We start from the raw sequence: 144,179 nt of genomic DNA on the forward strand, positions 1-144,179 counted from the left end.
TTTCAAGCAAAGAAGAAGCGATGATGGCTATAAAAAATTACAATATCTGTAATTCTGTTCAGTCCAGAGTCAACCGATCAACGACCGAAAAATATGTATGCTACTGTGCCCGAAGCGAAAACGGATGCAATTGGATGGTTCACGTATCGAAAATGAAGAGGAAAAATATCATATGAGAACTAACAGTATACAACGGTCCTCACACATGTTATGTTGGAGGTGTCAACCAAGATCATCCAAACTTAGACTCTGAAGTGATATGACAAGCCATCATGCCCATGGTAAAAGCAAGCTCTCATATAACTGTTGCAGTGTTGATTTTAGCTATACAATCGCATTATGGGTACATCGTCTCCTATAAAAAAACTTGGTTGGCAAAACAAAATGCCATTGTCAAACTTCATGGCGAATGAGATGCATCTTACAACGAATTTTCAGGTTGGTTTAGGCTGGTACGGACGTTGAATCCTGGGATAATTGTGGACTTCAAAACCACCTATGCATACCATAATGATCGAGTTCTTCGTGATCGATGCCAATTCTACCGAGTTTTTTGGAATTACCCACAGTGCGTTAATGCTGCCAAATACTGCAAGCATGTGGTCCAGATCGACGGGACTTTCTTGTATGGAAAATACAAGCAAGGTTTATTATTGACAGTTGTCCAAGATGACAATTGCAACATTCTTCCAGTTGCTTTTGCTCTTGTCGAAGGAGAAGACACAAATTCTTGGGCTTTTTTCCTCCGAAATTTACGTGCACATGTTATCACGAGGGAAAAATCTGTGTCATTTCAGATCGCGGAGCTGGGATCAAAGCAGCAATGGAGACTTTGGGTCCAATGTGGCAACCACCCTTTGTTCAACATAGGTATTGTCTCTGACACATTGTTGCGAACTATCATGGAAGGTACAAGAAGAATGATGAGCGTCAATTAATTGTGCGCATGGGTAAGTGAAAGCAAGTTAGTAAGTTATATATTTTTTGATCATTTTAATTTTGCAAAGAAAGCAAGTTAGTAAGTTATACATTTTTTGATCATGTTACGAACTACTTCCTCGACGTTTAAATCAATGCTTCAAGATTTGCGGGCGAAGAACGAGGAAGGATACGATTACATCAGCCTCATCGATAAAGAAATGTGGACGAACGCATATGATAGTGGATATCGATATGGACACATGACGACCAACTTGGCTGAGGCAATCAATTCAACCTTAAATGGTGCACGTCATTTACCTGTAGCGGCTTTGGTAAAAACTACATATTTTCGTTTGAGGGCGCTTTTTGCGAAGCTCGGGGGACAAGCTCAAACCTGGATGCAAGGCGGTCATGTTTATCACCCTAGATTAGTTGCAGATCTACAGAAAAAAAATTGTTGCATCAAATGGAATGTCTGTAACAAGCATCTCTAGAAGGTATGAAATGTTTCATGTCACAGAGTTGCCGCGACCTCTTCAAGGGATTGAAGTTGTGTCGTTAAGAGTAAATCTAAGGGATAGAACGTGCGACTGCGGGTTTTTTCAAGCTCTGAATTATTCATGCTCTCATGTAAAAAATTAAATTAAATTTTACAAAATATTACTAATAATTTAAATTAAATTAAAACGTTAAAATGTTACCGTATCAGCAAAGTGTAGAGATATATGATTTCCATCCGAGCGAAGTAGACTGCCTTCCATTATATATCTGCAAAATAATTATATTAGTAAAATATTAAATAAAGTAAATACATAATAGTAAAAATATTATAAAATATACCTTAAAAAGATAGAGTATTTGAGAGAAATTTAGAGAATTTGAGAGAATTTGGTGTGATAAAAGTGATTGAGGATGAGAGTATTTATAGGGAGGATGGGGACGTGTAGGGTTGGGTATTTAGGGGTATAACGTGAAGTAAAAGTGCAATGTCACCGTACCGTTGCCTGAACTTCTGTTTCTGATCATTCTTCCAACTGTCCCAGATATCTCAAAGCTCCTGCACATTGTTCTGTTTTATGCTGATAGATGCGTAGCTAACCATCTCTGACACATAGCTTTCTTGAAGGTTGTCTCCCTTTTCTTTCTGAGTCTTCTCGGACCATAGTCGTACCTCGGGGTTCTTAGTCTCTTGTATTACAACACATTTGTCCATTAATTCAGATTATTTTGTGTAATAAACATCTTTTCAGGGATCAGTAACCTCTTGTTATGATGCAAACTGCTATAAAACAAACACAAAGGCAAAAAGGTTAGTAAAATAATAATATAAAAATAAATAAGTAAAATACACAAAAACAACAAGGTTAAAAAACGTCATAGGTTTCGGAATGTGGTTTTGGGGTAGGCTTAATTTCTCCATAGTCTCCTGGGTTAGGTTCTAAAAAACGGTACCCGAGTTCTCCTAGCTGGTGCCCCCTTGGGCCTACCAGACCTTTAGTCCTAAACTCATCATAGGCTTGTGTGGACTAAGTTAAACTCGAGAGGACACATTCCCTTATGCCCATACGGAGAATAAATTCACACGAAGGCATAATGTATATGAATCCCGAAGGTTACTTGCTAGGCCCATACGATGAATAAATTCACACGAAGGCGTCGCTTTCACCCCCACTTAAAACGGGTTCGGAGCTCGGGTATAGAGCCTTTAGATGAAAAAAAAGAAAACTTTGAAGGCTGAAATCATGAAAAAACGATTAGTCCAACTATTTACTCGAAAATAATCAAAAGTAAGTAAAAAGGATCGAAATATTACCTTAAAATTTAAACTTACCCTTTTCGTTAAAAAGACAATTGGAAATTACCTTAGCCTGACTCACTTACCGTCCCCAGCGGAGTCGCCAAGCTGTCGCAACCGTATTTCAGTTGGGCCCCGGAATTGGGCTTCGACTTAGAAAAATGTGGATTGGAGTCGCCACCGATCATTTATTTAAAAATAAATGGGTTGATCGGATACCCTATTTCTTACCTGATCTGCGTCTTACCAGAAATATGTCGGGCTCGGGAGTCGGTTATGGTCAAGGAAGGATTAGCACCCTTGAACCGCCCTTTCGGTACTACGTAATTTCCAGTTGTCTTAATTAAGAAAAATAACAAGTTAAATTAAAAGGTAAAGTTTCGATCCTAATTACTTACCCTTGATTGATTTGAAAATATCTTTTAAAAAATCGAGAAATGTGTTAGATAAACAAGGTAAATAAAACAAATAAGATACAAGGGAAAAATAAAATAAATAAGTAAGATAAGAAAAAAAAAATAGTAAAGTAATAATTATATGTAGTAATATTAGATTTATAAGTAAAATATTAAAGAAATATATATATATATAATAATAATAAAATATAGTAAAAAAATAAATGAAAATAATTTAATATATATATATATATACATATAATAATAATAACATGAATAATAAAAATAAATGAATAAAATATTCATATAATAAATAAAGGGACTAATATAGATTTTTAAAAAGCTCTTCCCTCCTTTAACCGAAAATCAAACCGGTTTTTAAAAATAAGCCTCGGGGTAGATCTAGGTTCGAAACTTCGAACCATTTTGGTCATCGGCGCAACCCACGTTTTGGGTTATTCGAACCAAATCTCAAGAAAAATAACGTGCACATGCAAAAGAAAGAAAAAAGAAAATACTACCTTTTATTTCCTTTTCGAATCCTTTACAATAGTTTTGCCTTTGTATCTTCCCGTGCTTTCCTCTATGTTTTGTGTGTAAATCCTGTGTTACAATGGTGAGTTACAATGGCTATTTATAGTGTTTGTGGATCATATCTTTAGGAATTTAAATCTTAGTAGAACTCTATCATATTTTTAGGAGTTTGAATCCTAGCAAAATTTTATCCTATTTTTAGGAGTTTGAATCCTAGTAGGACGAAAATATGTGTTGATAGGGTCGGGTTTGGACTTTGTATCAGGGTCGAGCTTCGAGTTGAGTGAAGTCATCTCAAATCCGAGTCAAGTCAAATTTCATATAAATAGTGTATATTTTCGGGTAGAGTTAGCCGGAAACCCAACCCATGCCCATCCCTACACAGAACCCACCATTGGTTGCACCCTAGCTAGCCTCTTGGCAGGGACTGTCACGAACCCTTTAGGAAACAGCTACTATCAGGGTCCAAAAGAGGCACCATCGGAGGCTGCACCGGCTTGTCTTGGGATTTATGGTAAAGGAGCTTATGCAGGCTATGCCGGCCACCTTCCGGTGGATGGTGTCAATTGAAGAAAGTACCTTCTTCCAGTTTTATTGGACTTGTTCGACTCTGGCTTAAAATAAACATTTCAGTTCATAATATACATGGGTATATATGTTAGGCAGGTAAATTCTTTAAGAGATTGTTTTATTGCATCATTCATTAGTAAAACTCTGTTGTTGATGACATTGAGATTGAATTTGTTTCAGATTTTTTATTCACGGTAGGCATACAAAATCATCACTTGTCTCTACATCATCAAGATCAACATCGAAATCATCAAAATCCATGTTTCCTCCAATGGAAAGTTCCCCGATTTTCGGAACCTCGGTAGTTTTCTTGGCTTCCTGTATGATGCTCTGCACTTCTTCCATGGTTTGTGAAGGGTTATTTACATCGTGTCTTTGCCAGCTTCCACCTTCCATTAGTTCCATCGGCAAGTTCTTCAAGAACCAAGGGTGGCTTCGAATTTCCGGTATAGTTATTCTCTGCACCAACAACATGAACATAAACCAGATATAAACAATTCAAATGATCGGCCGGAGTAACCGGCAACTAGCTTTCAAATGCATTACTTTTTCAGGATTTGCCACGAATATCCGAGATAAAAGGTGTTTGTACTCCACGGAAACTCAGACGTCGTCCGGGAACGAGTAGTGAACACTGAGTATCCGCTGTCATGAAGAACCTCCCAAGTGAGTTAGGGAAAAGCCTCAACTAATTGCATTGATTATCAAATCATGATAAAACACTGACCCCAATTGTTTTTCCGAATTTCTTCGGATCATTAGGATCTTCAAAGGGATATGCCCCAACCAACATAACATACAAGGTGACTCCACATGACCAAACATCTGCAATCTGTAGGTAACTCTGGGATGTTACTTGCAGAACAAGAAAAGTGAACTATATGTACAAGTATATATCACCTTGCCGTCGTATTCTTTCTTCGATAGAACCTCAGGGGCAATGTAAGCCGGTGTTCCTACGGTAGATTTCGGTTGAGAATGCAACACAGATTACTACAAAATCAGGGGACTGCAATCAGAACAAAAAACTCAATGCAGTCTACAAAAATGTGGATTAGATCAGTTTGATGGTGTCACCTTCGAGTACCCGAAATCTCATATTTTGACACGGGGTGCAGTGCTACCGTCAAGGAGAGTGTTTTCGAGCTTAAGATCCCTGTGACATATTTGCTGCAAAACAGAAATTTCCATAAACAAAAAACAGTAGAACTACAATATTTGAAGAAATATAAATGTAGAAGCCAAAGTTGCATACCATGGAATGACAATAACTGACCCCAGATATCAATTGCTGAAAGAAAAACCTAGCCTGTTAACATCTCCAATGGAAGATTTATAAATGAGAAACTGTATTATGCAACATAATAGACTAAAAACACTCTCTTCCACCTCGTTTTACAGATTCTTGTGCGAGTGTCCAATTACGGATTTGTTCTGTATTTTCAATTTATGTTTTTACCTCATCCTCACTAAATCTACCAGCACTGCAAATGCGTTCAAAGAGCTCTCCACCTGCAGCATACTCCATGACTATGGCTAGATGTGTAGGCGTAAGAAGAACCTGCAAAAAGCATTGATCAAATCTAAGCAGCACCAGTAGACCGCAATCGCGATAAACAGACCACAACTGAAATGTAAATCCCTGATCAGAAGGGTTATACCTCTTTGAATCTAACTATATTGGGATGTTTCAACGATCTATGATTCATGATTTCCCTCTGCACATGTTCATCAATCTGCAACAAAAAAAGTAACATAAAATTCATTCAACAAACCCAAATCTCGAACAGAGAATCCAATTAGAAACAAGAAAAAGGAAAGAGGTTATGAAGACGAGACCTTGTGGCCTCTTTCATTGAACTTAACAGCAAAGAGTTCTTTTGTCCATTTATCCCTAACAAGCTTGGCCACATCGAAATTCCCAGACCCAATATCCTTCATAATCTCATAACCATCCATGGTTTTTCTTTGCACTGCAAATCTTTGATCTTTCTGGGGAAACAAACAGTGTAAATAACGTAAGAAGAGAGCTCATTGGGGTGGTTTTATTTCAAAGTTAGTTGCGGCTGACAAGTGACAACCCGGCCCCCATCAAAACGTCACCATTACCAGACAAAAACAAAGTCGTGGCTAGCGCTAGAAGGTGAAAAGCCTGGAACCCTCCTATCTTTTTACTGCAGAGGCAACACGTGTATGAAATGACGGAGATTCTCTTTTATCATTGGGAGATGAAAGAATAATGAAGAGAAATCGCCGGCCAATGTATATTTTCATTAGATTCTTCTCTAAAACTCAAATTCAAACCTGAAGAATATAGGTTTGATACTAAAATTAGTTATGGGTTTTACATTTCTGATCAGATGAGGACAATAAAGATGGAAAACCATGGATGGTGACCAAGATCTTATTGATTATCACCTTCTTCACAGCACTAAATTAAATAATCGCCGGCCAAGTTCTTGCAACCATCTAGCGGAAGTGGACAACCAAGGTTAGCTGCCCACTAAGATCAAGTCGGTTAGAGGTTTTGAAAAGTTTGAGTTAGAATCAAGGTTAGGGTAAATATATTTGAATGGACTCGATCTAAGAAAATAATATAGTTATTTTTTATATATTTAAGAATAATTATAATTATGTTCCTCTCTATGTAATTTTTTACAATTAGTTTCTTATTTAACCTAATGAAAATAAAAAAAGTTAATATATACTTGTATTTTTTTATTAATCTGAAGTAAGTATAAAATTGTATATGTTCAAAGTAACTCTCAACTATTTGATATTGAACGCTCATACTTCTCACGTTCATGATGCTCGAATCTAAGATATCAAGGAATAAGAATAATTTTTTACCACCGAGATCATTTGGTTCATGCAGATATTAATAAATTTAAATTTTATTTTAAGGAATTTTTTCATGTCTTGTGAAGGTTTCCTTATATTTCGGTTGATACCAAATGGTACATATGTACATAAACCAATATCAATGGGTGTAAGATTTTAAATCAAATTTTAAATTTTTTATTTCAATTATTTTTAATGAAAATTATATATATATATATATATATATATTATTTTGTTTATGCTTAAAAAATTAACAAACAATTTGATTAAATAAAAATTATGTGGTATATAGACTTAGATTTTTGGTGTAAAGCATATATCCCCCAAGTCAAAGTCAAACACGTTTTAAGCTTAAGCGGTCCTCTAATCAAAATTGTCAACTTAAATCTCATCATCAACGAGTTCCAACTTTCAAGTTATGGAAATTGCCCAGAATTTGATCTGGGTTTTTCTTGCCACCTGTTAAATATCAATCCATAAAGTATAAGTTATGGCAGCTTAAAAAGGTTGAACCATAGGAAGTTGCTAAGAACTTGAGACTTGAGAGTTCAACATGTCTTTTACTAGCCGTCAAATTAGGCTTTTTCCTCTCTCTTTTTCGATTCTGAAAAGTAAATCGAAGTACAAATATATATATATATATATACAATGAATCAGCTTGAATCTTTGAATTTTTCCACCACACTGATTCATCAGATTAAGGGTATTCCTTTGGCAGAATGTTTTTGCTGTATAAACTATTACATAAGTGTTTAAAATCAAAGCTTCTGCATGTACAAATAAATGTATTGTTATTTTATCTGCAACTTACATACATAAACGTAGAACTGATCCGCTTCTTCTCTAAAGTTGTACAAATTTTACAATCTGATGAATGCAAAAGAAATATAAAACATTAGTAAATGGAACAAAATGCCCGCCATTAATGAACCCTTCTTGGATGCAGCAACTTAGACAAGAACCCAGTTTTGTTCTTCCCTTCTTCCCTTGTCAATCTCGAACCAAACACCACCGATCTGCTCTTACTTAACACATCTTTCCCATTAATCATTAACAAAAAAAACCCATCTTTTCCTTCTTTAGGAAAACGGTGACGATGATGCATGGGAGAAGATGCGTAAGAAGAAGAAGCTGAACACGAAGAACAATACGATGAAAGAGAAGAAGAAGAAGATGAGGCAATCGTAGTACAACGTGAGCTTGAACTAGTCGATAAACGTGAAAGCTTCTCTTTCAAACAAAGAGAACAAACGCCTGGGGATTGCCTGTGCTTCGGGTGTTTCCTGCAACAGGCCGCTTGATCATTAGGCATCACGGATCGTCTTCTTCCACCACCACCTGCAACTGCTGCAAAATCTTTTTTTTGATATAAGGTTCTCCATTAGGGTTTTGCTTCGTATCATATTTGATTGCTATCGCCATTGGAGGGATCTACAAGCTCTATATAAAAGCTTTTGTGTGGGTGCGTTTCCAAGAGACTTCATGGGAGGAGCTTTTGGACTGTTTAAATTCAATTTCGTCTGTGTGTTTTAAAGGTGTTGGAAAAGGAAAAAATGAACGGCTCTGATTGAGTGGTCCACCTGATTGTAGGATGGATGCTTTAAAACCTTTTAACCAACCATATGCTTTCGGTGAGGTATAATTGTGATCATAGTCCCTGTATTTTCTGTACATTTGAAGATTTGTCTTTATTATCTTTTAATTTAACATTGAAAGTATAATTGGTATTACCATCAAAATACTTCCATTATTATTTTAAAATGAATTTTATTAAATTGGATTATGTGATATAAGGCTAAATAAGTTGATAGAAATAGAGATAAGATTTGTTTGTATCGTTTAAAACTCATTAATTTTATAAAAAAAATATAATCATGAGATAAATGAAATAAAAAATTATTCTATTTTTTCCAAAAAAACTGAAAAAAGTTAAAATTAAGGTATAAAATTTTAATCTCAATTGTCTATTTATATTCATCTAGCTTATTAATTTATATATATATATATAATATTAAATTCAGAATTGAATAAATTTTTATTCTAATATTAAATTTAGAATTGAATAAATTTTTATTCTAAATTAAGTTTGGTAAAGTTATTCAACACTCCTATAAAGAAGCATAATAAAAATTTGTTTGTTTTTTCAATTTTTTGCTTACATAGTTTGCACATGAATTAAAGTTGAACATTTGAGCAATTTTTAAATATTTCATAATTCTGTTTAATGGAGATTTTTTATGGTATTATTATAGATTAAATTCTTGGAATTACAAAAAGAAGGACTAAATTTCAACTGTGTGATCACTACAGGGACTGCGGATAAAATTAGATCTTTATGTGATGGCGTGCGTAGTCATGGGAGGAAAGGAGGTGGACGTGATGAAAACGGTGGAAAATTTGCGCCGTATTTAGGTGGAGAAATGTGTTAAAAGGCAAACTTAAAGTACACTCCAATAGAGTTAGGCCACGTGGTATTCCAAGATAATATTTTTAATGAGTTGCAATAAAATTATTGGACAGTCATTTGTGTGTTGTGTCAGCAAAATTTATTAGTTGGCGGACCTTTTTTATTTACATTTCACAATTGCACCGACACACGATCAAAAGTTGGGTTAGTCCAAATTGCGCTTCTCAGCTGGACTTGATTTTAATTATTATTTTATTTAATATAATTATCACAAAAATATTTTTTAAAATAAATTATTTAAATCATCATTAATTTATATATATATATATAATGTTTGAATTTAATATCTTGAAAAATAACGATAAATCACTTAACTAAAATTACTTATTTCGTACATGGACTAAAATTTTAAAGTTTAAATCCCATAAAAGTATAAAACTTTTAATTGAAAATTCTATGATTTAATTTTCTCTCATAATTAAATCTATTATAAATAACATCGATTATTTGTTTAACTTATTGTATTCATAATTCTGCTGCTACAATTTAGTAAATTCAACGTTGTTATTGTGTTCAATACATGAATAATTATTGAACTTTTTATTTTTATAATATCTTCCCGTAAATAATATCCATAATTTAAATAACTTTTTAATTTGTTGTAACTTAAGTAAATATCTTTAAAAATTATATTAAATATATTTAAATATCTTTTAAAAAAAGAAGAAGAATAAGGAACTTTTTAATTTGTTGATCAATGTTATTTTTTTATTTTAATCCAAAAAATATGAAAAAAAGTTATAACAATCACACTAATTTGAAGAAAAAAATGCAATAGGGATTGTTTTTCAAAAAAATAATATAATAAAAAATGAATTTTTAAATCATAAAAATTAATATATTAAATGATATATACGTTTTAGCCTAAGCCTGACCCTAGGTGCCGGCTTCTTTCCCCTTCGTCTTCTTTGCTTCTTTCACAGTGTTGTTTTGTTCCATCCAAGATTCCACCTTTTCTTCCACTTCCTCTACCTGCATTTTTTTTTGTTTTAAAACAATATATTACACATTTACTCACAAATTATAATAATTAATTATGTATCGTATAAATTTAATTATATTTTAATAAAAATCAAATATTTTTTCTTCAAATCCTTTAGATGCATGAATGCAAAATGAGAACAAACAAGGGTTGAGTGAGTTGTTAAGAATGGTCAATTGCCCGTGTTGTCTCATTAATTGATCGAGGGATTAAAAATATTTATATTATTTCATTTTATGTGGGTTCGAATCATGACATTTACACATGTTATTTTCAAACAAATTTATAGAAAAATATTATTTTAAACTATTAAACGAAGACAAGTCCGTTTTTAGGAATATGTTATATATCATATGGTTGCTTTTTCAGTATCTTACAATTGTCAAAATTAGAAAATGGCAAGGAAAAAGGAAAGAAACCTTGTCAATGAATTCTCCAGCTAAGCGTGCACCATCAGCTGTATTTTTAGCTATATCTTCAACTATTTCAAGGGCATCTTTAAGTCTGCCTTCCGGCAGATGGTTTCCAATATCATCCGCCACCCCCTCCACTTGCTCAGCCACCTTTTCAACAATGTCCGTCGCCGCTTCTACTTTGTCTATCACAGTTTCAACTTCATCTGTACACATATATAAAATAATAAAGCATTAATATATATTGAGGAGAATGCAATTTGAATAACTTAATTATATATCCAAACCTTTCAGTTTTAACAATGGCCCCCATTTGCTCCTCCAAAAGGGTAGAACCATACTCATCAGAATTCCCATAACCCAGAGTTTCCTGTTGAAAAAAAATTCCAAAATTCACTCCTAACCTTTCATAAAACAGTCACTTTAGTTCCTATTTCTTTTATTTTAAAACATGTTTTCACAAAATAGTCCCTTTAACCCTTTTCCTTTTAAAATATTTTAGAACAAAATATCCTCTAATTAAGTAGAAATCGTTAATTAACTAACAATTAAAGTTTGTCGCTAACCCGGGAAGTTTTGTGTGTCTAAACATGCCACATCATCACTTACTCACATGTTTCATGCGCAACGTTATCATTTATATACATGCAACATGTGTCATTTCATCAATTTAAATACATATATATGACTTATCACATCAACAATAAGTGTTGACTATTGGTAAGCTAACGGTTTACATCCAACTATAGGCTCTTTTACCCCAAAACAAAACATTGAAAGCTAAAGTGATAAAAAAATGATAAGAGAAAAATTGACTATTCAATCAAATGTTAGAAAGACTTTTTTGTCATTATGAAAAAAATGGTAATCATTTTTATAATTGAAAAATAAAAAATGTTAAATGAGACTAACCAGGAACTAGGACCAGGATTAGAAGGAAATGAAGGTCCGGATCCAACACTGCAACAAACGACCATGTTGTTGTCTCTGTCAGCATGTTGCAACCTAAGAGCAGTGCCCAGCGATTGCAGATTCGGATTCCTTGGAATATGGTATTTTGCCTTGTGTTTTGCTATCACCAAGGAATGACCAAAACCTATAATGGCAGTCTGCAATTTGCCGGACGAATCCATTCCAACTTTGCACAGACAGATCGATGCTGAAATACTCGACATAGCTCGCATTATTACAGCTTTTCCTTAATATATGTGAAATGAACTTAACGCTTATGTAAGAACAGGAAAAAAAATGAGAGGAGAATCACAGTTGATGGAAAATACAGGCTTTTCTTGAACAAGTTATAGCGTGTTTTATAGACAGGTGTTTTAGATGGAATAGGAAGGAAGACAAATATTGTATTTTTTCTTGGAAAGTCAATGAACCCTAATCCTTGTTTGCATGTTGGATTTTTTTATTATATATTTCCAGATTTCTTAGAAGCTTCTTCCTTATTGAATTGAGCTGTCCACGTGTTGTAGCTCGATCGTTTCTTTGATTTTCCAATGGAATAATATTATTTGATTTTAATTTAAATGAATTTTTATAACCATATACAATATATACATAAATACATACAATTGGAAGTGTTGCGGAAGACGGCTATCGGATAGAGCAAAATCGCAACTGATAATTTGAGAAAATAAAAATGAAGATAAAAGAGACACAAAATTTACGTGGAAAACCCCTAAAAATTTAGGGTAAAAACCACGGGCAACGGTAGAAGAATTTCACTATAAGAAAATAGGAATTACAACCTCTCTCGATCTACCAAGGAGAAAACAATGATAATTCTCTCTAGATAAAAAAGAGAAAACAACTCTCAAGAAACTCTCTAAAATCTCTCTAGTATTGGAAGAAAGCTAGAATGCTTTGGGATGGTTTTGAAGCTAAATGAGCTAGGGTATTTATAGTTGAAGCTTTAAGGACTAATTTGTAAATACCCTAAATTATAATGACTAAACTATGCTTATACCATTTAGCAATTTTAACAATTGTGTGCTCCTTTTGACAATTGCACCGAATTGTGCATTAATGCATCGTTTTCGGTGCTGACTTTTAACAATCTCCCACTTGAAGATTTGATTGAAACAATCATATCTTTACACAATTCTTTCTACCTTGTTCCATCATGTTGCTTACGTTTCTGACAGGCCACATGAGGATCGACACCAAGTATATTTATCGGTATTGACTGCCTTTGTCATGAAATCTGCTATGTTGTCTTTGGTATGGATCTTCTGCATATCTACCGTCCCTTCTTCCACCTTTTCACGAATGAAATGGTATTGAACTCGTATGTGTTTTGTCCTTGAATGAAATACTGGATTCCTTGCTAGATGCAAGGCGCTTTGACTGTCACAAAACAGAGAGACTTACTCTTGATTGTGCCCAAGCTCCTCCAATAGCATCTTCAACCAAATTGCTTCTTTACTGGCTTGTGTAGCTGCTACATATTCTGCCTCTGTTGTGGACGTAGCCACAACTGACTGCAATTTTGAAACCCAGCTTACAGCTCCACCAGCAACTTTGAACACATATCATGTAGTAGATTTGCTTTTATCCAAATCCCCTGCATGGTCAGAATCTACATACCCATTGATTAGTAAGTTTGATCCTCCGTAACATAATGCAACATTTGAGGTCCCTTTGATGTATCTTAGGATCCTCTTTACAATATTCCGATGCTCTTTGCCTGGATTAGCCATGTACCGACTAACCACTCCCACTGCTTGTGCAATGTCTGGTCTTGTACATATCATAGCGAACATTAAACTTCCCACTGCTGATGCATACGGTACTCGAGACATCTCCATCCTCTCTTCTTCACTGCTAGGACTCATACTGGAGGATAATTTGAAGTTAATAGGAAGAGGGGTAGAAATTGGCTTACAATCTTGTATGCTAAATCGTGACAAGATTTTCTTCAAGTAATTCTTTTGTGAAAGCCAAATCTTCCTATTACTTCTGTCTCGGTGAATTTGCATCCCTAGAATCTTGTTTGCTGATCCCAAGTCCTTCATTTCAAATTCCCTAGCCAGTTGTGCCTTCAATTCTTCAATATGATCTTTGTTGGGTCCTGCAACCAACACGTCATCCACATACAACAACAATATAACAAAATCGTTATCACCAGACCTCTTGAAATAAACACAAGGGTCTGCATTAAGTCTGTTCTATCCAAGGCACATAATAAAGGAATCAAATCTCTTATACCAACACCTCGACGCCTGCTTTAGACCGTACAGAGATTTGTTCAACCTGCAAACCAAGTTCTTCTTTTCTTCTTCTTCAAAACCTTCAGGCTGGAGCATATAAATTTCTTCTTCAAGATTTCCATGAAGAAAAGTTGTTTTAACATCTAGCTGCTCTAGATGTAAGTCCAATGTAGCACACATTGCCAAAACTACTCGAACTGTTGTTAGTCGAACCACAGGAGAAAATATTTCATTAAAATCAATACCTTCTTTTTGAGCATATCCTTTGACCACCAGTCTTGTACGATACCTCTCAACTTGATCGTCACCATTTCGCTTTATTTTGAAGACCCATTTGTTACCAATTGGCTTCCTTCCTTGTGGTAGTGGCACAAGGTCCCATGTATTATTTTTATGAAGGGCTTCGATTTCTTCTTGCATCGCCATCATCTACAGTGAAGCATCTGAGCTATTTATTGCCTCCTGAAATGTTGATGGCTCACCATCCTCTGTTAAAAGGCAGTATGCAATATTACCTTCTATAACATAATCTGAGTGCCAATTTGGACGTCTTCTCACACGATCTGATTGACGAGTTGTTGGAGCTTCAGAACTCTCTGGTTCTTGTTCATCATGTGCTGGTTCTGCTTCAGAAGAATCTCCTTGTTCAAACTCTTTTTCCACATGTATCTGAGTAGTCTCTGACTTTTCAGCGCTATCATCGTCTTCTTTTCTTTGTAGTTTATCTTCTACAAAGATAACATCCCTGCCATACGTCAGAGTGAACCAATTCTAGAACATTTTTGCCTCTAGAATTTGATTTGTTGAATTTCAACCGGTGCTGCTTACTTGTTATGCAATGCTCACACAAAAGAAGTATTACCTTTGTTAAGCCTGGAAGTAGTTTTTGCTCCACAAGGACTTTCATTCCTTGTTCTGACATGTGTCCAAGTTTCTGATGTCATAGCATTGTAGAATCTGAACTACATGAGGAAACAGAGGCTTCTGCTTCTAGCAATGTCTCTCCCTTCAGTATGTACAAGTTTGCAGCTATCTTTTCACCTTTCAGCACCACAAGCGCTCCACGGAACACCTTCATGATTCCTTCCGTGTTTCAATCTTGCTTGCATTATTATCCAACAATTCATAGAATAATAAATTTTTCTTTAGGCCTTTCACGTGCCGCACATCTCGAACAACTTTAATTATTCCATCATACATCTTCAATTTGATGGTTCCCACGCCAATGATCTCTAAGGCATGATCATTACAACTATACACAGATCCTCCTGAGACAGGTTCATATTGATGAAACCATTCTCTTCTTGAGGTCATGGGATATGTTGCTCCTGAATCAATGAGCCATATATCTGCAAATCTTTTTCTTCCTTCCACGGTGGTTGACGCTTCACAGCATAGTGCATCTCCATCATCTGAAGTGTTTGCGGTATTACCTTGTGGATTGGAGTTTTTATTTAGACTCCAACAATCCTTCTTCAAGTGACCCTTCTTTCCACAATTGTAGCACTTTAAATTCTTCTTGCTCCTCGACTTCGATCTACCATGTTTGTGACTGCTGCTTTGGCCACGTTCTGTTGATCTCCCTCTCATCGTTATCAATGCCTCTACTTGTTGCAGATTTACTTGTCTGTCTTCCTTGTTCTTGCGCCGATTTTCTTCTTGGAGAACAGCAGTTGCAACGTCATCGAAGACTAGACTGGTGACATTACTGTTTGTCAAGTTGATGATGAGTTGATCATACGAATCAGGTAGACTTTGAAGTAGAAGTTCAACACGTTCTTGTTCTCCTATTGTACATCTTAAGGATGTAAGCTGAGAAAATAACGTGTTCAGTGTGTTTAAGTGCTCCGTCACTGAAGTAGATTCTGGCATACGGAGAGTGTATAATTTTCTCTTAAGGAAAATTTTATTGTGCAACGATGTGGCCTCGTACAATTTGGTGAGATGATCTCATATCTCCTTAGATGTATTCTTTTCCTCGATGCTTGACAATACTTCATCTGCTAATGCTAGATGAAAGTTTGCCATAGCATTCCCGTCCATTTCGATCCATTTGTTGTCATCTGTAAAATCTACCGACCTTTCACTGATAGCTGCTAGACATCCGTCTTTCCTCATGATGGCCTTCATCTTTAATTTCCACAATGAGAAATTTCTCCCATTGAATTTTTCAATATCAAATTTCGTTGACATAGCTTCTTTTACGGATATCTCCCACTATTTCACTATAGTGAATAGTTCTCTGGAACCTTCAAAGAATGGGTAATAACTTCTTACTTTCTTATGTTGGAGGATTCACCTTTTGGTGGTAACCACAAAGACAATAAGCAGATATTACACACTCTAATCTAGCTCGGATTCCAATTGTTGCGGAAGACGACTATCGGATAGAGCAAAATCGCAACTGATAATTTGAGAAAATAAAAATGAATATAAAAGAGACATAAAATTTACGTGGAAAACCCCTAAAAATTTAGGGTAAAAACCACGGGCAACGGTAGAAGAATTTCACTATGAGAAAATAGGAATTACAACCTCTCTCGATCTACCAAGGAGAAAACAATGATAATTCTCTCTAGATAAAAAGGAGAAAACAACTCTCAAGAAACTCTCTAAAATCTCTCTAGTATTGGAAGAAAGCTAGAATGCTTTGGGATGGTTTTGAAGCTAAATGAGCTAGGGTATTTATAGTTGAAGCTTTAAGGACTAATTTGTAAATACCCTAAATTACAATGACTAAATTATGCTTATACCATTTAGCAATTTCAACAATTGTGTGCTCCTTTTGACCATTGCACCGAATTGTGCATTAATGCACCGTTTTCGGTGCTGACTTTTAACAGGAAGTAAACACCCAAAAGAGTATATCAAGTCTAAGATAAGAATTTATTAAACGACATGAGTGATAAAAGAAACTATAGTTTTCTTTTGAGTTTCTGAATTCAAATAATTACGTCTACAAATTATATATGTATTTATTGTCAATTTATTAAAAAAATTAAAAAAATATAATAATCCCAAACTAATAAAAAAATCTCAAGATAAATATATTATTCAATATTTAAAGCATCATCATCATCATATTATTATTATTATTATTATTATTATTATTATTATTATTATTATTATTACAATTTCCTCACTACCTTTTTTTTAAACTATTTCATATGCCATTACTCTTTCAGCTAAGATATGTCCTTATCGAAGGGTTAGGATATCCTTTTAAGGTTCGATAGGGTTTAAGATAAAGAATTATAAATTTTTATTTAAACATTAGGTAAATATATAAATGGTCCCTTGACTATAGAACATTACTTTGTTGAGTCTTTTGACTATAAAACATTATTTTGTTGAGTCTTTCGACTATTGAAAGTTACAAAATAGTCATCAACTATAAGGTGTTGATTTGTTGAGTCTCCGACTATTAAAAGTTACAAAATAATCACCTCAATATACATATGTTCCAAGCTCGTTTTTTAATAGTTAAAAAACTAGAAACCATATGAGTTGGACATTAACTTGCTCACGAGGATATAATACAATATGATATTAGAACCATTTGAGTTGTATTTTATGATTCGGGTCTCTATTTATATTATGTCGTTGAGCCAATGCTTTAAACATTATGTCATCAAGTCAATGCTTGAAAGCAACGATGTTGCCAATAGACATCATTAAAATATGATTTTACCATATCTCAATCAGTATGTTAATGTTTTGCTCAAACGATCGTTAATCTTTTTAACAGAAAATGATGAGTTTATAACATATGAATAGTCATGTGACTATTTTGTAATTTTTAATAGTCGAATGACTCAACAAAAAAAGTATATAGTTGAGGGACCATTTTGTAACCTTTAATAGTTAGGGGACTTAACAAAGCAATGTCCTATAGTCGGGGACCATTTATGTACTTTACCCTTAAACATTTTAGTTATAAAATTTATTAATATTATTTCAAAATTTAAGATGGAATTTAAATAAAATTAAGGATGTTTTCCTTCTTCACAAGGAATGGATTTTTTTATATATTTTTAATTATGTTAATTATAATTTTAAACATTTTAGTATATATTTTTATCGATATGTTTAGATTTTTATATAAAGTAAAATATTCCAAACCATATATTTCTCAATAAATAAAAAATTATGAGTAGATAATTTAAATAAAATCCATTACCATTTTTCATCAATAATATTTTACTTTTGAAAGTCTACATTAACAAATTACTTTTTTATTTATTTCCTCAAAAAAATACAAAATAGGAAAAAATAATGGTGAAAACATGTTAGTTTTTGCATATGCATATTATGGAAGCTTATCCAAAACTGAGTTCATAATTTATGAAACTTTTGTTGGAATTCAAGAGGTAACTTGGAACCCACGTTATAATATATATATTGAATTTTTATTAGAGTAATGCAATGAAAATAACTTGGGGATGAATCATCAATCCCTATTAACACTCGAGCAACTAACACGTAACTAATTAAAGTATTAAATATAAAAATATAATTATAACATTTTTTTTAAAATGCCAAAAATGTATTGATTTGTTTATTTTTAAAATAATAATGTGATAATTATTAACTAAATTTATAAAAGACTAAATAAGCGATTCTAAAACAAATTTAGTAGAATAATCTTCGCGTTAAAATTATTTTGGGATATAGCTTGTGAGAAATTATTCTGAAACTCAAGTTCCAATAGAAAATTATATTTTATGAAACTCATCCATAAAACTCCTTGTATCCACATGACGAGTTTCTAATCAATTGTAATAAATACAATAAATTGCTAAATAATTCTTCACTTGTCATATTTGTCTAAATTGTTTCTCCATTTTTTTTTTAAAATTTTCTGATTCCAGATTATTTGATTCCACTCACTAAGTGTGATTGGATGAGAGATTTGAGGAATATTTCTTATTGTAAATGTTTTTAAAATTTCAAAAAAAAATTCTTTATTTGTTAAAAAATAATAATTTAAAAAAAAGTGTTAACTCAAAATATTATGTTTGTGTAACATTATATTAAATAATTTGTAAATTGTTTTTAATTATAAAAATTATGTAGAATTTAATGAGTAAATCTTTATAAATTGACAATTTCCTTATTTTTAATTTAATATTAAAAGTTAATTTTATTTTAAACAAATACTTTTAAATAATCTATTAAAATCACTTTTCAATAATCTTACATTCTATCAACCAAACATAGTGATCTCACATTTCGTTTGTATGAACTAAATCAAATAGTATAACATTTTCAATTATGGCATATGAAATCTTACATTCTGATCATATCACTTGCGTAGACAATATTACAATTTATGGATCCTAATATCACAATTATGGGTAACTTTTTAACTTTGGTAAACTTTTTTGTTTTATTGATTATTACTTAAATAAATGGTAAAACAAAAATAAAAAGTATTTCATTACAAGATTTTTAATACAAACTTTGTATTTAATTTACGCTAATGTAAGTAATATTGGGTATTCTTTTATAATAAGAAATATTTTTATAGTACTTTTATTTTAGATAGATTATTTAAACATTAAAGACATTAATTAATATTAACATTTTAAAATGAAAAATGAATAATGATATTTAAATATTAAATATTAGTTGCAGTATTAGTAAAATAAATAATATTTAAAATTTGATTATTATTTGTTGTGGATTAGTCAATCCAGATGCGGTCGCTAAACCATACGGCTTTCACATTTTGTTAATATTAATAAATTATTTTTATATTTTAAGTTTAAATTTGTGGATATAAATTATTCTTTTAAAAAATATCAAAATGAATTTGTGGATATTAAAAATGGAAATAAAATATTTAATATAAATATTCAAACTTTTTTTAGGTGAAATCGCATGAATCTCAGAATTAGAACAAAATTTCACATCAACCAATCACCGTGCATCAGCTAGTTTCCTTCTAATTACGTGTCAATTATCTATTGGCTTATATTTTCACCGGTCATCTTCAGCTCTGCAGAAAAATTATTCCTTTCTTGTAACAATATCAGACGGTATTCGTATTACATTCATTAATATTTTTGTCTGATGTAATTTATTTTTTTATTTTTATAATTAGAGGCGAGAAAGATTTAAACCTTGAATAACTTATTATATATGCAACTTTTATTTATAAGAAACTTGTGAGATTAAATTTTACCATTTATCTTTATACTATACATAGGATTGGTATTTAGATTTTATATTTTAATTTGATCAAATTACACGAACTAATTTATTTCAGTGATTAAAGTAATTTTTTTTATTCTTAAAAGTCACGGGTTCGAGCACCAATAATTGTAAAGGTGGTTGAGCATTTATTGTCAAATGGTTGAAAATATTTAAAATAAATATTACTTTGTAATCACCTTATCTTAATAAAAAAATTATTCAAATTTTTTTTTTTATTTTTTATAATTTTAAATTAAATAGTATAAAAATAATATAAATAAGTTATAAAGATTAAATGATAAAATTATAGAATTTAAGTTAAATCTATATCTTGTATAAAATATAATAACTAATAATAACTTTTAAATTAACATATTTAACGACCACCATATAATTTAAAATTAAAATTTTAAAATCTAAAAAAATACTAAACTAAAAATAATTAAAATAAAACTAGATGAATAAATTAATAATTAATTGTCATATTAGGACTATTATGAGAATTTTGACCAACTTTTAGAACTTAGTTAAAATCAAAACTCATCTCAGCAATTAAAGGAAGTTTTAAATAAAATCGATTAATACAAGGTTAAGGAAAGTCGATTATAATAAAAGACTTATTAAGTGTATAATCTTTTCGAATAAATTAGGTAATATTTCATGTTTTGAAATAAAAAATATTATGTTTTCTATAACGAATTTCTCTAACTAATATGGTTGTAATATAAAAAAAATTTATGATATAAAACTCTTATAACATTCTCAATTATAATCAAAATCATAACTAATTATATAATATTTTAAAATAAAACATGTCACCGTATATCGTTCTCTCGAATGTAACTAAAATTATTATTAATTGTATAAATTTTAAAATAAATAAAACAACATTTTAATTTAAAACCTAGCCCAAATTAATTTTATTTTTTTCCGGCGCACGGCAGAACTACAACAACAATAAAAAAGTGTACTTACCTCTTGAGTTGAGTATTAAGGAAGAGATAACCCTTTAGTTTGAATCAGATGCGCAGTCGATGGCGCGTGGAAAACAACTGTCGTCTCCCTTATATATCCTAAACCACCTGCTACATACTAAGACACCGTACTTTTTATTTGATTTCCATTTTTTCTCTTCGCTTTCAAGTATTAGCGCAAACCTTCTTTTTAATTTGTGGCTTTAGACTTTGCTTTGCTTTTGGGCAACAAGAAAATCATTAGAATTACAGCTAAAATACTGTTTCATAAAACTCATGAGCAAGCAAAATCAACGCTCCACCTGCTGCTGTCGTCTTCAACTCCATACCAGATGAATCCAAAAGATCGTAGCCGTTCATTTCATCGACTTTCCAGGGAGAACCATGGCAATAGGAACTGCAAATCAATGGGGGAAGGCAAATTCACTTCTTTTCTTTCTCTGTTTCGTCGTCTCGATGGCAACGGCGCAAAGCCAAGCTACGTCAGCTCCGCCGCCTCCACCGATGAATCCCTCTGGGCCGGTTGGACACAGGTTCAACCCGTCGATGGCGATCGTCATGGTGCTTTTGGTGACGGCGTTTTTCTTCATGGGATTCTTTTCCGTTTACATCAGGCAGTGCGCCGAGAGGAGAAGTCATGGCGGGAACTGGGACGGCGCCGTGAATTTCGGGCGGCGGTCAAGGAGATCTATGCGTGGACTCGACCGCTCGGTGATCGAGTCTTTCCCGACGTTTCTTTACTCAACGGTCAAAGGATTCAAAATGGGGAAAGATACGCTTGAGTGCGCCGTTTGCTTAAACGAGTTCGAGGACGACGAAACGCTGCGTATGATTCCTACGTGCAACCATGTGTTCCATCCTGGTTGCATCGATGGTTGGCTCTTTTCTCATTCCACGTGCCCCGTTTGCCGCGCAAATTTGATTCCAAACCCAGACGAGACGACGATCATCGGCGCCGCCATGGTCCAAGTAAACGACTCTGACTCCGAACAAGAAAACCAACCCGAAAACACTAACCCGGTCGTTCAACCCATTCACATCGACGTTATTAATCAGACAACAGGCACAGAAACGCCGGATGTGAATCTGGTTGCAAATAATCCGAACAGGCAGCAAAGGTCACGGTCGACGGAGTGGAGGCTAAGCCAGTTGTTTCCACGGTCTCACTCGACGGGTCACTCGTTCGTTCAACCGGGCGAGAACCGCGAGAGGTTTACCCTACGGTTGCCGGAGGATGTACGGAGCCAGCTGATGAACTCGAGTTTGAGCCGTACTAAAAGTTGTGAGGCGCTCCCCCGAGCAAGGAGTTCGAAGCGAGGTTATCGGATTAGGAGTTTAGGGAGGAATTATTATAATTACGAGAGGTTCGATCAGTGGGATCGGTGGGGGTTCACTACGACTCCTCCGTTTTTTTCAAGGACCGGATCGAGCCGGTCACCGAAACCGGTTTTTGATGGCGGCGATGAGGGGTTGGCTACTCCGTCCAGGAGTTTAACAAAATCAGTTAAATCGTCACTTGATCGTTTGTTCATTAGAGGGTCAGGGGAGAACGTGGGTGAACATTCGTCGGACCGACTACGGTCTGAAAGTCAGGTTTAGACTTTGGTGGTTCACCGGTTTTTTGTTCTTTTGGATTTGAGGTTTGACCAATTGAAGTTATGTGTACATTGTTTTTTTTTTACTTTTATTTGGGTAAACTGAATATTTAGTCACTCAATTATCACTTTGGCTCTTTCTGGTCACTTAACTACTATGATTTTTCTTCAAAATTAAAGTTATGTTTTAGTTGTTCGTCATTGAAAAAAAAAATGAAATTTTTGTTTATTTTTTAATATCGAATGACTAAAACAGAAACAAAACATAACGTTAGGTATGATTTTTAAAAAATAATACCAAAACGGAATCAAAGTAATAGTCGGGTGACTAAATATGTAGTTTACCCTTTTTAATTCATTTTTTACACTCCCTCTGGCCTCATCGACCAGGAAAAGGAAAAAAAAGAAAAAAAATATTTTATGAATTTATACACTCTTGAATATTAAAGGTGACAAATGAATTGTTCAAATCAAATTTAATGACAATAAAAAAGAAAAAAGAGGAAAAAATACATTTGATGAATTTATACACTCTTAAATCTTAAAGGTGACAAATGAATTGTTCGGATTAAATTTAAATCAAGTTATTATAAGTCGAATTATTTCGGATCTAAACTACATTTGGTATGGGTCGAACAAATACTGCATATTATTAGACCATTAATCTTTTTTATAGGCATTAATTATTGCATTAAGTGAAACTAGGCTTTGCCCCTTCTAAATTATAAATATAAATTTAAGATCTTAATAGGGACGGGGGACACTAAACTTTTTTTTTTTCAATTTTAAAAAATAATTAATAATTATTACTTAAAATTTTTATAAAATTATGCTTTGACCCTCCTAAACATTTAATCTTTTTGCTAAATTATGTTTTGGTTACCTTAAAATTTTTAGTAAAATTTTCAATTTGAAGTAATAAATTTAGTAATATTTTTAATTTAAACCTCATTCAATTTATTAGTTTAATTATGTCTTATTCCTTTACATTAATTACTCATAAAAAGGAAGAAAAATAATAATCATTACAATATTTCATATAAACATGGCATTTTATTTTTGTTAATGGATGTAATATTATATTTATATCGATTAGTTTAAAATAAAATTATAGTACTTAATTACTATACTTATATTATAAATAAGGTAAAATATACAAATGATATCTTAATTATAGGGTGTTGCTTATAAATATTTGAACTGTAACATTTTAATTAATATTAAACTTCTACATATGAAACATTAATAATGATATTTTTTTTATTAATCTAAGGTAAGTATAAGATAATATATGTTCAAAAATAACTCTCAACCAATCGTTATTAAACGTTCATAGACCTGACAATCATTAAGATTAAACCGATACTTCAATAAATAACAATATTTTTTTCAATCACCTTGATCCTTTGGTTTCGTGCCATTGGTAATGATATTTAGATATTAAATATTGTTATTTGTTCTCATTATTTTTTTGGTTGACCTCCCGATTTCAAGAATTTGTCTGAACTAATTCGGACTGATTCACGTCGCACACCTGTTTTTGGTGGTGAGTCTCCCAACAGAGATTTTCTACATACTCAAGAACTTAAACTCGATACCTTACTTAAGCGACATCAAATTGCTTACTACTTGAACCAACCCATGTTGGTATTTGTTATCATTATTTGTTTAGAATAAGAGTATTCATTATTTGAAAGTATTAATACAATAGATTATATTCAATTTTAAATACTTTCAAACTATATTATTTATTACCGGGACAATCTTAAAAATAGGTAGTAAAGGGATTTCTTGGTACTTAATAATTGTTTTTATTTTAAAATATATTTATAATTAAATTAAATAAAAATATTTTATAAGTATCTTATAACTTTTTAATAATTATTTTGTTACATTTAAGTATTAAAAATTAATTTTTCAATTTATTAAACATCTAAATTCTAAAAATTGAATTAGCATGGGACTTTTGGAAAATTAGACCTAATTATTTTTTTGGGTAAAATACATAAATGGTCCTATGATTATAAGACATTGCTTTGTTGAGTCCCTAACTATTACAAGTTACACAACTAGTCTCAACTATAAGACATTGTTTTATTGAGTACCCAAACTATTAAAAGTTAAAAATTATCACCCATCTATCCATATGTTCCAAAATCATCATTTTCCGTTAAAAAATTGACGTCAGTCTGAGTTGGACGTTAATCTGCTGATTGAGATATGATAAAATTATATTTTATTGATGTTTACTGACATCATCGTTGCTTTCAAGCACCAACTCGCTAGCATGATGTTTCAAGCATTGACACGACGACATAATGAAAACGAAGATTCGATTCACAAAATACATCTAAAATGATTAAGGACCAGATTTTATCATATCTCAGTAAATATATTAATATTCATCTCAAACAGTCATTATTTTTTTACGAAAAAGAACGTGGTTGTAACATATAAATAGTCGGACGATCACTTTATAATTTTTTAAAGACTCGACAAAATAGCGTTTTATAATCGAACAACTATTTTATAACTTTTAATAATCAAAATACTCAACAAAACAACATATTATAGTAGGATAATTTACCCTTATTTTTTATATACGAGCGTCACTTCACGTCGGTTGCTGCATTTCGTATAGCTTTTTCTTTTAACTTTGTCAACGAATTTAATTATAGTATAGGTGCACTTAGGGATGGCAACTCAACCCGAATCCGACGGGTTTCGACCTGATCAGACCCGATCGGGTCGGATTTTTTTAAAATAAAATTTGGGTTCGGGTCGGGTCGGGTCGAGTCGAGTCGGGTTTTTTTTTTTAAATGAACTGTTCGGTCGGGTCGGGTCGGGTTTAGGGTAAAAAAAATCCGACCCGACTCGAAAAATATATATAATTTTATCTTATATATTTAGGGATAATTACAATAATATCCCTCCATATATAATTTTTTTCAATTAAGTCACTGTTTTCATTGAATTAAATTTTTTTTTTTATTTCAGGTCGGGTCGGGTCGGGTTTCTAAGTCATATATTCGGGTCGGGTCGGGTGAAACATTAATTTTATCGGGTCGAGTCGGGTCACGGGTGGAGAACCCTTTCTTCTCGGGTCGGGTCAGGTAGCCCAAAAACCCGCCCGACCCGACCCATTGCCATCCCTAGGTGCACTTTTTCTTTTAAACTCTTTTTTGTTCACAATATTATTATTAATTTACAGGTGCACTTTAGTTTTTTTCATATAGCGTCACGTTAACAAACTATTATTATTATTATAAAACAATTATCTTTTACAATTACCCACTATTCTTAATCAATCTACAGATTATCTTTTAGTTAAAAAGTAAACTATCCGGTATTACTCAAGTTAATTTTAAGTATTAGCACAAATCAACCGGCTTAGTGGTAAATGAATTATTTTTATAACTTGATGTTTCAGTTCGAGCACAAAAAATGTTGGGAGTGTGAACGTTTAATGTCAAATGGTTCAGAGTTATTTTTGAACAAATACTATTTTATACTTACCATATATTATTAAAAAATAATTCAGTATTAGAAAACCATCCATTCGTTTTCTTCTAAAAAGATATTATTTTTCAAAATGGAAAATTTATTTATAAAATTTACTTTTAGAATGTGTACAGTATATACATTTTTTATAATTAAAATCTATTGGAAGTTTTTCTACTACATCAAAAAGTTATTTGGGTAAACTATTCATATTGTCACTTAACTATTGTCCTATTTCATTTTAGTCACCGATTTTGAAATTTTATCATTCATACAATTTAACTATTTAAGTGTGTCAATAAAGACATTTGTTGTTAACATTTAACAAATGAGGTAATGTGGTTGTTAAAAAATTAGTATAATTATGCATTCTATCAATTTAGTTCTAATTTTAATTCAATCAAATAAATTTAATCTTCAATTAGGCAGTGACATGACACTACCAATTTAGATTTAATTTTTTTGAAACTAAAATTAATTAATGATATATTTAAACCAAATAACAATAAATTTATCATTTTAAACTAAAATATTCATATAGAGTAAAGTATATTTTTAAATATTAAAACTAAATTGATAATATTCGATTTATATTAGGTTTTTTTTACAGACTTTCATTCCTTATGAAGTAGAAAGACTGCGGGTAAAATATAATCAGGTTTTTTAACAATTTATATTATTGTTGTAACAAAATTTAATTATTTAAAATATATTTTCTAGTTTCAAATAATACTAATTTTGGTGTATATATATATATATATATATATAAGTAATTCATCAAGCAAAATACGAAAAATAAATGCTCAATGTCGTAGATTGGTACACTGGAAGCAAAAGTTTTGACGGTAATATTCAAATCCTATTGGTTTTTTATACAAAAAAAAAAAATAGAGTGCAGCACAGCATACATACATTAGCTTGCTTTCTTCGTTCAAGCGTTAGCTCTACTCTAATTATTTATACTTTATTAATAACATTACGTGATTTTAATAAATTTAAAAAATAATTTTTTTGATACTATAAGTTCGAACAATTACGTCTATAATACGTGTGCGCGTTGTCTTATCAATGATTACAAAATTATAAACAAATAATACCCTTATAACTATTCCAAACTATTAAAAAAAAGGAAAAACAAGGTTTTGTTTGAGAACTCCATACGGATATTGACCAATGCCAAAGTTTCTCTATGTATTTATCAATCTTTCCGATATATTGGATGACAGTATGATCTGAATTTTGAGTTTGAGCAGCGACGTTAATCTGGTGGATACGTTCTCAAACAAATAATAATAATAATAATAATAATAATTGTATCTGACTTCTCATACGTACACAACCTTCAACTTCATTTGGTTGTGTGTATACATCAAATGGCTTCAAAGTCCCAAAACAGCCTAACCTTTTACTTTACATAGGACACAATCTAAAAATACCATACAGATACGGTGTATAAGTATATAAAATATTAATATAAGAGTATAAATTATTTTATTGTATTCAGTTTAATGTCAATCAAACTTATTTTATGAACAAAATAGAGAAACATTTGATTATTAGGCGTTTATATTTTTAGAAATTTATAAAATTATATTCAAAATATCTGGGAAGAGTCTAAAATACAATTTGTTAATATAAGAGTTAAATCGGTATAAATTGTTTGTAATCGAAAAATTTATCAAGAGTATAATTTTTTAGGATGAACGGGTAACAATTTATGTTGAAATCAAATATATTATATTTTTTACAATTGAGATTATTACAAATTATATAGCTTTTTAAATTATAAATCTTAAATCTGTTAAAATATTTTTAATTATAACTAAAACTGTTATAAATTATATTACTTTTAAATTAAATTAAATAATATTTCAAATTAAAAATTATTTTAAATTAATCATAAATTAAACTTACGTTTAGAATTACCCAAAGAAATGAGTTATCAGTAAGTTTTTTTTATTAAAAAAAGAGTTTATTATGATTGGAAATTAGGTATTCCTCACTATCATCAGTCAAAATTTCCGGCGCACTCAATCGCTGAAGTGGAGTATGATCTACTAAGCCTGAGCTTGATTTATGCCTGCCCACAAGAGTACAATATACAAAGGGTAAATTACATGTAGTACCCTAACTATCACTTTTATTCAGTTGGTCATTCAACTATTCTTTTTTATTTCAAAATCATGTAAAATGTTATTTTTTGATTTCATTTTGATCATCCGTCATTATGTTGACATATCACCATAAGATAATGCTACATCATCATTAAAAATATTCTTTAAAAAATGTCACATCAGCAGTGTCGTTAATTTCTTAACGATTGGTGACTAAAATGAAACCAAAATATAATATTAAGTATAATTAAAAAAATACTTCAGTCACCGAAACGGAACAAAAGTCATAATTGAGTATTAAATGTGTAGTTTACCCTTATATAAAAGAGAAACTAAAATTTGTATAATACTGTCAGTCAAATTGATTTTTTTTTATCAAAAACATAATACATCTCTTTGATGTAATAATTAATATTTTTAATATATTTTATTATAAACCATTTATCTGATTTATTAATCGATTACTTCAGATCGAATATTACAAAGGAAACGACGACTTTTCCAATCTAATTTGTTCATTTCATAAACGTCAAAATTTGAATTCTTGAATTTTAATGACTTTTATTTTTTAGTTTTTATTACGTAGAATCAGTTATTTATAAATAATTTAGTTTTAATTAAATTCACATATTCTAAAGATAGTAAATTATTATTTTTTGATTAATTCAGGGTAAGTACAAAGTAATATATGTTCAAATATAATTATCAACCTTTTTGGCATTGAATGCTTGTACTTCTGGTATTTCTGGTGCTTGAATTTAGGACCTCAAGAAATAACAATAATTCTTTTACCACCGATGTCACTAAAGTTCGTGCTAAATATAATAAATTATTATTATTTATAATTAAAGATAGTAAATTAAAACATATTAAAAGTAAACCTTTATATATTATACAATTTAGTTTTTGAGTAAACGAGACAATAAATGAATAAATGAACGAGCTTGTAAAACGAATTTGTTATGAAACATAAATGAACCAAAAATACCTATATATGTTCATCTTTGTTCCTCTATTAAACGAACATAAAAAATTTTATTTATACTCATTTATTTAGTTTAAAAACAAACATAAAAAATGTTATATAAACAATTTACGAATGGTTCATTAAACACTTTATTCATATACACTCATAATCGAACGAGTTAATAAACATCTGAAGAATATGAATTAGATTCCATACAACTTTAACCGACAAAGCCCAACTCGATACCTAATACAATGTTTGGGCTCAATTCATAAACTAAAGAGTAAAGTACCAAATAGTCTTTTAATTATATCGTATTATTTTATTAAGTTTATCGATTATTAAAGGTATAAAATAATTATTCAATTATAAAGTGTTATTTTGTTAAGTTTATCGATAATTAAAAGTTACTAAATGATTACTCGACTATTCATATGTTTCAAACTCATCATTTTTCATTAAAGCATTGACGACAGTCTAAGCAGACGTTAACTTGTTAACTGAAATATAATAAAATCTGATATTATAATTTTAAACGATTATCATATCTTACTAACTACGTTAATGTCAATATCAGACGACCATTAAATTTTTGATGAAAAATAACAAATTTATATCATAATAAATAGTCAAATTATTATTTTATAAATTTTAATAATATAATAATTTAATAAAATAATATTATATAATCGATAAATTATTTGTATATAACGCCTGGCCTGGTCCGGTCGTGGGATATTATTATGTTGTTTGTGGTCGTGTCGTGTGGCCAACTGCCAATTGCCGGCGTAAGTCGTTTTCATTTCAAATAAGTTCAAACGCAGGCAAATTCAAACCCCAAATAGAATATTCCTTCCAAAATATTTTCCATTTCGTTTTCTTCTCATCCAAACACATATAAACCATGAGCCAACTGCCGTCCGATACTAACAAAACCATCCAATCCATAACATCCCCCGACTCAACCCAAGTGCCGGCTCCGGCCTCCTCTGCTGATCACGCTCCGTACCCGAAGGACATCGCTCCTCCACCGGAGAATTCGACCAACGTTTCCATGGGTCACCAGTCGCAGACTAATCAAGGCACGGCGCCGATCTCCGGCAGTGCTGCTACTACCATGCCGACTGAGTCGAATCCTTACGTGTCTCCTGCTCCGGTTCAATCATCTTCCTCCAAGAGTAACCCACTTCCAATAACTCCACTTGCTTCAACTTATACTAAACCCTATTGTTTTCTTTTCTTTTTAATCTTTTGAATTTGATTCAAAATTTTCAACCCTTTTGTTTAACAGGCAAGTTGGAATCAGTGAAGAATGTATTGGGGAAATGGGGAAAGAAAACGGCGGAGGAGACTAAAAAAGCAAAATCGATAGCAGGCAACATGTGGCAACACTGTAATTATTTATCTTCACTAAATTCCATTTTCGAAATATGAATTTTGATTTCAAAAATAGCATAATCTGTGTAATATAAACTTGAAATTCGTAGAGATATTTAGAATTGATGTTTTTGTAGTTTTCAAATATATGATTAAATTGAATTTCAACCAATTTATACATAACATATGCTTGTGTTATCTCAGTGTATATAGAAAATACAGAAAATGGAATCCAAACCAGAAACTTCATGTTAGGCTATTCTAACATTATATGAAGTATGCATGATAAGTTCGTACTTCTTTCATTGCAACAGTGAAAACCGGGCCGAGTTTTGCCGATGCCACTGTAGGAAGAATTGCTCAGGGCACCAAAGTCCTCGCAGAAGGCGGTTATGATAAGATATTTCGAACAACATTTGAGACTGTTCCTGAGGAACAACTTCTCAAGACTTATGCATGTTACTTGTCCACCTCGGCGGGTCCTGTTATCGGAGTTTTGTATTTGTCAACTCAAAAGCTTGCTTTTTGTAGCGACAGTCCCCTGTCTTATCAAGCTGGTGCACATACTCACTGGAGCTACTATAAGGTATACTGCCTTAATACTATGAGTCGCAATTGTTCAAATCGTTGCTTTTGTGGCTAATGGTTTGGTTTAAGCATCGACATAAATCGATGTCGGTATGCTGAATTTATAACAGGGATATGATCTCCAAGGACTATCTGAAAACATGAAAATTTTGGGGGGAAATCGAATGTATCCCGTCTGCAACTCCTATTAACAGGGATAAATGTGTTTATAACTATACATATCTGCTTCTCTTTGTTATCTAAACATGTTGTAATGTGTGATTTTTAGGTGGTTATTCCATTACATCAGCTGAGGGCAGTGAATCCATCAACAAGCAAAGCCAATACAGCTGAGAAATACATTCAGATTATATCGGTTGACAACCATGAATTTTGGTTCATGGGGTTTGTACACTATGACGGCGCCGTTAAGAATCTCCAGCGAGCGTTGCAGCCTCGTACCTTGTAACATTGATCTTATCGAACCTTATAACGTGTCCCGGAAAGGTTTCTTCGATGTAGATGGAATAGATGTTGAGCCAGATTTGCCATTGTTGAAGTATCCTTGACATGTATTATATTGCATTTATTTTGAGACACTTCGATATTCAATTGTTTCTTACACTCATCAATTGTTGGTGGATATGTTTTACGGTTGTAAGGTATCATTTTGTTAAATGGTTTGATTATACTTGATCTTTTTTTAAAAATAGATAAAATTTCATTAAAGATAATTTAGTATTATTTTTTTAAAATAAATATAATTAATATCAAACTCTTCATAAGTAAAGTTCAATCCTTATATCTAATAGACCATCTCCAATGGCTTTAAGTTTGGGGCCTAGTTTTCCTTTATGAGAGGATGATAGCATGAGATCGAATACCATGTTTAGTATCAACTAAAATTTATTTCAATAATTTCTTATCATTAGTATTTAATCTATCGATCGATTAATTTAAATCAAGTATCATAAATTATATCCTTTATGATGATGATTCTCCTAATTTAATTTATTTCATTCATAGCGTCAGGATTCAAAATTTAATATTTCTTCTTACTAGATCAATTAATTGTTGATTAGATAAAAATAATTAAATATTATAATACCTTAATTTTGTTGAGCACATCTTAGGAGACCCAATTCCTAAATGAAATTTAACCTAAAATAAAATAAATGTCCATATTCAAATCAAACCCATAAAATACATTAATCCATTAAAGTAGACTTATTAACCAAGTCCTACAATTTGATACCCCAAATCCATATGGTAACCCAATACCCTAATTAAAGCTTTAAGACCCAACAGCTAAGTCCAAAATATATGACCGGACTATGTTTATTAGTGTGGGATGATGTTAGTTATTGTGCATTCAGATGTGTATTTTGACTGATTTTTTTTATATTAAAGGTGTTTCATGCTCATCCTATCATTTATCGATGAAGTCAAATAAATTATGACGATTATTGACGGTTCATCCATTTTGATTTGGATGAAAAATCATAACTGATGAAATTTCAGTCGTTAATCGATTTTAAAATATTGTCTCCACGAAGAAGTAAAATAGAGGAGACTGAAGAGTTAAAGGCGATTTCATTATGGTCTCTCCCTCTCTCGGTCATGCTTAAGAGGTTTTATAAAGATTTTTAATGTATGTCGGTTAGAAGTCGTGTCAATAAGTCTTTGAAATCGAATAATGTTGGTGTTTAAAGCTCCGTTTAAGAAAGAAATTTTTAAAATTTCTCAATTAATTGGGCTAAATACGTGAACACGTGCTTGAAATCATCCCCCACACGTTTGTTTGTTTATAATTTATTTGTTGTAACCGAGTGGATCTAATATGACATATGGGAACACTGAACAGGATCAAGTGACAAGAATTTACCAGCTACAATCTAAATACAAGTCAAGTCAACAACTGATTGGTGAGAATAAGGAACAAATAAAAAGAAAAGAAGACTTGGTTTATGCTTTGCCCAATTGAGTTTACTTAAGTCAACCAAATCTTTATCAACTCCTTTTCCCATCTTGACAAAATATTCTAAATGTTTTTTTAAACATAATTTTTAATATTATAAGCTTGAAATATTCAAAATTACTTTATTTCTTTTAAAGTAATCTTTGAAAATGAGCTCATTTAATGAACTCATCGGTAAAATATAACGTTATTCTCTTTAGAAATTTTAGGTTCAAGCAGCTACGTTTGTATTATATGTGTGCTTTATCAATAGATTAAAAAAAATTATGAACAAATACTATATTGTAATCAGTATTAAAACAAAACAAAAAATATAACAACAAAATTTCCTTGTATAATTTAATATGGAATGATCATCTAAAACTTGGAGTTCAATTTAGACATAATATAACAACAAAATAACTTCAAAACAATGAGACAAGTAATTGACCGAATGGACACGCACTTAACTACTAATGGAAAAGGGTAAACTATATGTTTAATATTTAAACTATTACTTTTGTTCTAATTTGGCATCTAAAATTTATTCTTTTTTAAAATCATACCTAACATTTAATTTAGGTTTCAATTTGGTACACCGTCTTAAAAAATTAAGAGAACTGCTAACATTATATATCTTTTTTTAATTTTTCTCAATGAAGACATAACATTACCTTAGGGTGGCACATCAATATCATCGTCAAATTTTTAAAGGCAAGGAACCAAAATGAAATATAAACTAAACGTCATGTATGCTTTTGAAACAAAATAAATTTTAGGTATCAAAACAGAGCAAAAGTATAGTTTAGGTACTAAAAATGTAGTTTACCCTAAAAAAATTTACTTCCTCAAGTTTTTCACCACAAAAACTTTTTAGATTTAGGTAATGATCCGATTAATAGAGAGGTAGAGGATGAAGTATTACTTAGCAAATTCCATTGCGTTTTGAAGGAACTTTCCCTTAACGATCTTTACTTATGCATTATAAAAACATCAAATACTGAAAACGGTAACCATGGTTAGCATCATTCCAGAACATTTTTTTCTCAGGTACACAGATTTTATTTGTTTGGAAGAAAAGAAAAGAAAAGAAAACAACTCTTGTATACGTATCCATACTTCCAAAGAATAATTAACTTGAAACCTCTTCCAAAAGCTTATATCTTCTTACCTTGTTCCTGAACACATGTCTTGTAATGACCCCATTCTTTGATTTCTCTTCTGACTTTGTTCCTCTCATCGTGTCTGGTAAACAATCATTCGATATGATCCTTTTCCTCTTCTTTCTCGGACATGATTTCTCTTCTGAATTTGGTTTCTTCATGGGATTTTTTATCAGTTTCTGCTGCTGCTTTAATTCGATTTTGCTTTTACAAGAAGACGAAGAATTCAATGAATTCTGAGACATTTCCTTCGAGTCATCCTTCTGATTCAAACACCAATTACAAACTTTATAAGACTTGGATTTCGGATACAGATTACTGCAATATCTGCAATAAATAAGCCCAAACCCCCCCCCCCATGAATTATGATGATCTTTATCATCTTTCCCAGGAAAAAAGGGGAAGAAAATCTCATTCCTGGTCAATGAAAATAAAAACCCAGAAAGAAAAAAAGGATGGAAAACATAGAACTAGTACCTGTGTTGAGCTCTGAAATGACAAATTTTGCATCGAAAAAGCTCTCGAGTAATACCAGGATCTCCACACATACAACACTCGACGAGGCTCGACGATGATTTCATGTTTTTGTGCTTCGTGTGGGGCGTTTCATTAAAATGATTCATGGATGAAATTTGGATTTTCACGGCCATGTCCCGCGTGTGTACAAAGTAAAATATATAATTCGACCTGCAAGTGTTCTTCAAGTTTTGCCCAGAAAAGAATGCATGATTGAGGCGTTCGGTGTGAATATATATATATAGTAATAAGTGGAAGGGATGAGTTGTCCCAACTTAATTTCAGAATTTAGTGTAAATCAAGATCGAAATGATGTTTTCTACACAGAGAAGATAAACTGTTCAAATTCGATTTCCATATTTAGATTAAATCAAGATTAAAACGATATTTTTCTATTAAATGTATTATACCTCATGCAGATCTTTTTTAGAAGTAATATTTTCGCTATCATTTCTTTATTTATTGAGTGTTAAAGTCTCTCAAATTCCACCAAGCCATCGAAATTTCTTGCCTTCAAGAAGTATTGTACTTCTTCCGGACTCCCTCCGATTTACTATCATCTTTTGGAGTCCTATGTCCTCGGCTTGCTACAACACCTTGATATGATCAATGGCAGATCCATGTAATGTGTAATATACTATTTGACGATAGATCTATTTAACCTGTCGACCTACGATTAATCATCATGACTTTATGTTTCACTCAAAACTAAGGGTCGTTATAAAAATCTCAACTAAAATTGAAAGGAGGCTTCTTTTTACGAGTTTTTTTATACACTTCAAATCTGATTAATCAAACGATGTAAATTATTCATAGAATATTTTTTATCAGTTATAATTCTTCATCCAAACTAGAAGGATTAAACTGACATTGACTAACATAATAATCTCGTTACCTCTCCAAAATATAATCGTGGCTTGGTGTTTGATGGCAACATTGTCATCAAGTCATTAGAAAATTTGGTTTGGCCCAAAATTAATACTAAGAAAGTCATAATCGAAGAAGGGTAGATGAATCAAAAGAATCTTAGGAAAAATAAATAAGAATATGGGTCATACTTTTTATGTATATATTTATACATTGTAGATTCCGCCAAGGCAACCTAACTTTCTAACAAGTTAAGTGATAGTTAAATTTCTGTGAAATCACAAAAAAAAAAATTAATTAATTGACATCAACACAACTTGTTTATAAGGTTTATAGCCATTATTAGGGTTTGATGGACATCAATGAAAATTGAAAGCCTGGAAAATTACATTAAATGCACCTTTGGGGTGGCTGAGAATTATTTTTTTTAATATAAATTCTAATTCTAATCTTAATCGTACTTAAAGGGGAGGAGAATGAAGATTTTAGTGGAAGGAAAGGGAGTAATCCTAGTGAGTCTAGAATAAATGACATAAAAAAATATGAGGAAACAAAGATCAGCAACTTGATCAACCAATCAAATGTGCTTGATTGAGTGGCTGAGAACGATTAACTTTACTTTACAATGAATTATCAAATATGATACAAATATATTTGGGGATGAAATCAAGATATAAAATTAGAAGTAAATTATTTAATTTAAAATCAATAAAGATTTAAAAAGAATTTAAATCAAATAACCAAAAGCTAAAAGCTAATTTATCTGATTTTTAAAGTTTACAGGACCAATAAGTATTTAAATAAAAAATAGGTCAAAGTTTAATTTAAATTTATATGACTTAAAATGTATTTAAAACAAAAAAAAATAAAGATTCCATTTTTAATTTGATTACTTCCAAATCTTATAAAAACTTTAAATGTATTTAAACACAAAAAATTAGAGAGGGGTATGAGCCCTTCTCATAAACCCTGTAGTTATAAGATTTTTTTTAATATAATTATTTATATCTTATTTATCAATTGATTAATTCATATATAAAATATTGTAAAAATTTATTATAGAATAATTTTGTAATCTAAATTATTTAATTAACAATACGAGAAAGTAAACAGTGAATGTTATTTAAAAAATCTAATATCTTATCATTCTCAGTGATGTTAAAATCATATCGAAAGTAGATTGATTATCTTATTCGAACATCTAATTTAAATCATTAGAATATTGAAGTAAACCTGTTGAAAACTATGATATGAAATCGATTGAACAGATTATAAAACTGAAACAATCGATTCATGAATTTTGTCAAAGTTCGAAATTTTATTTGATTCCGGTAGTACTCAAACCCGAGTCCATTACAAGGGTTTGTATCACCATAGTAGAATTATTGACATAAACTTTATTATATATATTAATTATTGTTTATAGGTTTTATTAAAGAAAAAGTTCATTCCATTGAAAGAGTTGCCATCATCGTGATCAATCCAACCACGGCTCAAAAATTTCTTCTGCATGAATCCAAACTCAGGTCCTCGTGAAAGAGGACAAAGATTTGGGATGTCAAATAATTCAAATATTATTAGATCTTCGAAGATGATTTTGGGAAAAAATTAATTTTCTGTTAATAAAGACTTTAGGAAGATTCTATCGTCTTAGTAGAGTCACCAAAAAAATTTTGGAGACACCGTATTATCTCCGAAAACATCTTTTATTGGGATCACTCTCTAAAATCCATACTTCTTAGTTTTTGATGTGGTCTTTGATAGAGCCAAATTTGATAATTGAAAGCTATATTTGTTTAGCCTATTAACCTATTGATTGCTTGATTACCTTATATTTGACACCAATTGTCCTATAGTTGAAATATTTATATCCCGCAAAAAGGAAAAAAGAGGGGATTTCTCTCTCTCTCTCTGTCTATATTATTCATCTTTTCTCCCACGTTACTTTTCTCCTCTGAGCAGAGCCTTTAAAAATTCTTTTGAGCCACTACACCATCTTCAGAAACATCCTCTGTCGGGATCACTCTCCAGCCTTCGACAAAACCAATTCTGATAGTTGATAGCTATATCTTCATAGTCTGCCAGCCTATTAACTAATGATGTCCCTAGATCTGACACAAGCTACCCTATAACTAAGGTATTTACACCCCGAAGAAATGTAAAAAGAGGGGCTCTGCCTGTCTCCTCCTGGTCTAGATTATTCATCTTTTTTCACATGCTATTTTCTTCTCCCTTTCCTCATAGAAATCCATCGACTAATGATCATATTTGCAACGACTGTGACTTTCCGTCAAAATCAAAGGGGTGAACCATCAACGATCGACACTACCCGATTGTTTCCTCCAACAATTGATGCAGTGATTGTGAAACACCTCATAACAGAAAAGAATCAGTCAATCATGTCATACTCAAACATTCATATAAGTTCATACCATGTCAATATGTTTAAAAATTTGCTAATGCCATTTTTGAGCTTGTGGCAGGTGACAAGTATAAATGAGGTATCGATGATTGTATTTTTAGGAAAAATCTCGATAAGACCCAAAATAAATTTCTAACGCGAAAGGTTATCGAGATAAATTTTTGGATTAAAAGTCTAATCCGATACCATGCAAAAAAAAAATGAGCATTTTAGAAAAACTCTCTAGTACATGTTAATTATACAACACCGTTAGGGCACACAAACATCAAAGTTATTCTTCTATTGTGGTCACTTCAGCAACTGTCGCTCAACCCTCATTAATGACAGACATACCCCCGATAATTACCAAGTAAATCCCCATATATTTAAAGAAAATTAATGTATCACCATAATATAATATCACATCAACATTATTTTTTTTAAAAATATCACGACAATAATTCTATTAAATTTTTAATAACAATTGATCAAAATGTAACATTAGATATGATTTTCAAAATAATAATAATGTGGTCACTTCAGCAACTGTCGCTCAACCCTCATTAATGACAGACATACCCCCGATAATTACCAAGTAAATCCCCATATATTTAAAGAAAATTAATGTATCACCATAATATAATATCACATCAACATTATTTTTTTTTAAAAATATCACGACAATAATTCTATTAAATTTTTAATAACAATTGATCAAAATGTAACATTAGATATGATTTTCAAAATAATAATAATAATGTGGTCACTTCAGCAACTGTCGCTCAACCCTCATTAATGACAGACATACCCCCGATAATTACCAAGTAAGTCCCCATATATTTAAAGAAAATTAATGTATCACCATAATATAATATCACATCAACATTATTTTTTTAAAAAAATATCACGACAATAATTCTATTAAATTTTTAATAACAATTGATCAAAATGTAACATTAGATATGATTTTCAAAATAATAATAATAATAATAATAATTGAATGACCAAAACGAAACAAAAGTGATAGTTAAGATAATAAATTTTTGTTTTTCTTAATTTCTAGGCTCGATCCTAAATCTATCCAAGTAAAAAAAACAAGTAGCCAAAAATATTAAACAAAATTAACATAATTTTAATCTTCTAAAGAAATAATCTAACCTGACTCGGACAATCCATAAAGGACCATATCGTCCAACTTAATGCAAGTTCACCCCAAGTAATTATATCCATTTTGCTTTACCAAATTGAAAAACAAGTGATGCAGTAACTGTGAAATGAAGATTAAAAAAATGCCCTAATGAAAATAATTGCCATGGGTTACTTCCTATGTTTTTGTTTTTGAAATTACACGCTTTATTAGAGTAAACAAATGACATTCAAAGCCCACCTCCTGCGGATGAAGAATAGGACCACCACCGGTTTAACATACTTTCTACGGCTCATCTAACTGGTCCTGCATGACAATGAACATCGCATCAAGTTAGGCTTGGGCTAATGCATGCGTCAGACCCAAAATAAACTTGCTAGTGTCGCTTTTGAGCTTGTGGCAGGTGACAGTTACAAACGAGGTATCGACGATTGTATTTTTAGGAAAGATCTTGATAAGACCCAAAATAAATTTCTAACAAGACAGATCCATCCAGATAAATTTATGGATTAAAAGTTTGATCTTATTCCATACAAAAAATGAGTATTTTAGGGAAAACTCTATCTTAGTACATGTTGATGATGCTACACTATTAAGGCACACAAACATCAAAGTTCTTTTATTGTGGTAACTTCAAGAACTGTCGCTCAACCCTCAATAATGGAAGGCACCCTCTCGATGACTACCAAAGTAAGTCCTCTCGATAATTTTTTTTATAAATATCATATCAACAATTCTATTAATTTTTTAATGGCAAGTAACCAAAATGTAACGTTAAACATGTTTTAAAAATAATAATAGTTTGATGACTAAAACGAAACAAAAGTGATGGTTAAGATATTCGGTTTTTATTTTTCTTAATTTCTTTGCTCGGTCCTTAATCTATCTAAGAAAAAAAAGCCAAAAATATTAAACAAAAAATAACATAATTTTAATCTTCTAAAGAAATAATCTAACCTGACTTGGACAATCCGTAAAGGACCATATCATCCTACTTAATGCAAGTTCACCCCCAAGTAATTATATCTGTTTTGCTTTACCAAATTGAAAAACAAGTGATGCAGTAACTGTGAAATGAAGATAAAAATAAAAATTGCTATCCTAATGAAAATCACTTTCAAATTCCAAAAAAAAAGTTCAGCAAGGAGTATAGCATCATTGCCATGGGTTACTTCCCATTTTTTTTGAAATTACACACTTTAATCAGAGTAAACAAATGACATTCAAAGCCCACCTCCTTCAGATGAAGAATAGGACCACCGCTGGTTTAACACACCTTCTACGGCTCATCTAACTGGTCCTGCATGACAATGAACATCGCACAGAGTAAGGCATGGGCCAATGCAAGCGTCAAAATCCACTTTAGCATGGAGTTCGTGTGTGTGAGTGAGAGGGGTTAACACGGGTTCATGTAAGCAAGTGAGGGTGATGTGATTTAGGGGAAAATCAGAGCAATATATCAGCTGAATTCGGGCTGGAAAACAAGTAGAAGTTGAAACTCTAGAAAACGTATGGTTATAAGAAACCTAATTTCTCTCTATTAACTCTAGGCTTTCTTGCAAGTAGAGTTACTTTACTTTCTTGCGAATAAAACTCTATTCCTAGCCTTAGATTTAAACCCTAAAACTAACTAATAATCTCTGACCATATCAGATATAGAATAGCCTAATACTATTAGAAATATAAAGAAACAAGAAATATCCTGCATCAGAGGGGGAAGCGAGGGCAATGACCTGCACATCCGAAGTCCAAAGTGTAAGATTATCCCTTAGCAGTTGCATAATGAGAGTGCTGTCCTTGTATGACTCTTCTCCAAGCGTGTCAAGCTCAGCAATGGCTTCCTCGAATGCCTTTTTTAGAAAGAAAAGCAAACAATGTTTAATGAATATCCGAAATTATTTTATGATTTGTTCTTACTATAACCAGAAACTATGCATCAACGTCAGACACGATTAGGAAAAAACATTTTGAAACAAATTAAGAACTTTACACAATGATTTCAAAGTTTGGCCTCATTCCATTTATTTTTCCCCAAAAAAAAAAAAGAAATACAAGCAAGATGACAGTGGTAAAAAATTGCAAACAATTCTTCACCTCCAAAAACATAAATCTAATGAAATTTTGAAAATTTTGTGTTAATTTGTTCCCAACCTAACTACAACCTCTTAAGTTTTTTTAAGTTTGTTCACTGACCTACCATCATAAGAAACGATAGTTAACTATGTTGTTTTAGCAGATCTGCATAAGAAAACATATTGACTATAGCTAATAGCTAATACCCTAATTAACACTAATTTATTCCCGAGTTCACAAATTTCAAAATTGTGTTTATAAGGGGTAATAGAATGATTAGAATCAAACAAATGTGAAAATGGAGCTATATATTCACAACCAACTGAACAAAACTTTACTTATCACTTGAATTAAACTAATGATGTTTCAAATTCTAATGTATTAGGCTCCAGATTAAACTAAACGGTGGATTTATAGTATAATCCATGATAATATGGTAAAAAAGAATTGAGGAAAACGCACCTGTTTAGCCATGCTACATGCCTTATCAGTCTGATTTAGAATCTCATAGTAGAACACCGAGAAATTCAAAGCTAGCCCCAATCTTATCGGATGCGTCGGTGTTAGATCCGCCAGTGCAATATCCTTCATTCAATTCAACAAAGAATCTAAAGATTCGACTTGAAAACAATAATACAAAAATCTTAAAAACCGAAGCCCTAGCAGTAAAATCACAATCTCCCAAGTCAGCATCCAAAATAGTACAATAAAATTCAATTACCTGAGCAGCCTTGTAAGACAGCATAGTATCCTCAGAAGCAGCTTTCCTCTCATCACCAGCCTTAAACTCCGCCAAATAGCGATAATAATCTCCTTTCATCTTCAAATAGAAAACCTTCGACTCACCGGCAGTAGCAGAAGGGATCAGATTCGATTCCAGTAAAGTCAAGATACTAGCGCAAACATCCGACAACTCAGATTCAATCTTCGATCTATACTCCTTGACGAGCACAACATGTTCCTCGTTCTTTCGACCTTCTTCTTTTTGCTCGATTGAAGAAACGATTCGCCACGCGGCGCGTAGAGATCCGATCACATTTTTGTAGGCTACAGAGAGAAGGTTCCTTTCCTCGACGGTTAGTTCGCCGGATGGAGTTGAGCCGAGGACCAGCTTTTGCATGAACTGAACCATCTCCTCGTAGCGCTCGGCTTGCTCGGATAGCTTGGCTAAGTACACATATTGATCGCGGCTCAGGTTATCGGGGACCGTCGTCGCCATTTTCCGAAATCGGTGAGCTTCCGAGGGAAAGAACAAACTTTTTTTTAGGAGGCGCTGAAGGCCTGAAGTTTTAAAGAGCTTTTATGTGGTCAAATTATACATAAGTACATATACTAACTACGTTTTTGGATTTAGTTATTTTACTATAATTTTCATCATTTTAATCTCCAATTTTTTAAAACGTAAGTACTTCCTTAAGCCGTCAAAAGTGCCCAAATAAAATTAGACGAAATTTATTTTCTCAGTTAGAGTATTTATTATAATATAAGTAGGAAGACATGAAGAGTATTGATGCCTTTAAGAATACACATAGAAGATATATTATCTTTGGGGGAAACGTATAGAAGATATGACGTTTTCTTTATAGTATATACAATCAAATAAGTTGTGAAATTCAAAAATTAGTGAGTCAATCAAACTTCTTTTAAAGATCATTAGGTAATCCAGACGTCTTTCTACTTATATTGTAACAAACACCTTAATTAAGAAAATAAATTCATCATCACCTCATTTGAGTTATTCTTTTGTACAACGTGTTATTTGACTACATATTTTTAGGAGTATCAAAATACAATAGAGGGAGTAAATCAGTGTAAATACATATTGTGGGACCTCGAGTGAAATTTAACCATTTATGCCTAGTTTAAGAGGTTAAAATGGTAATTGAGAAAATGAGATTAGAACAATTATTGATCGTTGGCTGTGTTATTTTTAAAATAAATACTGATTATGAGTCGAGAAAAGTGTGACTGATTTGAAAAATAAGTGGGACCCAGCCATCTCGAAACGGTGCGTTTCGAAAGATAATAATCTATCCAAAAGCATCGTCTTCTATCGTTCTCTCCAACCGGCCATTGGGTTTTTTTTATATTATATTTCTTTTGGCGGCTTTCATTCAGATCCAGCAAATCAAATATTAAAATTTAAGGTGGCGTTTGGTTCATTGAAATGGAATTTATGAAAGAATTAAAATATGTAAGAATTAGAATCCAATTCCATATTCTGTTTGGTTGACAGGAAATAGAATTGGAATCCAATTTTATATTTTATTTAGTTCACAGACATGTCAGATGAATTTAATTTCAGTAATGTAAAATAATAGAATTGCCCTTCTTATTTTTTTTTTTAGTTTATTTTACAACTTACATATAGTAATATATTATAAAAAATTAAAAAATATTAAATTTTCATTTTATTGATTAATTATTCATTTCAATAAATTATAAAAATCATGCTAATAAACATTATAAGTTAAAATCATCGCAATCAAAATATGTTAATAAGTTATCGAAAGATATACCAAAAATTATTTTTATTCAATATATGAATTAGAAACTCGACCCGACACTACTCAAAATAATAAAAAAGTTATTTTTATTCAATAAAACCATTGACTTAATTGAAAAAAAATTATATATAGAGGGGTATTATTGTAATTATTCCTAAATATATAAGGTAAAATTATATATTTTTTTCGGGTCGGTCTGTTTTTTTCACCCTAAACCCGAACCCGACCCGAATATCACACTTAAAAAAACCCGACCCGAATGCCACACTTAAAAAACCCGACCCGACCCGAACAAAATAAAGTTTCATCCGACCTGACCCGAATATATGAATTAGAAATCCGACCCGAAATAATAAAAAAATATTTTTATTTAATAAAAACAGTGACTTAATCCGACCCGAATTATATATATTTTCGGGTCGGTCCGGTTTTTTTCACCTTAAACTCGAACCCGACCCAACCCCAATATCACACTTAAAAAAACTCGACCCGACTCGACCCAAATATCACATTTAAAAAACCCGACCCGACCCGAACAAAATAAAGTTTCATCCGACCCGAATATATGAATTAGAAATCCAACCCGACCCGACCCAAAATAATAAAAAAATATTTTTATTTAATAAAAACAATGACTTAATCCGACCCGATCTGAATTATATATATTTTCGGGTCGGTCCATTTTTTTTACCCTTAACCCGACCCGACCCGAATATCACACTTAAAAAAATCCGATCCGACCCGACCAAAATAAAGTTTCACCCGACCCGAATATATGAATTAGAAACCCGACCCGAAATAATAAAAAAATATTTTTATTCAATATATGAATAAGTTACCAAAGGATTGATGAGGGTAGTATGGTCAAATTTCAATTCTCTCCAACAAGGGAATTGAATTCCATCCATTTTTTTTTATAGAATTCACTTTCCCTCATTTGATAGAATTGAATTCCATCAAGGATTCCAATTCCCTTGAAAAAACTTGAACCAAACATGGGAAAGTGGTAGAATTGGATTCCAATTCCCACCAATTTCAAGGGATTCCATCCAACCAAATGTCACCTAACTTTCCGATTTATTAATAATTTGGTCCTAAAACTATATTTTAACTTTCAGATTGGTCCTTAAAGTTTCTTTATCAATTGTGATACTTACATTGTTGTTTTTTTGTCTCTCGTTTCACCTCAAAAGTGTATGACACCTAATAAAGATTCATCACATAATTAAGGTACAGTTTAAGGACTAGCTTACGAATAAAACCTTTATAATATACTCAGGTTTTAAGAATTTTTTTCAGATGCATTAAAATCAATTATCGTATTAATTGATTTTTTTAATAGTATGAGTTGATTATAAAATAATATATGTTTTTTTTATTAATAATTCATACAATCTCTACTGACAGCTGTTTAAACTTAAAACTTCTGAAAAAATAAAACTCTCTCTGATTAATGAAGTCGCTAAATGAATTCTTATATTAGCTAATTTTGAAATTACGATATACATTTATACATATATTAATACAAAACGTCTAAAGGAATTTGATATCATTTTATTCAATAACATCGAATCAATAATAAAATAGTAAGAATAATTAAACTTTGTTTAAAATAAGCTTATCAATTACGGTTTATTATGACATTTACTGTGAAAAAAAACGATTAACCTATTGTTAAAACTACCCACTAAGTTAATACTTTTGAACTATACTAGACATAATTGTTTTAACTTAAGTAATCATTTTCTTAAAAATTACCTCTTATTTTTAAAATGTAATTAATAATAATAATAATATAAATGAAAGAATTTCTATTTTCAGTCTTATATCAATTGCCATAATTACAAATACATTTACACACATTACTCCCATTAATTTAGATGATTTAGGAGTTATGAGTCGATTAGTCACTGTATAAAAATAAAATAATTCCATCAACATATTCCTTTCCATGATCTTTAAAAGAAATTAACAGAAATCTTTTAAAAGAAAAATCGCTCAGTTATTAAATTTAAATTTAATTATTTATAATTAAACAGGTGTAACTAATTATTTATAAACCGGCTATTTGTTTTAAAAATTATATGAAATTACTAAAATAAATATTCTGCCGTTTACTTGTTACACAATGCCAACTATCAGTTCCCAGGAGCAGTTAATTTACCTATACGACTAATCATGCCTGCAACAATCATCAGTAATCTCATTCAAGAAGAATTTATTATAAACATTGGATATTAATTGATTTTCTTTATTATATTGCCTTAATGAAAAGCATCAAAGTAAAACCAAATACTTCCAATTAAGAAAACCAAATACTTCCAATTAAGTAAATTAATATCTCAAACTGCACTCAAAGGCAAGACCTTTCTCATTTTTATAGGAGCTTTTGTACTAGAAATAATATCTCCAATCATAGCTCCTTTGGGATGTAAAATATCTCTCTTTCTCACCATTATTCCTCGTAGTATACCGAGACCAATATATGCATTTTGATTAGGGTCGTACTCTATGATTACGATTCTACCATTTATGTCTACATGTTAGCTCTCACTATAATCGGTAAACTTGAGACACCCACCAGACTAATATTAATGTCTGAACTAACAACTTACCAAGACAAGTAAAAGAGAGCACTGGCCAACCCATTAACTAGCTAGCTAGTAATACGAAATTGGTTCCCATAACATGTTGCTCCTACAGTCCTACCTAACTAGTAAACACCAACTACAAACCCTACTAGTAACAAGCATGCATTAATGCGCCTATAGTTCCTATAAATTTGTTTAGATTTATATTATGAAAAATACACGTATTGAAAAAACATAGCAAGAAATATAATGAGCTGCTGATTGGTAGGGGCATTTAAAGCAGTTGACTTTCATTTCTACATAGCCCTCATCACTTAGGTTACCTTTTTCATGTCGTTGTGAATCTAAGATGATATAGACGTTAATGCAAATCGAAATCAGTTCTATATCACACTAATTTCCCAACACATGTTGCTTGAGATCGATTCTAATTCATGTCAATGGGTTAGTTTAAGCTAACAAGTTACTTCTCACTTGAATTAGGTAAACGTAAGCCACTAACTAGGCTTGAGCTAACAAGTTACCAAGTAAAATAGAAAAGCCCTGGCCATCGCATTAACTAGCTAGTAATAGTAAATTGGTTCCATAAATATTTGCTCCTAAGTTCCTACCTAGAGTGTAAATAATGCCTACAACGCTACCAAATTAACAAGCTGCAAGCATGCATTTGACGACTAGTCATACCCTCACAAGGCAGACAAGCATAAGATGTTACAGATTACGTGAATTTCTCTGCTTCGTATTCACAACCGTTATATAACATGACCTTGTAATACATCGAAGCTTGTTCTCGTCCTCAACTGCAATGTTTGTAGCATCAAAAAATCTGGTTTTCTCTAAGTTTGAGCATGGTGACAATAAACAGAAAGGACCTCGGTTCCTCCAGTCAGGGCTTACCAAATTGATTGCCTAACCCCAAGACCATTACGTGTTAATAGAAGACCTTTGTAACGGTTAAAGTACTCCTGCAGCCAGTGAATAAAACATAAAGTCTAATCCATCCAGACGTATAAAAGTATATATACTTACTTCGAAGTATGATGAAAGAAATTCTTACAATTATGTCATAGTCATATGCATACAACATCCCCTTCTTGTCATATTCACTCCTTTTGACTGGATCAATTAGAACTGTTAAATGATGCCAAAACAACCAATGGTTAATCTCAAATTCATATTCACATGCATATCAATATACTTAATACTCTTTTCTTTTTTTAACTTCAAGTCAGCATTTCAACTATTATTAAGCATATAAACTCAATTCACCAATTCATGCCAGTAGACAGAACATGATCATAGATTTGCTAGCTATTATCTCAACCATGCACAATTTTCACTCCTCCCTTTAGTATCACATGGCTACCAACTACCAAGTCATTAAGAAATAGCAATGCATGGCATTAACAGTGTGGCAATTTTAAACCTAACGTATTTTCATAGATAACTGTTATAAATGACATTTTATACCATTACAGTTCACCTTTAGTAAGATGGTTTTGTAAGAGTAAGTTGTGCATCCTTGTTGAAATGCTTGGAAATAAAGAAAAAGGGTTACCCGAAACTAAAGAGGAATCGTGAAGATATTTGCAACCAAGCCCAATAACAACTGCCTAATTTTGAATCCTTGTTCATGGACATACAAGAGGCATGCTAAACATATGAGCAAACACCATAATTATCTTTCAAATAAATCCATATGAAGGGTAGGTAGTGAAATCATAAACCGAAAAGCGTAGAACAATCAAGAGCATATAAAATTAATTAGATGCAACACCTTATGAATTGCAAGTATCTTATAGCAGCCCAAAGTTCTCTTTGCTCTGATGCTAATGTTGCTTATCATCATCAACTTTTTCTCTTTTGGGATAATCATATTTTCCCAATTTACTTGAACTAAACTAAATTATGAACATATCAACAAACAAGAGGCAAACGTAGACAGAATGTTTGCAAGTAAAAAAAATAATATGCTGATTATGGAAGATATGTAGATTATAGCATAAATTCAATGGTTCCCTTACACAAAAGATTCAACGAAAAATATGCAACATCAGAATAATGAAACGAATACAGAAAACCCATGTATGTATATATATATATATCAAAGGAATCATAAATTTACTCAAAAAGCAAGCGAACACCTAAACAGAAAAGAAGAAATGATAGCGAAAGTAAGATATGTTACCCTGATAAGCCTCGTTTATCTCTTGAAATCTTGAAGTGGCGTTATTCTCATCGTCCTTATGCTTATCTGGATGCTATTTCCGTAGAAACAACGCCATACTATTAAATAAAAAAGAAGAAATATATATAAATAAATCAATTTAGCTTTTGAGAAAAGAAAAAATGGAACCAGTGCAAGACGGATATAATTGGAACGAATAGCATCCTCCGTAGCATCGTAATCAACTTCCAATATCTTATAATAATCCTGCATTCAAACAACCAGTTCAGAACACATGCAGATTTCTAAAATATATCTTCTTTTTAAAATAAATAAATAAGCTAACATTTTAACCCAAGGAGTTGGGTTTACCTTTGCCTTGGAAACAAGAGAAAGAAAGTTGAAATTGAGGTTATAATCTTGCTCCGCCTTTTCTGCTTCTTCAGGACGATCGTCCCAGTCGACTACCATCGTCGACGTAAAGCCGTGATATGTAAAAAAAAAACGGTGGTTGTCGGCAGCGGTGTGAGATTTAGATACTACAGTAATTTGTATTTTTTTAACGTGTCTAAAATTTCCAATATTATTTCGTTCTCAGCTGACTTTGACTAGCCGGGGTGGTCACGCAGCTGTCTGACAGACTCCTTATCAAGAAGTTCATAAAAAAAAAAAAAATTGTTTCCGACGTTACCATATTTAATGTTCGGATCACAATCGTCCTTAATTTTTTTTAAATGACACATCTTATCATCGGATAATTTTTAATTTTTAATTTTTATACTTAAAATAAAATGATAAAATATATTTTTTAAAGAAACAACTTATAATTTTGTTAAATCTTAAAAAACTTAAAACTTAAAAAAATCTAATTTTAATCTCTATACTCACGTCGGTCGCCGCCTTTTGTTGTTATCGTTACATCGACTAGACCTAATCTCCATTACGCCTTCACCAGACGATGAATCACATGAAGAACCACAAATTATGATTTAAACCCAATGACAACAAGGAAAAAATGTAACATTTGTACAACTCCACGGGGCCCGACGGTGCAATCGACAACAAAGAAGACGATTGTCAAGAGGGAGATGATAATGGCGATGTTTGGTGGCAATGGATAAATAAGAGTTAAGATTAAGGATTTAGGGATGATTTTAGGAATTTAAGATTCTTTTTTATAATTTTAGATAAACTAAGGTTTTTTTCTATAAATATAATGTTTTAAAAAAAAATTTAAAATTAATATAACGTGACATATGTCAATTAATAGAATTTTTAACTGCTGTTACATCTCATACACTTAAAATAGTAACATTTATAACGTTACACTTATTTTTAACTAAAATTTTTTTAAACGCTTAAAATTAACTTTAGGCATACTTTGAGTACTTGTTTTTACATTTGGCCATAACTTTATATTCTTTTACACAATTCTTTAACGAAGTGAAAACAATAAGTTTCTACACACTAATAGAATGCTATGGCCAGATTCTTATTTTGTCCCTTGACGTGTTTATTTAATGTGGTCCTTAAAGTTCCGATCCATCAATTTCAGTCATTTTGTATGACATCATTAAAAAGTTGTAACTCTCTCATCTGATTAATGAATGACACAAAGAAGATTAAATTGAGAATAAATTATACTTTAAGATAAAATTGGAAAAAACTAAAAATATTTTACATCATCGTTTTTCGCATTTCAATCGATTTGAAAGGTGTCAAAGTGTTTTTTTGTACAAATTAGAATAAATAAAAGGCCTTTAAAGATGCGAATAAGCCACAATATATTTTTTAATTCAAGATGACAGTTAAATTTAGATATAAAAATTTAAGTGTTCTAAAAACAAATATTGATTTCGTGATTTTTTTATATTTTTAAATCTAATATAAGTAGCATTGAGGAGATGATGACAATTTTAGTGAAAATTTTGACTTAAGAAAAAGTTAGAGCATGATAGAGCACAATGAGTTTTTTATGCACAAATTTTTATATTTTTCAATTTGATCTTTAATTTATAACTTATTTTCAATTTAGTCCATCATGTGTAGTCATTAATTGGTTGGAAATGTCAAATTTTTTTAACGATATTAGATGGAGGGGTAAAAGTCCATTGGTGTGCATGGTATTAATTATGGTGAAATTGAAGAAAATTATATATATTTTTTCATTCATTGCTTGGTAGTGTTGAAAAATAAGAGTGAATAAAACTAAGGTAAACTACATAAATGGTCACTGATATTTGACAAATTTCTATTTTCTCCATCAATGTTTTGAAAATAATATTTTGGTCATTGAGGTTATCAATTTATAATAAATTGATCACTTATGATATCTATAGTTATTGTGGTAACAGAATCCTAATGCGACACGTTAAATCGACTAACTTGACACCATTTGACCACCTTTGATCGTCTGTTTGAAGACTCTTCCTATCTTGTTTTGCTTTCTTCATCCCCTGTTGTTTTACTTTTTTTTATCATCAAGCTTATTTTCTTCATTTCATACAAACACTTTAATTACGAGTGTTGTTGTCGGGGCTATTGTTGGCGCGAGGACTACAAGCTTGTTTTCTTTATCATTGATCCCTCATGTTATAAATATTTTTTAAAATTTGACACTTCGCATAAAATTTAAGGTTCAAATTAAAAATTATTTTATTTTGACTAACGTGTCACATCATGAAGTTAACAAAAGTTAACAATTCAATGATTAAAATATAACAATCGATAATATAAGTGACCAAAATTAAATAAATAGATAACGTAAAATGTTTTGAATTTTGTGAACAAAAATTACAAATACGAAATGTAGGTGATCAATCTGATAACTAATCTTTTAAAAACTTATGATCAAATAAGCACTTAAAATTTGATTATAAGATTTTTAAATGATAACATGGTTGAGATGTCATTTTTATTTGAATGACTTTATTTGATTGTAAATTTTCACTTAAGAATCCAATCAATCAAGATAATATTTTATTGTGAAACTTTTATATGAATATCAATTCATTTATCCGAAACCAAAACTAAAATTTGAATATACCATAATAGACTTATAACTTATTTTGATATATATATTTTTTGTAATGATTTTTTTTTAAGTTTTGTTATTCTATGAACTCATAAAATGATTTCAATGGTTAAAAGGAATATTATTCTTTTTATAAGTTTTAAATTAGAGAATTTTTTAACAAATATTATATAGCAATCATCACAAATTATTTTAAAAATATTGTTATATATATATATATGGTTCCTTAACTATATGATAATGCATTATTGAGCACGTCGATAATTAGAAGTTACAAAATAGTCCTTTAACTATACGATGTTGATTTGTTGAGTCATTCGACTATTAAAAGTTACAAAATGATCACCTAACTATTCATATATTTCAAACTCGTCATTTTCCATTAAAAATGACTTTTGTCTGAGCTGGACGTTAATATGCTGACAATTATATGATAAAATATAATTTCAAAATCTCAAACGACTATAAAATTCAAATGATTATAAGATCAGACTTTATCATATCTCAATCAGTAAGTTAATGCCAAACTCATAATACTATTAAATTTTTAATAAAAAAGCATGAGATTAGAACATATAAATAGTCAAACGAGCATTTTATAACTTCTTATAATCGAGAGTACTCAACAAATAAACACCCTATAATAAAGAGATCATTTTATAACTTATAATATTCGATAGAATAAAGTATTACCATATAATTAAGGGATCATTTGTGTACTTTAGCATGTATAAATATATTTGATAATGTAGCCCAATGGACCCAAAGGAGATCAAAGCAACCGTTATCATTGGCGCGGATTATCTGAGCCACGTGGGCTCAGCTAGGGAATTCACAATCACGTGGTGTAAAACAGTGAGATAAATAAAGGGAAAAAAAGAGATTACGGCCATTTCAGTTTCCCTCCAAAAAAAACACAATAATTTTGGGGTGACGTGTACAACTGCCGTACAAATGCCCGCTCCCTTTGGGAGGGAGCGCTTTTTATGCTTCTCCGTTGCTTTGACCAAATGGTGTTTCCGTGGAGCTAAGAATTCTGAGCCAAAATACTTTCACACAAACAAACAAACAAAAAGAAAAAGGAATATTCTCTGCTTTTCTCTTCCTTATTTTTATTATTATATATTTTCATTTTTTCCGTTTTCCGTCAAAGTAAGTTTCAAATTCACATAAAAAGCTTTTAAGATTTTTTTTTTGAATTTTTTGGTGTTATTTTGGTTTATGTTTGAGTTTTCAAATTATTTTTGTGTTTAAATTTTGCGAATGAGCGGCATTGTTGTAAATGAAGATATCAAGGCTGGTGCAGAGGTTGTGAATCCTTTGACTTTATCAACTGTTTGAGATTTTTTTCTTCCTGATTTTGAGTGATTTTAGAGGATTATGGCTACCATAAAGAATGAAGAATCCCAGCAACAACAGGTTTTCCATCAATCTATCTCGATGTTATTTTTAATGCGTTGATTTTCTTGTTCGTTTATAGGGTAATTTGATATTTTGAAGCAGAAAAATAGAGATGGAGAATTACATTTTATTTTTATCTTGTGACAGAAAATTCCTGGCATAAAGGAGGAGCCGGTTCAAGCGGAACAGGTTGATCAATATTTTTTTTGTTTGTTAATTTTCTACTGTTTTTAGGAGAGTTTGTGTTAAGAATCAGGGAAAAAAACCAAACTACGTTTTGATTTAATAGTTGGAGTTTTACTTTATTGTTTTTTTAAAAATATGCTTAACAAAAAGGATGAATTATTCTTGTTGCTATTATTATTATAGTTTGATGGAAAGTTTGCATCGATATTGTGTTTTCTTTCTCATTGTTTGCAGAGGATGGATTCCAAAAACGAAGAGTCCTCTAATGGACAGCAGGTGCAAATCAGTCCTGCTTTCTCTTCTGATTTAGTTTTTAAGGAAAAAAGCTAAATCATCAGTGGAAAAAAAGAAGCTTATACCCTGATTTTTTTTTATTGAAAGGAGATTTTATGTTGAATATCATTTTGTTTTCTCTTAAGGGAGATGCTGCAATCGAAGTTGATCCAGGTCCCCCTCCGTCTACTCCAGTAGCCCCGCTGGAGCACCCGACTCCAAGTTTTCATGCCAAAAACTTGGTAAACTACTCTCTCTTTCCATGTACTTGGAAATTCATATATCTGTACCCATATATTTATCATCATCATCATCGAATTGTGTTTACAATCATTTTTGTCTACCATTTCTCTACGTCTTATGTGCTTGTGATTTCAACTGAACTTTTTGTTGAAACGGTTAACTATATTGCAGTTGTTCTCTTTGGATATTCGTTGCTGTTACTTGCCACATTGAGCTTGATGTAGATTCTTAAGTGGCCACAGGGAATTTAGATGCAAGAGCATGAACTGTTGTGTATTTTAAGTCCATTACTAGATTTTACCTTCCTGAGATCATTGCTTACATTGTTCTGCTTTCGCTATTTCTAATAAGCATGCAATTTATGTTGAAAAAGTTGGTTTTTTTAAGGTTGAAAACTTTCTTGCAGGTTTTGAAGAGCGGGCCACTTCTTTTATCAACAAAAGGTTTGTACTTTGGTTTGATCGCGCTTTGCTATTAATTCAATTACTCATTTGCCTTCCATATTATGAATTACCATTTCTACTTGCATTATTACCAGAAACATATGCATGATGAGGTTTATGTTGAAGCTCACAGTCCCAGGGTGGCTTGGATTTCTCTGGGTTATTTATACATTGCCTTTCCCCTATTTTTCTTTGATTTCAGGAATTGGATGGACATCATGGAAGAAAAGGTGGTTTATTTTGACACGAACTTCGTTAGTTTTCTTCAGAAGTGATCCAGTAAGTATTAGGAATCTGAAAGATTTTCGGGTTAAACATGGTGCATGTGCTTGTTTATCCGTTACATTGTTTTCTCGGCACAACAAGTGAACGATCCTAAAGAAACAATAAAGTGACTTTTTTCAACAATAAAAAAAGTGTAGGGATATGAGGTCAAACGATGTGATGTTGTATTCCTGACTGCAAGATTTTAAAATTTCAGATTGGGGATGATGCTAATTTTTTATAATTATTTTTTATGTTTACTATTTCTCTCGATAAAAAAAGATGAATGGAAATGAAAATCGTGTCGGATCCAACTGGTCTTGTTACCAGTTTTATGATTTTGAGGTTGGAAAAAGCAAGAAATTGTAATGCTACATTAAGCTTAAGGAAATTGGGAAACATGACCTACAAATTAAATCATTAGTGCGGTTCTAAAATAAAGGAGAAAATAATGCTATAGAATGATCAATTAGCAATTTGAACATATTTACTTTTATTGTAGTAGAAATCATTGTTAATAAACACTGCTTAATTCTCTAGCACAATGACTCTAAAAATGAAAGATGGAAAGTCATTAGATAGGTCCTCCCGATTTATAATTGGGTTAAACTTTATATAGATGCACCATAACACAAATTTGGCCTCTTCTACAGGGTGTGATATTTGGGAGCATCAGCTCGAAGAATAACATAGAAAAATGATTTTTCTATTACTTTTGTTTAGATGTTAATATTATATCTTGTTCTCTTCTCTCCACATACCATGCACTAGTCTGTTTCCCTTTCTCTTGTCGCTTTTTGTGTTCTTAAGATTTTAAAAGAGCAATGTTCTGTTGTTTTGCTTCTCAGACTGCCATTCCTCCGAAGGGGGGGAATGAAGTGAATTTAACTCTTGGCGGTATTGATCTCAACAATTCAGGCAGGTGGGCTTAGATAAATTCTTAATCTTTTCCTCAAGTTGCGAATGTCATGAAAGTTGAAAGTGTTACTAACTTGTGGTACCTTTCAAAATTTCTAGTGTGGTTGTCAAAGCTGATAAAAAACTCATAACTGTACTATTTGAAGATGGCGAAGATGGAAAAAACTTCACACTAAAGGTGCTTCCTCCCATTATCCAACTACAATATCTCTCAGGAGTACAACTTTTTCTATTTTGAATCATTCCTTCCACTAAACTGTTCAGATGAAATGGGTTTTCTGATTCATGGTTCTTTAGTTCTATTTCTATTTGTTCCTAAGCTTTATAAATAGTTGTCACTCTCTCTTTGAACGGCATTAAACATCAAGACTGTCTAAACACTAAATGATCTTGCATCCAAAGATGACCAAATGAATCTAACCAGCAACTGATACCTGGGTGTTATCAGAATGCACTGAACATAAAAAATTTATCCTTGGTATCTAAGTTTTATTCAAGCCTGTCTCTTCCATGTTGACCAGTGATAGAATTCTTTTATCATGAGAAACCTCTTATTGAGAATTGTTTCAGGCTTTCAGCCACATCAGTGGTTTTGAAGGCAGGAATGCAGAGCAAAAAGCATTGATTATGTGTCTATCTGATACTGTGGGTGAACTTCTGATGATTTGTACGAGTGCAAGTCAAAATCAGATGACATTATGGTTCCTTTTGTTTGTGTTGCAGGCTGAAACTTCAGAAGATTTGTACGAGTGGAAGGCTGCATTTGAGAATGCTTTTTCACAAGCACCAAGTTCTTCTCATGTGATGGGGAAAAATGGCATCTCAAGAAATGATAAAGCAGATGCAGTTGATGGTTCTAAGGAACCAGGTAAGGTCGCGCAGCTCCTAATTAGGACACTAGAAATAGTACATAATCTGTAACTTCATTTTTATGACGTACATAATCAGAACAATTTAACCATGTTACAAATCGGGAGCCTAGTTGTCAGCTCCTCCTATTTTCATTTCAGTTTGTTCTGCCTTCTAGTTTTTCTTTATCTGTTTGCTCTCTTATGTTTTTTTACAAGCCAGATAAATTGTTTCTCGAATGTACCAAGTTAGCAAATTTCTATGGTGGATTGTTTTGATTTATTTATTTTCTCATTTGATGTATTGTTGCTCCTCTTTCTCTTTGTTAGTGAACGGAAAACAGCCTGTGATATCTACGGTCATAGGAAAACCAATTTTACTTGCACTAGAAGATGCTGATGGAGCTCCAACATTTTTGGAGAAGGCCCTAAGATATGTAGAAGAGCACGGTGAGTTCTTCTTCTGCATTAATTGTTGCAATCTCATTTAAGTAGTATGCTAAATTTCTAATTTCATTATAGTGATAACTCACTAATCCCCGTGTAATATAGTGAATATATGTGCATGCATTTTTTCTCCATTTTTTGGGTGGGGACGTGGGAGATAAACTTGCTACAAAACATCAGTCCATGCTACTGGAAACCTCAAACAAAGAAACTGACAAAGTCACTTAATTCAAACCCTAGGAGCTTTACAAACTTTGATTCTTTGGGATGATGAGTGATAGTAAAGAGTTTCTAATCTTAAGCAGAATAGTGAATAGGCTCCCTAATTAAAGTAACTATAAAATCAGGGTTGTTGAACGGTTTACAGCTCTGCTCTAATTCATTTCTTTCCAAATAAAGCATATATGAACTATCCACGCAAGTTTAGGAGTAATAGTAGCTAGGGATTAGCCATTAAGATCATCGAATGCCCATTGCAATTCAAAGGATCAGTCTCCAAGTCCTCTATGAATACCAGACATTTGCAGGATAGCTTCCAAACTTGCTGTGAAAAAGAACAGAAGAAGAAAATATGGTCATGATCTTACTTTGCAAGACCATGGAATAAACAGTTAGTGGCAATGACAATAATTGCTCAAAGAATATTATGGGATCCAAACTTCCTTTTATCTTTTTTTTTTCAAGAATTTTCTACATTTTTCAGTGAAATAAGTGATTTGGTAAAGCACCATAATTCATTTTCTTTTCACCTATTGTTGATGATGGTAAAATTATTTAACAGGAACAAAAGCAGAAGGGGTCTTACGACAAGCTGCTGATGTTGAAGATGTCAAGCGCCGAATTCAGGAATATGAACAGGGTTTGTTTATGATAAACTCTGTCCTTGACTATCTTCTGTATTCTGCTTTTCTTTTTTGATGTTGGCTTCAGCTTCCATAGCTTCTATTCTTTCAATTTCTCTGGAATTTCACATTTGCTACTTTATGTTCTAAGGTGAACAATTCTATTAACTAGCTTTGTAAAGAACTTAAACTTAAATTGATATTCATGCAAGGAGGATACTTTACTTATTGAATAGGGGAAACAGGAAGCTAACATTACTTTGTATTCTATATCAGAATATTTGTTCAGTCTTCTAAACTATTTAGGGTCATAATCTTTTATGCAGGAAAAACTGAGCTTACTTCTGAGGAGGATCCACATGTCATTGCTGATTGTGTCAAGGTGTCCCTTACTAGTTTCCTTAGGATTCTTTCATTAAGTTATAGCATGTACTGGTCCTGATCCTGTGTTGTTTAATTTTCTTCATTCCATGTCCTAGTATGTCATTCGAGAGTTGCCATCATCTCCTGTCCCTGCATCATGCTGCAATGCACTACTAGAAGCAAGCCGTAAGTTTCCATTGGGTTGTCTTTGTTTTCTGTATCTTACCCTGTTGTAAATTGAGTTCATGGCAAGCTTCACCACATCTGGATTCTTTATGCCTCTAAAGGCACTATTTTCCTCCTTCCGCTGATTAAGGAGCTTAATTTCAAGCTTCATTCATCAAGAGGGGTTTTTTTAACGAGGCCTTCCATTCGTATCAAAAAAAAAATTATATAAGCTGTACTTTATAATTCATTAATCGGTAGGAATTTCATGTGCTGAGTTCCTGTTCTCAATTCTGTATCAGTTGGCTCCCTAAGGGATGTAGTTGAATTTCCCAGTATCATAAGCTCTATGACATTGTGTGTTGTATGTTTTACCTATCTGTATAATTTTTCAAGATTTGGTTTTGTTATTATTGAATATCATACAATGATTAGGATCTGAAAGTGGTGGTAGAGTAGATGCTATGCGTGTGGCAATATTGGACACGTTTCCTGAGCCAAACCGCCGCTTATTACAAAGGTAGTTGATTCATTACTTCACTCTTTGCCCTTCTAATCAATATGCTTTTCTTAATACATGTTAAATTTGAGATGCAGTTTGCATATTTGTTTCCTGAGCATCATGGATTCAATAAAAGAAAGCTGTGATTCCATTTGGTGGTTAATTAAGAATATTTTTATATTACTGACCTAAATAATACACAAAATGTTGTATACAAATTTTAACTTTCTATTAGTTTTCCGCACTAACTTGATTATTGTTGAAAGATTATGGATGAAATACCTTTAGTAACCTTTTCTACTTGTAGCTATAGGCATTTTGGGGGAAAAAACTTGGATTTCGATCTGACTTTGACAATTAAAAAAATCACCCTCATTCTTTTCATATTGGTTTCTATTTGCCTGTATCCGTATTTATCTTTTTTTGTTCATTCCCTTCAGAATTCTGAAGATGATGCAAGCTGTGGCTTCTCATAGAGCTGAAAATCTGATGAACTCTTCAGCCGTGGCGGCATGCATGGCACCCTTGCTTCTTCGCCCCCTTCTAGCTGGTAACTGTGAAATTGAAATCGGTTTTGATGTGGATGGTGATAGTTCATTTCAACTGCTGCAAGCAGTTGCTGCAGCCAATCATGCTCAAGCCATTGTTACAACATTACTCGAAGAGTATGATAAAATATTTGGGGTAAGCTTTAAATTTTGTCTTCTTTTTCGCAAGTACTTCTGATTTGGCTTTATGTAATCAGTGTGCAGACAAATATGTACCCCTTCAATTTATGAACTGTGAGGCTCTCTCTTTAGGTCACAGTTGACATGTTTTATTTTCTGTTTGTTCTTTTCAAGCAAACATGATCATTTAGTTGAAACTTGTTTGTGTTATCCTAGTGTGTTTGCTCCATTAATGGTACAAAATCTAAAGTGACTAAATTAACTATCTAATTGTGGACTTTGAAAACAGTGGAGTCATTATATCCTATTATAATTTTTTATACTACAGAAATTAGTCTACATTTCTTTCCATAGTACGCGAGAAAATAAATGTGCGAGCCATCATAGCTGAACCATTCGAATATTTCTGTGTCTTTATAAAATTAAAAAGGTCTACCTAAAGGGTGCATATAGGCACTGGTTAAAGGTAGTCAAATTACTATTTAAATAAAGTTTTTTTTGGCATTTAAGGCACTGTTTTCACTAAATTCAATAACAGAGAATCTATAAATTACATATTTTCCCTTGAATATCACTTTAATTAGTGCCACTAGATACTGATTAAAATTATCATATTAATAATATTCTTAAAAACATAAAAGCGAAATTTGGCTGTTCTTTTTCCATGGTCCAATTTTACTTACCTTGGTTTGGACTTGGTTTTTACATTGCGATTATGAACTCATCATTTTGCTGCAGGAATGGTATGATGTTTCCCCTCATTTATACTCTGAAACGGAAGAGAGTGGAATTGTAAGTCGGGAGACAACTGACGATGACTGTGATGATGCAAAACAAGGGTCTGATGCGCTCAGTGATAATGACTATGTAGCAAGTGGAACAGGCAGGAAGAGTGGTCACCCTGTTAACAATGATCTGGATATTGTAAGTTGTTCTCTCTCTCTCTCTCTCTCTCTCTCTTCGTGTTCTAGGAATCATGATTTGTTCTCCTTTGCTGTTTTTGACGGCAAAAGGCATCTTGTTTGTGTTGCCAATATGCGGTTGCAAAAAACAAAATGCAGGATTCTGATTATTCAAGCCCAAGTTCACGTCACTCTTCACTGTCTAAAAATGATTTAGAAAGGAGTAAGGATAATCAGAGTAGCAATAGTTCAGCAATAAAGACCAATAAGTTTGCTGAGCGTCCCAAAGATGCTCAAGGAGTAACCAAGTTGGAGGATAAATTAAATCATCACAATCAAATCTCATGCATCCCAAAATCCGCATCTATTAGAATTGAGCGTGGCCACAATGTTAAGCGTCCCGCTGTTTGGGGATGGGCTGCCGTAAGTATTTCCAAACATTCATTCTGGTTCTTGCTAGTTACCTTAGATTATTAACTTGACATTGCTCAAGTTGATCTGTGTTTATAATTCTGTAGCAACTAATTGATTATCTGGTTTGCTTGTCCAGGCGAAGAAGAAGCTTTCTATGGAACGCATTGATTCTCCACGTAAAGAGGAGTAAGTGATGTTCCCATGATCCGTATAAAGAACTTTGTATTCATTTGTCTGCAAATACTTCTTTTCCTGGTTATTCTTGCATATAGCATAGAGGACCAATACCCGCTAAAAGTTCCAATCACCTTTAGAAGCCATCTTTCATGCTTAAGATGAAGCAATTCATGCTTTGCATAACATGATTTTTGAAACCAAAAAGGAAACGGCAAAAACAAAATAGATTCATACCATTGTGTTTCATAGATAATGATTCTATTTTCTTTTACTTAATTTTGACCCAATTTAGGGCTAATATAGAGAATATCGAGGCTGAAAAATCTGACTTGCAAAAGACAATCACAGAACAGGTTCTGCTAAACCCACCCTTTCTGATTATTGTTATCTCAACTTGTTTGGACATTTTTCATGACAAGTCATTTTCTAGTACAGGTTGAAGGTAAAACGATTCACGAAGCCAGCTTGGTGAAACAAAAGAAGACATTGCATGAGCGTCGCCTAGCTCTCCAAATAGATGTATGTTTGTAAGGACTTTTCTTTTATCATTTGGCTATTTATCTGCAGCAAGAGAGATGCTTGTTCTCAAAATATTAAAGGCCACGCACTCCTTATGCATCTCTTCTTCCCTCTTGAATATCAATTCTTTTGCAATCAGCACATCTAAAACAAGTCCAAATTAGGAGCATTCAAAGTATAAGTCATCGTTGTTTATTTTTTTCCTTATCTTGTTTGTTGCACAAAGTTAATGGTTTTCATCGAAAATACTGTGTTAACCTTATGAAAGTGGCATGGTCTTGATTTCCTCTTTCTTGTACTTAAGTTATCAAGATTAGAGGAAGAGTTGCAGAGGGAAAGAGATAAGAGAACATCTCTGGAAGCTGGACTTATGCCATCTCAAGGACCTGTATTTCTCCCAGATATACTTGATGAGAAGGTAGCCAATGGCTTACCTAATATTTAAGTAGCGTATCAAAATTTTTATTTTGCATCAAATTTTAACTTTTGATAATGATAAAGACAAAGACAGATCTCAATGACATAGCTCAAGCAGAGGCAGACATAAACAATTTGAACAAAACGGTTGATGATCTCCAGATGCAGCTAAATCAACTGCTTGAGCAAAATTCTGTTTCCCTGAATAATACGTCCAATCGACATCAACCGGATCACCAATCAAACATGTAAGCTTTCAGTTGGATTCTCTCCTGGAATATCATCATATTTCTTACAAAACATTTCTTTACTGTCTTTTTCGTTTATGAGAGTTGAATACATGTCATCCTTCTAGTGGTTCAAATTGTTCAGTATAAAATACATCTGGCTAGGGTGGGTATTTGATCGAGGAGAGTCGAGTAAAAAAATTTCGAGTTGACAAGTCGTATTTTATGACTCAAACTTAATTTGAAAATTTTTTCGAATTGAATTTATGAAAGTTGAGTCGAGTTGTTCGAGTTTCTATAAAAATTTAATTGTAATTATTTATATTATGGTATAGGTTGATTGAGTTGAAGTTACATAAGTATTCTATAGTGGTATGAGAGATTGTGGTTCAAATTTGGTCAAAAACATACTTAAAATAAAAGATGAAAATTGAAGAAATAATGAAATCAAGCAAAATTGAGGGACTAAAATGAAAAATAAAAAAGTTTTTTTTTATAAAAAGAGGAATTGAAAATACATAGGTATTCTATTGTGGTTAAGGAGCATATGGTTAAAATTTAGTAAAAAAATATACTTAAAATGAAGGAAGAATCAAAGGAATACGGAAATTAGAGGCTAAATCACAAAATTATCAAAATAGTCAACTATTTTTTTTTTGAGTGATTCAAAAATTTTAAATTTCAACTTCACTTTAACTCAAAAACTGACTCGATAATTTTAGTAGACTCGAATTACTTAAATAACTTGAAATTGATAATAAATAAATAAATAAATTTTTTAGTCGAATCGAGGTTTATTCACCCGGAGTTTTTGACAATTGTCAACTCGCCAACTATTCATGCTGCAAAGAAACATCATCCTCTTTGGATTTATAATTATATTTTCAATTTCCATTTTCATGAATATACTGTTTGTTTTGCTCTTAATAAAGGAAGGATAAGCCAAAGGATGCTGAAGCTGCTTTGAAAAAGTCAGTAAGCAAGGTAAACTCGCATTCTTTTAAGGCACCATGTGGTTCTCTAGTTTTCCCAGAAATTAATTGGTATCGATTCTACTGTTTTACTTCGGTTGGGTTTGTTTTCAATGCAAAGTTTTTGACGAAGGTATTATGTTCATGCATGCGGTTGACCACTCAAATTTAGATTTAAGCTTGGGCTACATTTGAGATAAACATGCTGTAATCTCTTAGGCAGCTAATGTGATTCTGATTTAACAGGGTAAATATGTGGACAAAGTTGAGTGCGAGAACGAGAAGCAAGAACCCTCTTCGGCAAATGAACAGAACATCAACCGTACGCGTGCAGACGAGACAACTGCAAGGAATTCCCCTGCTTTAGTTAATGCAAAGAAGTCTGCTCTCAAGGGCGAGGTATGTTCTATTTTGTTTTAACACAGACGCCATTGCATCGAACAATACTCATAGAATTTGAGTTGATCACTAACCAAAGTTTTTTGGAAGACTCTAAAACCTGTTAATATAAGGTTAAAAAAAACCAAAATCGGTAGTAACTGAAAATTTTATTAAGAACCTAACATTTTAGGTTAAGACCCGTCACAATATAACATTTTTGAAAATTGTTACTAATTGTTTTAAGAACATTCGATCGAGTCGAGTCTAGAAAAAATTTCGAGTTATTCAAGTTGACGAGTCTATTTTATAATTCGAACTTGAGTTGAAATTTTTTCGATCTTTATATTTTTTTCATATGTAATATACATATATCATATAGAGTTGAGGGGTTCGACTCAAAATTTGAAAATTAATACATTAATTACTAAAAATTTTGAGTTATTCAAATTGTATTTTATAGCTCGATTTGAACTTGATATTTTTTCAAATTGGGTCAAGTCAAGTTTATGAAATTACAACTCAAAGTCAATTTAAAGTTATTTTTTTAAAATCAAGTTGAGGTTTATTTATCCTTAAATTATGTAACTTTTTAGGTCAAACAAAATAATATTTTAGGATAAAACTCGTAAAAGTTAACCTTAGGTTAATCCGCGGCACATTAGAGCTACCCGACTATCTTTGATGCTAAATTAATTTACTCTTTTGCTCTTGTAACACCATGGTCGAGTCGGCTTCATATTTTTCGTACAAATTAACCTTAATATTGCTGTTCAGGGAGTTAATTCCCCAACTTCAGCACTGGCAAAGCTGACAACACGGCTCAGTTTTCTGAAAGAGAGACGAAACCAGAATGCAAAAGAAGTAGAGAAAGGCCAACGTTCAATAGTTCCAAGCCAAGATAAGACCAAAACAACACAACCTATTCAAGCTGCTCAAAATCAAGAGAAAACTACAGGACCAGATAGTAGCCAATAACTCTACAGTCCAAACAAACGGGGTTGTATAACCAAGCATTTCCATGTTCACAAAACAAGAATCTGGAAATCGGAACATCAGACTCGGACCGGCGATTAAAAAACCCGTAAGGGCCATGGTGTTCTACCGTGCAGAGAAAGCTCAAGTCACAAGGTTAGTCTCTTTCTAGTCCCAGGACTTGAGTTGCCTCTGTTGTTGTGTTGTATATTTATATGTTTGCAATTCAGCTTAAGGATTACGATGGTTGCTTTGGCAATGGGGAAATTTTTACCAGAGAGGTGGGGTTTTGAATCTTGATGGCGTATTCTAAGAGTGGCTGATATCCTTATTCAAGATGTATATATCGACGCTTTGTGTTTTTTCCTCAGAGAAATCATGTTGGATTGTAATTATGTATAGTTTCATGATTTTTGTACAACATTTAAACTATCTATAATTCTCTAAATTCTTAAATCTAAAATAATTTTATTTTTTTAATCATTAGTATCCGATCTATTGATCGACTATTTCAGATCGGGTTTGTAGACCCATTATGGGAATGACTTTCTCAATCCACTTTGTTCCATTTACAAATATTAGGATTTGAACTCTTGATCGTACTTAAGGAATTTAGTGTCTCATTTCATTAGATTAATTGATTGTAATCTCATTAAAAGTTAATCCACGTTAACTCTAATTATTATATTAATAATGGGAAAAATACAAATATAAGTTATAATGATATGGCAGACGAAAAACTTAACTATAAAATTTGATTAATTAATTTTTAAGATATAAAAACATAACTATGAAAATCCTATAAAATTTTGATTTTTTTTACAAAAATCTTTTATATTATTAAGCCTTTTCTTAAAAGTAATCTTATAACAAATTTAAAAAATAAATTAAAATAGATAATTATTATTTACTAAAATTTGATTTATAATTAGATTTTATATTAACAAAGGGTTAATATCAGCATAATAAACGTAGAAGTGCATAAGAGAATGAAAATGAATGCATGCATTAAACCAATGAAAAATTCAATAGAATTCATCGAACACTGTTTCTGAAATTTGCTACAAAGAGATAAACTTCAGCACTAATTTATCTACTTTATGTAATTTGCATACTAATATCATCAATCATTATGTAATTTGAATTATTAAAATTAAAAAGGACTAATTCGTGTATTTTTAAAAAATATTTCAAAACTAAAAAAAAATGTTGAATTAATTCAATGAACTGTGAATAGTGAAATACATAAAAATGATTATTAAAAATATTTATTTTTCACAGAGGCAGAGGTAAAGAATAAAATGCATGAAATTTGTAGTTCCAAAGTTGGTCAAAATCGCCGGATTATCATTGAATGACGCTCCATTAATCTAAGCAAACTAAATGCTTAACTTAATTAAATAAGAATAATAAACGAGACGTTAATCAATTAATTTTAAAACTAAATTAATTAAAATCTGATTTTGACCATTCGACTAGTCACCATATTGCTAGTATAAATATTGAAACGTTTTTAACTTCGTCACTCACATTGCAGTCTTGAAAATTCATTTTTATAGCCAAGTCGTCAGAGAAAGCTATCACTTTTGGAAATGGGTGGCAAAGGTGGAAGTGGCGGAGGAGGCAAAGGTAGTGGCGGAGGAGGCAAAGGTAATGGCGGAGGCAGCGGTGGCGGAGGAGGCACATCCAAAGGAGGCGGTGGGGGATCGGGAATGATGGTGGCTCCAGGTAGTAAAGGTGCAAGTGTTATTTCAAGGGGAGCTTTTGAGAGCAACCCACAGGCTTACTTCGCCGGCCTCCATTCAAGCGGAAAGGCCAATAAATAAGTGATGTAATGTTGCTGGAAAACATGCTTTTGGAAAATTTCATGTATTATTTGTAGTAAAGTAATACATGACTAATTAAATAAATATTATCTTTGTTATAAATTCCGATATTTCTTTATATTATTACTAAAGAATTGAAAGGTATATTTACTGAATCATGGTTGAAGGGTTTATATAGGAAGAATTCTAACCGAATTACATTATCAACATGAAAAGATAAAGTAAATAAACACAGTCAAATAAAAGATAGGCTAAACTATGCATTTAATACCTAAACTATCAGTTTTAATTCGTTTTAATACATGAACTTTCAATTTTTTCAAATCATATTTAAAGTTTAGTTTTTGTTTCATTTTTAGTACCAAAACTTAAGTGTTAAAAAAATAAAAGTTTTGAGAAAAAAATGAAAGTTTAGGTACTAAATTGGATCAAAATTGATAGTTTAGGTACTAAACGTGTTAAGTTTTTAACGATAGGTATTAAAATGAAACAAAAAATTAAATGTTAGGTATGATTTTGAAAAATAATAATTAAACTTTGGGTATTAAAACGGATCAAACATGATAGTTTAAGTACTAAACGTGTAATTTACCCTAAAAGATATCAAATGATAAAACAAATTAACAACCCATTTGAAATTCAAATGATTGTGTCTTTAATTACTGCTTTCGTTGATTTTTTTTATAAACTGTTGTAATTATAGGATAAATAAGGTATTGGATGATTTTCAAACACCAGGATAACATAATATTTAATCTGTAACACAATATGGTTTCTTTATTTTCCTCAGTTAGCATTGAGATTGTTGATGTGTGTTCATGTCAAGGAATTAAAATTAAAACCCACTCTCAATAAGATCATTTGTTAAAGGCATCATGATAAGAAGACCCGTCCAAATATGTAAGTTTCATCAATTCCCTGTTCTTTTCTTTGGTAAAAGGGGTTCAAATTTTCGTTAATCTATTTGTTTTTTTGGCGAAAAGATTGAATTTTGTTAGGAAATAAACCGAGTACAAGTAATTTTCCTATAACCAGATTAGTGAGAATGCGAAATAAAAGCGGAAAAATAATACCCGAAAATTGATAACGGAATTCAGCCAATTGTGCTTACGTCTCCGGGCTGCTGCAGATCTTTTACTAAGAGAAAATTTACAGGTGTTTACACAACACACTTGAGAGAGAACTAGAAGATTTTGGGATGATTTTGAAGCTAAATGAGCTAGGGTATTTATAGTTGAAACTTAGGGACTAATCTTTGAAAATACCCTAAAGTTCAATGACTCAAAATAATTATCCCATGCCTAAAATTCAAAGAAATGGGCTGCCTAACTTTGAAATCAAAGCAGCCCCCTTTTTGACTAATTAAAAGCAGCCGGTGGCTTTTTAATTTTCAACAATCTCCCACTTGAAGACTGATTTTAATCTGTCTTCACACCTCGATCGATGCAGCAGCATTTCTGGTCTTGTTATTCTAACATGCCAACTGAAGCTGAACACAACTTCAGTTTGTCCGTAGTCACCGTCTTTGTCAACATGTCTACCGGATTTTGAGCTCCACTAATCTTTTCAAGTTTCAAAATCCCATCTTCCAGAAGAGACCGGATAAAATGATATCGCAATTGTATGTGCTTCGTTATGGAATGAAAAGACGGATTCTTTGCTAGATGGATAGCACTTTGACTGTCGCAATACAAGACATTGTTTTCTTGTTTCTTGCCTAACTCTTCCAAGAAACTTTGGAGTCAAACCATCTCCTTGCTGGCTTCCGTAACAGCGACATATTCTGCTTCAGTTGTGGAGAGAGCAACTATCTTCTGTAGTTGAGAAACCCAACTCACTGCGGTTCCTCCTAGAGTATAGACATACCCTGTAGTGCTTCTTCTGATGTCGACATTTCCGGCTAAGTCAGCATCTACATAGCCTGTCAATATCGTATCTCCACCTTTGAAACAAAGTGCTTTGTTTGTGATACCCCGCAGATATCTGAGGATCCATTTGACTGCTTCCCAGTGTATCTTGCCCGGATTATTCATGTACCTGCTAACAGCTCCCACTGCATGAGCAATATCTGGTATGGTACAAACCATGGCATACATCAGACTTCCAATTGCTGAGGCATACAGCACCTTCACCATGTGTGCACGTTCTTCCTCCGTCTTTGGTGATTGGTCTTTGGAGAGTCTGAAATGAACACCTAAAGGTGTACTTACTGGTTTAGCATCTTGCATGTTGAACCTGGAGAGTACTTTTTTTATGTACTCAGCCTGTGATAACATCAAAGTTCCCGACTTTCTGTCTCTCTTGATCCTCATCCCAAGAATCTGCTTTGCAGCGCCTAGATCCTTCATAGCAAACTGCTTCGACAATTTTTGCTTCAAGTTTATAATCTCTTGCATATCTGAGCCTGCAACGAGCATGTCATCAACGTACAATAATAAAATAATGAAGCTGTTATCGAACCTCTTGATGTAGCAACAATGATCTGCTTGGCATCTTGTAAAACCACTGCTACTCATGAAACTATCAAACTTCTTGTACCACTGTCTAGGAGCTTGTTTTAAACCATACAAGCTCTTCTTCAACCTGCATACCAGGTTTTTCTTGCCTTCCTCTATGAAGCCTTCTGGCTGCCTCATATAGATTTCTTCCTCTAAATCACCATGAAGGAAATGTGTCTTTACATCTAACTGTTCAAGATGTAAATTTTCTGCAGCTACAATTTTCAACACCAGTCTGATTGTAGACAATTTTACGACTGGAGAGAAAATTTCATTGTAGTCAATACCTTCTTTTTGCTGAAAACTTTTGACAACCAATCTTGCTTTGTAGCGTTTGCTCCCATCGTGCTCTTCTTTGATCCGTCTGATTGTAGACAATTTTACGACTGGAGAGAAAATTTCATTGTAGTCAATACCTTCTTTTTGCTGAAAACTTTTGACAACCAATCTTGCTTTGTAGCGTTTGCTCCCATCGTGCTCTTCTTTGATCCTGTAAATTCACTTGTTGTGGAGCGCTTTCTTGCCTGGTGGTAATTCAGCTAATTCCCACGTCTGATTTGACATAATCGAGTCCATCTCATCTTTCATGGAAGACTCCCACTTGACTGAATCCTCCACCTGCATTGCTTCATCATAGCACTCTGGTTCACCATTGTCAGTCAGCAACAAGTAGTGCAAAGAAGGCGAATAACTGCGGTTGACCTGTCTTTGTACATCACATTTTCATTGAAAATGGCGTCTCTGCTTCTGATGATCTTTCGATTTTCGTAGTCCCAAAACCGGTAACCGAACTCATCGCCACCGTAACCAACAAAGACGCATTTGTTGGACTGGCATCAAGTTACTTCTTTCAGCAGAGTTTTGTACATAAGAAATACAACCAAACACTCTTAAGTGAAATGTTATTTTTTCTTGCTCCAAGCTTCCTCTGGTGTTCCGCCATCCAAAGGAACTGAGGGCCCACGGTTGATCAGGTAAGCTGCAGTGTTGATAGCTTCAGCCCATAGAAATTTGGGCAATCTGGCATGTATCCTCATGCTTCTGGCACGTTCATTTAGAGTTATGTTCATGCGCTCTGCTACGCCATTCTGCTGCGGTGTTATGGGAACTGTTGTCTCCATCTTGATCCCATTGTTTGCGCATAAATCTCTGAATCTACTGTCTCTGTACTCTCCTCCATTGTCACATCTCAACCGCTTGACTTTCAAACCAGTCTCATTTTCCACCATGGCCTTCCATTTTCTGAAGGTATCAAAGACTTCTGATTTCTTCTTCAAAAAATAAACCCACACATTCCTTGTTGAATCATCGATGAAGGTGACATAATATAGTGAGCCTGCAAGAGATGGAACTGGGGATGGTCCCTATAGATCAGTATGAACCAATTCTAACCTTTCTGCCTTGGGAGTCTTGCCAATCTTTGTAAAGCTGACTTTCTTTTGTTTGCCAAAGATGCAATCCTCACATAGTCCGACATCTACATTCTTTAGATCCAGCAGCTTCCCTTTTGACAAAAGTGTCTTGATCCCTTTCTCGCTCATATGGCCAAGCCTTTGGTGCCATAGGTTTGATTTTCCATCAGCATATGCTACTGCAATGATATTCTCTAAATTTGAGGTTACATAGAGAGTACCAGTCTTCTTTACCACGAGCAATGACGAGTGCTCTTTTGGTAATCTTCCATTCACAGCCTGAAAAGGTTGTACTATATCCTTCTCCATCAAGCTGTCCAACAGAAATCAGATTTATTTTGAGGCCAGGAATATGTCTCACTCCTGTCAGTTCCAGGTGGTCTGGTTTGGCAACTTTAGTCGGATGTCTCATTTTCCGACGATCTTCAAGGTTTCATCATCAGCTAGATGAACCTTCCCAAAATCACCACTGACATAGTTCTCCATGATTTTTTGGCACGGGGTGGAGTGGAAAGATGCTCATGAATCCAAGATCCATGATTCAATCGGACTGTTGACGCTTAGAATCATGGCATCACCTGTCTCCTCTGTCATGTTGGCAGATTCTTGTGCGCCGGTATTTTTCTTCGGTGCTCAGCAATCTCTTTTGAAGTGACCCTTCTTGCCGCAATTATAACAGGTAAAATCTTTATTTCCTGTTCTTGATTTTCCCCGTCTGGATTTGGATCTGCCACAATTTGAATTTCTTTCTGAAGTTCTCCCTCTAGGCTCCGTGTGCAAGGCTGAGGAGGTTGATGCTTCACCCGATTCTCTCCGTCGAATTTCTTCGCTCAGTACCAGATCCCGAACATCGTCGAATTTTAATTTTGTTGTTTCCCGACGAACTGATGACTGCTGTAACAGTAGCATTCCAACTGTCTGGTAGAGATGATAAGAGAATTAAAGCTCGAACTTCATCATCGAATTCAATTTCCACTGAACTCAACTGGGTTGTGATTGTGTTGAGTTCATTTAGGTGTTGTGCCACCGATGCTCCTTCCGTCATCCGTAAATTGAATAATTGCCTCATCAAATGAACTTTGTTTGAGGCCGATGGCTTCTCATACATACTGGAGAGAGCCGCCATAAGACCCGCCGTGGTCTTTTCCTTTGCTATGTTGAAAGCAACATTGCAGGATAACGTCAATCGGATAACTCCGAGGGCTTGTCGGTCGAGAAGAGCTCAGTCTTCATTCTTCATGCCCTCTGGTTGCTTTCCTGAGAGAGGTTGATAAAGATTTTTCTGGTACAGAAAATCTTCAATCTGCATCTTCCAGAAGCCAAAGTCCGCACCATCGAACTTTTCAATTTTCACCTTCCCTTCGTCTGCAGCCATCGCTTCCACTCGAATCTGGCTTCTTTTGGATCGTTTCTGACAATTCTTGCGAACCACCGTGTATTAGAACACCACCGTCGATAAACTCGTATCGTCAACCGAATTTCACTATTCACGAAATTCACTATTCACGTGAATAGTAATGAATAGTAACCTTGCAGGAAAAATTGACAAAATTCACAACCAAAAGCTCTGATACCAGTTGTTAGGAAATAAACCGAGTACAAGTAATTTCCCTATAACCAGATTAGTGAGAATGCGAAATAAAAGAGGAAAAATAATACCCGAAAATTGATAACGGAGTTCAGCCAATTGTGCTTACGTCTCCGAGCTGCTGCAGATCTTTTACTAAGAGAAAATTTACAGGTGTTTACACAACACACTTGAGAGAGAACTAGAAGATTTTGGGATGATTTTGAAGCTAAATGAGCTAGGGTATTTATAGTTGAAACTTAGGGACTAATCTTTGAAAATACCCTAAAGTTCAATGACTCAAAATAATTATCCCATGCCTAAAATTAAAAGAAATGGACTGCCTAACTTTGAAATCAAAGCATCCCCCTTTTTGACTAATTAAAAGCAGCCGGTGGCTTTTTAATTTTCAACAAATTTTTAGAGTGGGTTTTGGTTTTTGGGATAAAAGGTATGTAGTTTTCATAACAATTAAAGTCCAAATTTGTTTTAAAACCTAACTTTGAAATCTTAAATTGTTTATAGTGTTTGAACCATCTGTGAACATATTGATGGTTTCCCAGGTAAATGGATCGCACGTATCCAAAGGATCAAAGCTATTCTAAAGAATGAAATGGAAGAAAGCTGAAGTGGAATAGTCAAAGTAAGTGATGTATCAATGTAAAATAAGTATTAAACTGTAAACTCTAAACCCTTGTTTATATTACAGCCGAATGCCATTGAAACTACATACAGTGGAAGTGGCGGAGGAGGCAAAGGTAATGGCGGAGGCAGCGGTGGTGGTGGAGGCACATCCAAAGGAGGTGGTGGGGGATCGGGAATGATGGTGGCTCCAGGTAGTAAAGGTGCAGTGTTATTTCAAGGGGAGCTTTTGAGAGCAACCCGGCTTCCATTCAAGCGGAAAGGCCAATAAATAAGTGATGTAATGTTGCTGGAAAACATGCTTTCGGAAACTTTCATTTATTATTTGTAGTAAAGTAATACATGACTAATTAAATAAACATTATCTTTGAATAATTGCCAATATATCTTTATATCATCAGATTCATCACTGATTGGAAACAATGCTCTATTTAATCAAAGTTAAATAAGTCCTCGGAAGATGCTTGTAACATCCTCAATACCGGGTCAGTGATTAAAGTGTAAGATTTTAAAATTTCAATGACCAAATTAAATAAATCGAAAAGTGAAGAAATTAATTGAAATATATTGTGTAGGATGAATTAATAAGTGAAGGAGAAGTAAAAGGGTAAAAGGGTCATTGAGTAAATAAAATAATGAATTGTGGGTATTATAATACCCATGTGGATGAATTGAAGAGATAAGTTTTCAGAAACTTATCTTCTTCATCTTCTTCTCCCAAACGTGAAGCATACAAGCTCAAGGTAAGAATCTAAATCTTGGTTGTTTCTTTGATTTTTGGTTTAGTAATGAAAGTTTGAATGTTATATAAGCTAAAGTAAAGCTTATATGACATTAAAACAACAAGATAAGTGTTTTAGAGATGGATTTGAAGAATGGGTTTTTAGATGAAATTTTGATATGGATGAGTTTTTGAAGTTTGAATAAGATTTTTGACTTGTCAAGAGGTTAATTAAGGAGTATGAAGTGTTAGAACTAAATTTAGAACATGTTGGAATTTGAGTGAGATTCTTGAATTCTGTGTTGATGATTGGATTTGTGAGGTTAAGAGGTATTGAATGGGTGGTAATCAGTTTAAGTAGGTGTATAAGAGTTAGATATATTAAAGGAGGTGAAAGATGAAGAGTTGAGATGAAAAGAGAGTGAATTTCGTACTTGCAATGGGATTTCTGGGTTGTGTGCATCAATGCATCTTCAATGTGCATCGATGCACTCTCAAATAAACAAACATCGAATGCAATTAATGCATCGATGCATAAGGAGTGCATCGATGCATCCCCTTAAAATACAAACATCGAATGTCATTTATGCACCGATGCACAGATCATGCATCGATGCATACCTTCATTAAAAGATGAAAATAGCTTTTCTTTTAGCCTAAGAAATGATAGTTTAGAATATATTAATTAGTATACTGATAAGTATCAACGAATTATTATGTAGATACAGAGCTTAAACAAGTTCACGAACAATTTCCCGGTAAGATTGATCGAGGAAAAAGTAAAGAAATATAGGTGAGTGCATATGCATAGCCTGAATATAATAGTATATTCAGTTCTAGACTTGTGATAAGTCTAGATTCAATATTTTGATACATGATCACATTTCATATTATGATACATGACATGAATTCATATTATATGCATTATGTGACATGAATATGCAGGAAAAGTTATATGAGCTATGTGATAAAGGTATGAAAAATGATATGTCTATGTGATAAAGGTATGAAAATAATATGTCTACGCGATATAAACTATGTGAATTGTGAAAGCCCATGTTATGTAGATGAGAACTATACGTATAGTTGGCATGCCAAGAGTAGAGGGTCTACGCGGTCCTTCAGGACAAATTCTACGTGGTCCTTCGGGACATATATGTATTCTTTGGAACATGTATGAGGTCTTTTGAGACAACTACTTGATCCTTGGTATATGTATATGATTCTTTAGGAATTTCTATGTGGTCCTTATGGACAATATTATATGGCACTTCGGTGCAAAATTCTACGCGGTCCTTCGGGACAAATTCTACGTGGCACTTCGGTGCAAATTTATACGAGCTGTGGTGACAACATTTGTGCACAACCTCACAGTACTCACATACCTCGGGTTCTCATTATTGTATCATGGGCTATTGAACTTATTGAATATATGATTTCATGATATTGCATTTCATTATGACATGTTCATTATATTTTATTGTCGTTATTATTATGCCTCACTAAGTCGATGACTTAGCGTGTGAGTGTTTCACACGTAGGATCAGAGAAGATAGACAAGCAAGGTTAGACATTCGGGACAACAATACTCCTACAACTATCAGATCAGAAGAACTTTAAATAGTATGTATTATTACGTGATAAATAGTTTGGCATGTAAATAAAGTCTTTAAATTATGTGTGCTCTGATCAAGTTTTCTAATGTTTTAAACGTATTTATGTAAATATAAATGTATAGTAATGAACGGTGAAATTTTTACGAGTTTTTATGTATTTTTACGAAAATACTGTAGCAGTGCATCGATGCATGAATTTGCTTCGATGTTTTATGCATCGATGCACTGTAGCAATGCATCGATGTACTGTAGCACTGTTCATCATTGTTCATCACTGCTCAAGGTTCTGTTCATACCGTATTTTACTGTTCATAAATACATTTTTATCTCAAAATTTTATAACAAACACAATTCAACAATATCTGATCATATTTTCTTAATATAAGTTTAAATGTTATGATATTTTACAAGAATAAAGGTTTTAAAATGTCAATGTGACATCTAGAACTCGTATCCGGGTCGGATACAGGTTGGGGTGTTACAATGCTCATATTTTGCCTAGTTTCTTAAAACTTCAGTTGTTTGTGGAGAGAATTATAGGCAAGATTTGATCCATGAACTTCGATGATGTCAACTTTTTACCCTAAAACATCAGTATGATATGATATGGTTTGGGGTGTTCATTAATTAAATTTAAAGATTTAAATTTTTGCATGTCTAATGAATTGATTACTTAATTCAGATCTGTAAGAGAATTATTGTTTCAATATTCGTTGGCAACATTACCTGCTTGATTCATTTTCTATCCTGGGTTTGGAATGTTACATCTTTTATCCCTCAAGGCATCTTTCTTGCCTTTTAGGGTGCGTTTAGTTCACGGAATGTAAGATTACCAGTGGGAATAAAATATTACCAGGGAATAGGATTACTGAGAATGTTGTATTTTTGTGTTTGGTTGGTTTAGCAGGAATGTAAGATTACCGTGTTTGGTTAAAGGAATAAAAGATTATTGAAATGTATATTTGACCAAATTGTCCTTATTATATATTTGTTTTTTAACAAGTTGAATTCTACTATAATATTACTATAATTAATTTATATATTTTCTTTAAAAATTTTAAATTCATAAAATTTATATAATTTTTTTACAAAATTGAAAATATAAAAAAGTTTAATGAAAGGGTAAAATTTTATTTTAACCCCTGAACTTCATATAAAATTTTAATTATAGATTTTTTTTGTAAATCTAAAATAGTTTAAGAATAAATTTGTAATTTAACCTTCGTAGAATTTTTTATTATTTAATGACAGAAGAATGATATTTTTGGAAAAAAAAATTAAGGGCGTTTTAGTCCAAAACGCCAGTAATCCAACAATACCTAAGGGAAGGGAGGTAATGACATTCCCAGTAATATACCCCAAAAAAATCCACTGTTGGTAATAAAAGATTACCGGGAATGAGATTACCGACCAACCAAACGGGGAAATGTGTATTCCATTCCCCTGATAATTTCATATTCCCCGGTAATTCCACATTCCCCGAATCAAACACGCCCTTAAAGCATCTTCTACCTTGACCCTTCAATGCGTGGTCTCCCCCACGATTTCTATCCAGGGACGAATGTGTTGGGGTGAAAAACCGAACAACTGAAAACATGTGGAAGCATAACAAGTGTTCTTTCTCTCTTTATAACTCAAGTCAATAATTATGATAGGTACAATAGTACAAAATATATTATCTAGTAATACTAATCAACCACAAGTCAACTATGTAATCACAACAAGCATAAATTGAAGCATTAAATTTTTTACGTGAAAAATCACTTTAAATCAAGTGTAAAAATCACGAGACTTTAAATCAAGAATCGTTATTTGATGATTGTGATATTCGCAATGATCATAATAATACCCATTATATATGCAATAATAATAAATGCAACGTAACAAAAAATGCAATCACAACCGTTATTTAAATCCTTATTGTAACCTATTGATGAAGTTTAATGCAAACTTATTTTAATAATGTATTTCTCAATGGAGAGTTAGTTAAGGACCGTTAGATCCAATTACTCATTCAATTCTCATCTAGTACACTAAAATCATAGCTTAAGCTACTTCCATTCCTTTTCACAGTCAATCGCACGAGTGTAATATATATTCACAATGATTGTAATAGCATTCGTTCAGAAAAGGTAAAATCTTTTTGAGCCAAAATAAAATAAAGTGTCACAATACGATGTAATCGAATCTACATTATATAAACACGGAAAAGGTTGAGCGAGACTCCATCCTAGATTTTATTATGCAATAAAAACTCGTCCCTAAAGAAGGGAGGAGAGGGAACTGAAGATCTTAGCCGATCAAAGGTTTACCGGCTTTTTGATCCCGGGGCATTACCGGAGGGCACTCCACAATAATAATAAATGCAACGCAATAAAAAACACGACCGCAATTATAATTTAAAACTTTCGTTGTAACGAATAGGTTAAGTTTTAAGACAAACTGATGTTAATAATGTATTTCAGCACACTAAAACATAGCTTAAGAAACTTCCATTCCTTTTCACAGTTAATATATTGCACATATAATAACAAAAACAACCATTCCTCTTCACAGTTAATATATTGCACATATAATAACAAACATGATTTTTGTCATGTTTATTAACTAAACCCTATTCCATCTAATAAAAACATTGAAAAAGCTTACCCATAACCACAAAGAAGGCAAAGAAAGAGCAAATAAAATAAAGCTAATTAAGAGACTTAGTTGCAAGCTTCACGAGCAATTCCCAAGCGAGAATTGATCACATCGAACAAAATTCTATGGTTCTGCTGCTGCAAATTGGCTATCACATTCATGCCGGCGTTCACGTTGTTCGGAACCGGCGCCATTGCCAAGCAAGCCCGATTTCCGGCACTGGTGTGCAAGAAGCTGTTTTCCATCGGCAATGTCATCGACAAGCCTTCGAAATGTAATGTTATTAAAGGTGCTTGTGCTTCGGCTGTGGCATCAAAGCATGTGTCAAATACTCCTATTGTTGTAAATGGGCCTTTCACATGCTTCACAAACTCGTCTCGGATTGCGTTGTAAACGGATTGGACGAATCGGGTTACAACAGTACCCGAATCGATAATGGTCCCCGCCCCGGTGGTCGGGTTAAATGCTAGGTATTCTGGGGCTATGGGAACTTGAACTCGACCGACACTAATTCCGGTTAGGTTAACATAATAAAGTGAGGGTCGGTGAGGGCTTTTAAGAAGCGGGGTAGTTCGAATATTCTTGGGTTGACCCACTGGCCCGAGTTTGAGAGAACCCGAAAAGTAGTAGGACTTGAAACTTGGTAAACAATACGAAAAAACACCTGAATATAGTGCCCCGGATTGCGAAATCAGTGACATGGGCCCCCGACCCAAACCCAAGAGGCCTTGGGGAGGGATTGACCCACCAGAGACGCTGTTTATACATCCAAAAGTAAAATCCGGGACAATATCGTTTGCTAACCGTAAGGCATCTTGAACCAAGTGGGCCGAAAAGGATGAATCTCCACCGTAAGATTGGTTAAAAGAGCAAACAGCGGTTCCCGTCGCCGGGCACGAGAACCCACGGACATGGGTGCATTGTGGCAATGAGCAATCCAACAAACCGTAGCTCGTCGAAGTGTTGGGTGAGAAAGTGGTGGCCGAGCACCCGGTGCAGCCGGAGCAAGGGACCCAAGCCACATCATTACTAGTGTCCAACACCATGAACATGAGCTGACCAGGAGTGCCAATCTTAACCCGGACAACATAGTTTCCGATGTTCAAAACTTGTTGGCCCGAAGCAATTGGAACCGCAGTTGTCTTTTGTGCCACAAGGGTCGACAAGTACTTGATCCTGGCTGGATCTTTTGAGGCCATGTTTATGACCGTGTCGAGCCATGAGTCCGGTTTTGGTGGGTTGAACGGTGAACATTTGCCGTATATAGGGATGACTGATAGGTCCGAACCATCCGGCTGAGAGCCGCAAGGGTCTAAAGCCTTGGTGGTCGGGATAAGAAGAGCTAGAAACAAGATACTGACAGTGAAGTCCATGCTTTCAGAGCTAAGAATACCTCAAGGATGTAGCGAGTTGTTGCATTAGATATGAGAAGGGAGTAAGACTTCTTATACATGCAAATAGTGTGCTTTGAATTACCGAAATAGCCTTGTAATTGTGAAGCATGTCATTGGGTATGTCAATTGTGCTAGGGATATAAATAAATATAAATATATATGGAAAATAAGGTGAGTGACCAATCCTATAATGGAAAAGAATAGGCCGCAAAAACTGTCACTATGTGCAATGATGTACGATAATTGCTTAGAAAGGACCCCCTACTAATGCAATGCACAAAAATACAAAGCGAACTACCCTATAGTTCCATACGAAGAAGAAGATGATGCAATGCTTTTAATTTCACACATTGCCCCTTCTTACCCACCAAAATCTCAATCCTACCAAATTGAGCCAATAATAAGTATTTCCTTGTTAACTAAAGTAATATATGTTTAAATTTTTTTAATCACTTAACAATGCATATACATCTTACAAACGTAGATATTTAAATATAAATCTTTTAAGAAGAATAATATTCTCTTTTTACGTATAAAACCACTCAATGAATTTATAAACATAATTAATTTAACAAGACTTCTCTTATAAATATGATGTTGGACTGGTTGCTTATGAATGGGTCAGTGATAGGGAAAGGAAACAGGGGATGAATGGAGGGTATAATTAGAATTTTCTTTAAAGAAGGGATGAATTGTTAAGCTCGTGAATGCCTTTTGTCCCTTCCAAGATATAAGGTTTCGCATGAGGATGATAAGATGCGGTCACGGGCTCATATATATTGCTCCTCATTCGTGTTTTTCTTTTATCGATGGATCCGGGCCCCACCACCACCACCATCTGTAAAATTCTGTAACATTGACATTGCGATTCTGTCGATAACATATATATATATATATATTAAAGATGTAATTATTTGAATTTATAATATTTTAGTTTGATTTGTGTTGTTATATTTTTTACTTTGATAAAATAAGAAAATAATCTCTTAATTATATATTATTTATGTTAATATCATGATTATTGAAAATTATAAATATGTTTGATTTTAAAAATCAATAAATTAATTTATAATCATAAACATTTAATAATAAATGATTTGACATAAAATAAAAACAGTATAATAAAAAATTGGTGTAATAAGCATAGCTTTGTCCCGGGGTCTTTGCCTTTTTTATAATTTAAAAATATATATGGATAAATGTTAAATTAAACCTTATAATTTTAGTTTATTTTGATTTTGTCTCTCATTTTCTATGATTAATTAATCTTTGCCCCCTCATTTTTATGGTTAATTATATTTTACCCTCTTGAACTGAGTATCGCGACGTTATTAATTTATTATTTATCTACCAAAAAATGCTTAATTTTTTGAACTCGGTTGAATGACTGAGTTTGAAAAACAGAAATGGACCACAAAGAAAATTATATTTTGTAATTTTGTCAGTTAATTTGTCAATTGTTTGGAAGGGGTCCCTCAGTCCCCCCCACCAGCAAGCTCACGAGGTTGTCCTATTCCCAACATCACTACTTGTTGTTATCTTCAATTATTGGCCACAAAATACAACAAAGAAAGTGAAACTTTCCAACATATCCTTACAAAACAATTTCACGCCCTTCACCTTAACCCTTTATCCTACTTTTGAATCCAACAATATCAATATTTATCCAACTCCAGTATTCAGTAAAATAAAATAAAAAACCTACACACAACGATCTGATTTTTTCTAGAAGATTTTTTTCTAGACAAATCCAATGACAAAATTATCTAAATAATTTGGTGAAAAAAATTGACTCGTCTGAGGTGTTTGAGAAATTATATTCATAACTAAGGCGAAATGGACAGCGAATGAGAGAAGACGATTAAGTTATTTATCGTATTCGTGAAGACAAATAAAAGTTTCAATGTTTTTCTTATTCTCCCATGGTCGGTGCGCACCCATACTTTCCTATATCATATAAAAGATGCTCATTGTTATGTGCATCTTCCCCGAGCCATATAAATGATTGTTTCATACGTTTTTTCTAATGTCACTGTTTTAAGAATTTCAAAGTTACAATGTATAACAGTGTTATGTAGGTGGAGCTGGTTCGGCATTCTTCATTCATTTAGGTTGCTTGTACTCCAGACCCAAATTTAAAATTCTTTTATAGAAAAAAAGTATTAATGATAAAAATTTTAACTCAAATATCAGCGTATAATCAAAATGAACTTTTAAAACACGTAACATAGATCATGATTCACAATTATAAAAGAAATGATATTGAGATCCAAATAAATATTTTTCGGGTAGTCGAACCAAAGATTATTTCTTTTTAATGGGATCTCCTTCCTCGCTTTGCTTGATCAGAATATGTTTTCACGTAACATAGGCCACCTTCTCTTAAACAAGTAACAATTGAACTAGTTGTTGGAAGGACAAATCTTTCAAGGTCACTTATTTGTAAATAAGTTCATTTTAGGTTATTTCATATCATTTTTATTTATTTATAAAATTATATTATTTTTAATTTAATAATATTTTTCATTAAAATTTAAACATAAATGTCTTAACATTTTTATGCTTAATTATAATATTATAGATTATTATAGTTTCATGTGATAATTTTTTTTTTGAAAGTTTCTATATTATAAATAACATAATCTTTATAAAATAATAGAATATATTATAGAGCTATAGGTCGGGTTTGACTTTTTGTTTATTAGTATGTATTGATTACAATGTAAATTTATTCGAAAGATTCTCAATCATTTAACAATAAATGTTCAAATACTCTTATAAATGTTATGTTCAAACCAAAATTAGCTAACCCTTTTTCCCATATGTAATGGGGTAAGGGGAGGTATGATAGTAGGCTGCCCCCAATGTTAGGTTGAGAGCAACTTCCGTAGGAGACCTTCGAATTATGAAATGCCCTCCGTGGGACTCAATCCCACGACCACAAGGTTAAGAGCCTTGTGCTCTACCAACTGAGCTGGACAGGCATTTCTTTATGTTCAAACCAAAATCTTTAAAAATAATATCATCCCTTCACCACCGAAAACATGTTTGACTTTAAATGTTAAATAAAGCTCAAGCTCGACTTATATTTGAAACATTCTTATCATTTGTCTAAGTTCATTTTCCGGATCTAAAATTTTCACTAAGATGAACAATTTCACTAAGAAGTTGAAAATATACATGGGAATGAACTTTGTACATAATTCTGGGATGGATCAGAAAAAAAAAGTTTACAAAATCAGAATCCATCCCACTGTTATCTCCCTTTTCCTTTATCACCGGATACGGTTCAACCGAGAGAATGGCTCGTTGTTGGCTTTTGGAGCAGCTTTAGCCACTTCTGGTGCCCCAAAAACATTCCAAAATCTTAGTGTCTCGTCCCCTGCAGCCGATACCACCGTGCAGCCATCGGGGCTTTGAGCCATGTAAAGTACTCGAGACGTATGACCGGTTAGCACCGCCATCTTCACCATCGATGGATACTTCCAAAGTGTTAATTGATTCTGAGTAAAACCATGAGAACTCAAAAGCTCCCTCTCGTTCTTACTCCACATCAAAGCGCACACCTGAGAACCTGTATCGACTGAATTCAAGCATGTGCCTGTATGCGTGTTCCAAAACTTTATGGTTCGATCACCGCCACCTCCACCGGTGGCCAGCAAATTGCTCTGGAAAGGGCACCAGGCAAGGGCCTTGACGGCTGAGGTATGGTCCTCCAACCTGTGTAGCCATTGTGTTGGTGAATTTGAAGATGCCATGGACCTATCCCATATGTGAACAAGATTATCATTGCCTCCGCTGGCTAGTTGTTGTCCGGAAGCCGACCATTTCAGGCCGCAAACCTCTTGCTGGTGTCCTCTGTAGGTTTCGACAACATGGGATTTGATTCTTACATCATTGTTAACAATCTGACCATCCATTCCTCCTGTTGTAAGAATGTGATTGTTCCATGCCATTGATCCCACTCTTGACCTGTGACAGCCTCTCATAGTACGAAGCTGCATCGTCAAACGTAAAAGATGCATCAGAACAAGCGATCGAAAGAACGAAAACGAGAATCAGCAATGTCTATAACATCAAAACCTGTCGATTAGAGGTCGAATCCCACAGATGTACTTCGGAATTGTTCAAGCAAATGGCGATATGCCGACCATCAGGAGCCCAACTCACACTTGTTACAGGACCATTTTCATCATCAACAGTGACAAGTTCTGAGGTAGAACTATCTGAAGCATCCCACAAATACACCGTGTTACCAAGTGCTATTGCAAGAACATTGCCGGTGCCCCAATCCAATAAGTTGAGGTAAAAATCGTCGACAAGATGGGGAGCATCCAATGTTCTCTCAGAGCTCTGAAGAATCAAAATTGATAATCACATCATATTAGTGTCAGTTGAATCAAAATTTCCAGAGCTAGTCAGATTATGCACATCATGCTTAGTTACCTGGGGAATGTGTCTTCTAGGCTTTGCGGATTTGGCCGGATGAGCAGAAGCGATCTAGTTCTCGGAAGGGAAGTGTTCGACCCGTGTCGGTGGTTTGTTCTTGAAAGCCAAGATTCGTGTCCGGTTCATGTTCAAGGTCTCAGCCAGCATCTTCCTGTAGGCCTCCTTGGCAGGTGAGCAAACTGTTTGATCATCTTTGGTCTTCTTACCTTCGGTCAGCATGTAATGAGCATAATCAAAGTCCATTGCCGAACGGTTCGGTATGAATCTATCCATCTGATAATACCAAGAAGGCAAGAACAACATAATTACTTTGAATATCACTACAAAGTACAAAGTTGAAAAATCAAGAACAAGAAAAACCCAGATTTGCAATCACTAAAATCAAATAATACAAAATAAACATAATTATTTTGAGTATCACTGCAAAGTTAAAATCAAGAAAACAGGAACAAGAAAAACCCAGATTTGCAATCACTCAAATAAAACAATGTATAATAAGCCAATATATTTACATTTTCTTTAGAATTATTCCTTCTGAGAAGAACCTGTCCTTGAAGTGGCCATTTAGATTGATCGTTCAAGTTTGAAAAAGAATTCAATGATATGGCTCATAAATATACCGGTAAAGTACAGGGTTAATTTTAGAATTATGTACTATGGTTTTTATAAATAGAGTAACCTAAACCTATTATAATTGAATAAAAATTTTCTAGCACCGCTTAGGCACCGAGGAGAGGACGTAAGCACATTGTTGAAACTCGTTAAAATTTTTGTGTTATTTTATTTACTTTGCCCGATTTATCAACAGATCCTGCATCTATAATATCAAGTATCCCAAAAAAAAGATATATATAATAAAAGAGAAACAAAAAGCAATGAACTACTTAAGATCCTGAATGAAATAGTTAAAGTAAAATCCAAAAATATATATATACTATGATGACCCATACCCTGCAAAATTCGAATAAAATTTAATAGCAAAAAATCGATAAACGAAAACAAAATCAAACGAAAATCGCTGTAGACAGAAGAGCAATTAGAGAAATGCGATGCGAGAGTAGCTGGAGATGTTCGAGCAAGAGTTAATTGAGGATTTGTGGAGGAATCGATGGAGTTTATATAACGACTCCTAAAAGATAATAAGAGGAGTTATTGGAATTTCGAGTAATTTTTTAATCCGAATTGAAGGAATATCTAGGTTTTATTATGGAGACCGGCAATGCTAATTCCCCCCCCACCGAATAATTATGGTTTATAATGAGGAGTGGTAACGGCTAGTTTCGTCTTTTACTTGCATTATGCGGTTTTAATTAGCACCGTAAAGAAATATGAGATTAATCGTGAGTTATTTTGATTCGAGTTTGAATTCGACTCAAGTTCTTAACGATACAAAACGAACTACTTCATATCCTAATCGAAAAGCTCATGAACAATTAAAATATATATACATATTAAATTTTTAGATTTTTTAAATTAATTTTTTTTAATAATATTAACATTTATATGTTACTTTTAGAAAATCTATAATATAAGGTTTTAATGTACTTAAGATTCAAGTTCGAACTCGGGTTTAAATTTCAATCGAATTAAGTTTGAGAATATTTCAAGTTCAATATTTTTCGAGCTTGAATCGTGATTCAATTTTTAATTTCAAATTAAACTTAAAAATTTTAAACTTGCAAGCTTTCAGTTGAATCAAAGTGAGTTTTAGTTTACCGCCCTAATTTCATTTTTGTACTTAAAAAATTAAGTTTTCATGTTTTAAAGCAAAATGGATATATCATTTATCAAAAAGATCGATTCATGCGATTCTAATAGCAAAAAAATCTATCCCGTTTTTGAAAATAATAAAAAGGATGGATCATTTCCCAAAATCGACCAGTCTTTTGGCTGATAATAGTCGTATTTTCTTTTGAAAAATATTGATTAATTTTATAAAAAAATATTGATCTTTCATACCACAAAATTTTGAATTTTTTTGTAATTAATGACATTTTTATATTTCAACGACTCTTAATTATTAGAAATTATAGAGATAATATAAAAAAGAAATCAAAGTAACTCAACGATTATGAGTCTATGATAAGCATGGTCGAGAAGATATATAAACATTCAAGTGTATTTTTAGTGTTAAATTATTTTATTTTATATTTTAAAATACTTGTCAGATATCATTGTTCAAAGGGTTCATTTGTGTGAAAACTTAATTTTACAAACATTCAATGTTTGTGAAGATTATTTTCAGTTTACCGATTTATTTATTTAGAAAGGTTCTTAAGGTTTTTGGTATAAATATCTTATCCTCAGATGTATGTTAATATAGTGAATTTATGAAAATTATTAATGTTGATAGATAAATTAATACATATGAACTTGAATTAGAAATTGAATTACTATAAATTTTTATACAAATTATTTATGGTTGTATATAGGTTTCACAAAATTGACAATGCACACGCTTTAGACGCAAGTACTCTAATATAAGATTTTTAAAGATAATGATATTCTCTTTTACATTGAAATCATTTGATAGATTCATTAACCACTTAAAAGTAAGGGTGAGCAAAACTCAATTCGAATTGATTTTGAGTTGGAATTTTTATAAATCTGACTCGAAAAGATTTCAAGTTCAAGTTGAATTATAAAACACAACTCGAATTACTCGAAATATTTAGTAATTAGTGGATTGATTTTCAAGTTTGAGTTGAGTCTCTCGATTCTATATGATATATATATCAAATACGAAAAAAAAATATGAAGAAATAACCTCTCTAAAATAATAATTTTTCTCGGTCCCGACTTGAACCCAAGGTCTAAATTAATAAGATGATAATTTTTTTGAAAGACCCTTATATAAATTTATGGTCTCTTCAATATTATAAATTAATAATTCTATAAAATTATAAATATAACTAGAAAAACTCAGTAAAGTATGATTATATTTTTGTTTGCTTCTTAAAATTTAAATCTGGTTGTATTTCATCTCTAACTTTCTTTATTGCATTCAAAAGTTTCGATGTTGTGTTCTCATACTGCAACAAATAATTGTGGAGAGTTGTTGCTGCTATGAGTGCTTTCTTCCGCGTAATTGGTTTGTAAAGACATTGTATCATATTCAATTTTGGTTACAGAGTAACTTAATGAATTCATGTCATGAAGAATAATGTAGGTTCGTTGAATCAAATCTTTAAACTAATAAATTATTAATTTATCAATTAATTAATATTTATTTAAATTAATAAAATCACATGATCCCGACATTATTAATCTATAGAAGTTTTACTTTATATGATTATAAAAATTCATGGGTCTGTTTGTTTGGTTGTAATTGGTTTTTCGGAAAATGAATTACTGGAATTTGAATTACTGAAACTGGAAAATGAATTACTGAAATTTGAATTCTAGAAAATGAATTATATTTTTGGAAAACATTTTCCAAAAAATGTTTTCTGTAAAATGAATTACATTTTTCTGAAAAACATCTGTAAAACGTTTTATGATGTTTGGAAGATGTTATTTAAACTTTTTTTCCACTAGTTAAAGAGTTTTTTAAAATTTATCTATTATAAATATTAAATATAATAAATAATATTATTTATCATAAAACTTAATATTATTATTTTAAAATATTAAAATAATTTATTTATTATTAAATATTATTTTTATAATTTTATTAATAAAAATAATATTTTTTTTGTATATTTTAGTGAAATAAAATATTATAAATTATATTAATTATTTATTAAAGTAATAGTGTTATATTATATTTTAAAATATTAATTAGTATATTTTAAATATCTTTATTAAAATATTATTTAAATATATAAATAATATTATTCATTATTAAATATATAAAATTTTTATTATATATTATTAAAATAAAAATATAATATCTTATATTATTATAATATAATTGATTATTTTATATAATATTAAAAATATAATATTATTATAAATATTAATAAATAAATAAATAATATTTTGATGAAAATGATATTAAAATATTTTATTAATATTAAATTCATAAAATAAAATTATTTTAAGTATTTATTCTTTGGAGTGAAAAGTTCGGAAAATGACTTACGAAAAATGAATCCGTAAGTTATTTTACAGAAAACACAAAGGAAATTCTGTTACTAGGAAAATGAATTACATTCCGGAAAACCAATTACGTGAAACAAACACGGAAAATATTTTCCGAAAAACGAATTACATGAAATAAACACAGAAATTTGGGAAAAACCAATTCCGTAATTTCAATTACGGCAAACAAATACATTTTAAATTGAAATCAAATAATATTATAATATTATAAATAGTTACAATTAAATTTAAACATAAACTCGAAAAAACGACTCGACTTGAATTTTATAAAATTGACTTGACTCGAAAAAATTTCAAGTCAAATTTGAGTTATAAAATAGGACTCGTCAATTCGAATAACTTAAAAATTTTTCACTCTACTCGATCGAGCGCACAAGCATACTTAAAAGATTAAGTTAATAATATCAGTACTCTTAATTGAAAAATAATGATAAAATAAAACAAACCTTTTTCCTTCCGGTGCAAATCTGCATAGCATAGTTCAAAATCACTTCAGTTCGCGGTTCGATGGCAGCCGCGAATACATGAACCTTGAGATCGCCTGAAATTAAAAATTAAAAAGAAAAATAATCCAATCGTACAGGGAATATAGATTAATCCAATGCAATCCAAAGCAGTAAAGGAAAGTACCTCAACTGGGCTCGAATAATGAAACATCAATGGACGGAGGCCACTGAATGAGGAAGTAGCCGGCAGATTCGATATCGTCGGAAGTAGATGATGGGAGGTTTGAGTGTATCCAGCGTCCATGCTCCCTTCACTGCCATTAACGGCTACGATTACGCATCTTAAACCTCCAGGCATGACTACAAATGATTCTTTGACTTTAGCGTTGTTTGGAGATGAACCGAGTCACGATTGATTGTCTGTTTCTCTGATCTCTCCTGTGTAACTGACTCGTTTCGCTAACGACTGAGTCAGCGTGCAGAGTGACGAGTCGTCTGGCTGGCTCTTCAAGCGCGCCAATGGGGATGAGAGAGAAAAGAGGCAAGCAATTGAAGCGCGCCAATGGACAAAAAGAGTCAAAAGTCGGTGCGAAACAACCCTGAAGTTGACTAATAAGCTCACCGACACTCAGATTCAGTAATAAATTTGATTTCCATTTCTGCCCATTTCACAATAATGTCATTTTCCAACAAACAAAACAAACCACCAAATTTGGGCGTGCATTACCAAAATAATAAAATACGGCAAATTTCAGTGTTTTAACATAAGTCATTATTACACATATGATTATGGAATACGTAATCCAATTCATTAAAAGGTTTGGATATCTTTTAATATACTAATATTTATATATTTATTTGCATATTATATTATATAATTATAATCATGTCATATTTATTATCATTTGATTGTAAACATGCCCCATTTTTAAAATTAAAAAATAAATAGATAAAAAATAATCAAATCAAATTTACCCAAAATCATTTTTTCAAAGACTCAACAAAAAAAAATTAATTAATTTGGAAAATGGTGAGTGAACCATCGTCATCAGCTTCTGGTCTTCCACCAAACCAAAAACAAATCTACACCGTCCGGTTCCTCTAAAAATTTAAAAGAATAAAGGAAAAGTACACAAATGGTCCCGGATTATATGATACTATTTGGTTGAGTCCCTCAATTATTAAAAATTACAAAATAATCCTCTAATTATAAGACGTTGCTTTATTAAGTCCTTCTACTATTAAAAGTTAGAAAATGATCACTCAACTATTCATATATTTCAAACTCGTCATTTTTCATTAAAAAATAACGGTCGTTGAGATAGACGTTAACCTGTTGATTAAGATATGATAAAATTTGATCGCAGAATCGTTTGAATTGTATAATTATTTGAGATTTTAGGATCAAATGTTATTATATCTCGATCAATAGGTTAACGTCCAATTTAGATAGCCGTTAATTTTTTTTTTTTAAAAAAGAAAGGACAAGTTTGAAATATATGAATATTTGTGTGATCATTTTATAATTTTTAATAGTTGAGGCACTCAACAAAGTAGCAACCTAGAGTTTAGGGGCTATTTTATAACTGTTAATAGTTGAGAGACTTAAAAGAATATTTCTATATAGTTGGGGGACCACTTGTGGTAATTTACCCAAGAATAAAAATAGATGTAAAACCGGTTCAACCCGTGCCCCCACCCTGATCCGAATATTTGATGGCCAAAGAATTCACGCTTCTCGATTCCTGAAGACAAAATTCCTTTCCCTCGACCACCAGTTTTCCCTTTATAATTAAGGAAAATATAATTTTTTTAATTTAAAATATTGATATTTAACTACTAATTTAAATGTAGTTTTTTAATATTATTTCTCCTTTTTATTGTTCTTTCTCTCTGTTAAAAACTCGATCTAAAAAAAGAAAAAAAATTGTTGTCTGATAATCAGCCGAGCTGAAGAAGAAGCTTAAGCTTTCACCTTTTTCGCTAACTCAAGCAATATTAACATTCTTGTCTCACTGCCAATCCCTTTTATATTTGTTTATTTTCTATTTTATAAAATAAAATTCTCGACTGATTTCATTTTTCGATATCACGGTTGCGGTTCAACGGTCTTTGTTTCAGTCCAAAATCAACGGCTGCGGTTGCATGTCAGACGGCCGGACTTAGTTCCTCCGCGAGAGCGACCGAGAGGGCGAAGTCGTTGGAATCTATGTGTATTGGTGAGGTAAGGAAGTTAGGATTTGCCGTCTCCGTTGGAGGCCTATTAATATCGGGTGCAGGATAAATGCTTCTTGTTGGGGATCTAGGGTTTTCGAGCCCGGTCCTTTTGGTCTCCCTCGTCCTTCCTTTGATCGGCTTTTTCATTAGGCGGAAATGGCGGCTATCTGTAGCCAGGCAAGCGGAGATCCAGAGGCTTTTGATTTTGGCCTCGGAGGAGACCGCTAGGGCCGAACTTGAAGCCACTGTTGGACACGGTGCGGTTTCCATTTCGCGGAACTATCACCAATGCGCCGTTTGTTATCGTCCTACTACTACTCGGTGCGCCCGCTGTAAAACTGTTCGATACTGGTATGTTAGCTTGTTAATTTCGGGTTATTTTTCTAATTTATTTAGAATTGTTTTCTTTCTTCATTTAGGCCATTAGTTTGAGATTCGATTCTGTAAACCGTATGCAATTGAAAGAATATTGATTAGATGAGTGCTTCAATTAGCGCAGTGCAAGTGCTGGTCTAATTCAATACGCTGTAACCTGGATACATGTATGGTAGGCATATAATTGGGGCAAAAGGTTTGTGTTTATGCGGTGAGAAACAAAGCAATTTAGAGAGTTGGTGAAAATGAATTATAAACTCAACATCCACAATCTGTCATTGACGGGAAGGTTGTTGTTAGTCTTAAATGCTGCTACATTTTGATGGATAGTTATGCCGATTTTCAACAGATGTTTTAGTTTGTAAACTTAACATCACCTTTTTTCTTTGTTTCCTTCTTCGCTTGCAGTTTAAGAGTTCTTTATTCATTTTTTCAGGTCATGCATTTTAGGGGTTGACTTGTTTAAATGTTTTTTATGTAAAAGAAAAAAATATCTCATTTGTAGAATAGTTTAGCATTTTCCCGTTACTTTGCGGTAATGTTATTGATGTGTTTTACTGATTGGATGGGACAACAATGGTAACCTATTGCTGTATCTAGCATTACTTTTCTGATGATACCGTTCATTATGTACAGTCTCTCAGTAATATTTTGTTTACATCAAAATTTGGATGTTTCAGTTCTCCTAAGTGTCAAATTATTCACTGGCGTCAAGGTCACAAGGAAGAATGTCATCCACCTCCAATTGTTGAACACCAAAATCATGATGACGAAGGTCATTATGGTCAGAAGGCAATAGAAGAAGACCAACATGGAGACGACTATGAAACCGAAGAAAAGTTGGATGCAAAGTTAACTGGAACAGCCTCCACAGAATCTGCATTGTTTAACTCCACAACAGAACTTGCATTGTTGAGTTCCTCTAGCTCTTCTGCAGTTTTACAAGGGAAGGATAATGATGCAAAGGTTGAGTTTCATGCTGATGGGGAAGGTCTGAACTCTGCTTCTGAATCTTCTGGTGCTTCATTTTCTGGATTCTCATCTTCTGCTGCTGGTAGTGAATCATCTGGTGATGTTTCTGTGTGTGAGAGCATAAGTTCAGATGAGCCTGATAAATTAGATAGTTTTCTTTCTGCTGATGCTAATCTTGACACATTTTGGACTTCGTCTGTTGTCAACAATTTGGATCAAACCAATCCATCATCTACAAAATTTGTTAGGCTGATAGAGTCTGTAGATAAAAATTCTAAAATAAATAAATTAAATCAAACTAAGCCTGATCAAAGTGGAGAGAGCCAGTGCAGAGCAATTAGTCCTTCAGGGTCAGGTGGTAGGGATATGTGTGAGGACTCAATTGCTGAGGGTTCTAGATTGTCTTCTGATTTTTGGGACAGAACTCTGGAATCAGTTCCATCTACCAATGTTGCTAACAATGAGTCTTTTAACACTTATCATAAAGACGTTATAGAGGCCTCACTTGATTCTGGATCATCCTTACATTTTTCTTTGGCTTTGTCTGGAAATGCTTCTTCCTCACATCCACACAGCTCCAAGGTGAAAGATACCAAATTGGATGATGCTCCTCAGGGTGCTACTACTTTGGGGACAGCCAAGCTTTCTAATGGAGTAACTTCAGAAAATGTTGTTTTAGGTTCTTCGAATGTCAGAAACTCCAAGTCTTCAAATTCTGAATGGGCTAACTACGTGGAGTGTAGGTCTAACAATATTCAGCATGCCGCAAAACCCAAAGAAGCTACCTGTACAGATGTTCCACCAGTCAGTGGCTTGCCGTCCTCATGTTTTGAAAAATCATGCTCTACTTATGTCATTAATGGACCTATCAACGCTTCTCATACATTAAAGCCATCTGATGCTTATTCATCCAATGCTAGAGTGCATATTGTCCCCAGTGTGAAATCTGAGAAAATTGACGATGATCCTGCAAATGTTGCTAAATTACCTCAGGTTTGTAAGAATGGGTTGAAAACCTCTATGTTGAAAGTTGTTGATCAATTAAGAGGATCTAAATTGCCAAAACGCCATCAACTTGGAGCTAGTAATGAGGTTGGTGGAAAATATAGTGATAAACTTAAAGTTGTTATTTTTGAAGCCTAATGAGCCTTTGACATATTAGCTATTTTTTGGCCTTTGCAGGAAATGTTTTCTTATGAAAACTTTGTCAAACTTTATAGTTGGAATAAGGTGGAACTGCAACCACGTGGCCTTATAAACTGTGGAAATAGGTAATATAAGATTTTTTTACTGTGATGAACGGTTATGGAAAAAATATACTGTGCTTAATTTGGTTTTATACTATTGGCTAAATCCATCAACACTGTTGCACATTTGGTGTTTCCAACAGAACCACCATGACGTTTATATGTATAGCACCCTCATAACAGCCCTATCCTAAAATCACTATTCTGAAAGGTTATAAATCCGGAACAGTGTGAAATATTTTTAGTTAAGTATGACGATCAAGAAAAATAAATACAAACTAAAACGTAAGCAATATTACAGAAAATCATCTTCTCCCATGAGGTTTAACAAAAAAAATTCAGTAAAAAAAATACCCCATATATCTAGTGTGACAGAAAAGACCCATCTTTTTTATAGCTAAATAGCTGCAATATTTTTCAAATTTAACATTGAAACTTGCAGAGTATTTTCCAGAAGAAAAATGAATAGACTTCTAGTATAGTCTGGGTTAGACAAGTCCAATTGTTGTCTATTTTCTGCATCAGGGAACAATATTGCTTGATAATGTTCCTGCCTTGTACTTCTTCTATTGGGCATTCCTTACATGCATATTTTTAAATTATGAGTTTTCATCATTTAAGTAGTGTTGGACATTGGATGTTTATATTTTACTTTTTTTGTCTTTTTCTGTTGTTAATGTGCTATTTACTTTGCACAGTTGTTATGCCAATGCTGTCCTCCAATGCTTGACTTTCACTCCTCCTCTGACTGCTTACTTTCTTCATGGACTCCATTCCAAAGCATGTATGTCCCTCTAATGTTTCCGAGCTGGAATTATTACATTTTTGTGTTTTAATGTAACATGTTGGATGACTCTTAATATAATTTCTTAGGTGCAAAGAAAGAATGGTGCTTCATGTGTGAATTTGAAAATCTAGTTTTGAAGGCTAAAGATGGGAGATCTCCACTGTCCCCCATAGGAATACTTTCCCAACTACAAAACATTGGTAGTCAACTTTCTAATGGGAAAGAAGAAGATGCACATGAATTTTTAAGGTGAGATACATTTAGCAATGTTTAAATGTTTACTTCATGAGAAATCCTTTCGATAAAGTTGAACTAGTTGATTGATGAATTTACATTTGGTAGGTATGCTATTGATGCTATGCAATCTGTTTGTCTTAAAGAAGCTGGGGTGGTTTCATCAAGTTATTTAGAAGAAGAATCGACTTTAATAGGTTTAACATTTGGAGGCTACCTTCGGTCAAAGGTAATATCTAAGACCAATCTATGTTTTGGCTGCACTTCTCTTCTTTGTGTCATGCACTCAAGGTCATATCTGGGTAAGAGTTTTGTTTTAAAATGCAAATGTTGCATGTAAACTTGTTACTATTGTCTACAGATAAAGTGTATTAAGTGCCAAGGCAAGTCTGAACGACATGAAAGAATGATGGACCTTACAGTTGAAATTGAAGGAGAAATAGGAACCTTGGAAGAGGCACTTCGACGGTTTACCAGGACAGAGATTCTGGATGGAGAAAATAAGTACCAATGTTGCAGGTTGGCTCGCTTACATTTTAATCTTTCAAAAGTTTAGACTATCAATACAATGCAAAGACTTTTGAAGATGAACTTTTATGGAAATAATCCTTTGGTTGACAATTTAACTTTCGGAGAAATAAGGTGGGAGGATTGGCTCAAAAACATAACCATTTTTTTTTCTTTGGTTTCAATTTTTAACTTGGAAAAATTGTCTTTGTTTGTATAAACAGTATACTCCAAAGAAGCTATAGGTTGTATTTTGATGCTTCTTGAGATCAAAATTTCTTTAAATTTTAGAAGCTAGAGTGTACATATTAGATTAGTTTTTCTCTGCTGTGTGATGTGATCATGCAAAGGTAGCTCCTTGATAGTTTTCTTCTTCGTTTTGGCCAAAATTTCATTGATAGTTGAAACGTGAACTCTATATTTTATGATTTTGTTAGATCTATATGCTGAAAATTAAACAAATAACAGAACTATGGAATTATAATTGTATGTGAAAAATATTGTGCTTCATCAAAGATTGATAAGTGGCATAAAGTTACTCCAATGATAAATTTTATTGAACATTTCCTTTTTGTTGAGTTTTTGTGTTTGTTGACATTGGTGGCTGTATTTTGCAACTACATTCATCTGCATGGTTGCAGGTCCTCAATAAAATTTACTGGTAGAAGGCATCGATTTTATAGTTTTGCTCACTTTTCTGTCTTTGATTTTTTTTTCAGATGCAAATCTTACGAGAAGGCCAAAAAGAAGCTGACAATATTAGAGGCTCCAAATGTTCTTACAATTGCTTTGAAGAGATTTCAGGTACACCATTCAATAAAGAATGTTGTTTTGTTCTTTGTTTTTGCAAATTCTAACAGTTTAAGTGTGTATTATGTTGCAGTTCGGTAAGTTTGGAAAGCTTAACAAAGCAATTCGATTCCCTGAGATCCTGAACTTGGCACCATATATGAGTGGGACAAGTGATAAATCACCCATATACAAGCTCTATGGTGTCGTGGTCCATTTGGATATTATGAATGCAGCATTTTCGGGTCACTACTTGTGCTATGTTAAAAACGCACAAAACAAGTGGTTTAAAATTGATGACAACACGGTATGTTCTCTACAACTATCTTCTGTTTACCTTAAGCCATTTCATTTGTTTATTGCATGCAATTTTCCTCAATCTATGTTTTCATCGACATTATATTTTGGTTACCTCTCTTTAGTTTTTGTAGAATCATGTTCTGTTTGAGCTTCCTAACTTAATCTGAAGGTTATTGCCATATGTAATGGTTTATCTGTTGTTGCCATGCTTGTAATAATCATTGATTCTTTTAAACGCTTCACTTTAGTTAACAATCACTTAATTTTCCTGTATAAAAAGATTTATACGAAAATTCTCCCTCTTTCTTGGAAAGTAAGCGAAAGGTGACTTTGTTTACCAACTTTTGATTCTGGATTGAATTAAACTTTTAAGTAACTTTTGCTCATGATTTTCCCCCCTTTTGTCTGATGAACCAATCCTAGCCCTCTCATGTTCTGTCTTCATGTTACACACATTATTGTTGTATTCTAATTATGTTGAATCGTTCCTCAAGTTTTTTTGGGTCGATGATAATTTGGCAGGTAACTTCTACAGAACTCGAAAGGGTTCTAACAAAAGGAGCATATATGCTTCTTTATGCAAGGTAAAGAATCTGTTCCTCAGTTTGGTTTTTAGTTTATAAGTTGTCATTGCTTGATGCTTTAGGAAATTATCTTGCAGGTGCTCACCCAGGGCCCCAAGATTGATGAGGAACAGAAACAAGGCCATTCCATCGAGGGTTAATTCAAAGAATCTGCTGAAGTCAAGTTCTTTGACACATTCTAGTCTTGATGAATTCTACCCCAGCTTGATTCATCGAGATACTCATGGGAGCATTGGATCTTTTTATTCAAAATTCAATCATCTGCAAAGGATTTTAGAGGACTCATCGTCAAGTGACAGTTCTTCTCTTTTAAGCAGCAACTCTGATGAAGGTTCCTGCTGTACTGACAGCACACGCGATTCTAACAGCGCTGATGACTTACTAGATTCTATATTCGGTGATTCGATACATGGGTTTAACAGCCCATGGAGGGGTTCTGATTCCGATGCTTATTCATCTTCCTCGTCTTCCCCCCTTTACTCGAGGCATTAACCCTGTGCTGATTTTGACCGATATGCTTCAGGTTCACCTGAAATTCGCAACTCTAGAATGAATGGTGAAGGTAAGGGAGATGATCCTTTTTCCCACTCCGACCTGAGTAAACAGTGTAGAGGCAGCAGTAGGCCTAGGGAAACTGACTCAGAAAGATTAGTAGGGTTTAACCCTTTAAATGATGCATCTTTTTAGAGAAAATCAACGAGGGGGAAAAAAGAACAGATTAAAAATCTTATTATGAGATATCGAATTTTAAAAAGAGAGGTAAATAAGATATTGTTTTGGGGGGAGGACGGCTGTACATGATATGTACTTACTCTTGTAGTTAGCTTAGCTTTGCTTAAAGATAGCAAATCCACCCCCTTTCTGTTCACAGCTTCACATTCTCTTGGTAATAAATAATACGCCGGCCATTGACTCGGGTCTCGGTTTAGCATTCTTGTTGGCATAATCATTTGTATACAAGCGTTGGTATATAAGTGTACACATAATCTTTAACATGTAATGTGTTTTTTAAATAAATTTGTGAAATACAATGAGTAAAAACAGTTAATTTCTTATAAAAATGGTATGAACAATGAGATAATGGATGTGTACGGGTCAAATGTGTTTTATACATAAACCCAATGTGATGAATAAGTGTTTAGAGTCTTAATCATTTGATAATGGACATTCAAATATTCTGCAGTCATTGGTGTTCGAATCTGGGATTTTAAGGAATAAAAAATTATTCTTTTAACCATATAGGTCACTTAGTTCATACAACATATGTATAATTTCATATATTAAAATTTTAGAGATACAAAATTAGATAGTCACTATAAAATATAAAAAAAATACTAATTATATTGAAATTTCAAATTTTCAAGAGGTGTGATCGCACCTCTAATCCGCTCGATCCATCCTAATCTAGAGAAGTCGTCACTGTGAAGCATGCATGTATTTTTATCAATGCAAACTTTCCATAGCAACTTGGGGTTAACATAGGACCATCACACTAATTGTTCAAAGCAAAAGATACACATGGGCATGAGCAAATTGCATAACCTTGGTTTTTGGTTCACACACGTGTTTTTAACCCGTGGAAATGGAATGGATTTCATTTCAGGTTTTGCTTTTTAGTACCCTGAGAAAACCTTGAGCCATCATCTTTGAATATGTCGGGTCAAAGTAATTAGAGACAATCAGACAAATCAAAATGGATGGTTGTCTTAAAGATTTTGTTGTCTTATAAACAGTGGTAGCGCCCGTCTCCATCTTACCGTCAAAGATCAAACAAACTAAACAACTTACCAAAGTTGATTTGTGCCTCTTTTGATACATATATAAGATATGATAAATTATATCTATAATTACTTAATTATTATTTCTTTTAATTTTATCAATCGGACTACTTAATTATTTAAATATTGTCAATCAAATTATTTATCGTTAATATTTACCGGAAGAGAATTGTCCGTCTAGCTCAGTTGGTAGAGCACAAGGCTCTTAACCTTGGGGTCGTGGGATTGAGTCTCATGGTAGACAATTCATAATTTGGAGGTCTCCCACAAAGTTGCTCTCAACCTGGTGTGGGGGCAACCTACTATCCTATCTCCCCTTACCCCATTACATATGGGAAAAATGGTCAACTAATTTTATTTACCTGAAGAGTTGATGTGGCTATTAAAAGATAAGCCGAAAATCTGACTTTCTCCCGGTCTTACTAAGTATATATATGCAGTCTGTAGATTAATTAACAATCATTTTGGTTAAATTATTCACAAACTACTGCTAAATGGCAACGCAGCAATTGATTTGTTCTGAACTTGAGAAACCTAATCTTAATGGGCACTGAAAATTGTCAATTGATTTAAATATCTGTCAAATTAATTTATGAAACTAATACAGTACTAAGGACTCTTTTCTGCCTGACTAAAAAGAATAATGCTGAACTCATCGAGTAATTTCAATAGTAGGAAGAAATGTTATTTTTTTAAGGTCTTGAGTAGTTACGTCTATAGGGTTTGTGTGTTATCAATTAATTAAAAAAGTTTTGAATAGATACTATTTTGTAATTACTCTAGACTCTAAAAGAAAAAGAATGTTCCTACAGCTAGCCTTATTACATTAGACGTTTATTTCAATTTTAACGACAAAATGATCAATCTCTAATGATATTTTAGTTAAGTGAACTATTTATAATCTTTAGAGAAGATAACATATCTATTATCAAACTTATAATTCATTGACCTAAGGTGTAGTTTACCATATTTAATATCTTCCATTTCTATATATATATATTACTTTCTTTCTTTATGTCAAAGAAAAACTATTATTAGGGGAAAATGTCCCTGAAATTCAAAGTAATCTCACCATTACCAATCATCAAGAAACCTTAATTCCATTCATTAGAAGACAAATATGCGATAAATGATAAATTATTAAAATATTCATATTTGATATATAAAAGATATATATATATATAATAGTTAAAATGATAATACATTATAAAAGCTTAAATTTAAATTATTTAATTGTATTTCTAATATTGTATATTTATCTTATTTAAGAGTAATATTTGATATAATCAGGGGTGAATATTCCATCTAATCAAGTTGAGTCAAATGGAAAATGTTTGGAGTTAATTTAGTTTTTTAAGTATGATTTTATTATTTAAATTTTATTTTATTTATTTTTGAGTTGAGTCAAATTGAAAATATTTGTTCAAATTTTTTTTATATATATATTTGTTCAAATTTAAATGTACCTATTTATTATGTTATGTATTGATTGATTCCGGTTTAAACAATTATTTTTAATCTGTAGTGATATAAGAGCATGTGGTACAAATTTAATGAAAAATAAACTTAAAACCAAGAAAAATTAAAGAAACAAGAAAAAAAATGCAAAGTTAAGGGATTAACTTGCAAAAAGATGAATTAAAGTTATATAGGTATTCTACACTGGTCGAGGAACATGCGATTCAAAATTAATAAAAAATTAGTCATAAAACGAAGGAAAATTGAAAAAAAAAATCATAGTTAAATGACTAAATTATTAAAACAATGTCATTTTACTTTTCAATTTTTAGATTATTCAAAATTTATAAATTCAAACTGAAAACCTAAAAATAATTTAAAATTTAGGAAATAATCAAATTAAGTTTTACTTACCCTTACATGCAATATTGATGTATAAATTTTCATGTATAGTTGATAAGTTATAAAGAAATGTTTTACTAATCTAAAAATGAAATTTAATGAACTTAAAAATAAATATTAGTAAATTGATTAGATATGAAAATTGAAATATTAGAATTAAGGGTAAAGTAAATATTTAGTCACCTATTATATTTTGATTTCGTTTTGATCACTCAACTATTATTTTTTTTTCAAAAATCATATCTAAATTTATATTTTAGTTTTGTTTTGGTCACCCGTCGTCAAAAAAATAAAAAAGGTAAACTACTCAAATGACCACTTAACTATGTGATTGATATCGATATGAACATCATTCTTTCAATTTTAGTAATATGACCACATAACTATTTAAGTGGTTTCAATGTAGCCACTTGTCGTTATAAACAGATAGCATAACTGATGTGGCTGTTATTGACTAATGACGAGTCAAAGGTCCACATCAGCTACACCGTTTGTCTTTAATGGGAAGTGACTACATTGAAACTACTTAAATAGTTAATTCATATTAAAAAAATTGAAAGAATGGTGTTCATATCAACATCAACCCCCTAATTAAGTGGTCATTTGAGTAGTTACCCAATAAAAATCCCCACGTCAGCATGTTTGTTTATTTTTAATGTTGAGCGACCAAAACATATAATTATGTATGGTTTTGAAAGAAAAATAATTAGATGACCAAAACAAATCCAAAGTGATAGTTGGGTGACTAAATAAGAAGTTTACCTTAGAATTAATTATAAGGTAAACTACACATTTAGTACCCTAACTATCACTTCTATTATATTTCAGTCATTTAACTATTTTTATTTTAAAATCATGCATAAAGTTTCATTTCGTTTCGATTTTAACTTTCAGCAACAAACATATTGGATAATTCAATACAACCTTCAATTAGAAGTTGTTACTTCAAAAGTTAAACATAAAAATATGAAGTCCTGAATTATTTTACATAACAAGGCAATTAATGATAACATTTCTGGCAATTAGAAAACTGAACTCCATTCATTCACAATGATCCCCAACGATGAGTCCTTTTTCTGATAAGAAAAACTAAAGCTTTCAAACTCATCAGTAAGGCAGTTGAGGCGGTGGCGGTCTAGCGGTTGGAGCCCAAATCACATCTGATCCACTGCCGTCTTGACAACTATACATCGAAACTCCGCAAGATTCTGAACCACCGCCACCATGACCGGTACAATCTCCACCGCCACCAGAAAACTGCGGCGACTGACCTTCACCATCTCTGCCAGACGACAACGAATTCCTTCTTTCTTCTGCCACTCCTGCTAACTGATGATACGAAGGATTGTTGAACGTGGCGGCAACTATAAAAACGGTGTCAGCCGCCACCAACGAGCCAGCCACGAACCCTCCGATGACCTGCCCTTGAGGACCCGCTAAAGAGATAGAGAACGTGTTGGGGACGTTATACGACGTCGTTGGAGGTAGGACCGTGGCCGATAGGGATAAGATGTCGAATATGCCATGGAAAGTTACGATAGCTCCCGGAGTCGACGAAAGTTGACGCAGAGTTATGTTCGAAACGGACCCAGACCCATTAAGCACGCAGATTCCAATGTTTCTCCGACGAGAGAAGTCGCAGATAGCTTCGACGAGGTCATTCCCACCAGGGATTTCGAGAACGTTAGGATTCATGGCGGGGTTGGGTTCCCGAGATACGATGACAGATTGCTTAGCCTTGTTTTTGGAACCCGGAGGACGACCCCTTGGTCTACGGACCACTTCAATAGAAGCTCCATCGGCAGCGCCAGTGCCGCCGCCGTTGCCAGCGCCAGCGGGAGGGTATTTGGAGTCGTCGTGAGAGAGGTGGAAGGGATGAGAGTAGGATTGGTGAAGTTTAGAGAACATGTTATTGGGATTACCTTTCATGGTGTGGGGATGAGATTTCTATCTCCTTTTTTAGAAAAATAAATTTCCTTTGTCTATTTGTATGATTGATGAGATTTGGGATGAGAGTAGAATTGTTAAAGGAAAATTTCACTTGATTCTTTATTCCACAAAACACAACTTTTAAACAGGGTGTGGTGTTATATATTTTAGTTATTTCTTAAGAGAGAAATTCTAATTAAAAGAAAATCGATCTTAAGATATAATAGAAAAAGATAATAAAATTAAAATAAATTGTATAAAAAAAATACGAGTTGTTTGTACATTCTATCAAGTTGGGGTGTACAAATTGGCTAAACTCTCGAGATAACGTTCTCAAACAAATTATTTCACGAGATAATGCTCTCCCAAGATTAATTGCTCAAATAGGGTGAAATCTACAGTGTTGGCCGTAGGTCGCCATGCCTTCCGGGCGACCTACTACGTGGCCAGCCATGTATGTCCCCAAGCATAGGTGGCTCATAGCTCGTCGGGAAGACATGGCAACCTAGTAGATGACATGGTGACCTACGACCAACACTGTAGATTTCACCCTATTTGAGCAATTAATCTTGGGAGAGCATTATCTCGTGAAATAATTTGTTCGATAACGTTATCTCGAGAGTTTAGCCATACAAATTCAACTTGTTTTTGGGAGAACTTGGTTGAGGATGTTAGCAAGTTGAGGATGTTAGCAAGTTGTAGTTGAGTGAGAAGGACTATCATATTGTAACCTTCTCTAATGAAATGCATCTCAATATTCTCTTTTGATCAACAATTTTTTTTTATGTAATCATCTCCACACTTGATGATTGTGTTGTAATATTGGATGATAGTTATCTTTCTTATTAATTAATGATCATCAAGTCGAGTCTCAAAGAATCTTTAGGTGTTTTTTGTATTGCCTCCCAAAGTTCCTTAGTTGATTTGTAGACGTTAAAAAATAGTTTTGTCATTTTTGATATAACAACATGAAATTTCAAAAAAAAAATTGAAGACACGAATCGAATGTATAACAAAATGAGTTCCTAAACTAAAAATTAGTAAATTTTTTAATTTCAAAATATTGGGAAAATTAATTTTTTTTAGTAAATAAGTGTTTAAACAAAATTTTCTATGTTAATTCAAGCTCAAATTGGCCATTTTTTTTCACAGTTTACAACTTTGTCCAAATAATTGTTTTGATTATTGAACTTTTAAAAAATTAAAAAAAATCATTAAATTTATCAAATTATTACAAAATAATAATTAAATTTTATCAAATTATTTCAAAATCATCATAAATTTCAATTTCTATCTAATTGTTACAAAATAATAATTAAAATTTTCAAACTCTTACACTTATTATAACATCCAAAATGATCATTTTATGAAAATTTGAACGATTGTTTTGGTCGTTAAATTATGTTAAAATTATTGTTTTGGCCATTAAACTTATAAAAATTATAAAATGATCATTAAAATTTATCAAATTATTACAAAGTAATAAATTTTATCTAAATGTTACAAAATATTCATTAACTTTGTCGAATTCTTACACTTATAATAACCTTGCAGTGACCATTTTGAAATCGTTTAATAAATTTAATGATTATTTTATAACTTTTGAAAGTTCAAGGACCAAAAAAATCATTTAAACACAATTCAGTGGTCTCTGGTATGCGTTACCCATTTATTTTCGGGACTACTAGTATTATTACATTGGGAACAAGTGCAATACTTCTCAAACCTTTGAAGGGTGGATCATGAGATTTTGGAAGTATTTGAAAGGAATGCACCGGATAGAGGAAGATCTCATTTTGACCCTTTTAACTAGCAAGTGCAACACTTCTAAAATTATTTATTTTTGTATTTAACGTGACACTTTAACTTTAAAAAGAAATTCATTTTAACCCGCTAATTAATATTTTATGTTATTGATGCAATTTTATTAATATTTTCGGGTCAAGTAAATTATGTGATCTAATGAATATATGGATGAAAGTTTCAAGCTTTGGGAAGCTTATCATGTTCTTAAATTAGGGATTTCAATGATGGAAACTTATTACTCTTCTGGTTTCAACATCATTTCTTCTCTTGATCGTAAATATTTTAATCTCATTTTTCCAGACAGATAACTACTTGAAATTCTTAAAGCTCATCCCCTTTTTGTTTATAATCTCATTGAAGTTTATATAGTATGGAAACATGTGATCAGGGCAACTTTGATGGAAAACAAGGCGTTCATGGAAACGAGAATCCAACCACTTTCGTTGAAGTTTGACGAGCAAGTTTCGATGGAATCGAAGCTGAATGGGTTTGATGGTCTCATAGGAGCTCTGTACACAATGAGGAATGTGAGCTCATTGCTTTTAATGATCTTGCTTTATGGGATGGTCCATTGTTGGCAAGAGTCAAGCTTTTTAAGAAGGGGGAGCGTAGGGCGATTCTTTTTAAGATCGAATTTCACGATATCGATGACGTGGTTGCAAAAAAGGGAGGCGGAAGAGATAAATTCATGGTTTTCAGAATCGGATCGGTTAGCGAACCGATCGTGTTACTGGTTCACTGATCCAATCGGTCTGATCGGTCGGAAGAATCGGACGACGTCATAATTATTTAAAAAATTAAATAAAAAACCAAAAATATTTAATAAAAAATATTTTTTTTATATCATAAGTCATATTTAAAGCAAATCATAACATATATAAGTTAAAAACCATAAAATCAAGTGAAACAAAATGATTCAAATTAACTACAACATAATATTTAAGGTAAAACATATTAAATAATAAATATAATTATATAACTATAATTAAAAAATAAATTTGAGGTTAAAAAAATCATAACAAAATGATATTGTTTAGTTTATTTTTTTTAAAACAATCTCACATGACTAAGAAACATAGAAGAACATCCCAAAAGTCTAAAGAGTAAAAATATGAGAACAAAACAATCTCACTTTGCTAAGAAACATAAAAGCGCATCACAACTAACTTCTATAAATAATAGAGGTAATTTGACATTCAAAATTATGGAGCCTTTTGGTGAACATTGAGTGAACTATTCTTTCACTTCAATCAAGCTCGAATTTTAGGCTTCAATCGAGCTTCTATTTTTTTTTGAGTTCAAGCCTTTTTGAGTTCAAGTTTCAATATTATATTTCGAGTTTGAGTTGAACTTGATAATTTTTAGCTTGTGAGTTTGAGTTGAGTTGAACTTACTTTTAAAGTTTTCAAGTTCGAGTCGAGCTCAGCAATACTCGAGTTCGACTTGGCTCGTTTAACAAACGACGTTCTTTGGTTTATTTAAAAAAAAACAACAAAAAACAAAAATCCCGGTTTTCAGCCGGTCCGTATTGAACGGTTCAGCGGTTTTGACCGGTTCACTAACAGCGGTTCAACCGATTTAAATTGAACCGGACTAAACAACGATTTCCGGTTGAACCGATCGGTCTGGTCCGGTCCGATTTTCAAAACAGAGGATAAACCCATTTTTAAATTAGTTATTTCCAACTCTGCCATTAAAAATCAAATCAGCACTGACTCAGCTTCAAACGGATAGATGTGACTTGTTTGACGTGCCACATCAACATAATTAACAAAATCGTCGGTTAATGACAAAAAAACGTTCATAAAAAATTATATTAACTTATTGAATTAAAAATTACATTAAATACAAAAGTAATTTGAAGATCACATTAATATTTTTAAAAATTCAATTAAAGTTTTATTTATATAATTATCCAATTCAAAATTATGCATAATAGTACATATTTTACGATTATATATATATATATTCAATATTCATCCTTAATTTATAAATCTCATTTTACTTTTTATAATTTTTAGTACACCTTTTTAGGTAGTTTTACTTTTACCTATAAATCAAAGTATATTGCCGTGTATCTTTGTATATAATATTACTAAAATCTATATTAACTGAATTAAATTTAATTAGCCTTAATTGAAAATTTTATTTTAATAAAGATCAAAACAAATGAAAAGAAAGTAAAACAGGTCATCATGTCGTAGTTTTTCAATTTTTGTCCTCCGAGTCGCATGTTTAATGGATTTCACTAACGAAGTTGGCCCAGTTAGGGCTCAGTTAATTTGCCCAACACACAATAAACCGACACACGATGTCGTATCTAAAACGTCGACGTTGTACTTAGGTTTAGTTAGTCAAGTCGTTTTATACATGTTATCATTCGTTAGGGTGAATCAACAGCTTCATTAATTAATTTGAACCCATAAGCTAAAGGAGCAAGTCTCGAATTAAACTATCCAAATATCAGTCTCCTTCCTTCCTTTCACCTTCTTCTTTGTTCCCTTTACTATTTCTTTTTTTATTTGCTAATTCTCTCTCTTTTAATTTCTCACTGAACTCCATTGAAACTAGCTCAAGAAGACCATCGGAACTCAGATCTTGCATCATAAACCCTAGAATTCAACACACAATTATAGCCGTTTGATCTGATCGGGGTATTTTTCTTTTTCTTTTTAAAAAAAATTATGCAACCAACGACTGCTTTTATATCTATCGTCTCTAATTTCATTTTGCTTTAGTGATCGGCAAAATCCATTGAATTTCTCTTCAATTTTCTCTTCCTTTTGAAGATTCATAATATTCAATAGCGTGCCATTGAATGTTTGATATTTTGAAGGATTTTCGTGGAAATTTAATAAGTACGGTTGGCGTTTGTTAATTAAAATACTTCACTCTTTCTTTTTTATTTTTTGGCTTAGGATTTTTCTGTAAAAGAAGAGGAAAGTAGATTTAGAACTTAGGTGATAGGTATTGAAAAAGCGTGAATTACAAAAATTATCTGTTGCGAGTTATTTGGTAAACTGAATTTATAACCGCCTAGGTTACTATATTGAAGCATTTGAGTGTGGGTTGATATGTACAGCTGGATTGATCTTCGGCTAAAAGTGATGGTCTGGAATGGCAATCTGTTTTATTGATTGTTGGATTGTGAAGCTGTAGTTACTGCAAATCTTTGCGGCCAACATGAATATTGTGAAAGGTGTGGCCGACCTTATTCGTCGTACATCTAGTGGCCAAACTGGGGATTCAGGGGCACAAGGGGAGAGGTTGTCTCCTCCTACTCCAAGGATTCGCTTCAGGTACTAGTGCTTGATACTTTTTTTCCTTTTTTCTTTTTTAAATTTACAAATTCTCATTTTATGTGGCATACGACCGAGTGTTTGAGTGAGAAAAATTTGGACATGCTCTAGCACTTTAGTTTAGACTTACTGTTTAACAAGTTTGATTAGTTACTTATTAGATTTTGTTGGTGCTCCTTAACCTCCTTTTATTCAAGTTGAACTTTATTAGGTTTTGTTGTTGTTGGTGTTCTATTTTTATTTTTTATTCTTACTCTTTTGGTATTGCCTTCCAGTGAAGTAGATGATGAGGCAGTTTTGAGTTCATTGTGGGAGAGATATGAGAACACTGTTGATAAGGTATGCCCTTATGTCTGAAAGTTTTCAAAATTCTATTTATTTATTGTAGTTTCAGTAAATCTTTATAGAATTTATTTACCCATTTGTATCAGTTCAGATGTGTCATGCATTTTCTTTTCTAGATTTAATCCAAGAGAAAAAATGTTGTGGTAGCAACTTAGAAGGACGTGATAATAATCTAGACTGAAATTCAGCCACATTTTAAAGTAAGTGTGTTCATCCTGCTAAATAATTTATAAGGTCTAGAGAAGAAACTTTTCTAGACAATGAGATATAATCTAAACTACGATTTGGCTAACTTTAAAGGATGTGCTTTTATTCTTCTAAATAAGTTAGACAAGAAACCTGTCTTGAGTCATTGAGCATTGGAAGCTTGTTTGCAATCATGTAGTATGCTTAACTACTCTCAATTTTTAGGGGATTTTCAATGTTGCTGAACAAGAAAATTTCACTATGCTGTTTTACGTGTTTTCTCACTTTAGGCTATGGCAATTTTTTTATCAATTCATTATTTTTCCCTTCTTAAATTCAGATCTTTCTAAGTAAGTTTTTTTTTATCAAAATAGTTTCCTTCGGTTAAAAATTTAATGTTAAAGGATTAATTTTCATCTTTTAGGTTCTTTTTTGTTGATGGGTATTGTTGCTAATGGATTTATGTCCCTGATTTGCTTGATTTTAGGTGGAAAAGAAAAGGTTGTTTCATGTTTTCCTAAAGCAGTTTCTGACAGTATTCAAGAACTGGGAGCCTGTTAATGGTGGCCAGCTGCCAGAAGCTGCTTCAACTACTGTTCCACTTTCCGGGTATTCCACAGGAGTTAATGATGTTGTTTTTGGCTGCTCTGCTGGGCATCCCGCTGAAATCATTTTGACTTTGATTGAAGAGATTGGGAAATTAACCACTGTGGTCTCCGATTGTAAGTTGATTTATATCGTCTGTTGGAGTTTCTTTCATTTGGGCAAACTCTGTCTTTTGTTGATAGGAAGAACTTTTAGCTTTTAAGACAATATTAGGAAAAAACACAGAAATTGGAAAATCCAAAAATAAATCGAAAAAAGTGGATTCCCGTTATTCTCAAATATTTGTCCATTATGCAAAATGATAAAAAAATTTAACTAGATTTTAAAAAAAATTAAAAAGTTCCATATGCAACTAAAATTTGCTATGTATTAGTTCAACTTTAAATCTTTCTTCATGGTTACTTTTATTGGATGGATCTCTTGTAATTGATAAAACTCTTCTCTATGGTACTCGGCGTTACTGTCACGTTCTCTATTGAATCCTGAAAAGCATTTTGTAAATTGTTTGTAAAGTTAAATGAATCAGGGGGCATTATATTTTGGAAATGATTATAAGTAGAGATTGTTTATATGCTGTCTTTTTTTTTTGGATAGGAATTGAAGGCCTCATTAAAAACCCCCTTCATGATTAAGGAACTCAGATTGAATTCCTTAATTAGAGGAAGGAGGAAAAAAGTGCCTTATACTTTATTAATAAAAGATACATAAGATTTACAACATCAAGATAAAACCCTTACAAACAAACCTACAAACCCAAAATAAAATACCCCAAAAACAAAGTAAAATTAACCAATACCAGACTTGGCCAACCCATCAGCCTCTATATTGGTTGTCCTAGCCACCCATCTAATAACTCCCTCCACTTCTTTAAGTTTAACTGCTATATGCTTGACAATGGAGGCATAAAAAACAGGACACATAGTTCCATTCTTGACCCATTCCACTACCATTTTACAATCTGATTCTATAATCAACCGACCCTTAATACTTCCTCTCACTGAATCAAAGAAATATAATCCCTCATTAACAGCCTTTAAATCCATCAAAATAGGTTGACCCGGACTAGTAGCCTTCTTAAAAGAACCTAAAAGTAGACCTTCTTCATCTCTTAGAATACCCGCAATTCCACTGTTCTTCCAATCAGAACTGGTAGCTGCATCCACATTAATTTTGACAAAGCCCTTAGGAGGGGGGACCAAGGGATGGTAGAGACAATCGAGTTGTTGAGAGAGAAACATGTATCCCCAAGGGAAGGGTAATTTACAACTTGAATCCAAAGAAATGACGGAATCAACAAACTTAGCTAAGAACCAAGATGCAAGCCTAACTCTTGCTAAGAAAAATAAGTTAGTGTGATCTAACTTCCCTCTTTCGAAAACGATATCATTTCTAACTTTCCAAACAGTCCAAATAACAACAGTAGGAATAAAGTTCCAAATAGCAGAGCTGGAATTTAGTTCTTCCCAAGCTAGAAGGAAGTTATGCGCATTACCATGAAAGACCGAACTAATACTCCAATACTGCAAAAATTTATTCCACAGAGACCACAAGACAGAACAAGAGAAAAATAAATGAGAAGAGGATTTATCAACCAAATTACATAGAGGACAAGAGAGATCTACAATATCCGTAACCCCTCTTTTAACCAGTTCAGTCCTCACTGGTAGTTTTTGAAGAACCACCTGCCACATAAAAACCTCAATTCTTGGTGGCACCAATCCTTTCCACAAAATTTTCTTCCAAAAAGAATTCGCTTGTGAAGTCGGGGAACAAATCTTCACACATGGATTCACAGAATAGACACCTGTCCCGTTCCCTTTCTAGATCAGAGCATCGCTGGTCTTTTTAGACAAACAAAAATTAGAAATGATTGTCATCATATTAGTCCACTGTTCAAATTCCCAGTCTGCCAAACTCCTCCTCAATTGAATATTCCAAATCCATCCTAAAGAACTAAACTCGCCGAAATCAAGCAATTTACCACTCTGATTTGAAGAGATAGCAAATAGCCTTGGAAAAGAGACCTTAAGAGGGCAGTCCATTGCCCATTCGTCCTGCCAAAAAACGAATAAACTGTCCACTACCAACTTGAATTCTGCACATACTTCGAAACTTTGAGCCAAAAGAGTCTTCTCTGAAATGAGTATTAACCACTGAGCTCCAAATCCAAGAAGATAGAGCTGGTATCTTGCCGTTGAACCATAATGAGTAAGGATCCAGATTGTATTTAGAACATATCAACCTCCTCCAAACAACATTCCTTTCATTAGCAAACCTCCAAGACCATTTCCCCAGAAGAGCTCTGTTCATATTTATAATATTCAACACTCCCAAACCTCCCTCCTCCTTAGATTTGCACACATTAGACCAACTAACCCAATGAATCTTGTTTCTATCCATTCCACCCCATAGGAATTTAGACATTATGTAATTGAGTTTGGAATTAACCGAGGAGGGAATTTTAAAAAGAGACAAGTAGTAAGTTGGAAGTGAACAAAAGAACCGATTTAATTAAGACTAACCTCCCTACCAATGAAAGAGTGGTAGCTTTCCAACCTGCAAGCTTCTTGTTAAAATTTAAAACCACCAGATCCTAAAGAGAGGAAGATTTCCTAGTTGCACCGAAAGGCAAGCCTAGATATTCAGAAGGAAAATTTCCAACTGCACAACCAATAGACGAGGCCCACTCCTCTGCAGCCGTATTAACACCAAATAACATGCTTTTCTTTTTTATAAAAAAAAAACATGCTTTTCTTCAAATTCAATTGAAGACCAGATATGAGTTCAAACACTCTTAGGATCCTCTTAACATTTAAAATATGTTTCTTCGAAACCCCACAGAAAATAATTAGGTCATCTGCAAATTGCAGATGAGATAAATTAATAGCCGTCTCATTCCTTCCAATTTGCAGTCCATAAAACAATCCCTCAGAGACTGCCTTTAAAAGCAGTAAGTTTAGAAGTTCCCCAACTAAGTTGAAAAGCATAGGAGACAGAGAACAACCCTGACGAAGACCCCTTGCCATAGGAAATTCCTGAGACCAAAACTGAAATTGAGGCTGTTGTTACACAGTGTCTGATCCAACTCCTCCATTTGATGCCAAATCCCATTTTCTCCATAACTGTAAAAAGAATAGACCAATCCACATTATCATAGGCCTTTCTAAAGTCCACCTTAAACACACAACCTTTAAGTCCTTTTTTCCTCCAAAAGTCGACTCTCTCATTAGCTATAAGAGAGCAATCCAGTATTTGACGACCTGGAATGAATGCAAACTGCGTAGGACTTATCAAATCAGTAATACAATTCCTTAATCTCCTCGATAGACATTTTGAAAGGATTTTGTACAACCCTCCTACAAGGCTTATAGGTCTAAAATAATCTAATCCATCAATATTAGACACCTTGGGAATAAGAGTAATGAAAGTATGATTTACTCCATGTTCCCAATCTTTCCCCATATAAAAATTATGAAAGAATTTCAGAATATCGACCTTTAGAACAGACCAAAATCTCTTAAAAAGGCCCATATTTAATCCATCCGGTTCGGGAGCTTTGTTGCTATCACACGATTGTAAAGTTTCCCAAATTTCTTCCTCCGTAAATTCTTTTTCCAAAAACACACTTTGCTCCACTGAAATTCTGGAAAAATTCAGCTTCAAATCTTCAACTTCCAAGGTAGACCTAGTGTTATAAATTCCAAAAAAATGGTCATTGACAGAAGCTTTGATGATAGCCGGATCTTGAGTAATCTCACCATTGACATTTAGAACATTCAATAAATTCCTCTTCCTCCTGACTGAAGCACATGCGTGAAAAAATCTTGTATTACGATCCCCTGCTTCCACCCATTTTGATCTCGATTTTTGAAACCATATATGTTCTTCAATTTTATAAAGCTTCCATAATTCTGTTCTCATAGCCCTCAATTTTGCTGTTTTTTCTCTACCATTAGAGTCTTGCATTTGTTGGAAATTTTCCTCTGCCCAGTGAATATTCCTTTATAATTCTGCAATTTCTACAGCTGGATATTGGTTTCTATTCCCCGCCCATTCCTTGATCGCCAATTTCGTTGATTTCAGGATAGATAGAATTCCAGCTATGTTGTGTTTACTCTTGCAGTTTTGAACAGCTGAACCAACTAAGTTCCGAAAACCTTCTTCAGCCATCAAATAATTAAAAAGCCTGAATGGTTTTTTGCCCCAACTAACTCCACCATTCTCAAGAAAAATGGCATTGTGATCTGATACAGACTTAGGTAACAAATACTGTTTAGTTTCAGGAAATGCTTCTAAGAAATGGACATCAACTAGGAACCTATCCAGTCTAACAAAGATCTTTCAAGCGTTACCTACTCCCATGTAACGGTAAATCAATTAAACTTGTCTGCTGGATAAAATGACTGAAAATTCTTATTGAATTTCTATTTTGGGCTCTTCCAATCTTCTCTTCTTCTGAAAGGTACACATTAAAATCACCACCCACACAGAGGAATACTCTGTCCACAAATAAAGCATCTAACTCTTCAAAAAAGCAAGCTTTTTCTTCTTCAATAGTTGGCCCATAAACATTAATAAAACCACACCTAAATTATGAAGTTCGAAATTTCCCAAAAGTAGCAACGAACCTTCTGTTTATAACATAATTTTCCACTTCAAACATACACTCACCCCAACAACTCAATAAACCTCCAGAAGAACCCACTGCTAGAGATTCTGTGAACCCTTGCAGGGTATTCAAACCACTCCTTAAAAAATTTCTCTGAATCTTCTCCATTTTCGTTTCTTGAAGCAAAAGTAAAATAGGGCGTTTCTTTAAAACTAAATTTTGAACAGATCTTTGTTTTTCCTTTCTTCCCAATCCCCTAAAGTTCCATGAAATAATGGCTAATTGGTTATTTATCAAAAAAATAAGTACCAGAACTGCCAAGAAAACAGAAGCTCAGACCAGCCTCGAATCTTCCTCCAACTTTATAATTTTTTCCAAAAAAGTTGACTTCCCTTCCTTGAAAGACACCCCTAATAGCTTACTAATTTCCCAAGTAGCTAAAGCTTCCTCCAAGAGAACCGAAAAAGCTGAAGAAGAAACTGTTGTAGTGCTAACTTGATCCAATGCCTCCCTTATCAACAATCTTTTGGCTCTTCTAATAAATGTCTTGGAATTGAAATCAGTCATCTCCTTCTGAAAACCACCCTTCACACATATTAACCAAACTACTGTCAGCAATTTGCCTCTCCAAAGTAGACTCCACACAACCATCCATATTAACTTCTGCAACTACACTGACTGGCAGAATTGAATTTAGCTCGAAATCCTTCCCCTTTAGCTTTTCTAGAGCTTCCTCTTCTCCAGGAAATGGCCAATGTCTTCTCTCCCTTGATCTTTTATACACCCTTTTATAACTAGCAGTTTTTCTCCTTTCCAACGGCTCACTCTTTGTAGATAATGATGAATTAGATTGATAAAGCGATCTTCCCCTAGAAATCATTTTTCTAGAATGTGCATTAGAGTCAAACCTCTTAAAATCTGCTGTTAACTCTACTCCCCCACTGTGCTGCATCGAACTGGAATGAGACATACCTCCATTATTAGCTTCCTCTATGTTGGCTGATTGAACTATAAATTGGTTCTGGTCCATTTTCCCAAAACTATCCAACTTAATAACTGGCCCAACTGGAATTATTTTTAAATCTGTAGAACCAGGCTGCCCATTTTCTGCTGACTGGGTTACAGACCCATCAGTCGAAAAATTTGAAAATCTGCATCCCAAACCGACATATTCAACCAAGTTGTTTCTCCCAAGATCTTGACAGTCTGACACCTCACAATTAATGCTTTTCCCTTCTCTGTTAAGCATTGAGATATGAATTTCCCCACCTACCCCAACAATACCCGTGCAAGCTCCTTGGTCAAACCATGTGTCTACCTTTTGTCTGCTGTGTTCTTCTGAATGTTCAGCACTTTCCATGCTTTCTGACACACTCCTGTCATCTTCTTCTCCAGCAATCTTCTCACCAATTTGAATTTCATCGGAACCTCCCACCAGCAACTTGCTAGAAAAAACTGAGTTATACTCAAGCACCGAACCCCGCCTTATCTTAACTGTATAAGATCTTCCATAAGCTCCAAGTGTTATCACCTCAAGGACATCATAAGGGCTCGCCACCCTGATCAGAATCTTCACCTTCGAGAGGTCTTCTCTATTTTTTGTATCTTCATGGATGTCTTCCACCATTCCTCACCTCCTTGCTAATCGTTCCAGGAAGGAGTTATGCCAACATAATAATGGAACCCTAAATAGCTCTATGAGGCAAAAGGCCATTGGAATACCATCATCATTCAATAAAGGTGCCAACCTATCGAACCAGGAAAATAATTCATCTTTTTTCATCAACCATGCATCCATCATTTCTTCATTCGACTTAAAAGTTACAACACATGAATTCCAAACATAACCCCATCTGGTAATCTGGACTTCAAAGCCTTCATTAACTTGAGACTTCTAGACTAATTCTAGCTCAAAAGAATGTTTAATGATCCCCGTTAATGACCTCTTCACCCAATTGGAGCTCTCTGAAGGAATATGCATTTCCCAAATGTTTTTTATTCCTTTCCTCCTGTTGAAACCTTCATTTGCCATTTCCCTTTGGTCTGATACATAACTCTTCAATCTATTAGATAGTAAGGCATCCTTATAAGATCTTTCATCCCTTAAACTCCTGTTAATAACAACTTTCTCTTTTGACCTTGAAGTATCAACTGAGATTAGCTTTGAAGTCATCGCCAATGAACTATTCTGCCCTACTGACCTCTTCCGAGCTTCCTTGTACCTTGCATCACCAACTGTAATTCTCCAACCATCAATCAGTGAGCCATTCATCTTGTTTATAGCCCTTTTTAGACTTTCCTCATTACCAAAATGAACAAAGGCGAATGTGGAGAATTTGTATTTCGGATTCCTTGTTTCTCTTGGAATGAACACTCTTACTACCGGACCCTGAGTTGAGAACAATTCCCTTAACTCTAGTCGAGACACTCTTCTGCTTAGATTATCAACGAACGCCGACCATACTTTCTCGGAAAAAAACCTTCCTTTCAATTTTTCTCTCTCTACGTCTCTATCTCTCACTCATCCTTCTTCCTATTGTTTATATGCTGTCACTTAAATCTTCCTATTTTTTAGGATTCTCTCTTCATATGCATACTTTGATTGAATGGTTAACATAAATTCTCTAATGTGCACTTTTATGTCCTTTATTTCTTTTGTTTTGAATCCAGTAAATACTGGCGTGGGACGCACAGGAAACGATTTTCCAGCAGTTTCCATAAGCTTCACTTCTGAAGGATTACCTGTTTTGGATGCTTTAAAAATTATTACCCGTTCGTTGCATAATTGCAGAGTTTTTGGTTACTATGGTGGAATTCAGAAACTTACGGCATTAATGAAAGGTATGGTTAATATTATCGATGTCTATATTGGTATTTAAGTAGCTGGCACTTATGTTCTGGTTTTTAGATATGTAATTCGAGTTGTACATGATTGGAGGTGGGGTGCTTTTTGTAGTATCGGAGTTTCTGGTTATGTACCGTAGTTTATAGAACATTGTTCATCAGGTCTTGGATTGTTTTGAAGCTTAAATGCAATTAGTTAAGACTTCTTGTTTCAATTAGGTAACTACAGAAATTATGGATTTTTTAACTTGATTCTACTTTTAAATTGGTTTCCCCATTAATTCTGATATGAACTTATCATTAAGTCTTTTTTCTTTTTTCTCAGGGGCAGTTATCCAACTCAAAACAGTGGTTGGTGCACTTTCGGCTGATGAAAGTTTTTCCAATTTAATAGAAGAGAAAACGGGGTTCTTACAGAGAGTACTTGTATATGTGGTTTCAATCATATATTGCTTTATTGATTTGAATTCAAATGTATATGAGAAAGCTCAGATGTATAGTATTACTGAAGATTTTTCTGAAATTGGTTCTTCATCTTCAAGTGACCCCTCTAATAGTTTAAAAGATTCTCTTTCTGAAAGAAGGCTACAATGGCATCGGAAGGCTGTTGTCTCAGTAATGGAAGCTGGTGGCCTTAACTGGTTAGTAGGTAAGGTAGGGCATTTTTGTTTATCATCATACATAAGCTGCTAATATGTGAGCCATTTTCTATTTGGACAATATGCCTTTTCTTTTGTTTGATAAATGAAAAGCAGCGGAAAGCAAAGATAAACCTGTAATTGTTGGTTTGTGAATTTGATCAATTAGTACACTTCTTTATCATTGGATTTTTCCTGCGTAATGCTTATGTGTTCAATAATACTTCTTTGGTGGTGCTTTTTGATTTGATATGTCTCCCCCTCTCTTATTAGCCATTATGTCTTTGCATTTTATTTTCTGTTCACGGAAGCTTCTTGTTTTTCAGAGTTGTTGCGTGTTATCAGGAGGTTGAGTATCAAAGAACAGTGGACAGATATGTCACTTCAGTTCTTGACTTTGAGAACCCTTTCTTTTGCATTATGTGATAATCCACGTGGTCAAAATCACTTCAAAAGTATTGGGGGGCTTGAAGTTCTGTTGGATGGACTTTCACTTCCATCAATTAATATGCTACTCTTAAAGAGTGCTTCACATGATAGGCAAAGGTACTTTTCCTGAATTGTTTTGCAAATCCGCTTGTCTTCAAACTATATTAAACACCTATGTATGAACTTTTATATTGAGAGTGCTAGTTGAAAAACATTTGGTACCATTTTGTTTGATTATTTAAGAGAAGTACAACATTTTCTGGTATGCATTTGATCACCTTTTAAGTTCCCCTCAGCTTCATTTCCACACTACCGTTTTTCTTTCAGTTGACTACATAACTGTTTAGTGGTGTTATCCCACTGCTGTTATGTATTGAGTTTCTTGTGGCCTTGCCTTAAAGTTGGGCCGTTACACCTGTAACCAATTGGTTTTAGGTTGGATGATTCACAATAACTATGCTAGGCATGTATGGATAATTTTCTGGCAATTTCGGTCCTTTCTTGCCCCCCACCTCCAATGTTCAAAACTTATCGAACCTTTTACTTGAATTATATGGATACATGCCATGTGAAGTTGTGTGCATATTATATTATTAGGCTACTTCCTAGAAGATTTTTCTTAATACTTGCTAAATGCGGTGGCTAGAGCCAAACTAATGGCTAAGATATCCTATCCGTAGGCTCTTTGCTTTGAGTATTGGTTTCGATTTTGTGTTGGCATTTTCTTCAAGTTATTCAAGAACCTCTATGAACAGTGAGAAAGAACTGTGATTAGAATAATTGGTTTGTTTGATTGATTCTTTTATTTGAGAAGTACTCTGTTTGGTATCTTATCTCATATGATCCAAGCGGGTTTGGGATTGCTAAACTTGGGTTTGCACCTGGTGATAGTCTGGTAGGTTGTGTTAATTTCTGGTTGGCTTACCTTGGAATCTTTTAGCTTCTCTGGGAAGCCAATGCACAATGATCTTACAACTTTTTCCCGTCGATTCATTCCAGCTCGGAAGTCTTGAAGTTTAATTTTCAGTTTTGTCGTCTTTGACTGTGTGAAAAAATTAATTTGTCTATGAATATAGAGGTGAATTTTCTTCATTATTCTACTCTTTCTTGATCTTATAATCTGGTGGTTAACTTTTATGCAGAGAGCAATATACCTTGCTGAAAATTTTTGAGCTCCATATTCTTTCTTTGGAAGTTCTTCGGGAAGCTGTGTATCCTATACATGACTTGTATTCAAATATTGCAGTTAGTTTTTTGCAATTCAATGCTTTAATTGTTTCTTTGTGAAACTGAAATTTGTAAACCTTGTGTGCTATTGGAATTATATCAATCTCCTGAAGTGCATTTCTGCTAGCATGCTGTACTTGTTACTTGCATCATCTTCCTTTTTGAGATGAAGGATGCTTTTAGATTGAGCATGTTGTTTGAAATTTCAAGATGATTTTGTTTAGTGCTGCAATAAAAATGTACTTTGTTCTGTAAAGTGGATCTTATTACATCAAATCAAATAAGCGAGAATAGTGGTTTCTGGTCTGAATTTATTTACCAAATTTAACAATTTATGCTGTCAGTATCACTGAACATGTTTTAATGACCTTAACAAGTCATCAGCTTTGGGAATGTGAATAATCTGCAGTTTCTATGTGAGAATGGAAGAGTTCATAAATTTGCAAATAGCTTTTGTTCACCTGCTTTTTTGTTTCAAGAGTACAAACAGCAGATGAAGGATTCAGTTCTGCAGGAAGGTAGTGGAACATCCATTTTTGACTTAAAAAATGACAATGCTCAAAGTTTTTTGGTGGATTCTTCTGCTCCTTTACCTAATAAAGTCCCTTATCATCGGATCTGGAATGATTGCGTTGTCAAGTTGAGCAGAGTACTTTGCTCATTCCTTCTTGCTCCAGAAGATGTTAACTTCCATCATGGCCAAGCAACTCCTGGTCGGATTCCTGCGTCAATTTCATCAGTTTATATTGAACTTTCTATTAAATGGGTCATGAGGGTTCTTCTTCAAGTTTTCCCATGGATTAGGGCTTGTTTCAATCAAACAGAATTTCCGAACCATTTATGGTAAGGTTATTTTATTCCTTTCTGTCTTTTATTATATTTTCAGCGTCTCAAAAGCAATGTGCATTTTCCTGCAAGTTATGATTCTGTTTCCCTTTAGAATTTCGTCCTCTTCTGTGCATTTGTAACGTATTTCCCCCTTTCCCTGTTATTTTGTTTCCTGTAGGGTCTTTGTTAGTACCTTGCAGCATTCTGTTCTCAATGCATTCAGGAAGGTTCTGATTTCATCAGCTGTGTTGCTTGAGGTGTTTCGCAAGGAGGGAATATGGGACCTTATCTTCTCTGAGAACGTTTTCTATTTTGGATCAGCTGCAGAGGAATTTTCTGAAGAGTTTACTTCATACCCTGAAGGCTCTCCAAAAAAGCTTGAAAAATGTTCTGATGCTAGGAGCAATGCTGGGATTCAGATTATTCAGATAGAAGCAATTTCATTTGTGGAGTTAGCTGCAACTTCTAATGGGAGTGTCCATAACTTGGTATGTTCTCGTCTCGAGGAAGAATTATTCTTGTGAACAGTTTATCGCCATTATGATTTTTTTTATAGGAATAGGATGCCTCATTAAAAACCTCCCTCTTAGTAGTCCTCAACCCTAAGGCAAGAACCAACTAGCGGAAGGAGGAAAAGAGTATATCATTTTATTGAAGATAAAGCAATTACATAAAACTTAAAAACACTCCTTCAAAATACGTAAGACATAAAAACGCTCCTGTAACATCTCCATTATGATTTATGCACGAATACATAATTCTTAACTTTTTAATCTTGTTGCAATAAATTGCTTGGAATGTTGTGATAATTTAGATTTAAGTTTGACATTGACACGAGTGAATATCAAGAGTGAGAACGGGCAAATCAGAGTTGTTTTGGGCATTATCAGAAGTCTTCAGTACTGCTCTTTAACTATTCGTCAATGATTATACATTTGCATTTTTTTTGTGGGTTTCATGTCAGTTGGTATGTCCAATGTGGATACCAAAATGCTGAGATCACAATGGTTGATGTTGCCCAAACAATGATAGTGCTGGGAATTTACCTTAATGCTTTCTGCCAATTAGGAATATTCTATATATATGATGTTCTTCAACTCAGTGTCTTTCCTTTTCTCTTGCGTATGCTGTTAATTTCATTTTCCTATAATTGATTTTAATAAAACTATAAATATTAAGTTGATACCTTTCATATGGTTTTGTATTTTAGTTGAATCATATGATAGCTCTTGATGTTTATGTGGATATACGTTTAATGTTTTAGATATTTGTGCTTGTGGGTGTTATTCTCATGAATGTTCTAGTTCAATGATCCTACCCATAATTTAAAAGGATTTTTTTGTTGTTGAACCTTGTTTTGATTGTAAATGCTTCTATCTTTTTGTGCTTGGGACTTCACTTTTTTACTTTCACCTCATATTGTCACAGCCTGAAGTGTCTGCTTTACTAGAAGCTCTTGAACAATCTGCTTGTAATCCTGAGACTGATACTGTTGTTGCAAAGAGTTTGCTTCGAATATTACAGCTTTCATCCGAGAAATCTATTGCTTCCTTTAAGACACTAAATGCAGTTTCCAGAGTTCTTAAAGTTGCTTGCTTTCTAGCCAATGAATCTAAGAGGTTGGATACGGGCGCTGTGATTGATAATGATTATTTTGAAGGGGTTCTAGCTCATGGCCACCAGATTCTTGATTCTAGTGGAACTTCACAAAGCTGGATTCAGTGCATGGAAACATGCATGGAACTCTTTGTTGAATTTTTCTCGGTAGCAGATGATGCTAGAACTTTGATTTTGCATGATTCTACCTGCATTGATTGTTTGTTTGAATTGTTTTGGGAAGAAAGTTTGAGAAACAAAGTTTTCAGATACATTCTTGATATCATGAAGGTATGTTTTTTTGGCTGTTAGAAAGCTTTTTCTGGTCTTTTCAATTATTAGCTTGTTAAAAAGCAGAATGTTCTTTTTTCCCACATCATTTTAGATTGCATCACTACTTGAAGAAGATCGAAAAGCAGTGTCATATGTATGTTCAAAATACTTAGAAACCTTCACCGTTGTAAAGGAGCGTGAAAAATGCTTTGCTGAGCTGTATATTAAGTTGTTGGGTGGAATGATAGATATACTCCAGACTGATCCAGTGGTATGTTCCATGAACTGCTCATCTTGACTTGCCTTCCTCTCAAGTTGCGTGTCTTTGGCAGCTTGGTCATTGGATTTTATGAAGTATCTTATGCATTTAATGTTTCATCAGCATTACCAGGGTTTATTTCGAGATGGAGAATGCTTTTTGCATGTTGTCTCTTTACTAAATGGCAATCTTGATGAAGAAAACGATGAGAGGTTGGTTTTGGTTGTTTTACAAACTCTTACCTGCCTCCTTGCAAAGAATGATGCTTCAAAGGTAATTTTCATTTCCTTTTTCCTTTGTTTTCACTCTCTTTAGCTTTTCTTTAGTAGTTGAATGCTTTATCTATGCTTATCCTGAATAGTGCAAACAATTAATATTTTTTGGGAAAGAAATTTGCTCCAGTATCATTCGTCTTTATTTGTCTATGCCCTAATACATGAGAACACTAAGGAACTTTGTAGTTGGTGCTGGTATGACTTTTCCGAAAATGTAGTTTAATGTTCAACAAAATGCATGTTTACAGGAACACAGAGTCCGGTTTGCTTTATTGTGGAATTAATGTGTACTAACTCATTGTAATTCTTGAGCTTTTGTAGTGTGTGTAGCCAGGAACTGCTTGGTTGAGCTTGAGATGATAAATGGCAGGACAATAAGTTTTAGAACTAGAGTTAGGTTTTGTTGGATGTCAATATATTATATTTGAGACATCTGGAAGAGGTAGTGGATTGAGTCCAATATTGTATTTTAAAGATTTCTAGTGTTCATGATCAGATCTTTTAATTCACAATTGTTGCTATGGGTCATTTTAGGAAATTATGTTTTGCTTTTAGAGCACACCAATCTAAAATTTGTTGAAATTTCCTATATTCTTGCAGTATTAAGAATTTTAAATTATTCTTTTATTACTCCCATTTCTATATATTAAGTTAAATAATTAATTTTACAGGCAGTATTTAGAGCTCTTGTCGGCAGGGGTTATCAGACATTGCAAAGTTTGTTGTTAGATTTCTGTCAATGGCATCCAAGTGAAGCACTTTTAAATGCACTTCTTGATATGCTTGTTGATGGAAAGTTTGAAATAAGTGGGAGCCCTCTTATAAAGGTGATTTAATCTCCTGAGAAGCCTCTTTGATCCACTGTCACATCCTCTCTGTCTAGTCATGTGTACTGATTCTATGATCTTTTGCCATTTTTTTTCGTTGTGCTTGTTGCTTGTTGTCCCTGAATTGTTCGTTCCTATTTTTGTTCAGAATGAAGATGTGGTTATACTGTATTTGAGTGTTCTTCAGAAGGTTAGTAATTCATTTTCTTTGTTGATTCTACTCTATTTGATGATGATAAATTTTCCCTGAATCAATTATAGCTGATTCTTGCACAATAATCATTTAAATATTGATGTCGTTATTTTCTACTTTTTTGATTGGCCAGAGCAGTGAGTCTTTGAGGCATTATGGTCTCAGTGTGTTTCAGCAGCTGCTTAAGGATTCCCTTTCCAATCGAGCTTCATGTGTTGCAGCAGGAATGCTTAATTTTCTTCTTGATTGGTTTGTCCAAGAAGGTGATGACAGTGTCATTTTGAAAATTGCACAACTGATTCAGGTTATTGGTGGCCATAGCATATCCGGGAAGGATATTCGCAAAATCTTTGCTCTCCTCCGAAGTGAGAGAGTGGGGACTCAACAGCAGTACTGCTCACTATTATTGACCAGTGTTTTGTCAATGCTAAATGAGAAGGGACCGACTGCCTTCTTTGATCTCAATGGGGGATGATTCTGTGAGTCCTTGTGGCGTCTTTGTGAGAATTTCTGAAACAATTTTGTCCTGTACCCATATTCGTTTTAGTTCTTCTGGAACTTGTTGCATTGAATTGTTGTCATATGACCATAATTGAAACCTGGTAATCATGTTGTAATTACTTTTTGTAGGGTATCCTGATTAAAACACCCGTGCAATGGCCTCTCAACAAGGGTTTCTCTTTTTCATGTTGGCTTCGGGTGGAGGATTTCCCCAGGAATGGAACAATGGGCCTCTTCAAATTTCTGTCTGAAAATGGAAGAGGATGCGTGGCAACAGTAGCTGAAGATAAGCTTATTTATAAGGTAAAAAATATGTAATATGTTTGTCTCTAGGAACTTTCTTCCAAAGCAACTCTTATTCCAACAAAAAGTGAATTGCATATTTTATTGACTATTAAATAGAAAAGTAGTGCCTCCTTCCCCCTCCCCCCTCCCCCAAACAGTCACACAAACAGATATATCAAAAACAGCTTGTTTTTGTTTTACTTTTACTGTCTTTGGTGTGCTGCCAATTACATGCACTTATTAATTTTTCTCATGCCCTACACAGTCCATCAATATGAAACAACAATGTCTTCAGATGCATGTTAAATCTAGTCAGGAAGAAATGGCACTTTCTTTGTATTACTCATACCATTGGAAGAGCCTTTTCTGGGGGTAGCCTGTTGAGATGTTATCTTGACGGTGATCTCGTATCCTCTGAAAGATGCAGGTAAAATGCCTCCTTTAATCATTCTGAGTTTGCATTTTACTTATCATTAGTAACATTTCTAGATCAATATTCTCAACACAATTAAGTTCCTACCTGACCTTTTCATTTCGCGTTTCAGTTATGCAAAAGTCAGTGAGTTATTGACTAGCTGCTCTATTGGTACAAAAATTGTCTTGCCTCCAAATGAAGATAATCATGTGGAAACCATTCAGGGTTCGTTTCCTTTTCTTGGGCAGATTGGTCCACTTTATTTGTTTGGGGATGCCATTTCTTCTGAGCAAATCAAGGCTATACATTCCCTTGGACCAAGTTATATGTACTCATTCCTAGATAGTGAAACTACTGCATTTGGTGATAACCGTATGCCTAGTGGTATTCTGGGCACAAAAGATGGCCTCGCATCAAAAATTGTTTTCGGACTCAATGCACAGGTTGTTTTCTCTTATTGAAACATTCACACAAGTAAACACATGCATATCTATAAGAGTTTGTTCTGTTTTTGTTAACTGAATTTAAGGTGTTGATTCTACTTTTCAGGCAAGTAATGGCAAGATGTTGTTTAATGTCTCACCTGTATTGGATTCAGTATCAGATAAGACTCTATTTGAAGCTACTATAATGGTTGGTACACAGTTGTGCTCTAGACGCTTGCTCCAAGAGATAATTTACTGTGTTGGAGGCATATCTGTGTTTTTCCCTCTTATCACTCAGTCTGATAGACACCAAAATCATGAAAGTGGAGTTTTAGAAAGCAGACTGCTCTTTCCAGTTGCCAAAGAACGTCTGACCGCTGAAGTTATAGATCTTATTACTTCTGTCTTAGATGAGAATTTAGCAAATCAGCAACAAATGCATCTTCTTTCTGGATTTTCAGTACTGGGATTCTTATTGCAATCAGTCCCACCTCAGCAACTCAATATTGAAACACTCTCTGCATTGAAGAAATTGTTCAATGTTGTATCATCATCCTTTGGTATGCATGATGGACCACATTGAGTTGTTTCTTTGTTGGAATTATTCATCCTAAATTTTCTTTTTGACTTTTATTGTTATGTTCATACCTGTTTAAAGATATATCTCATTCCTTTAGATGTTTTTGTGTCTCCTCTTTAGGATTGGCAGAGCTGCTAATGAAAGAAGCCATATCTTCCATTTTTTTTGATCCCCATATCTGGCTGTACACAACTTACACAGTGCAGCGTGAGCTGTACATGTTTGTCATTGAACAATTTGACAATAATCCAAAGCTGCTTCTAAGTTTATGCCAGCTTCCACGTGTTATTGACATAATACGACAATGTTATTGGGATAGCGTGAAATCTCGGTTTTCTATTGGAGGTCAACCACTTTTACATCCTATTACTAAACAAGTGATTGGAAAAAGACCTGGTAGAGATGAAATACACAAAATTCGCCTTCTTCTGTTAAGTCTTGGCGAAATGAGCCTCAGGTATGCATTGTCAACTTGTGCGGGCATCTGATGTTGCCAGATGTGAAGTATTGAATCAGCAGTTCCATTTTTTATAGACATACATAGCTGATTATGATATTTTTTTAACGAAACTGTTGCATGTTGTACAGGCAAAACATTGCTTCAACAGATATAAAAGCTCTTGTATCATTCTTTGAAACAAGCCATGATATGACATGCATTGAGGATGTTTTGCACATGGTTATCCGTGCTGTTTCTCATAAACCATTGCTTCTATCCTTCATCGAACAAGTGAATCTATTAGGTGGCTGTCACATTTTTGTCAATCTCCTAAAGAGGTAGGCCTTCTATATTGAAAGAGTTAAATGTGATTCGTGGGAGATAACAATGGCCTCTGTTTCATTGAAGAATGACTTCCAGCGTTCTTATACTAATGGTTTCTTTTGTTGTATATTCCCTTAACCTTAATCCTCATGAAATGTATTTACTTTACAATTATGTTTCTCTTCTAAGGTTGATTTTTCTTAAATAATGTCGGCCTTTTTGGCTATTGTCTCTCTCTCCGAGGAGAAATTTCAAGACTTAAACTGTCTTTTGGGGTTTTTGTGGAGAGAGGGAGTGGTTATGTGATCTATCCTGCTTCTGTGTTTCTTTCGAGTCTTAGAATTTTGCTCCTCTTAGTTTCAAATTTAAAACCACATGCTCTCTTTAATATATGTTTCTTTTTTTTCTGCTATGGTCTGACACAATGCCGTGCACTCGTGTTTTGATAGGAACTTTATAACCATTTTTTATTACTTCAAATGCTAATTTAGTATTTTTTTTACACCATTAATTTTTTTTTGATAGTTTACACCATTAATTTGCTTATAGTTTCATAAATAGATGTGGTTTCCTTCCAGTGAATGTTGAATTGCATTGACTGAAATAGGAAAAAATGATATGTTTTAAATCAGTGGTTAAGACTCAATGTCTCTTTAGTCACCCTATGACTTGTTTTTCATAGGGAACACGAGCCTATCAGATTGCTTAGCTTGCAGTTTCTAGGAAGACTTTTGGTTGGTTTACCATCAGAGAAAAAGGGGCCAAGCTTTTTCAATCTTGCTGTTGGAAGATCAAGATCTTTTTCAGAAAACAACAAGAAAGTCAGCTCCAGGGTGCAACTTCTTTTCTCAGCTATATCTGATAGGTTGTTCAACTTTCCACAAACGGATAGTTTGTGTGCCACCTTGTTTGATGTTCTTCTAGGTGGTGCCAGCCCCAGACAGGTGGTCATCCGATTATGGATTTTCCCTCATTTTTTGTTAACTATTTTCCTGCCATTCTTTATTTTGATCATTTTCCAACATACCCCTCTTGAAAATTTTTGTTTTACAGGTGTTACAGAAAAATAACCTTGTTGACAAGCAGAAGAGCAGAGGGAATAATTCTCACTTTGTCGTTCCTCAGATTTTGCTTTTGATTTTTAAATACCTATCCAGCTGTGGAGATGCATCTGCAAGAATGAAAATAATTAGTGATCTACTTGACCTTCTTGATTCAAATCCTCTGAACATAGAAGCGTTGGTGGTACTGCACTACTGCATACAATTAATATTTGATGTCATATGTATGTTGTGTATGCTTTTAAAAGTGTGATCTAATTGTTCCAAATTTTTCCTTTAGGAATATGGTTGGAATGCTTGGTTAACTGCTTCTGTGAAACTTGACGTGGTTAAAAACTATATGTCTGATTCAAGATATCAAGGTGACTATGATATAAATGAGAAAAATCTTGTGATGACGGTTTTTTCAGTTGTTCTTTGTCACTATATACAATTTACAAAAGGTGGCTGGCAACAATTAGATGAGACTCTGAATTTTCTACTTCTGCACTGTGAGCAAGTATGCTGAACTCCTTATTTTACTTTATTAAACGTATTTACATTAATCTACTCTGTTTTTGTGAATTATTTTTCCATCGATGAATAATTTGCTTTAATTTCTTTTCCTTGGTAGGAGGGGATATCATTCCGATACATGCTTTGTGACATTTATGACAACTTGATTAAAAAAGGCTGGTAGATTTATCTGCTGAGGAGAATATTTTCAGTTCACAGCCTTGTCGGGACAATACATTATATCTTCTGCAACTTGTTGATGAGATGCTTATCTCTGCAGTTGGCAATAAACTTCCGGTACGGACTTACTTGAGAATTTAACTGGATTATTTCACTAGATTTTCTGTGTATGGTTCGAAAAAACTAAGTGGGAGGCAATTGATTCTAATTATGGTTATTTTACTTGAAATTTTGGCCTTCAAACATTTGAGAATTAGAAATGGTTAACATTTCTGGATCCCCTCGTATACAAACATCTTACTGCATTAAAGTATGTCTATGAATTGGCTTGTCTTTTCTACTTATGTAGTTCGTTTTTCTTAACTTAAGGATGATACTAATTTGTTATCTCTGTTTCCTACAGTTTCCGGCTAATAGCTCTGAGTCTTATCTGGATTCTTTGGAGTTTGATAGCAAGAAAGATTATAACACTTTGTTGCATGAGGTCTTGCGGGGAGAATTTGATGATAAAGTATCTGGGTACTGCCAGTCTGATCTTCACTCATTATCTCTGAAACTGATACATTGTGTTATCTGTTTGTCCCTTAATTGTGATGAAATCTATGTGGGTTATTGACAATAACTTTTCCATCTATTGTCAAATCTGTTTGTCTAGTTGATGCGTTGTGTTTTGCTTAATAAAACCTCTTTGGAATTGTTCTTTTATCTTTTCTTTTTCTAGTGATCTAGTCAAAAGAAAATAGTCTTGTTTTGCTTTCCTAGTTCAAGACAATGGAATAGTTTTGTTTTAGAAGGCACGAGTACCAATTTTCAGGTGAAAAAGATTTGCCTCTTTGCTTTCAGCAGGATATATAAGATTCTGCATTGTTATCCTAATATAAATTCCACAATTCACTATAGAATTTTCAGTCTATGGGAATATTGATTGATATGACTAGGAGAATTAGAAGCAAGTATTTACTTTTACACAATTTTAAAAAAGTTTGTATAAGCTTAGAATTTTAAGAAAGTTAGCATGTTGTTCTTTCATGAAACAGAATAAGTAAAAGTTGGATGTTTGTCTTAAAGTACGATGTTCATGACTTCCATGAGTACAGTGCATTGGGATAGTAGTTGCTGCTTATTCCCTTTGTACACCATCCAAAATAGTGTGAGGAATATTGCTCTGTTAGTTTTACTTTGAGATATATTGTACACATCATCGTATGGAGATTTATGAAAATATTCTGTCACTCAATATGATGTCCAGTAGAAAGTAATCTTGTGAATCTTCCATTCTCAGAAATCTGGAAGCGGACAGACACTCAGTGACAAGTGAAGATGACCTACCTGGTGTTAATTGGTGGAACTTATTTGACAATTTATGGGTTGTTATTAGTGAGATGAACGGAGTGGGTCCAAGCAAGAGGGGGCTCAGAAATTCAGCATCTGTTGGTCCTTCTTTAGGCCAAAGAGCTCGTGGCTTGGTAGAATCTCTTAATATTCCTGCTGCAGAAATGGCTGCTGTTGTCTCTGTAGGCATTGGCAATGCATTGAGTGGAAAACCAAATATAAAACCGTTGATAAAGCCATGGCTTTAAGGGGTGAAAGGTGTCCAAGAATTGTCTTTCGGCTTTTAATCCTATATCTCTGCAGATCATCTCTGGAAAGAGCCTTGCACTGTGTTCAACAATTCATCGCACTTTTGCCTTGCTTTTGTGCCACTGATGATGAGCAAAGCAAGAGTCGATTGCAGCTCTTCATCTGGTATGTTAATGTATTTTATCCCCATGTTTTCTTATCTTGTGTGTCATGCAAATCTTTAGTTTTAAGAAAGGATATGGATTAGTGCTCTTTCTATTGCCTTACGCTTGTTCCATGAAATGTGACATAAAATAACATTGGTGCTCAGGTCTCTTCTCATTGTACGATCCCAGTATGGAATGTTAGATAATGGTGCTCGTTTCCATATAATAGCACATGTAATTCAAGAAACTGTAAACTCCGGAAAGTCAATCCTTGCTACTAGCATGGTTGGCAGGGATGACTCATTCGATTCAAGCACCTACTCAAAGGAAACAGGCTCCATTCACAATCTAATTCAGAAGGACCGAGTGGCTTCTGCGGTTTGTTCTGAACTCCAAATTTATCATCTTTTGTTTCATTGAGGGTTGTTGTTTAGCTGTTTTAGTCAGATGGAAATCTCATCTTATATTTGTTTTCTCTACTTATATTTCAAATGGTTGACAATATCCTGAAGTTAGGAAGTTCCATGAATGTTTTGCTATAGAAAAGTTCGATTAGATTTCAAATGGTTGACAATATCCTGTAATTAGGTAGTTCCATGAATCTTTTTTCATACAAAAGTTCCGTTAGATATCAAACGGTTCCCAATCTCTTTTTCCAATTTCTTTTGTTTATATCCTGCATGGCTACTACTAAAGATAAAAACATGGTTTCAATCAATGTTGCTAAGGCACTCGTCTAGCCACTAAGGCACAGGAAAAACAAAAGATTTCACTTTATACCTTCCCTGGAGAGGCTATTTTGATTGGGTGCTCGCCTATAGATGCTTTATTTTGCTTTGAGCCAACTTTTAAGTTTTTTCTCTCTTTCTTGGTGGTGGTGTCAGCTTTTAAGCCTCCCTTTTTTATTTTAAAACTCAAATATCTGCTGATGCTTATTTTATCTTTCAAGTTTCTTCTTTTTTACCTTAAATACCATTATTCCCTTATGTCCACTTTTAACCTTTTTTATTAATTATATATAAATTCTAAAACTCAAAATATCATTATTTTTTTAATTTTGTTAATTATAAATCTACTGGGTACTAGTCATTTATGATATCAAATTTTGTTAAATCATAAAAACTCAAAACTTCAACCTTTCTTAAACGCTCAATCTCTGATGTAAACTTTTTTTTTTTTAAAAATATTCTCTGCCTATTCTACTATTTTTCCTTTTAAATCCTTTTTTTTCCTTTCTATTTTTATGTTTTTACCATAAATTTTCAGTAATTATTTTTAACAATAATTTTAATTTATTTAATGTATTATATTAAAACTTATCTTAACTACTTTTTTATTTATTATTAAGTACTGCATATTTTTCACGCATTATATATATGTAATATATATCTATATATATGTGCCTTATTTTACTCGGGCAGCGCTTTTTTTGCGCCTTGTGCCTCAAGTTATGTAGAGGACTTTGTGACTTGCGTGTGCCTAGCGCCCTTGACAACACTGGTTTCAGTTGATATTTTAATGTTTAACCCCATATGATGGAAAATATGGTTTTAAGTGATATTTTGATTTTTAACCCCTTTGATAGTCCATTAAATCTCGCTTTGATGGAAGAAATAAAATGAGAGATGAGAGATGGCGAATTCTTCTTTGATGTTTACTCTTATGAGCATTTGGTTTTCATAATTGAGAAAACTCTTTTGGCGTGTCTCTAGTGGTCAGTGCAAATAACCTCTTGGAGATATTGTATATGAGCATTGTACGTTTTATTGATGTCATTGAAAACCGCAGGCAATGTAATCCTAACACTGAATCTTATGGCATGTTTTATGTATTATTTTTCAACTGGCTTGCCATATGCTTTTTCTGCTGTCACTTTCCTTCCAGGTTATCCCCCATTCAGTTCTGTAGTTTCTTGATTCAGGTTTTTGATGAGTGTAAGTATGTAACTATGTTGGAATCCGACCGTAGCAGACAGTTGCAGGACCTTCGTGCTAAGATGAGTGAAATTTCCTCTTTAGAAATTCATAACCAGAAGGCATTTGAAGACGAGATACAAAGTAGTTTACATACTATTCTTGCGTCAGATGATAGGAGAAGGGCTGCGTTCCTGCTTGCCCATGAGGAGCACCAGCAAAATGTTAATGTATGTTGAAAGAATTTTCTGTTTCTGGAACGTGCCCTTTCTTTTGGTTCTTAGCCTCTTTAATAGGCTCATTGTCTTTGTTTCTTTTTATTTCATTTCTGCTCATGTGGGTAAATAATGAAATTTTCTCTAACAGGAAAAATGGATGCACATGTTACGCACTTTAATTGATGAAAGGGGTCCTTGGTCTGCTAATCCATTTCCAAATATATCTGTGATACACTGGAAACTTGACAAGACAGAAGATTCATGGCGGCGCAGACTGAAGTTAAGACGGAATTATCATTTTGATAAAAAGATATGTTTTCCTCCTTCTGCTTCTCCTTCTAATGAGGCTTCTCTCACCAGTAGTGAGAGCAAATCTAGTTTTGTTGGGCACATTCCTGAGCAAATGAAGCAGTTTCTGCTCAAAAGTGCCTGCAGGATAACTGATGAGGGGAGCTCAGAACCTGTTGAGAGCAGTACTGAACCAAGCGGAGAGTCAGATATTCCTGAGGATCCTTCAGACTGTCACAGTGTGGAAGCTGTTAAAAGCATCAGTGATAAGATGGATATTGTTCAAGATAGAAAAGATATTTTGGAACCTTCACCTGAAACAGAAACTAGTGAGGTACATCTTATTGGTGGGATAGCAATCAAACTGTGTTTTTTTCTCATCCAAACATCTAGAAGTCTTTGTTAATTTTGTGGTTTGATGTTGCAGGTTGTTATGTCACTTCCATGTGTGCTTGTGACACCAAAAAGAAAGTTGGCAGGTCAATTGGCCGTCATGAAAGATGTCTTGCGTTTCTTTGGTGAATTTTTAGTTGAAGGTACCGTAGGGTCTTCAGTTTTCAAGAACTTAAATGCATCAGGCAATTTTGAGAGGGGTGATCTAAAGATTTCTGAGAAGGGGACTTCTGACAATGTAGAGGCAGAAAATTTGCATAAAGAACAATTAAAAAATGTAAAGCGTCATAGGAGATGGAGTATTGGAAAGGTAGGGAGTTATAGTTGTTTCATTTGTGCAGTATTGCTTGTATCTCTTAACTTTAATTTGACATCTTCTTGTTTACTTTGCTGACCCTAGATTAAAGCTGTTCTTTGGACTCGGTATTTGCTTAGATACACTGCTATCGAGATTTTCTTCAGTGATTCAATTGCTCCCGTATTTATGAACTTCTCATCACAGAAAGATGCGAAGCAGATTGGAACCCTGATAGTTTCTACCAGAAATGAGCTGTTGTTTCAAAGAGGAAGCAATAGGGACAGGAATGACCTTATTTCATTTGTCGATAGACGTGTGGCACTGGAAATGGCAGAAACTGCTAGGGAGAGATGGAGGAGAAGAGATATAACGAACTTTGAGTATTTGATGATTCTCAACACACTTGCTGGAAGATCCTATAATGATTTGACTCAGTATCCTGTTTTTCCTTGGGTTTTGGCTGATTACTCATCTGAGTTTCTTGATTTTAACAAGTCATCAACTTTTAGGGATCTCTCCAAGCCTGTTGGAGCACTGGACTCTAAACGGTTTGAGGTCAGTTTATTTGGCTTTGTTTAATGAATGGCATACTTAATACTGATTCCTCTACACCGCTTCTTTCGTTTCCAAAAATTTCAATTTTATGCTTCACGGTTCAGGTGTTTGAAGATAGGTATAGGAACTTCTGTGATCCTGATATACCTAGGTAATCTTCATAGTTTCCATACATTAAGTAGTTCTTTCCTATAGAATCTGATTGATCAATTTGTCTAATGTTCTGCTGTACTTCTATTTCATGGTACAGTTTCTATTATGGCTCTCATTACTCAAGCATGGGGATTGTGCTTTATTACCTCCTTCGGTTAGAACCTTTTACGTCTCTCCACCGTAATTTACAGGTATCTTCTTCATGGATTCACACATTTAGGTATTATATGATGCATGGTGTGTAAATAAATGGAACTACTGGTCTGGGTTTTGGCTATCCTCCTGTATTTTTTTGTCCATTATTTTCCAATACTTGTTTAATCACCACTCAACTTAATTTTGACGTTTAATAAATGAGACCCGTACAATTGAATGGTGATGATCAGTACATTGTATAGAATCTGATGAAAATCTGATTTGTTTTCTCAGTATTTCACATTAAATAAAACTTTACAAAGTGAGTATTTTTAAAAGACTTCAGCATCGAGAATTTCATTCCCGTAAGGAGTCCTATAGCTATACTACGCTTATCTTTTAAACTAGGGATAAAACTAATCTTAACTAATTAGATTTATCTACAGGAAATAACAAACTCTAACTACCGTATCTTCTTTACAACTCCGCATTGGATGTTAATGGATGTGAAAGTTAGGATTGGATCCTAATCCCCTTGTCTGATAATGATTTATGATAGGAAAGGAGGAAAGAATATCAGGGGTATGGACTGTTTCTTTGGTGCAATGACTGATAACCTTTCATAAAATAGTTTCAAAATCAATTTTTTTGGTGTGATCTTTGCAAAATCCACTTTTTTGGACTGATAGCAAGTTATAAAATATTAGCAAGAGAATACTTTCTTGTATTTTATTCATCAACATTATGAGTATATATACAAGAATAAAGGTCCTATAATATGTAAAATAATATCCTATATTAACCACGTAATACATATCACTTGCGGCAAATCTGGAATGGCCGCTTCATCAACTTGACATTAAGAACGCCTTTCTTAATGGAAATCTGAAGGAGGAGGTATATATGCAACAACCTCCTGGATTAAAAACAAACTCTAGTCCAAGCAAGGTAGCTACTGAAATGCCTTACAAGGCCAGATATTGCTTTTTTAGTTAGCATTGTAAGTCAATTTATGCATGATCCTAGAGAGGAGCATCTAGCAGCAGTAACTAGAATCTTGCGATACCTTAAAATGACACCAGGACATGGAGGTTTTTCACTAAGAACGAGAGTAGAAAGGTAGAAGTCTTCGTCAATGCAAGCTGGGCAGAAGAACTCACATCCTGAAGGTCCACCAGTGGGTATTGCACTCGAGTCGGGGGTAATTTGGTGACTTGGAGAAGCAAAAAACATAATGTAGTGTCAAGAAGCAGTGCAGAAGCTGAGTTTCAGGCAGAACTTAAAATCAATCACAGTGAAGATTTTGAACTTAATTGTGATAATCAATCAGCAATTAGCATTGCCAAAAATCCAGTACATCATGACCGAACAAAGCATGTGGAGTTAGATTGTGATTTTATCTCTGAGAAGGTTACAAATGGAACAGTTAAGCTTAATTTCGTCTCTACTCGTTAGCAGCTAGCCGATGTACTCACCAAGGCACTTCCTAGAACCACCTTTGACAAGTTTACATCCAAGCTGAGACTCTATAACATACTCACCAGCTTGAGGCAAAATGTCGATTGTAGATAAGACGTGTATTACTGATTGTAAATAATTAGTTAGTTTAGGACAAGTCTCTTTTTTTTATAAGAATTTCAGACCTCGTTAAAAACCCCCTTCTTGATTAATGGAGCTTGTAGGGAAGCTCCTTAATCACCGGAAGGAGAAAAAGAGTGCCTTAGGATTTTGTTGAACAATAAAATTACATAAGATACAACCAACAAAACACCTCCAACAGAATCAAATAAGCTCAAAACACCCAAACTAAAGAACACTAAATCAGCCAATACCTTCTTTAGCTAAGGCATCAGCTTCTAGTTTATCTTTAGTTTAAATTTTAAATAGACTTTTACCTAGGTTAGAATTCTTGTACAAGAGGTCCTTTAAAAAGGATAGGATTCTCTTTTCTGTAACTGAGTTAAGAAATAGAAAAGCAACGAATTCTATTTCGTAGAACTTACATCAACCCTAATATTTAACCTATAAATCTGTAACACCCCCTCAAGTTGAGTTCGTTACATAGATAATCAATCTGGACTCCGTTAAGAGCCTTTGTGAAAAAATGTTGAGTTCTCCAGTTTTGACCTAGCAGGTAGTGATTAAACCTTGTTGGATCTTTCGCGAATGAAAATGACAATCAATCTCAATGTGTTTAGTTAATTCATGAAAGACTGGATTAGAAGCTATATGAAGCACAACTTGATTATCAACACACTTATATTGGTTCAACTGCCTTCCAATGATTGAGAGTTGGTGATGACATATACTAGCTCAACTAGGGGTGTAAACGAGCCGAGCCGAGTCGAGCGAGTATTGCTGAGCTCGACTCGAAAACTCTGAAATGGAGCTCGACTCGACTCGAAAACTCGTGAGCTTAAAATTTTCAAACTCGACTCGAACTCGAAATCCTGAACTGAAGCTCGTGAGCAGCTCGAAAAGGCTCGAAATGAAAAAAAAAATTCTTAAACTTAACTCGATTGAAGCCCAAAATTCAAACTCGAACATGAACCTTAAATACATGAAATCTTACTGTATTTTTAAAAAAAATCAATACATAAATATTAATATTATTAATAATTTATTTTTTTAAAAATAAAATCTTAATATATTATATTTTCGAGCTGCTCAGGAGCTTTTCGAGTCGAATATCGAGTAGCTCGTTTCGGGCTCGTTAAGAACTCGAGTCGAGCTCAAGCTCGAGTCGAGTCCATTCGATCCGAGTATTTATCGATCCTTGATCGAGTCGATCTCGAGTAGCTCGCGATCTGTCTCGTCTCATTTACAGCCCTAAGCTCAACACACTTATCAGATAGGTGATATAAGGATGTGTCACAGTAGGATAATTCAACTTTCCAATAAGTCATTAGTAACTCTCAGGAACCATCAAGTACTACATGGTTTAGCACACAATTTTCCTATCTCCAATAGTAAATCAAGTACATTCTTCCTCTGGATAGGAAGATTCCATTTTTACTTATGCTAACTTCAACTCCTAAGAAATATTTTAACATCCCCAAGTCTGTCATGAAACTGAGGATGGAGAAGACTTTAGTGATGAAATTCTGCTAAAGTTATCATAATGGTTACAATATCATCCGCATATACAACTAACAAAATAATGCCCTTATCTTACTTTTTATAGAAAACATAATGATCTGACTTGCTCTTTTGCATCCCAAACTTCTCAATAGCTTGGCTAAACTTCCCAAATCAAGCCCAAGGATTCTGTTTCAAGCTATATTGAGATTTTTAAAAAAGACATACTTTCCCTGAATAATAAAACCAGGTGGTTGCTCCATATACACCTCCTTTCCCAAACCAAGCCCGAGGATTCTGTTTCAAGCCATATTGAGATTTTTAAAAAAGACATACATTCCCTGAACAATAAAACCAGGTGGTTGCTCCATATACACTTCCTCCCAAAAAACACCATTATGTCTAACTGATGCAAAGGAATACTCTTTTGTTGGGTCTTCCATATGGAGGAATGTTGATGCAAGGAAATTACATTACTGGAAAAGTTTAATTGCAGGAGTCGACCAATGTGGTAGTCTCCTTTGTATTAATGTTAGAATATTAAGTAGTGTAAATGACAAAGATACCCCTTCACCTAAATGCTTAACCAAGGTGGGAAACTCCATAATCTTAGGTTTTTTCCTGGAAAAAATACTGCAATGATTTTTATGAATAAATGTCATGAGATAGATGATAGCGTGAGCATCATAAATGCTAGAGTTATGTGCGAACTTTAGCTATTATCAAGGCTCTAATGCAATATGGTTTTCTTTCCTTGTTTATCACTTGTTATGTATCACTTCTTAGTTTACAATCTCTACTAATTTATCATTTTTTATCAGGGCGGTAAATTTGATCATGCAGATCGTCTTTTTCAAAGCATTGAAAGTACATATAGTAATTGCCTCTCTAATACAAGTGATGTGAAGGAGTTGGTTCCTGAGTTCTATTACATGCCCGAGTTTCTTATCAATTCAAACTCTTATCATCTTGGGGTGAAACAAGATGGTGAACCTATAAATGATGTTTCTCTCCCTCCCTGGGCTAAGGTATGTGAATTCCCATTGAGGATGTCATGTTTCATAAATTATATTGGGACAATTTTGTTTGTCAATAGGCTGTTTCAGCTTCAAGAACTTTTTGGGGTTTATGATTGTTCTTATGTTGCTTGGTAATTATTTGGTCGTCAGAAAGGTTATTTGATTCTTCTAAGAGGAATAACCTAGTATGATGGTTGGTTACGAGGAAAAATGTCTCTAAATTAAGTCAAGGCGATAAAGATTTCTGTAAAATATTCTAACAATATCATTTTTAATATGTTTCACGTGCTTGATTGTTTAAGGGTTATTATCCTATCACATTCATTAACACCTCCATTAGGATTGTGATTTTAACTGTGTAGTTAGATTTATATTGTTCATACAGGGTCCGTATCATGAAAAATATAGAAAAATAACAATTATCATGGCTCTAATGCAATCCTAGATATTCCATAATGAAATTTGTTTCTATTGTTTGATTTTCTGATAAAGATGTGGATGAGATGATGTATAAAAAAATGTAAAAGATTAAATATTAGTGGTCATCCTTTTGCAAGTGTAAAGAGCCACATAAATGGATGAAAACAATGGAGATGCGTAGCTTAACAATGACTGACTAAGTTAGGATAATGGTGAAATCTTGCAATGGAGGTGTTTTAGAAAGTAAGAATATTAAGTCTAAGATGTGGCTCCTTTTCCAGCAGGACAGAAAGACCATTTGAAAATGAAGAGGAAAGATAACCGTGCAGTTTTTGAACAGAAAAATACAGAAATAAACTAATGAAATTCATAGGGAAGATGGAATTATTTCTATTCTGGGACTGCAACATGAATATAGACGTAACCTTACAGAGTTGAATGTCTTACAGAGATGGATGTGGTAAAACCCTAGATGTCATGCTGAAAAACTTGTGTTTGCCTTTTTTTTTGTAGGGTTCGCCTGAATTATTCATTTGTAAAAATAGGGAGGCCCTTGAAAGCGAGTATGTTAGCTCAAATCTCCATCACTGGATTGATTTGGTGTTTGGTTACAAGCAGCGTGGAAAACCAGCAGTGGAGGTATTCTATAGAAATAGCATCGTTCAACAGCCGAATTTGATTTTCCTTTTGTTTTTTCCTTTTGGTTCCAAGCAGATCTCTATTAAAATAAACGTGTATTGCAGGCTGGAAATGTCTTCTATTATTTAACTTATGAAGGTGCTGTTGATCTGGACTCTCTGGATGATGAGCTGCAGAGATCAGCAATTGTAGATCAAATTGCAAATTTTGGTCAGACACCAATACAGATTTTCCGTAAAAGACACCCTAGAAGAGGGCCGCCAATTCCTATTGCTCATCCTTTGTATTTTGCACCCGCTTCTATCAGTTTGACATCTGTTGTTTCTTGTATAACTTATCCACCATCAGCTGTTATGTTTGTTGGATTGCTGGACTCGAACATCGTCATTGTGAACCAGGGTCTCACCTTATCTGTTAAGATGTGGTTGACAACCCAACTTCATTCTGGTGGAAATTTTACCTTCTCAGGTTCTCAGGTTAGTTCTTAGTTATATGCTTTTTTAATTAAATTTGATCATTCGAATGTGCTTCAGATTACGTTAGATGTATTTTGTTTAAGCTAGTTTTTAAAATCTGCAGGATCCTTTCTTTGGAGTTGGTTCTGATATTATTTCCCCTCGTAAAATTGCGAGCCCTCTGGCAGAAAATGTTGAATTTGGAGCACAATGCTTTGCCACAATGCAAACACTCACTGAGAATTTTCTAATCTCATGTGGCAATTGGGAAAACAGCTTTCAAGTCATATCTTTGAGTGATGGAAGAATGGTTCAGAGCGTTCGACATCACAAAGATGTTGTCAGCTGTGTTGCAGGTATTTACTTTTAAAAGATCTTGTAATTCTGCTGACAAAAGGAATGTCAAGCTTTCTGTTTTCATTTTCTTCTTTTCCCAACAATGTTTCTTCTTAAAAGTGGGCCACATTAGCAATAATGAGAAATGGGATTCAATTATTGATGCTAAGATGGTGTTGTAATTCAAGCTTCATAGCCTATTGATGCATAGAAGGAAAGAAAGAAAAACATACATGAACATAAAATTTGAATTGTATCATCTTACGAGTCTAGATGAGGATGCTCTGTATTTGCTAAATGTTCTTTCTTATGAATTGTTTGTGTTATAAGTGCTTATTGGAGTCTGTTTTCTAACCGAGAGTTGATAACCTACTGCAGTTACAGCTGATGGAAGCATTCTTGCTACTGGAAGTCATGATACTACAGTCATGGTGTGGGTACGTGTCAGAGTCCCAGAAAAGAGAGTTCGGAATTTGCAGACTGAGTCTATCATTGCTGAAACCCCCTTCCATATTCTCTGTGGTCATGATGACATCATTACATGCCTGTATGTCAGTGTGGAACTTGACGTAGTTATTAGTGGGTCAAAAGATGGAACTTGTGTTTTCCATACCTTGAGAGAAGGAAGATATGTCCGATCTTTACTACATCCATCTCGAAGTGCATTGTCAAAACTTGTAGCTTCTCGGCACGGACAGATTGTACTTTATTCCGACGGTGATCTGAGTTTAAACCTCTACTCTATTAATGGAAAACATCTTGCCTCTTCAGAATCCAATGGTCGCCTTAACTGTGTTGAACTCAGTGCGTGCGGTGAGTTTTTGGTTTGCGCTGGTGACCAAGGACAAATTGTTGTTCGCTCTATGAACACACTTGATGTTGTTCAAAGATATAACGGGGTAGGGAAGATAATAACATCCCTAATTGTAACTCCAGAAGAATGTTTCTTGGCCGGGACAAAAGATGGAAGTCTTCTTGTGTATTCTATAGAAAACCCTCAAGTACGCAAAGGTAGTGTCTCCTTGAATCAGAAAACCAGTGTTTCTTTTACAGGCTAAACTACGACTCAGGGTTGGAGTGACTGGCTTGACAATTACGGTTTGATTGGTGACACTGATCTCAGGTATTCTGCTCTCTTGTAGTTATTTGTATTTGGAGTCCTTTCATTCGTTTTAATAAACGTAAGTGAATGACTTAATTCTTTAAAAATATTAATCTGCTGCTACTTGAATGTAGTGGCGACCATTTCCAGCATGTAAGATCAAAGCTTCTTTGTGGTTCGTGTGTCCTTTCTTGGTCCAATATTGATGTCTCTGTTTTTGCATCACGTTTTGAAGTTGTTTGTTGTTCGTTTCTTCTTTTGGCCTATAAAATCTGATAATTTTAACAAGCTTGACCTCCTATATATACTAATAATACCCACACACACTACCTCTCCCCCATATGAGATAGCCTGCATTATAGTAAGATGCTAGCCTTATACGTGCGTATACAGAAAGACACCTATAGCAACATCTTTGTTTAAGTCCTCAAATGTTTTTAAAAGTATATACTTTTTGAAAAATATAGAATAAATATTTTAAATATGCCTATACCACCTTGTTTCGCCAAGTAAGCTTTAAAAGTGAAATATGCTCATATTAATACCTTATATTTGTATGCATTCAGAAAATGGCATCATAGCAAATAAAAGTGATTTTTCTTGAAAATATTTCTATGTATTTTTAGACCTGCTTATCAGTATGAATAGACGTTCATTGCTTATCAGTATTACACATTGGCAATTGTGGTCAGGAGACTGCCTTTAGTCTTTGCTTAGCAAAAGTCTAAAATCAAAGAATAAAATGGATAGTTGGATTTGCTTCATTCCTGCGACCTAAAATGCTAAATCTTTGCCTGAAAATAATTTAGAAGTATATAATTTCTAAATTTGAGCTCAATATTCTGCTCCCGACCGTTTGGTTTTTATTTTAAGGTACAACTGGTAAACAGCAAACAATCAATTTGTTCAACTTTTATTTCAACAAATATCTGGCATCCCTTTGCTATGTTTTCATCAATTTCTTTTGTTTTTCCCATCTTTCACAGGAATGCATTTGAAATTTGTATTCATTCCTCCATTTCTAGATTTTTAGCGCATGGAGATGAAGATTGCAGATTATTTCTTTTCGTCGGCATCATCCGAGTCCAAGTGTTATATTACTATCCAACAAACAGGATTCTTATCCATTTTGTAACCGTAAGAAATGGGGAGGTATGATATGCAAACTTTTTAGAAATTCAATTTTCTTTGAGTTTACAAGGAACTGGAACAGAATGTGTACAATATTTTACCGATATAGGTTAGATTTCAATTCTTTTGTATTACCAACTCTCAGCTCACAGTTTTTCTTTTTTCTTTTCTCTTTTCTAAATAGCAAAATCTAAAGTTTTAACCCAAACTTTGCACATGTATGAACAGTGTCTGATTCTAAATGAATAATTACCCTCAACACCTTTGAATGAAAAGACATGGTAATTCATAATGTCGGAATTGTATATTTCATCATGTCATAATTGTTTTAGTATTTTGTATTTATGTAATTTTTGATGCATTAAATGATTCATATTGTATTGAAACATTCGTGTTATGGTTGTGTTGTATGATTATATCTGGTGTTTAGAACTGCCAGATCTGCTTGGCAACACATTCGGATACAAATTGTAGGCAGGTTGGTTGTGCTAGGCAAAGGGAACGAGACGATGCCGATCTGATTCTAAGACGAGATATGAATATGGTCCATCAGGGTGAAATTGGATACACACACACACATAACATGAAAAGTACTGATTATGGATCAGGTTTCTTTTTTTAACTTTACAAAAATGTATGCACATAGAATTTTATATTAGGTGTAAATTTATAAAATTTTGAGGGGCGTTAACAAATTCTCAATAGAAAATTCAAAGAAAATAGGGTAAATTATGAGGGCAGTCCTTTTCATTTCTGGGTTTGATTTACTTTGGTCATCACTTTAAAAATAAGTGTGTTTCATCTTTTACATTATTGAATCCATTCAATTTTATCTCTTGGTCGTTAACCCTTTAATAGAAGTGTTATGTGTTAACTAAATTTTTAAAAAAAACCGTGTTATGACACTTGACACAATTTGATTTGAATATTAATTTTATTTTAATTTATTAAATTTAAGTTCAATTTTATAGAATATGTAAGTAACCATGTCTAAATATGTAATTATATCAAATTCTTTAATTGTCGTGTTAGCTTCTTTGTAAAATGTTTACGGCAAATGATGACACAATGAATATTTTAGTGATTAAAGTGATAGTTTTTACTTTTAGAAGTCTTAAGTTGGAGATAATACAAAAGTATTTAGCTTTTATTGTCAAGTTGTTGAGAATTTTTAGAAAAAAATTATTACATCGTAAATATCTTAGATTAAAAAATAGTTGGATGACTGGAGTTGATAAAATTTAAAAAATAATGGTCAAAATGAAAAGATGTAATAGTTAGATGATCAATAGTATAGTTCACCCTTAAAATAAGCACATGAACGCGCGTGCCGTCCTCTTCGGACATTATCATCAAACTTGGTTGAAGCTGGGGGAGCCCACAACAATCTCAGTCAGTAACACATTCCCCATGCATGCTGCTTATTGATTGGTACGTGTGTTGCGGATGAGGGGCAAAGGCGCGTGAAGGTGGAAGGTGGGGAAGAAAAACATGTGCGTAGGTTAGTTAAATGCCGGCAAAATTAAAATGAAAAGCCGCTTTCTTGTCCCCTAACACAGCTTGTTTGGATAATATCGCTTCATTTCTGTTTTTCTTTGTCCCCTTTCAATTAATTGTGTGATTTTGCATTTTCTAATTATATTTTGGGTAAACTATACCCTTAACCATTTAATTATTGGAAATTTTAATTTGATCACTAGTTTTTTAATTTTTCAATTTTACTATTGATCTTTTTGTTTTACGTTTATCGCTAACCTTTGATGAAGGAGCTTACATTATAGTTAATAATAGTTTAATTATCAGTTAAAAGTTTTGGAGTTAAATTTAATTTCTAAAAAGTTGAGGACCTGATTATATTTTCAAACTTAGTGACTGATGCATATTGCTTGTTTTGGGGGATGTTCCACTCCACTGATTATAATATGTCAATCGAGGGTAAATATAATGTAGTATCTATTCGAAGATAACTTCTAATCATTTGATATTAAACGCTCACACTTCTAGTATTCTTGGTGCTCAACCCATGACCTTAATAAATAACAACTGATTATTATTTGTTTTACTTTAGACATTTTTTGTTAAATTTATTTCTATTTGCTAAATTCAATTATTTAGTGAATACAAATACCCGATTGATAATTTTTTTATGATTCAAAGAAAATATTGATTTTATGTAATAGTAAATAAATTTCGTTTTTAAATAATTATTTAAATATTATAAAAATATAAATATTTGATTCGCAATCATCCTACAACCAAACCTTCTCGATGACCTCCCTATGTATTTACACAATTTCTTTCTCTCTATTTTTCTTATTCTTTTGTTGTTTATTTATTTAAATGATTATATTGAGTTTGATTTCCGAAAACAGTTTCATTTTTGAAAATTAATTTTTAAAAATTGGAAAATATAAATAAAAAATATTTTTAGCAACAAAAATATGAAAATGTGTTTGATTATGTATTCTCTGATAATAAAAATATGATAAAATGTATGTATTTATATAAATTCGAATCGGAATTATATATCTAATATTTATAATTTGTTAAAAATAATTTTTTATTTACTTAAATTGAATTTAGGCAAATTTATTAAGTTAAAATATCATTGTTTTCAACTTTTTTTAATCAATGAAAACACCATTTTTATGATTATTTTTATTTGAAGGTATTTTTAATTTATTTACTTTTTTATATTATTAAGAAAATAAAAACGAAAAATAAGTAAGAACCCCACATTTCTCTAATAAATATACCTTTAAGAAATAAATAAATAAATAAATAATGTTTAAAAAATTAAATAAAAAAGCATAATAGGGTATTTTTCTTTGAGAAATAAAAAACTAATTTACTTTTTTTAATACATTAATGTGATGTGAATGGGAATCTCTGTTTGTTAAAATAGAAAGAATATATAATAAGCTAAGCACTGAGTGCAGTGTAGGGTGGTTGAATTTGTTATATTTAGCTAAGCAATTTCTTCTCATTAGTTTTTGAATTTTGTAAAATCCCATTTATATATTACTTTTTGTTTCTCTATTTTTCTTGAAAAAAAATTGAAATTCCGAATTCAAACACACCAATAATAAAATAAAATGAATAAAATTGTATTGTATCAAATTAAAATACGTTTACAAATGAATTTAGTTATAAATTAAGTCATGATTTAATTGTTTTGTAAATTGTGAAAAAATCATTTTAAGAGTAATATATATTATAAATTTTGAAGTATGTTGAATGATTTATTAATTAATTAATTTAACTAAATTTTATTGTAAAAATAATATTTTTAATTATAATTAAAAAAATTTAATGTCTCGCCTATCTTTTATTAGTGTAATATAAGATAGTATCTGCATACAAAAAAAGTTTGAAAATAAAATCTGAAAAAATAAAATTAATTTTTTAATTATTAAAATCATTTGATTGTTACTTTGTGTATGTGCAATGGAGGGTCCTTCGGTTTCTCTCTCTCTTAAAAAAACACTGTACTTTCTCCTCTTCTTTTGCTTCCATTTGAGTTCTAAGTGAAAATCAAACGAAAATACAAAAGGATTTTGATTTTGATTTTGATTTTGATTTTGATTTTGATTTTGATTTTGATCTTCTCCTTACTTTCCGATCCACCAATCCCATCAGTTAATCTTTCTTTTTCCCTTTCATGTTTCTAACAGATAATTTTGTTACAGCTTTTTTCTTTTCTTTTTGTTATTTTAGCTTATGTTTCTTTTTTCTAGTTAGTGATGTTTGTTTCATGAGAAGCTGACGAGAAACTAAAGGAAAAGTGTAAAGAATGCAGGAATTTCTTTTTAGTTAGTTATCTTCTTCGTAAGTTGAAGAGTTAAGCTCAGCTCTTGATTGTTGGTCTTGAGCTTTAGGAGCTTTAGTTTAAAATCCAATTTTCTCAGTAACCAAACATGCTACAACTATTTGCATCTTTTATGTATTATCATTTTGCTCGTCAAAAGAAATATAAAGAAAGCTTTCCTTTTACCTCTCTTCTTTAGGCGCGTGCTGGTTTATTGCTTCTTTTTATTGCATCATTGCATGCATTTACATTTGCCAAGCAAAAAATACTTTAAATGCGG

General features: G+C 33.2%; 13 protein-coding genes and 3 pseudogenes across 15 annotated transcripts in view; 7 read left to right on the plus strand and 9 right to left on the minus strand.

Annotated features, from left to right (window-relative positions):
* Positions 1-4,223: 4,223 nt before the first annotated feature.
* LOC120218357 lies at positions 4,224-6,201 on the minus strand (annotated as a pseudogene).
* Positions 6,202-7,888: 1,687 nt separating this feature from the next.
* LOC120218353 lies at positions 7,889-8,434 on the minus strand. Its single transcript, XM_039215314.1, has one exon. It carries the CDS (start codon positions 8,366-8,368, stop codon positions 7,979-7,981), a length of 390 nt encoding a protein of 129 aa, XP_039071245.1. The 5' UTR covers positions 8,369-8,434; the 3' UTR covers positions 7,889-7,978.
* Positions 8,435-10,399: 1,965 nt separating this feature from the next.
* LOC120218414 lies at positions 10,400-12,176 on the minus strand. Its single transcript, XM_039215352.1, has 4 exons — positions 11,831-12,176; positions 11,206-11,288; positions 10,925-11,124; positions 10,400-10,495 (listed from the first exon to the last, which is right to left on the minus strand). Exons 1-4 carry the CDS (start codon positions 12,100-12,102, stop codon positions 10,400-10,402), a joined length of 651 nt encoding a protein of 216 aa, XP_039071283.1. The 5' UTR covers positions 12,103-12,176.
* A 9,243-nt stretch (positions 12,177-21,419) lies between these two features.
* On the plus strand, positions 21,420-22,961 carry LOC120218598 (annotated as a pseudogene).
* A 7,368-nt stretch (positions 22,962-30,329) lies between these two features.
* LOC120218599 (GEM-like protein 1) lies at positions 30,330-32,110 on the plus strand. Of its 2 annotated transcripts, XM_039215533.1 has the most exons (5): positions 30,330-30,660; positions 30,774-30,875; positions 31,174-31,445; positions 31,716-31,933; positions 32,023-32,110. In XM_039215533.1, the coding sequence occupies exons 1-4, from the start codon at positions 30,387-30,389 to the stop codon at positions 31,893-31,895; spliced, it is 828 nt and encodes a 275-aa protein (XP_039071464.1). In that variant the 5' UTR covers positions 30,330-30,386; the 3' UTR covers positions 31,896-31,933; positions 32,023-32,110. The 2 variants fall into 2 exon arrangements, with proteins under 2 accessions (XP_039071464.1, XP_039071463.1); XM_039215532.1 differs by having other exon boundaries at positions 30,331-30,660; positions 31,716-32,101.
* A 2,384-nt stretch (positions 32,111-34,494) lies between these two features.
* Positions 34,495-35,250, minus strand: LOC120218600. 2 transcript variants are annotated; one of them, XM_039215534.1, is made up of 2 exons: positions 35,024-35,250; positions 34,495-34,873 (listed from the first exon to the last, which is right to left on the minus strand). In XM_039215534.1, the coding sequence occupies exons 1-2, from the start codon at positions 35,194-35,196 to the stop codon at positions 34,516-34,518; spliced, it is 531 nt and encodes a 176-aa protein (XP_039071465.1). In that variant the 5' UTR covers positions 35,197-35,250; the 3' UTR covers positions 34,495-34,515. The 2 variants fall into 2 exon arrangements, with proteins under 2 accessions (XP_039071465.1, XP_039071466.1); XM_039215535.1 differs by having other exon boundaries at positions 34,495-34,868; positions 35,019-35,250.
* Positions 35,251-40,664: 5,414 nt separating this feature from the next.
* LOC120218601 (14-3-3-like protein B) lies at positions 40,665-42,828 on the minus strand. Its single transcript, XM_039215536.1, has 4 exons — positions 42,272-42,828; positions 42,013-42,135; positions 41,211-41,327; positions 40,665-40,777 (listed from the first exon to the last, which is right to left on the minus strand). The coding sequence occupies exons 1-4, from the start codon at positions 42,767-42,769 to the stop codon at positions 40,757-40,759; spliced, it is 759 nt and encodes a 252-aa protein (XP_039071467.1). The 5' UTR covers positions 42,770-42,828; the 3' UTR covers positions 40,665-40,756.
* Positions 42,829-47,180: 4,352 nt separating this feature from the next.
* LOC120218602 (uncharacterized J domain-containing protein C3E7.11c-like) lies at positions 47,181-49,350 on the minus strand. The gene is made up of 5 exons (XM_039215537.1): positions 49,188-49,350; positions 49,005-49,082; positions 48,837-48,909; positions 47,706-47,779; positions 47,181-47,613 (listed from the first exon to the last, which is right to left on the minus strand). The coding sequence occupies exons 1-5, from the start codon at positions 49,284-49,286 to the stop codon at positions 47,542-47,544; spliced, it is 396 nt and encodes a 131-aa protein (XP_039071468.1). The 5' UTR covers positions 49,287-49,350; the 3' UTR covers positions 47,181-47,541.
* Positions 49,351-53,112: 3,762 nt separating this feature from the next.
* LOC120218415 (rho GTPase-activating protein REN1-like) lies at positions 53,113-64,646 on the plus strand. The gene is made up of 27 exons (XM_039215353.1): positions 53,113-53,157; positions 53,224-53,268; positions 53,398-53,439; positions 53,671-53,745; positions 53,856-53,951; positions 54,359-54,395; positions 54,598-54,674; positions 55,508-55,581; positions 55,677-55,755; positions 56,301-56,445; positions 56,756-56,875; positions 57,654-57,731; positions 58,041-58,096; positions 58,194-58,263; positions 58,678-58,762; positions 59,185-59,428; positions 60,151-60,336; positions 60,474-60,501; positions 60,568-60,737; positions 60,865-60,914; positions 61,198-61,258; positions 61,341-61,424; positions 61,729-61,842; positions 61,926-62,089; positions 63,001-63,052; positions 63,286-63,438; positions 64,195-64,646. The coding sequence occupies exons 1-27, from the start codon at positions 53,113-53,115 to the stop codon at positions 64,393-64,395; spliced, it is 2,631 nt and encodes an 876-aa protein (XP_039071284.1). The 3' UTR covers positions 64,396-64,646.
* A 1,300-nt stretch (positions 64,647-65,946) lies between these two features.
* On the plus strand, positions 65,947-66,218 carry LOC120218656 (glycine-rich protein 23-like). Its single transcript, XM_039215581.1, has one exon. It carries the CDS (start codon positions 65,985-65,987, stop codon positions 66,216-66,218), a length of 234 nt encoding a protein of 77 aa, XP_039071512.1. The 5' UTR covers positions 65,947-65,984.
* A 10,984-nt stretch (positions 66,219-77,202) lies between these two features.
* LOC120218603 (aspartyl protease AED3-like) lies at positions 77,203-78,738 on the minus strand. Its single transcript, XM_039215538.1, has one exon. The coding sequence runs from the start codon at positions 78,685-78,687 to the stop codon at positions 77,380-77,382; it is 1,308 nt and encodes a 435-aa protein (XP_039071469.1). The 5' UTR covers positions 78,688-78,738; the 3' UTR covers positions 77,203-77,379.
* A 3,241-nt stretch (positions 78,739-81,979) lies between these two features.
* LOC120218416 lies at positions 81,980-88,065 on the minus strand (annotated as a pseudogene).
* Positions 88,066-89,672: 1,607 nt separating this feature from the next.
* LOC120218606 (ubiquitin carboxyl-terminal hydrolase 16-like) lies at positions 89,673-96,466 on the plus strand. The gene is made up of 11 exons (XM_039215540.1): positions 89,673-90,275; positions 90,980-92,363; positions 92,454-92,542; positions 93,217-93,302; positions 93,392-93,554; positions 93,648-93,768; positions 93,901-94,058; positions 94,766-94,850; positions 94,930-95,142; positions 95,658-95,719; positions 95,797-96,466. The coding sequence occupies exons 1-11, from the start codon at positions 89,992-89,994 to the stop codon at positions 96,209-96,211; spliced, it is 3,060 nt and encodes a 1,019-aa protein (XP_039071471.1). The 5' UTR covers positions 89,673-89,991; the 3' UTR covers positions 96,212-96,466.
* Positions 96,467-100,427: 3,961 nt separating this feature from the next.
* Positions 100,428-101,301, minus strand: LOC120218607 (AT-hook motif nuclear-localized protein 28-like). The gene has a single exon (XM_039215541.1). It carries the CDS (start codon positions 101,284-101,286, stop codon positions 100,465-100,467), a length of 822 nt encoding a protein of 273 aa, XP_039071472.1. The 5' UTR covers positions 101,287-101,301; the 3' UTR covers positions 100,428-100,464.
* A 4,244-nt stretch (positions 101,302-105,545) lies between these two features.
* LOC120218604 (BEACH domain-containing protein B-like) lies at positions 105,546-140,225 on the plus strand. Its single transcript, XM_039215539.1, is given in 45 exon segments — positions 105,546-105,742; positions 106,172-106,391; positions 106,667-106,730; positions 107,410-107,644; positions 114,808-114,978; positions 115,307-115,630; positions 115,946-116,165; positions 117,191-117,259; positions 117,660-118,118; positions 118,282-118,591; positions 119,532-119,990; positions 120,085-120,243; positions 120,355-120,504; positions 121,178-121,333; positions 121,482-121,523; positions 121,660-121,992; positions 121,994-122,005; positions 122,157-122,330; positions 122,578-122,616; positions 122,618-122,739; positions 122,858-123,170; positions 123,277-123,712; positions 123,853-124,189; positions 124,321-124,509; positions 125,178-125,439; positions 125,549-125,740; positions 125,837-126,055; positions 126,170-126,220; positions 126,223-126,348; positions 126,635-126,750; positions 127,514-127,781; positions 127,784-127,977; positions 128,123-128,336; positions 129,880-130,101; positions 130,238-130,711; positions 130,805-131,080; positions 131,171-131,623; positions 131,728-131,774; positions 131,874-131,967; positions 135,811-136,017; positions 136,942-137,067; positions 137,172-137,543; positions 137,647-137,878; positions 138,237-138,999; positions 139,984-140,225. Coding segments are annotated over 43 exon segments (9,714 nt in total). The 5' UTR covers positions 105,546-105,742; positions 106,172-106,275; the 3' UTR covers positions 138,917-138,999; positions 139,984-140,225.
* Positions 140,226-143,560: 3,335 nt separating this feature from the next.
* The window catches only part of LOC120218608 (auxin-responsive protein IAA9-like), a 3,622-nt gene continuing 3,003 nt past the window's right edge, over positions 143,561-144,179 (plus strand). The window contains exons 1-2 of the mRNA XM_039215542.1: positions 143,561-143,632; positions 143,681-143,730. The gene's annotated coding sequence lies outside the window, so the exon portion shown is untranslated. The remainder of the gene's footprint in view (positions 143,633-143,680; positions 143,731-144,179) is intronic.

This window comes from Hibiscus syriacus, unplaced genomic scaffold (assembly GCF_006381635.1).
Source record: "Hibiscus syriacus cultivar Baekdansim isolate YM2019G1 unplaced genomic scaffold, ASM638163v2 tig00110198_pilon, whole genome shotgun sequence".
Taxonomy (NCBI): Eukaryota; Viridiplantae; Streptophyta; class Magnoliopsida; order Malvales; family Malvaceae; genus Hibiscus; species Hibiscus syriacus.

Bases quoted from the DNA above. Each gene is read 5' to 3' on its own strand.
- LOC120218353 (XM_039215314.1), bottom strand. From the start codon at position 8,368: ATGCCTAATGATCAAGCGGCCTGTTGCAGGAAACACCCGAAGCACAGG.
- LOC120218414 (XM_039215352.1), bottom strand. From the start codon at position 12,102: ATGCGAGCTATGTCGAGTATTTCAGCATCGATCTGTCTGTGCAAAGTT. The intron at 11,289-11,830 runs GTTAGTCTCATT...TTTTTTCAACAG, and splicing joins AATCCTGGTCCTAGTTCCTG to GAAACTCTGGGTTATGGGAA. The intron at 10,496-10,924 runs GTTTCTTTCCTT...AAAAAAATGCAG, and splicing joins CTGGAGAATTCATTGACAAG to GTAGAGGAAGTGGAAGAAAA.
- LOC120218599 (XM_039215533.1), top strand. From the start codon at position 30,387: ATGAGCCAACTGCCGTCCGATACTAACAAAACCATCCAATCCATAACA. The intron at 30,661-30,773 runs GTAACCCACTTC...TTTGTTTAACAG, and splicing joins TCAATCATCTTCCTCCAAGA to GCAAGTTGGAATCAGTGAAG. The intron at 30,876-31,173 runs GTAATTATTTAT...TCATTGCAACAG, and splicing joins AGGCAACATGTGGCAACACT to TGAAAACCGGGCCGAGTTTT.
- LOC120218600 (XM_039215534.1), bottom strand. From the start codon at position 35,196: ATGGCCGTGAAAATCCAAATTTCATCCATGAATCATTTTAATGAAACG. The intron at 34,874-35,023 runs GTACTAGTTCTA...TATTTATTGCAG, and splicing joins CATTTCAGAGCTCAACACAG to ATATTGCAGTAATCTGTATC.
- LOC120218601 (XM_039215536.1), bottom strand. From the start codon at position 42,769: ATGGCGACGACGGTCCCCGATAACCTGAGCCGCGATCAATATGTGTAC. The intron at 42,136-42,271 runs GTAATTGAATTT...AATTGAATGAAG, and splicing joins TGTCTTACAAGGCTGCTCAG to GATATTGCACTGGCGGATCT. The intron at 41,328-42,012 runs GTGCGTTTTCCT...TTTCTAAAAAAG, and splicing joins CATGTAGCATGGCTAAACAG to GCATTCGAGGAAGCCATTGC.
- LOC120218602 (XM_039215537.1), bottom strand. From the start codon at position 49,286: ATGGTAGTCGACTGGGACGATCGTCCTGAAGAAGCAGAAAAGGCGGAG. The intron at 47,780-48,836 runs GTAACATATCTT...ATCATTTAACAG, and splicing joins GATAAACGAGGCTTATCAGG to TTCTAATTGATCCAGTCAAA. The intron at 47,614-47,705 runs GTAAGAATTTCT...CACTGGCTGCAG, and splicing joins CATATGACTATGACATAATT to GAGTACTTTAACCGTTACAA.
- LOC120218415 (XM_039215353.1), top strand. From the start codon at position 53,113: ATGAGCGGCATTGTTGTAAATGAAGATATCAAGGCTGGTGCAGAG. The intron at 53,440-53,670 runs GTTGATCAATAT...CATTGTTTGCAG, and splicing joins AGCCGGTTCAAGCGGAACAG to AGGATGGATTCCAAAAACGA. The intron at 54,396-54,597 runs GTTTGTACTTTG...CTTTGATTTCAG, and splicing joins ACTTCTTTTATCAACAAAAG to GAATTGGATGGACATCATGG.
- LOC120218656 (XM_039215581.1), top strand. From the start codon at position 65,985: ATGGGTGGCAAAGGTGGAAGTGGCGGAGGAGGCAAAGGTAGTGGCGGA.
- LOC120218603 (XM_039215538.1), bottom strand. From the start codon at position 78,687: ATGGACTTCACTGTCAGTATCTTGTTTCTAGCTCTTCTTATCCCGACC.
- LOC120218606 (XM_039215540.1), top strand. From the start codon at position 89,992: ATGCTTCTTGTTGGGGATCTAGGGTTTTCGAGCCCGGTCCTTTTGGTC. The intron at 92,543-93,216 runs GTAATATAAGAT...TACTTTGCACAG, and splicing joins CTTATAAACTGTGGAAATAG to TTGTTATGCCAATGCTGTCC. The intron at 95,143-95,657 runs GTATGTTCTCTA...ATAATTTGGCAG, and splicing joins TTAAAATTGATGACAACACG to GTAACTTCTACAGAACTCGA.
- LOC120218607 (XM_039215541.1), bottom strand. From the start codon at position 101,286: ATGAAAGGTAATCCCAATAACATGTTCTCTAAACTTCACCAATCCTAC.